Consider the following 144,179-nt stretch of genomic DNA (forward strand, 5'->3'; position numbering starts at 1 on the left):
GGTAACAACTTTTTAAGATTCTACTTGACCATTTGTGGCCAAGGAACAAAATGAGTTGACCCAGGTCCATTATGTATCATGGGAATCTGGTATACGGGAGTAACAGAATGTTGGGGGTTGTGCTGTCTGACATATTTTTGATACATGTGCAAACATTTCCCCATGTAGAGATACTCCCAGTCTGGATGTCCCTCACCATAAAGAAAGAAGTCCTCAGCATGTGTCATGCCAAGTGGATCAAAGCACTCTTCTTGTGACCATGGACTCATCTGGGGTGTTAAACCTTCAGTTCATCCTGCTAAATTTTCCACATAGTGAACAGCACTGTACCAACTTTTTTCCCCTTCGGCAACTATACCAACAGTTTTTTTCTTCAGCAACTATCTCATTAGGGGTGAAAGAGAATCAGAAAATTGCTTTATTCGATTTTAACATACAAATAACAATCATAAAAGCAGCATTTAAAAATAAGCAAATTCATATTTAATCACATTTTAAAAAGTTATTCCATATATTAATAATACTTTTCCCCTCAACAGTAACTAGCATGTTATAGCGTTCCATTTCCTCATAATGCACTTTAAAAATCCGATCATGATAGCAATACAATATTCATTATCCAATGTTTGCAAGAATAAAAAAAGCTGGGCATTTATGTTTGGAAATGTTACCAGACGATGAAAGGTCTCAAATCTCAACCTGGTTAAAACATATCTATCAAAGCCCTTTAAACAAAAAGCCAGATAGGGTTGGATGGTATAACACGTTAGGGTCTTTTGATGCTGAATCTCAGTTTTCTTATTGATTTCCCCAGATAATCTAAGCAGTTTAAAATGATTAATACATAATTTTTTCAATTCTTTTCTGGATAAAGAAGAAATCGTCTCTGGATTTTCATAAAATTCTGGTCTATTTAGGTTGTTTAACAATTTTTGTATATAATTTACCACGGAATGTTTCTAACATAATCCAGAAACATTATATCCTTGATAATTTCTCGGTTTAAGCCCAAAGTGGGCAAAGACCAGACACTGTGCCAGAGTAAGATTGGTTGCATTTTAATGAGGTCTGTAATATACTCAAGTCCCAGTTTGCTATGGCAGTTAAAAACTGAGGTACTCTGGCGACCGCTAAAATAAACCTTAAAAATGCGTTTTCAACAACTTGTAAAGGACCTATATTATAAAAACCTTGAATGCCTGCCCCATAGATTGCTATACTTCTACATTTTGCTATGTACATTTTTAGTAGAATTTCTGGAGGTCTTTTTCCGAGCTTTTGAGCAAAATTCATTAACGCAGCTGTCGAACATTTAAACTGGAGAGTTCTACTCTTGACCGCGGGGACCCACAATCCTGATTCCTCGATAAGTATTCCAAGATAAGAAAATGTATTATTGGATCCAATTCTGTCATCCCCTACTACGACATTTTTACATTTATTCCTGCCTTTTCCACACGTCATCACAACGGTTTTCCTAGATTCGAGCTTTAGGCCCCTACTAGCCATAAACACTATGTAGGTAGAAAGTGCTCTCTGTAGACCTATCTTGGTTCTGGCCATTAGCACTGCATCACCCGCGTAGAGAAGGGAGACAATATGCTTACTGTTGTATCTTGGTGAGTCTCTTACTTTGGCCCCCAGTTCCTCTTCCAGAGCATTGGTATATATGGAGAAGAGGAACGGGACCAAAACGCAGCCTTGCCGTACACCCTTCTCCAAGTGGAATGACTTGGTGCACTCTCCCTTAAGGCCATATCGTACCTTCGGGGTGGCTCCTATATATAATTGTTTTAAAAATTGCACAATTGCAGGTTCTACCCTTATCTCCTCCAGAGTTTTCCATAGCTTATTATGATCTAAGCAATCGAAGGCGGCCGTAAGGTCAACGAATACTGCGTACAAGCGCCCTGGTTTTGCTTGGGTATATTTTCCTTGTATTAAAATACAATTTTTAACTTGTTCTACAGTACCCATCCCTTCCCTGAAACCGTATTGGACAGGGCTCAAAATGTTATTGTCCTCTGCCTAAGTGTGGAGTTTGTTTAACACCACCCTTCCTGCAACTTTCATTAAGGAGTCCAAAAGCGATATCGGTCTATAACTAGAGGGGCTGTCCCGGTTGCCATTTTTAAAAATCAGTATAATAATTGATTCCGACCAGGTTTTTATAAACTCCATTGAAGAGCATGCCTCTAAAACACGAGTGAGGAGAGGGGCCCAAAGATCAATAGTCAATTAAAATAGATCAATGGGAATCCCATCCGGGCCCGGGGCTTTACTTCCTTTACTCAAATTATTAGCCATCAGCACTTCCTCATAGGAGATCTCGATGTCGATCGGGAATTGAGCTTGTTGGCCTCCCCGCTCCTCCACTGGGTCTGGATCGCTTATAGGATCATCCACCTCGATACTATAAACTTTAGAGAAGAAGTTGATCCATGTATTATCATCGATCACAACTTCTACCCTCGCCCTCTCCTTGTTGACAAAGACTGGGGCATTCACTGCCTGCCAGAAAGACTGTGAGTCTCTACGCTGAGCGGCCTCATAGAGATTATCCCATGCCTGCTCCTTTATTTCTTTTTTACGGTTTTTCCTGGCTAGGTTATAAACCTTCCTACAAACTTTAATTTCTACGTAATCCCTTGATGGCTTGCTGAGGGCAACCGTAAGGCGGGAATAGGTATTTGTGCATTGGCTGTCAAACCACCCATTGCTCCTATTCGGCGGCTTCTTATTTGGGATGGACAATATATTCTGTACCGTAATAGGGTCCGTCCAGCACTCTTGTACTTGACTTATTCTTACTTAAATCTCCTTCGTTGTTGTGCACTGTTACCTTTAGTGGTTTAGTCTACAACCACTTTTATCAATGTCTAGCAAAAAAGTGAGACACCGGGGGGTCCCGATGCCTATGGTAACATCTTGCACACTTTCACATGAACCACTGGGTTCTCCTCTGGTATATGTGTATGCCAAAAATAATGATAATTCAAACTGTTTTCATTTGTATCAATATTCTTTGTTTATTCTTTCTTTTTCATTCGCTTGAATCCTTATATTTTCAAACCAATCCTGTATCTCATCTCCCATTTACCCAATGCATTTCGGGTCTATGGTGACCCTTCTTCGGGGGTCTCTAATAAAGAAAATCAAGAAAAGGTCGCAATCAGCCCTTAAACTAAGATTACATTAATACATAGTACACTGCGTTTATACAATGTGAACAAACATCCATAGTTCATTGTTCATAAAACTCACCTTCCCAATTAAAATAACTATGTAGTAGAGCAAACTGTAGTAGTTCAAGCATTAGGGTTTTTTCTCCTCCACATATGCGCGCAGAGAGCTTTAAAAGGCGAGACTTAGAATGTTAGGTAACAGCGGATTCGCTGAGAACACGTAAGCGAGGGACGCTTTCCACTTTCCATTTCCCAGTAAGTACACACACGAGGAAGGCACAGAATGCGCGTTAAGATTGTTTATCTAAGTAAACTTTGATTTATTTTAGCGGAACAACGGAATGGTAGTTGGCATAATTTTCTAACATGGGGCTTTATTATTTTTGGTTATATTCGGCTTTTTTGGTATTTGAAATTTCCAGCGTTGGTACACACAAAGAAGTGTAATGTAAATAATGACCGTGATGATATAAACAGGTTATTTGGTGAACTATGGATGTTTGTTCACATTGTATAAACGCAGTGTACTATGTATTAATGTAATCTTAGTTTAAGGGCTGATTGCGACCTTTTCTTGATTTTCTTTATTAGAGACCCCCGAAGAAGGGTCACCATAGACCCGAAATGCATTGGGTAAATGGGAGATGAGATACAGGATTGGTTTGAAAATATAAGGATTCAAGCGAATGAAAAAGAAAGAATAAACAAAGAATATTGATACAAATGAAAACAGTTTGAATTATCATTATTTTTGGCATACACATATACCAGAGGAGAACCCAGTGGTTCATGTGAAAGTGTGCAAGATGTTACCATAGGCATCGGGACCCCCCGGTGTCTCACTTTTTTGCAATATATTCTGTACCTCATGTGTAATCTGTGTGAAAGCATTTAAAATGACATCATAGGGAGTATCTTCTTTTAGAGACGTTAACATGGGGGTTAGGGCCCTTCATATAATTTTGCTATTCAAAACTCTCGGATCTCTTTTTCCCCACCGCAAGGAATAGCCATTTTGGCAGGCCAACACAATATCTTGAGTCCACGCCTGACTCTCTATGGGGGTGGGAGCGTTTTTATCAAATACAGTTAAATTCATACTGAGTGGTAAATGGTCACTGAGGCAATTAGGAATCATAACCTTTGTCACCCTATCAGCGTATCGGGTAGGAATAATGATGAAATCAATCACTGATTTAAATCCTCTTCCTATTAATGTTGGATCAAAGTTCACCATTGGGGAACACAACAAATTTGCAAAACCCAAGTCATACATGTCCATGATATCATTAAACTTTTCCCCTCTGTCAGTATGAATAAAGTGCTTAGAGTGGCCGCTTTCTTCTCGTTCATTGTCCCCATAGCCACAATCATTATTGTTACAAACACTGGTGTTAAAATCCCTTCCCCATATCAAAATCACATCACTCCCTTTAGAAAAATTCTGACTGTTTAAATCCTCAATAAAACTGTTGAGGTTCTGCGATTTCAGATTTCGTCCCGTATCTAGCCGCCATTTTGTGTCCTGTCGCCATTTTGTGTTGCCCTCACTCAGGCGGCACGGCGAACGCGATGCTTTTGCTTTTCCAGCTGCTATGTGTCCTTTCAGTTAAAAAGTAACTCTATTGTCCTTGTTCATGAAACCCGATGTCAGGGTCTGGCCGAGTACGCTAATCTATGTCTGGTTCGATTGATCCCTGTTTCAGCCGACTATTTGCCCTCTCCTATTCTTCCCCTACACTATCTTATCCGACTGACCTTCACTATTCTCTCCTTGTATGCTCCTATGACACAACTATCCTTTGAGACACACCAGCATGTCCTGCCACCTGCGAGAGGGGATTGTGAACACCATCACTGATTAATTTGTTGGGGGGGTGACACACGGGGTCCGAGAAGGAGGCGGATACTGAGATATCTGATAGCTTGTTTTTCAACTTTTCTCATTGGTTCGTTTTGTATGTGTAGGGAGTGGGATATTGTAAATGTGTTTAGTATAAGAGATTGTACGCCACGGATTGAAGTGGCAGTCTCCTTAGAACTTACACCCTGTATGTACTTCTAGGACAACTGTGCTTAGCTGCAGCTATTAAACCTGGCTTCCACGCTCAACGGAGTGTCTCGTGTCTCTGTCAGTAACAAGGCAGGTGAATCCGGGGATTTAGGTGTGCCCTGCGCCACCCGGCCCATAAGGCCCGGTTCTCCAACTGGCGCCCAACGTGGGGCGGTTTCAGTGGTAGCGTTTCAGCCCGAGGGCCGTGAGAAGCCCCGCAAGAAAATACCGGAGGATTCGCGAGCCACACGAAGCGACCCCTGTACATCAAAGTAGACCGAAGGTCTTTTGCAGCGCTGCTACTCCTTTCCGACGGCTGCTGATGACTGCTGCCCTGACTACCGCCCTGCCTTGGACCCTCTGGTGATGATTGGTATCGCGAGACGTTAGATGGACCTCCGTTGGCGTGAGAAGACCATCTAGTTAAGTATTCATGGGTAGCGCCCACTTCTTTGTTTTGTTTTTGATTTTTGTTATTCGCCTGTTGCAATAGTCGAAGCCGAGGGATGAGTACCTTTGTATTGTGTTCTTTGCTTTTACTCCTCGAAGTTAGTGAACGGATCAGTGTGCTTAAAATGCCTGGTCCGAGCGGATTTAGGAAACTTTGTTGTTTTTGCTGTTCTAGGGATTCCCGGCTTGAGGAATCATGTCCGATTCCTCCGGTTGGAACTCCCACTTATGAGCTCTATTCCAAACATGGTGTTGGTCCCATTGCTTTTAACGATGCATGGATCCGATACACAAAGAAAGATGGTATCTTACGGTGGCCACAAAATGGTAGCTTTGAGCCTGACATACTAGATAATTTGGAGTCAATTATGTTTAAAAGAAAAGCCCGGCCGGCAATGTTTGACTCTTTCCGCCTTTGGCGTAAGGAAGCCAAACAGAGAGAAATTAAACAAGCAAAAAGAGATAGGAAAATGAAAGATATGACGGTTATACAGGCTGCCCAGCAATTTAAAGACGATGAGACTGATCGAGCGATTGAGGTCTCGGATAGACAGCATCGGATGGCAATAGATAGGTGATATCCTGTGTTACCCCCACAACATAAAGATCTTGAGGAAGATCCCTTAATGTCTCACTTGCTGAAATTGCCTCTGCCTTATGCGCCAGGCGCTAATGCACCTGTATTATTGCCACCTGCGCAGCAAACTGTTGTTCAGCCAGGAGCTCCGGCTCCTGCACCTTTGGCTCTTCCAGTAATACCACCAGCATCTCTTTTGCCACAAACTTCTGTACCTCAGTCTCCTTTGCCTTTTGTGTCTCTTGTAACAGGTAGTCCTTCCCTGCCTTTGCTTAATACTTCATCTGCAGTTTTACTCCCTACTTCTTCTCCGATTCGTAATCGGTTAATTGATACTGTTTCTGGTCTTTTCTCCCCCCTCTTTGGTTCGTTTAATAGGACTCCTGCTTTTTCTCGAAGGCAATCCCGTAGTCAGCTCCCAGATTCCGAGGAACGGGTTGTATTTAACTACCTTGCTCATAGGTGGATGATGAATGGTCCATTATATAGTCCTGATATATTGAGTACCTTTCTTCAATGGAATGCGCCTACACAAAGATACGTTTTTTATGTTATGTGTGACATACTCACTAAAGGGTGGGAGGATATGGGATTGGATCTAACTCCTCAGGGTTTATTGGAGATACAGGATAAGTTTGATAAGGGACTTATAGTAGGTCCTGATGTTCAGGATGCCATACAGACACTTGTCACTTTTAGGTCCTTATATTCTTCCCAAACTATTCCTCAACCTGATCCTGCAGTAAGACAGAAAACTGAGAATTATCCTATGAGAGAAGTTCCTCCAGTATGGAGGGAAGCAGTTCCGCAAGTAGGTGCTGCTCCACCTGTCCCTGCTCATTTTCAGCGTGTATGGGTACATGTTCCTTGGAAGAGAGCTGAAGTTTTGGCACTTAAGCAGTCTTTGCCGGACCGTCGTCAAAATCCTGCTGGTTAATATAAAGAGTTGTCCCAGACTGTTGATGCATGTCTTATGAATTTGGCCGATATTGATATGCTGATAGGGAATGTAGTTCCACAAGCATTGTGGGCTCAGATTCGTAGAGAGGACCACGACCAAGCTTTAGGTGGTACTTGGAATGATATAGTTGCTGCGGATACAGCACAAGTGGGCGGTGCTAAGCCAGATGATTTGATTACACAGTTGCCTGCTAGAATCATCGCTTTAATGAAGACGATGATGCCGGCCTTACGCGTTAACTGGGATAAGTTAGCTACGTGCACGCAGAAGAAAGATGAGAGTGTTTCCGATTTCTTTACTCGGTTTGAAGAGACATTTATTGACCAGAGTGGTCAGGACTTGAGTACTAAAGGGGGACAGCGATTATTTGTGGATAAATTTGTTTTCAATTTACTTCCTGAATTGTCTCATAAGTTGAAAGATTCAGAAAGTTCTTGGGCTGTTTCTTCATCTGCTCAAATATTGGCTACTGCTCAATATTATGAGAATAGGGACAAGGAGGATATAGGTAAGGCTGAGAAGAAGACTAAGGATTTAAAAACGAAAGTTCTTCTTCAGCAGGCTTATCCTCCTCGTTCCGGTCAGCGTCAGTTCCAGCAACCTATTCAGTCTCAAAGGTTGTTGCAGAAACCTGTGCCTTTTGTTCCGCGACCTTTCCTTGGTCCTAATCAGTGCACCTATTGTAAGGAGGAAGTCCATTTTAAGAATAGTTGCCCGATTTTATTGTAGCGTAATGGTGGATTTCAAGGACAGCAAGGCCGTGGTGGTTTCCAATTGGCACCTAGGGGTAGAGGGCGAGGTGCGTTGCCTCAAGGACAGCGTTCCTTTCCCCTTCAGAATTCTTTGAATTATTTTGATCAGCAGAATGTTCAGTCTGCGCAATATTACAATGATGATTATTGTGTTGAGGGTGAAGTTCAGGATTTTCACTCTAGTTAGGACAGCCATGGACAAAGAAAGGGAGTTGTATCAGTTCCAGTGGATCAGAATGGCCCTTATGTTGAGGTAGTTGCTTTGGGTGTTGCAGAGCCATTTCTTTTGGATATTGGTGCAATGAGAAGTTCTATGTTCCATTCAAAACTCCCTGGGGCACCTTTGTCTGGCTTAACGAACGTGTCTGTAGGATTTTCTGGCGCCCCAGGTGCTAACCCAGTTTCTTGTCCTTTGCCTCTTTCGATTGGTCCTTACGATCTGGAAGCTCCACTTATTTTAACGACTGGTTGCGGAGAGAATTTGTTGGGTCTGGATCTGTTGAAACATCTTCATGCAACGTTGTACTGTTCCTCCTCTGGTGTGCATCTTACTTTGGGTAAGAAATTGGTTTCTACCATATATCCATCGAAGGATAGTTTTCCACCCGAGTTGCAATCTCTTCCTGCTACTCTTTGGGCTACAGGTCCGAACGATGTTGGTTTGTCACAGATTCCTCCGTATGTGGTTACTATCAAGCCTAATGTTAAACTGCAACGTATTCCGCAATACAAGATCTCTAATGATGGTGAGCGAGCCTTGATGGCCTTTATCTATGATCTGGTTCAGAAGGGCGTGGTTGAGGAAACAAGAGGGAATGTATGTAACAGTCCTGTTCTCCCCGTTCTTAAACGTAGCGATCCTTCTCAACCACCTGTGTATCGTTTTGTGATTGATCTTCGGGAGGTCAACAAGATTGTTGTCCCCCAGTTTCCTGTTGTTCCAGATATCACTGCTTTGCTTAATATGATACCCGCCTCAGCGGCATGATTTTCTGTTATCGATCTAAAGAATGCTTTCTTTACTATTCCCATTGCTGAGGAGAACAGAGATATTTTTGGCTTCTCTCTTGGAGGCCAAAGTTTCCGGTTCAAGCGTGCTCCTCAAGGTTATTGTGAAAGTCCCTCCATTTACAGTCAGGCTTTGAAATCTCAGCTTGACGCGTTCACTTTGCCTCCAGGTGCTACTTTGATCCAATATGTTGACGATTTGATGATTGCTGCTGATTCGGAGGATGTTTGCAAAGATGTGACGGTCTCTTTGTTGCGTCATTTGTCTGACTTGCATCATAAAGTGTCCTCTTCTAAGTTGCAATATTGCCGCCAAGAGGTTACCTATTTAGGTCATTTCTTGTCGAAGGAGGGAAGACGATTGACCCCAGAACGAATTCAAGCGATTGCACAAATGTCTGCGCCAACCACACAGAGAGAGGTACGTGCCTTTCTGGGCATTACCTCATATTGTAGGCAATGGTTTCCTAATTTTTCTTTGTTAGCTAAGCCTTTGCTGGCGCTTACGTTGAAAGATACGCCACAACCTCTCCCTTGGACCGATGAATGCCAAAAGAGTTTGTCTGATTTACGTAATGCTTTGTGTTCTGCACCTGTGTTAGGTACTCCGGATTACAGTAAGCCTTTTACACTCTATGTACATGAAAGAGAAAGTTGTGCATTGTCAGTTTTAACACAACAATTTGGAGACAAACAACAGCCATGTGCCTATTTTTCGGCTATGTTGGATCCAGTAGCCAAGGCATTGCCTAGTTGTCTCAGAGCTACAGCAGCTGCAGCAATTTCTATTCGTCAGTCTGCTGGATTGGTATTGGACAACACCCTTGTTGTTATGGTACCACATACAGATACCCTTTTGAATAGAACTAAGACACAACACCTGACGAGTGCTCGCTTGTCTGGATATGAGCTAACGCTTTCGGCTAGTCATATACATATCAAACGGTGTATTACTCTGAACCCGGCGACATTGTTGCCCATACCAGATGAGAAAGGCATTCAGGAACAGCATGATTGCTTTCTCCGAACAGAGGAGGAAACGAAAGGCAGAATAGATCTAAAAGATACACCACTTGTGGATCCGGATGGGATCCTATGGGTGGATGGATGTTGTTTCAAGCTTCCAAATGGAGAGACAACTGCAGCCTACGCTGTTACTACTTTGTATACTGTAGTGGAGACAGCACGTATTGCACAGAATGCAGCCCAAGCAGCTGAGTTAATTGCTTTAACAAGAGCATGTGTTTTGGCGAAAGGAAGGAGAGTAAACATCTAATAGCCAATATGCTTTCGGTGTAGCTCATAGTTACGGTCGCTTGTGGAAGGAAAGAGGATTCTTTACTTCCCATGGGACTAAAATACAGCATGGTCAGTTGGTGACTGATCTTCTTGACTCACTTGCTTTGCCTACACAAATAGCAATAACCAAGTGTAGCACTCACAAAAAGATTACTGATGATATGAGCCGTGGGAATGCTTTTGCAGACGAGGTAGCAAAAGAGACAGCGAGAGATATTACGAGTCAAATGTATGTTGCGGGCCCTGCAAGATGGATCAGAGAAGGAGGAATGTGTGAGGACACAATAGAAAGTGTGAGAATTATTCAAGGAGAGGCTACTGAGAAAGAGTTGAGTAAGTGGAGAGAAAGCATGGGAATGTTGGACGCAACTGGGTGTTGGACGGAGTTATCAGAGCATCAACGATGGCTGTTACCAGATGCCTATGTACTACCTGTAGTTACTATGGCGCATGGTCCAGCCCACATTAGTGCAAAGGGCATTTGTAAAGTTTTGGCTCCAGTATGGCAGAATGAGGGAATTCCGAAATGTGCAGAAAACGTAGTGAAGCATTGCATTGTTTGGCTAATCCAGGAAAGGAAACCCCGACTCCAGAAGGTCATTTTGCTCCCCCTACGTATCCTTTTGAGGTATTGCAAATCGATTTCATTCATATGGATCGCTGCAATAACCTCAAGTATGTTCTGATGGTGGTTTGTGCCCTTTCCAGATGGATGGAGGCCTACCCCCTAAAGGACAATACTGCCTTATCTACTGCTAAAGTTCTTTTAAAGGGGTTTTTCCCGAGGTTTGGTTTGCCGCGCATTGTCTGGTCTGACAATGGAAGTGAATTCGTGGGTGAGATCATGCAGAAAGTATGTGCAGGTCTTGGTATCAAACAGAAATTCCATGCAGCAAATCACCCTCAGTCAGCGGGATTGGTAGAGTGTTATAATGGTACCCTTAAGCTCAAATTGGCAAAGATTCAGGCGAGCACAGGTCTCGCCTAGCCTGATGCCTTACCATTAGCACTTCTGTCTACAAGAACTACTGCTCATTCACGTTTAGGTCTAAGTCTGTATGAGGTCGTCTTTGGGCAACCAGCAATTGTCTGGGGAGTGCCTCGACCTAAAAAATATTCTGACATTCCGTACCCAATGCTGATTGATTACTTGCATGACCTCACCACTAAATTACGTGTTCTTCACCAACAGGTTCAAAACACTTTGCCAGAGGCCTCCGCAGACCCAGGTCATTCCATCCAACCTTGTGACTGGGTCTGCGTCAATAATTTTCAGCGGAAGCGGAATCTGGAACCTCGTTGGGGCCCACCACGTCAAGTGCTACTAACCACAAGGACGGCAGTGAAGGTTTCTGGGAAAAAGAACTGGGTCCACGGCGTGCACTGTAAAAAGATACCCCTGCCCTTGCCTTTTGACCAATGGGTTCGAGAGGGTATAGCAGACAACGAAAGTGAGACAGTGCCTAGATTTGTACCATTTAGTAGTGCACGCCTGGACCACACGAACTGTGAGAAAAAAGACGACAACGTGTTACAGGAGGCCGTCCCAACACATCTGCGTTTAACCACTGTGAATCCAGAAACCTTGGTTAAGGACCAGACGATCCCCAATAAGACTCGATATAACTTGCGACCAAGAAGGGTCGAGGATAATTGAATTTTTCTTTAACAAATTTTTCTGGTCATACCTTTTTGTTTTGAAAAGACATTTTGTTTATATATTTTCTTCCACTATCCATCAAGTTGCAGGGTCACGGTATGAGTCTTAAGCTGTGACCTGAGTTGTGACCTAGGTTCCACAGGACTTGCAGTGTCATAGGACGGCTAACAACCTCAGCTAAATGATCTAGGAAGATTATCATGAGCAACGCCTTTAGAGTAATGGATGCAAAAGTGGAAATTAATGATCAGACTGTAAATATGAAAGAGCGATTTAAGAAACTTATGGTTAGTCCATGTGGGATAACCTTATGTATTTTGATATGCTTATGTACTCTATTAGCATGTGGAAGCTGGATTGTTTATGTCCTACTGCCGTTACCTGTTCCTACTTCTGTCCCCGTATCTTTTTCTGCTACTGCATCCCCACACCGGTTCTATACACTCTCAGCGCGCGAACAGATTAGGAGGACCGAATATTTCAACAATTCGTTCATTCTGCTATTACACCAACACCAGTTAGTAATGAATACTACTGATTGTTGGGTTTGTGGGCTCATGCCTCATAATACAGAGAGAGGCATGCCATATTTGGTTTTTCCATTTTCCTATGAAGGTTTCGCCTGGGCTTATTTGGCTATGTTTTCTAATCTTTACCAAAATCAGTTGCGATATTGTCCTGGCATTCCATATGGTGGTGGAGCAGACTTTAGTCATAGTACTTTGATTAAGGGAATTGTGACTATGGCTAAGATTGCTCAGATTAGTAAGATTGCTGTAGATGAGAAGAGAGCATATGATGGATGGAACATAACACGATTTGTCAATAGCCTTACAGAAAAGGCTAAACTAAGGAGCTCTCCGCCAATCTGGACTGTACCTCATTGAGGTAATTTTGTTTACAAATTAATGGTCAGAATGTCAAGAATCAGCCAGAGAGGAGTATTTGTTCTTATACCCATGTCTATACACCTCAGATTCCCTCACCGCTAGTGCCATCACAAGGCACATATTTCATCTGTCATGATAGAGCCTATACATGGCTTCCTACAAACTTCTCGGGAACATGTTATGTGGCTTTTCTTCTCCCCCCAACGTATACCGCTCTTTCAAGTCATCACAAAAAGAGACATGGTAGGGGAGTCTTTGACCAGAAGGACACAGCAGGACAGGAGGCAGCTGACTTCATCAAAGGGTTGCTTCCTTTCTGGGGCCCAATGGCCAATAGCAGAGACATCAGACACCTAGCTTGTGTTGTTGAGGCTACCATAAACGAAACTTCCAGAGCCTTGAGTAATGTGACAGCCGAGCTTCAGGCGGATCGTCTTATGACTTTACAAAATCGGATAGTTTTAGATATTATCCTTGCAGATAGGGGTGGAGTCTGTAAATTGATCGGGTCTAGTTGCTGTGTTTACATTCCTGATAATGCCCCTACAGTATACCAAGCTATCTCTAAGTTACATACCATCTCCGAGTCTATACATCAGGACACAGGAGATTGGTCTGTGATGGGATGGTTTTGGGGACTACTGTCCACATGGGGATGGAAGATACTAACTTTCCTTGGAATGGTCTTAGCTATTATTTTCTCCTGTTGCCTTTGTGTGCAGTGTGGACCTGCAATATGTGGTCTTTGTGCCGCTATGTGTGTCCCGAAGCCTGCATCACGAAAAACAGAGAATATTAGGATGATGTTACAGCAACAGCTCGAGGACCTCATGGCAATTGATATCGATTCAGATTGACTTGAGTCCCTGATGTATTGCCTGAGTAATGGCAAAAGGAGGGTCTGAGGTTCTGCGATTTCAGATTTCGTCCCGTATCTAGCCGCCATTTTGTGTCCTGTCGCAATTTTGTGTTGCCCTCACTCAGGCGGCACGGCGAACGCGATGCTTTTGCTTTTCCAGCTGCTACGTGTCCTTTCAGTTAAAAAGTAACTCTATTGTCCTTGTTCATGAAACCCGATGTCAGGGTCTGGCTGAGTTCGCTAATCTATGTCTGGTTCGATTGATCCCTGTCTCAGCCGACTATTTGCCCTCTCCTATTCTTCCCCTACACTATCTTATCCGACTGACCTTCACTATTCTCTCCTTGTATGCTCCTATGACACAACTATCCTTTGAGACACACCAGCATGTCCTGCCACCTGCGAGAGGGGATTGTGAACACCATCACTGATTAATTTGTTGGGAGGGGTGACACGCGGGGTCCGAGAAAGAGGCGGATACTGAAATATCTGATAGCTTGTTTTTCAACTTTTCTCATTGGTTCGTTTTGTATGTGTCGGGAGTGGGATATTGTAAATGTGTTTAGTATAAGAGATTGTGCGCCACGGATTGAAATGGCAGTCTCCTTAGAACTTACACCCTGTATGTACTTCTAGGACAACTGTGCTTAGCTGCAGCTATTAAACCTGGCTTCCACGCTCAACGGAGTGTCTTGTGTCTCTGTCAGTAACAAGGCAGGTGAATCCGGGGATTTAGGCGTGCCCTGCGCCGCCCGGCCCATAAGGCCCGGTTATCCACTGTTCATAACATCCACAAAGTTAACTTTATCAATATTATTGTAAAGATTTACAACCAGCAGCTTTACCAATGAGGGCAAACAAATGGTAACTATTTGGTAATAGGCAGTACTTTTCAACATCTTAATATCCATTACCCTCAGCATATTAGATATTAATACACAAATTCCCGCCTTGTGTTTCCCATGTGCTGACCGCAATGCAGGGAGGTGGAATGTTTTATAACCCTCCAGGTGTGTCTTATTTATTAACCACGTCTCTTGAAGACAGAGTATGTCAAAGTTATGGATAAAATCGCCCCAGGTTTCATCTGTAACCTTCGAATCAAGGCCATAAATATTCCAGGAAGCAATTCTAACCACTCCGGCCACTAAAGCTGATTGACAGGCTGGCTCACACGCTCTGTCTAACAAGGCCATGGGTGCCATCGCCTGCGACGGAATTTCCACACGATCTTCAACTACAAATAATAGGTCAACAGATTCCCTTGTCCCGTTATTACTCAATTCATGCAGGGTAGTTACCAAAGTTGCTATAGGGGATGGGTCAGTCTCACTCTGGGTTTCTAGGTGACGATTTAATTTTTGCTGTTTAGGGGGTACTACACTTGGTGCTTTTCTACTAATCGGATCTCCAGGGTCTTGAGGAGTTACCTTAGTGAGAACCCCAATAAATGGACATCGGTCATTATTATACACCCTCTCCAGAATTCCCGTGTTCCATTCTGTCGCAGGTTTCCCCTTAATGTGACAAGGACCATGATGTCAATCCACATCCTCAAGGTATTGTAAAGGTTCAAACCTGTTTCTTACCCCTAGGGTATAACTCAGATTATTGGTGGGGCAAGTAATGCCATGGAATGAATATTGCTTTCCTGTCATACACGGGCGGTAAAAAAAAGCCCAGGGGGAGAACATTGATGCTATCCTTTCTCACCTCTTCAGCACTAGAGCGAAGTAAAATTTCGCGAACCAGAGCTGGGGAACTCAGAGTCAGAACCACGTAGTCCCCCCTGGGGTTTTCCCCAGGGGGGACTACGTGGTTCCAATCCATGAAACGCGTCTCACCATCTTAAATGTGTTGAACATCTCCTTTGTTAATCCTGCCTTAGTGCCCAGGTGGTGTATGGTCTTATTCCGTAATACAGCCCAAGTTTGTTTATCAAGCTCTTTTGTCGGAGGGACGTTTGCTAGAAAAATGATGTAAGGGGCCGTAGCAGGGGGAGGTTTAAAGTAATAAGTTCAAGGGGAGCCTCCTGATTGGAAGGTCCTATGGGCATCTGAGGTAAATGAACTTTTGCAATGGGTAACAACCCCCTATTGTCTTTATCACTGCAGCTTACTCCGCCTTTAGCATCTTTACTATTTAACCCCAAACCCCTCAGGGATATACCCTTTATACTGGTTGTATTTCCCTTCAAATTACTGAAGTTATTACTTTCTCCCTGATTAAGACTACGTGGTATTTGCCCACAGGTTTAATCTCCACCCTCATCCTAGACTAACAAGGGTACTCAACTTCATTTAATCCAACTATTATTGAAGCTTGACCTGCTTCTAATTGATTTAGTCTAATCTCTAGTGGTCCAATTAACGCTTTTATAGTAGAAGTTAATTCAATGAGGGAACTCTTAATTTCAGAGGATAGATTGTTATGTAGGCCTTTTGCATTGTTTACACTCTTTGTTTGATTCGCCCTTTTCTTAGCCTTGGTTAGCCCTGAGGATTCCTTGCTTTGATTTAATTTAGGTACAGGGACAGTACCTTTAAGAGATACAGCAGTTTTGTGGATCAAAGGTGGAAGACTAATAGGGGAAGCTTTCTTTTTCATAAAACAAGATCTCTTTGGTGGAGAAAATGTGGCCGTGTCCTGATCATCTGACAAAATCTCATCACCTCCTATAAGTATACAGCCATTTAATGGCTCAGTAGGCATGTTACAGGTATTATTTATCTCAGGGGACGTTACCAAAGGAGGGCTAAGACCCCTACTAGCCTCTGTTGATGTCAATGCCTCCTTATCCTTAGTCAGTGCATCTTCCACACTCAAAATTTGTTTTTCAATGGCCCCCAACCCCCTTTTCAGATAGTTCATTAACGACATAATATCTGGTTTTGGCTTATGAGTCATCTGTCCCGGGATTGCTTTATTTAGCTTCCTCTTTCCCATCTTCTGCAATGACGGCCCCTGTCAGTCAATACAATATAGAAATCTCTGATCGATTAAATCTGCCCGCCGAAGTTCGTACCTTCTAATTGATATTGCCCCAACATCTTCAGATCGGGAGACCAAGAGACCGGCCCAGCCCAGCCTCTTCCGGGCTGTGACGGAAGCTGATGGGCCCGCCCTTGGCCCGGGCTTCGCCAGCGCGCGTCCCGCGCTGCGGGAGCCGTGTCGGCCATAAATGTGCCTCTGGGCGCTTTATGGTAACGCTGGTGGCCGCGTGGCAGCTTGGGGCTTGTGGTCCTCCCTCGCCCCGGTCTGCTATCGCGCAAAACAAACAACCGGCAGAAAGTTCAATAACAGGCTCCCGCGCTGCGGGAGCCGCGTCAGCTTTAAATGCGCCTCTGGGCGCTGATGGTCACGCTGGTGGCCGCGTGGCAGCTTGGGGCTTGTGGTCTTCTCTCGTCCAGGTCCCCTATTGCGCAAAACAAACAACTGGCAGAAAGTTCAATAACAGGCTCCCGCGCTGCGGGAGCCGCGTCGGCCTTAAATGCACCTCCAGGCGCTGATGGTGACGCTGGTGGCCGCGTGGCAGCTTGGGGCTTGTAATCCTCTCTCGCCCCAGTCCGCATTCGCGCAAAACAAACAACGGCAGAAAGTTCAATAATGGGGTCCCGCGCTGCGGGAGCCGCGTCCGCCTTAAATGTGCCTCCGGGCACTGATGGTGACGCTGGTGGCCGCATGGAAGCTTGGGGCTTGTGGTCCTCTCTCGCCCCGGTCCGCTATTGCGCATAACAAACAACCGACAGAAAGTTCAATAACTGGCTCCCGCGCTTCAGGAGCAGCGTCGGCCTTAAATGCGCCTCCGGGCGCTGATGGTGACTCTGGTGGCAGCGTGGCAGCTTTGGGCTTGCGGTCCTGTCTCGCCCGGTCCGCTATTGCGCAAAACAAACAACCGGCAGAAAGTTCAATAGCGGGCTCCCATGCTGCCGGAGCCGCGCCCACCTTAAATGTGCCTCCGGGCGCTGATGGTGACGCTGGTGGCCGCGTGGCAGCTTGAGGTTTGTGGTCCTCTCTCGCCCCGGTCCGCTATTGCGCAAAACAAACAACCGGCAGAAAGTTCAATAACGGGCTCCCGATCTGTGGGAGCCGTGTCGGCCTTAAATGCGCCTCCGGGCGCTGATGGTGACGCTGGTGGCCGCGTGGCAGCTTTGGGCTTGTGGTCCTCTCTCTCCCCGGTCCGCTATTGCGCAAAACAAACAACCGGCAAAAAGTTCAATAATGGGGTCCCGCGCTGCGGGAGCCGCGTCCGCCTTAAATGTGCCTCCGGGCACTGATGGTGACGCTGGTGGCCGCATGGAAGCTTGGGGCTTGTGGTCCTCTCTCGCCCCGGTCCGCTATTGCGCATAACAAACAACCGACAGAAAGTTCAATAACTGGCTCCCGCGCTTCAGGAGCAGCGTCGGCCTTAAATGCGCCTCCGGGCGCTGATGGTGACTCTGGTGGCAGCGTGGCAGCTTTGGGCTTGCGGTCCTGTCTCGCCCGGTCCGCTATTGCGCAAAACAAACAACCGGCAGAAAGTTCAATAGCGGGCTCCCATGCTGCCGGAGCCGCGCCCACCTTAAATGTGCCTCCGGGCGCTGATGGTGACGCTGGTGGCCGCGTGGCAGCTTGAGGTTTGTGGTCCTCTCTCGCCCCGGTCCGCTATTGCGCAAAACAAACAACCGGCAGAAAGTTCAATAACGGGCTCCCGATCTGTGGGAGCCGTGTCGGCCTTAAATGCGCCTCCGGGCGCTGATGGTGACGCTGGTGGCCGCGTGGCAGCTTTGGGCTTGTGGTCCTCTCTCTCCCCGGTCCGCTATTGCGCAAAACAAACAACCGGCAAAAAGTTCAATAACGGGTTCCAGCGCTGCGGGAGCTGCGTCGGCCTTAAATGCGCCTCCGGAGCTGATGGTGATGCTGGTGGCCGAGTGGCAGCTTGGGGCTTGTGGTCCTCTCTCGCCCAGTTCCTCTATGGCGCAAAACAAACAACCGGCAGAAAGTTCAATAACGGGCTCCCGTGCTGCGGGAGCCACGTCGGCCTTAAATGCCCCTCCAGTCGCTGATGGTGACGCTGGTGGCAGCGTGGCAGCTTATGGCTTGTGGTCCTCTCTCGCCCCGATCCGCTATTGCGCAAAACAAACAACCGGCAGAAAGTTCAATAACGGGCTCCCGTGCTGCGGGAGCCACGTCCGCCTTAAATGTGCCTCCGGGCGCTGATGGTGACGCTGGTGGCCGCGTGGCAGCTTGGGGCTTGTGGTCCTCTCTCTTCCCGTTCCTCTATGGCGCAAAACAAACAACCGGCAGAAAGTTCAATAATGGGCTCCCGCGCTGCGGGAGCCGCGTCGGCCTTAAATGCGCCTCCGGGCGCTGATGGGGACGCTGGTGGCCGTGTGGCTGCTTGGGGCTTGTGGTCCTCTCTCGCCCCGGTCCACTATCGCGCGAAACAAACAACCAGCAGAAAGTTCAATAACGGGCTCATTAGGGGTGAAATCAGTGCTGTGTCGAGCTGATAGAACACTCATCTGCTGAGTTGGTCTATCATGACGTGTCAATCATCCTATAGCTTCACAAGTTCCCATCCTGGAATCTGGTTGGCCATGTGTTCACAGAAATCACAATCGCTCAAGCTCTGTTGCTCAATGTCTCCTAGGTTTAGAGACCATGTCCTGTTTTCCTTCTCTAAAGCTATAGAGATTAGGCAATCCCATCATTCTCTTCATATGGTCAAGGTCAATAAGGGACCTTTCTCGAGTACTAATGTCATAGGTAGGGTGCATAGCCTTTGGAGATCGAAGTATTTCACCCATGTTGTCTACGCACTTATGTATTGATTCTACTCTGCCATTCTCCCAAAACTTCCCTGAATCTGTCCTGATACATTTTCACAAACTTTGCCTCCCTCGCATCTCTTCTGTACTCACTTCGGGATAACCATTCCTGAACACTCTATGGTAAAACTATTCCGCTCTCCTTTTCCGTCTGCCAGGGTGGTAAACTATCTTCAGTCCTCATAAAATCTTCATCTGTTTCTTGCGATACTGGCCATTGCATCATACTGACGGTTCTGTCTACACAGACAATCCATCTAGCATCATCTGCATCTCTTCGTTGTTGGGTAGATATTTGCTCCTTAACTACTCTTCCTGTTATATCTCTCTTCTGTAACAGGTGTAATGTTGCTGATGAAACAAGCGACTGAGCATCACTGTCTCCTGGACCCTGATCTTCACCTCTACCCTACTGGGGAGAGGATGGATCTACATGCATGTGCTTCTAATTGTCCTGAAAACTGAGTGTCAACCACCCCTACTTGTTGTCTCTAAGTACTTGTGTGTCTCAGTTTTGACATCTGTAAGGCAACACTAGGAGATCCCTTCAGGAATTGTGAAGAGTTTTCAAATTCCTGCATATTTACTCTTAAGATTTGTATCAATGTGCTCTAATATTTTGTCATCAATGGTCAGGGGTACTCGTGTTTCTGAATGGCTTTAAACCATTCCCTACAATATTTTTGTAACTTATTCTGATCACCTGCAAATGTATTTCGCGTATGTTCTAAGAGAGTCTCCATAGTCCCCAATATTCCTAGCAATTTTATAATCTAATAGTTTATTTGTCTACTTAATATTTCTTCTTTTTTTTTCTTATACTAGTCCTCACAAATAAGAAATACGTCAATTTGTCTTTTCAGTCATATGTTTAAACATTATACAACACAACCACATTATACAATAACATTGCTCTTTGACAACATTTCTATTGACATGAATACACATGCACTCATCATCAACATATTTAAAAATATTGGGTCCATGACAGTTAATCAAGTGATCAGATCGTACTTGGAGGTAAGTTTAGCAGCATTGGCCTTTCAGCCATCCCTCTATGTCAAAATATTGGAACACATTTTGGACTCCCAACTTCACATCACCCACATTGACCACTTCCAACTTTATAGTGGGATAAACACTCCTGCTACACAGCGCCTTAACTTAATATTGTTCAACACTTGAAGACAATCTTGCATTCAATAACCTTATTTACATTACAATTACCTTTACCATTGCCAAGTCATACAATATATAACCCGTGAATAGGCAGAACTTTACGCAATGCGTTGTCTGCTTTCCTCATCAAAGATGCGCAATAATCTAAGCAACGAGGGTAGGTGGTATTCAAGTGGCAGCAGTCGGTTGCTGACAAATGGGACTCTTGGCTCTGGCTCGCCAACTGTTGCTGGGAAACTGTAGTTAAAAAGAAAAGACTCCTCCTGGCAAGGCAAAAGCAGATTTAAAGTCTCGGCAGGGAGAGTAGCTATCTCCATACAGGTAAACAAAGGGTCTCAAATGGCTGCTCGCAGGCTGCCACCAAAACATTTAAACTGACAAGGCGACCTCCTGAAACAAGCATTGGCATAGCCAATAGGTCTAGCTTTTGGGACCTTATAAGTATTTAGTTATGCAGCACAATATCCTTGGTGCAACAACATCAACCGTTGCATGGCTAAACACTTATAAGGTCCCCATGGCGAGACCTATTGGCTATGCCAATGCTTGTTATATAAAGGCAGGACTGACCGCATAAAACCATCCTCTGGTCTCCCGATGTCCATTTGCTGAGACAGTATCACATACCTGCCAACTTGAAGAACAATCTCACCGTGTGTCACACGGTGGCACCGTGTGATTTGGCAGGTGTGGTATCATAAGGGGCACCTGCAGCCATCCTGACTTTGAAGCCATTAGAACTTTGCATGACGGGACTTGTATTTCTGTGTTCTCTAGAAGAGGGATTCTACAAGTTCCAGCATGCAAATTGCATGAGGGAAATGTCAAATAATGTTATTATCCAGACAATGTCACATCATCAGATGACTAAGAAGTTCACTGAGGAGGGAAATGTCAAATAATGTCATTATCCAGACAATGTCACTATACTCGCCTCTTTGACGGTCAAAGATAAATAAGCATTTCTGAAGTTTTTTTATTTACACAAAAGTAGCTTATTTACTCCACTTTTTTGTTTCAATTATTGTCCCTATGTCACAGAATTTAAAACGGAATGAACAGAGCAAGAATCGAAATGCAAAGAATAAAATGGGCCAAATTAGCCACTTGCTCCTGGAAACAATTAGACATGACTTGAAAGTGGTCTTCAGTGCTGGGGGGCTCCCAAGTTTCTCAGATCCAGGTGTAAGTATCTCCTCCAGTACAGGTTTATAATTGTGTTTCTGTGAATGGTTGTGCTGACTTTTTAATGGGTTAAGCATGGTTACAGATCCCAGAATGCAAAGAAAACAAGCACTAGCAAAGTCAATAGGTTTGTCCTTGGACACTGTGCCATGGTTTTTATTTTATTTTCTTTTGCCAGCGTATGCAATACAAATCGAAAGCTTAAGTAAAAAAGCTTAAATGCTGCTGTCAAAAGGTGGCGGGCACATGTTTCAAAAGAAAAATATGTAAATGGGCACCGATGAACATGTGGTGAGACTAAATGCCATCACTTACTCTGTAAGGCCGCTAACGAGGTTTGGCTGACCCTTTACTCCATTCTGTATTCTGTGGTGGGTGGGCATGAATTGTGAATGGCCCTGAAATAGCCCAATGGGTGAAGAGGACTGTACAAAATCTGGTATATATGTAAGTATTTTTTATTATGGATCTTCTCGAAAACAACCAAAGGTATCTCTAGCCCGACTTAAAAGCAGGACCAGATGACATGAAACCTGAGACCTCTGCTTAGCCTTAATTGGATTTGATTATATCACTGCCCAATTAAGTGTGGTTGACTATGGAGAATAGGCTGAAAGGATTAAAAGGAGTTAATCTTGAAAAGGGGTGGAGCGTGAGACATTGTCGAGAGACCAAAACAATACAAACCAGGTTCTCATGACCTGAACAAACCAACCGAGTAAACACATAAGAAACATTTAGGTATAAGTCAATGGGGACGGAGTTTGCGGGGTGTGTAAATAATTTCCAGGAGGGAGAAATAAAGGACTTAAAAGCTGGTCAAGTTTACAAAAAACGAGAAAATGTACACTCAACTGCGTGGCCATTTAATGATGTAACATTCTAGAGAGTAATAAAGACATCACAACGTGGTCCTTTTTTGGAGTCAACCTACACCCCTAACCCCCTCCCACCTTCCCCATCCACTGACCCTGGTCACGTTACAATGTGTTTAGGCTGTTCCCCGCAATCTGCGTAATCACGGCAGGTACGTACAGAACTTACAATAAATGCACCTTTGCTTCTAAAGTACACAGTGTCACTTTTCTTTTAGGATAATTTAGTAGGAACAAGCTCCGAGTGTAACATAGAAGCACGAAGCCTCACTCCCATAGATGTCAGAATATTAGAAGTGTAGTTAATTAAGGTAGTTCGGCTAATTCCGCTTTTGCTACAGAGATCTTTTTGTTACTTCCATGCCACAAGTTCAACTCCTGATGGGTTTGTTTAGATTTAACACTATTTTCCCTGTTCATGTAATGCACGAGGAGCAATTAGACTGTGGTATACTTGAATTTTGCGGCAAATCAATTTACTCCAATATGGCCTGTGCAAAATGATTCTGTAATACACCCTGCCAGGAAATCCTATTAGGTCAGTGGACACAAGCAGTAACTATGCCGTGCCAGAATTTGATAATAGTAATTGACACGTTTTACAGGTGCAACTAATAGCCGTACAGACGACTTTACCCAATAACTCAGATCAGCTAGGCTTATGCCACACAGTTGTGGTTACTGTGGCAAAAAGTAAAAAAAGAGAAGAATCTATCTCACCCTAGAAGCCGGTGATTAAAAGTTTATCGGGAAGCAGCCAGCTACCCACTCAGTGAAAGTACCATATGCTCCAGTGACAGAAGCAAACATAACTGTCTTCCCCTGCGGGCATTCCTTTAAACACAGGGCTAGAGGCCTTTTACACACACATTCCTAAGTCTGGAAACCATTAGGGAGGGGTGAGACCTACCTCGAGAGCAGAGCAGGAGGAATACGGGGGACAGGCTAGCCAGCTCCGGCACCAGCAGCAGGCGACCCCTCTGTGGTGCATCTCTCCTCCTCCTGTCAGGGCATTCAGGGTCTCGGCAGATAATGGGGCTTTGGTGGCTGCCAGAGGGGCCGCAAGCAGCAGCACTCTGGTGGGTGCCAAGGATCCGACCCTTCAAGAAGTGGGAGCGGCTGCTAGGCTGCTCCCCTCCCTGCCAGTTTCTCTCTTCCGAACTCTACTTTGCGGCAGTGATTGACAGATGCCCCTTCTTTCTGTTGATTTCCTGTGCAAGGAGTTTTGCTGCAGCTGGGCGATGCCTCATCCTTGCCACAGAGCCCTGTGCCCGCAACCTACCTCAGCAACAGCTCGCGCTGCTGGAGAAAGTTTTGTAAAAACATTTGTTTGGAAGGGGCGGGGCTACTGTGGTGGCCGGACGCATACGCTGGGAATAGGCGGGAGGCACCGGCAGAGAGGGGAAGGGGTGAGTGTCGTACACCGCCTTCTACCTTCCATAGCCTGTTAAACTCTACATGCATAGTTTACTACATCGCGTAAAATGTACAATAAATAATAATAATGTATTGAATTCTGTGCCAACTCTTGCATGGGCCGACCAGAGTGAAAATATTCGAAGCAGTCTACTGGTACAACCACGATAAACATAAACAAATACAATAGTATTGCAAGTGCGGTGGCAGTAGTAAACTGCTGTTCACAATTGAACTGCGCCGGTGTAGTGTTACGTAATTTTGTTCTCGGCTGAAGCAGTGTTTGGAAAATGTTGGAACTTTCTTTCTCCACAGCTTAAGCTCGCGGCTAGAAGTAGATGTTTAGGAGGAAGGGGAGGGGGCAAGGGGGCTTCAATATGATGTGATGATAACAATGTGATGATAACAATGTGGTTTGGTGGCATTGCCTTTGGTGCTCGGAAATTTACGATAAATGGCTCCCTTTGAAGTTTGTTTAATATTTAATACGTTATGCAAAATATTATGGAATTTAAATCCAACTTTACAAAGGGGTTTGGAAAAAACTGAATAGAATCTAAGTTAGCTGGGTTTCAAAGGAGACAAGCATTGGCCGCGCGGCCGTGAAAGTGAAACTGATTGCGATCGCGCTAACTGGCTGAGAGGAGGCTGATAGGCAGTGAGTGGCCGGGAGGAGGGGCGGGTTGTGTGTGTGTGCGGGAGGGGGGCCGGGTTGTGTGTTTATGTTTTGGTCGTGAGGAAAGGCTAGGCAGGGAAGGGGTTGTTACAGAGGAGGAGGGCTGCGTGGGAGGGGGTAGTGAGAGCAGAGAGCAAGGGGGTGGAGGAGCATGCTGTGAGGCTTAATGAGCTATGAAAGAAAGGCAGATGGCGGCTGCGCGCGTGCACGCCCTTGTAACCGCAAGCTTGAGGCCAGCAAAAGCCTCTGGTAGCACTTTGAAAACCCACTAACTAAATGTCTCGCAGAGCAGCGCATGCACTGGCTCAGGCGAGACCTAAAAATATACTTTAAAGGTCAGGGAGAAAGGGGAAAAAAACAACCAAAAGTACAAGAACACACTCCATCATGAACTGTATTTCTTTGTTATTGGCTCTCATAAGCTTAAATACGGGGCATTAATGATATTCTTCTCCACACAAAATTAATGTGTTACTATTATTTCACATTTTATTTAGTTTTTTCTTTTTTTCCTCATATATCACACTTTACTCCCACCTCCTGCACAACCACCACCACCCCTGAACAAGCTCTACAAACACCTGCACAACCAACCCCTGTTCACGCATAAACACCAACTGTACATACACCATCTGCCCCTGCACATGACGTCACCCTGCACAGTCACATGCACAACACCCAAATGCACATGGGTGACAACCCAGACATGATCCCTCAGCGATCCTCACCTCCGAAATTGCGAAGTCGCAAGCACAATCCCCATTGAGAACATCCCAAAAACGAATTGACCACTGTGAATATGTGTAAATAAAGTCATCACAAGTCAAGACTCTGTTGCGTTTCATGTCCTATATGTATACCAATTTTGGTGGCCTAGAGATGTGAGGATGTATGTGTGTGTGTGTGTGACCCATGTACAGGTGTAACTCCATCCTTGCAACAAGCCATAATGTACAGAGCAGATGGCTCACAAAATACATGTCCATATGTTGCACAAGACATTCACAATGAAGTTAAACAAGTTAGAGAAAGTATGATCCAAAAATAGATTTTATGTAAATAAAAGTGTGGGATTTGAAAAACAACAACAGTCCGTTTGAAAGGTAGAAAGGAAGACAAATGATGTTCTTAATACAAAAGGAGAAGGGAACTTGGATTGGGGTGGGGCATCAAAAATATAACACATCAGGGAGCGTCAGTGGAACCAGTCTATTTACAAGGGGAAACGTAAATAATTGTCCACAAAGAAAATTATGTCCAACAGGACAAGTGTCTTTTTGGTCATCCTCTAGTACCACAATGTCCAGATTCTCTGAGTTGGATGCGGGCTTCTGGCTGGCTGTTACAAGAAGAGGCACCACACAGAGTCAGGACACACGAGGAGTACGGGGGAAACAGTGTGGCGCAACGGACAGGGGGAGACATTGACTGTGGTGTAGGAAGGAGATTGGGAAACAAAAGATGACATGGCTGCATCCAGGGAATTGACACTGGCAGTGAGTGTGGCCAGAGCTCTGGCAATTTCCTCTCGCATCATGCGCATCTCTAGGCACATCTACAACATGATGCAAGAGGACATGTCTGGCTGACCCTCACATGCCCACATCAAGTCCTCTGGGACAGCCACAAAAGGAACAATACAGGGAGGGGTTTGGGTTGAACATGAGAGGTGTGGTGCCTCAGGTTCGGAGTCAATGTTGGTGTTGACCTGGCAGCTACGATGAGGAGGTCAGGTTGCAGAGGATGCAGCTGGAGGCCCAGATGGAATGGTGGCCTCTAGAATTAGGGAGGGGGTGATGGCAGACCAGGTTGGGTAGTGGCCTGTACCAGGGACACCTCGACAAAACATACTGGTGAATGGTCCGGGGGAGAGTAGCTCTCTAACCTCCCCTGCCCAGAGGTGTCAAGTTCTCCCCCCCCCCCACTTCAAAGTCCACAGCCTCCACCCGGTCTGTAGCACCAGAGTTGTCTTCCTGGTCAGACCGGGTGGGTGCAATCCCACTGCCTCCTGATGTTGAGGGTCCCGCCTCATCCTCTTCTTCCTCACTCGTTGAAAGAGGTCATAGCTGCTGGCGCACCAAAGATGTCCTACTCCGAACAGTGTCCTGCTGTTGTTCCATTTGGCCAGCTGAGCCCACTGAAATGTAAGAGATATCATTATGTAGTGGTTGTACATGTCAGGACAAGACACATACCTAGATGAGCCAAGGTCAGACTTTGTTCTCCTCTGATCACATTATACAGTTGTCCGTGTTTATGAGCTTAAATTACGTGTATGTGCACTGTCATCTCCTGATTTGAGTCTGACATGGACATCTCATGAGATTTTTGGTGGCTTACACAACTGTATTGGCCACCCCTCAACTTTGGCATTCTTGTGATCGGTGTGTTCTGTCACTGCTACATGGGCAGGTTCTAAAACCAGTCTACAAAAGGAGATTAGAGAGAGTCCAGATGCTATTGAAAAGGGCCTGTGATATGAAGTCTCAGCACTTTTACGTCTGGACAAATGTTATCTACTGTGTAGCATTGTATGAGACAAGACAAATGCCATATAGGGTCTGGGCTATTCGGTTTGCTAAGTTGTGAGTCTAACCTTTTGATATTCCCTTACAAAAGTTCACAATCCAGAGCCACATATTGGCTTTGGAGACTGATATGGTAGTGCTGTGGATTGTTAAACAGTAGTGGCTCGTTGTTACAGCTACCTGTACATGAACAATGGCATACAAGCCACTGAGGGTAAGATGTGTGTCTGTGGACAGATTTGGCAAAATTGGAAACACTTAAGAGTGAGGCAAGGATCTTAAAGTCTGTCTTGACTCCAAGGCACATGATGATCTGTCTCAATAAGAACCCAAACTCAATGCATGCAATGCAAGTCACAGCATCCAATACCCATTGGCCTCTCATACACACACTGGACAGTGTCTGTACCATTCCTCATCCAATGCACACATCAGTTATGATTCCCTTGGTTCACTGTTAGTGGTGCTGGCAGTGCAAATTTCTGTACAAATGCATGTGTGTGGCTCAATTCCCCAGGTGTTATTAAGAAATTACAACTCCCAGAATGCACTCTGCCCTGTACAGTCAATGTGCTACAGTGAGCCTTTTGCTTCATGATGACTGCTGCATAGACACAGAATAGGTGAATGGAGGCATAGGACACACAATGGTACAGCTCTGTCTTCACTCACATCATACTCCCAGACACATATTGCATATAATGTACTTAGAAGGTCTCTGCTGCTCATGCTCCTCCAGCTGAGCTTGGAGGGTCGGAGGAGCGGCACAAAGGACCTTCCTATGCGGGGACGATGCACATGATGCTGGGAAGACTGGTGCAGTAGCTCCTCATGCCGGGCCCAGTGTTTTAGGTTCTCCCAGCGCTTGAGGCATGCCCTCACCTTCCTGGTGTGAACGCCCACTGCACTGCAGCACTCACCAATGTCGGCCCCGAGTCTGGCCCGCGCTGCATTGCTCATGGTTTTCTTACCACCCATATAGCTGAGGATATTTGGACTGCACCCCCTCAGTCAAAATGACTAATTACCTTTCAGTGAAAGGGGGTGCTTTCTCCTCATATCCCTCAGCCACTTTGGGGTTAATAAGGTTGAAAAGAGCAGCAGAATGGCAGAGGATCTGATCTGTGAGAGAGGATGACTCAGAATGAACACAAAATGGCTGTCAACAACTTTCTGTGATGTATTTCCTGTCTCCCACTTCCTGTATGAAATAATGGGCTCCGGTTGAATTTGGGAGATTACGGTTCCGGAGCATCGGGTCCACATGTGCGGCGCATGCTCCGGAATGGGAAATTACGTTTCCGGGCCGTGATCTCTGAAATTGAACCGGAGCCCATTCTTTCATACAGGAAATGATATACCAATACATCACAAGAAGTAGTTGACAGCCATTTTGTATTCATTCAGTTTTATCCACAGTCACACATCAAATCCACTACCATCATATTGTTCTGTAGTGGAGAAACCTTAAATGACAGTGCAAGAAAAAGTCATAGACATGTAACAAAAGGGAGAACAGACCAGTTAATGACATTTTGGCTCAGGCAAGGGGAGGGCTGACACAACATCAAACCCCAGTTTAGTTTTCTCCTCCTTTGCATTATGGTACATCCAGTCCATATTTAGTGCCCAACACAAGAGTTCTGTGTTGTATTATGGAAAATTGGGGGGAAACAGAGCTGTGTATCCCAGACACATAGTGCCAGATTCACCCATTACATCGTCAATCATGTTGTGGGCCCATCATTTGTGGGGGAGTCAAATCTGTTAAGGCCAAAAACTCTGAGAATGCAATAGTTAGGTCCTTTTGTGATTAATAAACCTATCTCATAAGGTCCATGAAGGTCTCTCGGAACATGTCATTTTTTTCCTCTGCGTCAATAGATTCCTTAGGGACATCCACTACACTGAACGCTGACATAGACACAAGACCTGAAGCACAGTCAATATTTTGACTACAGCTGTGTTATACATGCAGTTAGTGTGGCTTGCACAGTAGTCTCAGGATGGAATTTCTGGAAAGTCGTAATTATTCAACTTTCATCATTGACAACAGACTGCAAACCACATTTTGCCATGACACAACAGGTTGCTCATGTGAAAAACGTGGCATCCAGCTGATCATGCACTTGCATACCCTGACCTCGGTTATGTGCAATTGCCGGGTTACCCGGATTCAGAGCTAGCCGAGGTATAAGAGGTATGTGGAAGCCATGTGTTAAAGCTATGTTGTGCAAAACACAACAGGCTAATATGATCTTGCACAAGACTTCAGGGGAGCACAGCAGCACACCCCCTGTATGGTCAAGACATCTGAATCGCGACTTCAACAGACCAAAGTGCACTCTATGATGGCTCGAGTTCATATGTGTGCCTTATTGTATCTACGCTGGGGTACAGTGGTTGGAGAACTGTAAGGGGTGAGGAGTTGCGGGGAGAGTGCATACCCAGCGTCGCCTCAGGAGGAAAGAGAGGGCAATTGGTTAAATTGTCCTCTTTCATTTACACAGAACATGATCTATACTTTGGTACATGCAGTGTCTGTTGAGACCGTGTATGTTGCTTTATGATTCTGATTGTGCAATGGTTGTTAATGTAAGGTGGCATTCATACATTTCATTTACACATACCACTCATTTTTAGTGCTTGACACTTACCCAGTAGTCAAATGTTGCCAAATTCTCCCGCACCCATCCGTTGGGCAAGAGTTGAGATGCGGAATACAAAGCTGTCATGGGTACTGCCTGGAAACACTGCATGCACATCAATGAATCTCCCTCTGGCATCACAGACAGCTTGCACATTGATGTAATGTCATTGGTGTATGTTGCAGAAGATGTTTGCAATGCGGCGGGTGGCTGAAGGGCCAAATGGGTACAATTAATTGAACCCAGCACACGTGGGAAGCGAGCAAGGAGATAGAAATCTATAGCTGCCCTTTGTCTCATGGCCAGTGTATGGGGCATTCATATGGGGTGGTGGTCTCTTGCAGTGATGCAGCTAAGTACCTGATGCAAACACCGTGAATGGCTTGCCTGGGAAATGCCCACAAGGTCACTGGAGACCCTTTGGAACGACCCTGTGGCAAAGAATTGGAGAGCAAAAAGGATCTTGAGATAGGCTAGAATGGCATGGGAGCTGCAAGTCACAGAGTCAAGTTCCTGCTCCTACTCACATACCATCTCCAAGATGACTTCTGGAGGGAAACGGTATCTGGCCCTGACATCTTGGCTGCACATCCCAAATAGGTTGATCCTTTGAAGATCCTCTCTACTCTCCTCCTCCTCCTCCTCCTCCTCATCATCATCATCAAGTTGTCTTGCCGCATGGCAAGGGGCAGAGCAACAAACACATTCAGCAACATGTTGAAAGAGTTTGTGTGTGTCTGCTCTGCTTTCATACATACTGCAGGGCTGGGATTGGCTGTAGTGTGTCAGCTAATGCATGTTGGGAGATGGTAGTCACTTGGACAGGTGTTTAACCATGAGGAAAAATGATCAACGGCCAGAGTGCGGGCATTCCGTCCCAGAAGCAGATATTCTGGCCTGGGAGCGGAAATTCGGGCACAAGTGCGGAAATTCTGGCCCGATTGCGGACGTAAAGTTAGGAGTTGTAAGTGTATTCTGTGAATACCAAAAATCATAAGTGCCTTCTGTGAATACCAAAAGTAGTAAGTTTAAGGTTTTGGCTCAGATTAGTTCTGTGAATCGGCCCCGAGTTATTACTTATTGCATATTCATTTTAGAAAACAGAGACCTGTTTCATTTGTTCATAAACCGCAGAGAATCTAGAGCTCATTCGAGGGACTTGCGATGGATCTGATATTCTCAGTGCAACAATCATGTGTTAGCTTTCATCATGAAACAATGACAATTTAAAGCATTGAGCATCGAGCATCAAGGATGTTACAATCAAGGCTCTCTTTGTTGATAGATAAATGTCCTTACTACACGCCAGGCTGAGCTTTACACTCCTATCAGGTCTCAATGCTCCAGATTCTAAACTACTTAAAAGTTAATCCACAGTGACCTGAAGGAGGTCATCACAACATGCCAAACTTTGTGGAGAGCTGTCCAAGGAAAAAAAGTTAAGGAGTGGTGAAAAATGTTATCCTTCCCATTTTAGCTCCCACAGGAAATTTTTCAAAAAAAGAGAATAAAAACCACTGAAGGGATTTGCCCAAATGTTGGTATAAAGATAGAACTTAACTCAGAATTGTGCTTTTATTGATTTGGTGTACATCCATTCAGTAGTTTTTGAGATATAAGAATTTGAAAAAGGTGCTGCATGGGCTTGAAATGGTTAGCACGTTTGCATATCTTGTAAGTTGAAAAGCCATTAATTTGCTTATACCTTTGTCACCATGTGACAAATATGCCTGAAATGTGGCAGACATTTACTAGGCTCAGATTACAAATTATATTTTCGAATTTGAGCATATCCATTAAAGAAGAGGGCAATTAAAAGTGGAGAGGGAAAATGTTGACATTTGCTAATAGGTTTGGCACTAAATGATGAACCTGCACAAAATTTGGTTTGAGCTAGGAAATATTAATTTTCTATTGGTATCTCAAGTTTAGTGGCAATCTATACAGGGAAAGCATTGTTGGGGGACGCAATACATTTTTAATCTGCTTATAAATCAATCCGTGTCAAGCGTGGCAAGTAGTTTGCAAGTGATACCCAGTGCGCGTATACGAGATTTTACGAAGGTCAAATGGCAGGGAGGGGTTGTCAAAAATATTTTTTATTTACTAATAACTATGGCACTGTTTGATCTACTTGAAATTTGTAAAGGATTACATTTAACTTTCTTTTCGTGTTGGGGCATCTCTAGGCTAGTGTCTTCCTTCTGGGGTTCGGGCACCACTGTGCACTAAATCTGCAGAATATAGCCAGGGACTGCCGGAGGACTCCCTCCTGTTCCGTTAACAAACACTATTAAAAAGGACATGAAAGGGATTTATTTTCTTTGGAGGCAGGGGTTGTACAACCCCTGGCCGTATTTATTAAAACATAAAATTTAATCAAAGATTGAAATAAACAATTTTTTACACAATTACGCAGAAAACGTTACACAACATTTGATTACAATTGATATATACAGATATCAGATGGCTAACCTTAACATAATTCTAGTACAAGGTATTTTCTATCTGAATCTAACGTATCAATCATATTATACAATATTTCTTTTCTGCGTATCCTATTTGGGCCTACGGCAAGGTCACTAACTGGTGTCAGATCCTTATCACTTAAACCACGCCCTCCTGATGGAGTGCGCATGCGCAGAGGGTCTGTTTACCGTGAGGGTACTCCCCCCCCCCCGGTAACTCTTGTACGCCCTATTAACCATGCCCTTCCATCGAAGTGCGCATGCGCAGAGGGCCCGCTTACCGTGAGGGTACTTCCGCCCCCCGGTTACCTATTAACTCCATTAAAGGGGGCCCTTGCATCTCTGTGCCATTTACTGGTGTCATTGTGCATGTGCGGGGTGGCCAACCAGCCTAGAGAAAGCAGGACTCTCCCCTCCCCCGCACCCATGTAGCCATCCCTGTAACTGCCCCTGGAGTTCTAGGAGAGACCACTTGTCCCTCCCTTTGGGCGACCCCATTCAAGAATGGCGCCGCCCCCTAAGGACCGTAAATTAACTGCTCACCAATCATGACCTTACCGCCTGACCAAGGAATAGCAATAAATACGACGATTTATGACCTGTAAACGGGATAAAGTTCTAAGGAACAAAAACGTATTAGTCAGACACTCCTGTCATCTATAAACATTTGTAACAAACCTGTGAAAACCTTCATAACACACAATACCAAACATCTGCTTCAGGGGATGGTGGGTGGGGAAAAAGAATTACAGCCTCCTAGAGGCTGGAGGGGCAGGCCGTGGAGCGCGGAGTCAGAGAAGCAGATTCCCGCGCTCTCCGGCCTTTTAACCCCTCATCCGCCAGGCCGGATCTAACCGGCCTTGCCTTTGTTCCATAGGGTCACTAGGGGACCCGGGTCGAGTCCACGTTGATGCGCGCCTGCCGCGTCATGGTGACACGATGGGGGTGCGCCCTGACAGCTAGAGCGGGTAGCGGATGGGGGCTGGTGCGCCCCACCATACCTCCGGCGGGGCCGATGTCGGCCCCGCCTTTCTCTTCTCTAGAATTGCGAGCCTCGTGTTCCTCCTTTGGGACTGCGTCATTCTCAGTAAAAGGCTGCCTTCTAAATTTCCCCAACGACAAGGAATTAGCCCCTTCTCTGTATTTTTTTTAAAACATATTTTATTGATTTTGCATATCAAAGAGTGAACCAGAAGACATTAAGCCCCTTTTCTTTATTATAGTCTTTCTGTTTTGCCCCCTCGTAGTCTTTCCTTCCTGTGTACGTTTTCCCTGTCTACTCTTTCCTCATTTTCCTTAATATACTGACCATGTTGTATTTCTTTTCCACCGGGTTGCCGGTGCCCCACTTCGATGAATGAACCATCACAGCACATGATTCTCCCTTCACGTAAGTCAAGTTCATCCTCCTACAGTGTGCTGGTGCATTCCTTGTCACCCATTTTAGTGTGCTCCTTGTTGCCTGTGCCAGTGTTTTTCCTTTAACCAGTGCTAGTGTGCTTATTTCCTGTTGTCCATGCTGGTATTTTTTATTTCTGCCATTGTGGGTGTGTTCCAAGTTCCCAATGCATGAGTATTTCCTTGCTCTTCTTATCCATATATTTCCTCATTCATGTCAGGTGGCTGCCCTATAAATAAAACAACCAAAAATTACTGTGTGACGTCCGCTGTGCCCTTCAGGCCTGCAGGACATGTTTTAATTGCTAAATACGACAAAGAAACAGGCGCCAACATGATGTCATGATGAAGTACCGAAGCCACAAAACCCGAATCTAGTAAGACTTCTTGTTAGCAGCATTCCAAACATTCCCAATGGATTAAAACACTTCCTTCCCTACACATCAGAATGCAGAATAACGTACATTATTTGCATTGATTGTCTCGGTAATTTGTAACCTGAAATACGTTCTATATATAACGCTGTTTTCCATTTTAAATGGGTACTCTCCGTCCTTTTCTTCTGCTTCCAGTTCATGATGCAACTGTAAACATCCCCCTGATGAGGATTACAGGTACACACCAGCATAAGACTGACAAAACAGACCAAAATAACCAAGAGGCCATCTTGGCTAGATATCAAATATGCACAGCATTAAAAAAAACAGTGATCGCATTACTGGTTAGTCAAGGATAGAAAAGCATTCAACTACATTACTTCCTCCTGCTATTTGTGTACATGTGAACATGTCTAGACTTCATATTTTAAGCTGTGTTGACCAATCTTTGCACGTAGGACAACTTAGAAAATAAGGCAACAGTTGTACAGTTGCTACTATCAACTACCATCGATGGTTCTGAATGTGCATTGACACGGGCAGGGTTTCTATGTTGTAGGATTTAGTAAATACTCTGCAAAATAACTCTGTGTTATGGGTATTTTAAGGCGCAGGTGTGGCTAGAAAATACTTATTTGTGGGAGATGTAGAAAACACTCATGCTTAAGTGCTTACTTACGGTCATTTATAGTATTTAGCACATCCCAAAGCACACACTTATTCTACAGATGACATATAGCACATTTAGATTTATAAATCTGATTATTACTTTGGGGATTTGAATGGACCCCTTTTCCCTCCTCCCCACTGATTGATTAACCCCATATAGCACATTTAACCTACTGTAGTGTGTTCTACAGCTCATTTGTGCATGCACTTTCGACCCATGCATTACTCAGTTGCCGTAATTTAGATATCGTAGTGACGTTAGAGAAGGAGATATAGTTTAGATTAGAAGCGTCATTTCAGGAGGCCTTGTAAAAATGCCCAGCTCCCATACTAAACAACACTGTGATACTGTGCAAACCATTTGACATCTTTCTGCCTAGTAGTATCCCTTATCTACCAAAATATGAGCTCCTAGAGGCAACGGAATTTGTAGCATGTGCTACAAAAGAACATTCATTCATTTCTACAGTAACTGCAATCATGAATACATAAACTAGGAAGGTTTATTTGGTAAGAAGCGCGTAATATGGTGAAACTGGTCAGGGGCAACAAACACGTCTAGACAATAGACCTGGAGCCTTTAGGAAGGAACGAAGGGGTGCTTTCTTCAGTTCGCAGGAGCACTGACTGAAACAAATGATTTATTCCCAGTAACTTGCCTATTCGAAGGAGGCATTCGAGGAGGACCCGAGGTTTGTTCTTGTTCAAAGCTGTCAACAAATCAGTGGCGTAACAAAACTTAAGCCCGCCCCCCCCTGCAAAGCACAATGAGGTCCGCCCCCCCATGGGCCTGGCCCACCACCTACCACTTTGCCCCAACAACAAAAATAAGCAGTCACCCAAAGCCGTATTTTCAGCACTTATTCTGTGCATACTTCTAACAGCAAATATAAATAGAATGCACTTTAAATGTCTTCTGGGGCTGCCTGGATGAGGAGATCCATGACTGATAATTAAAGGTAACAAAGACAGAAAAGTCACATTACAAATGAATACATTATTTTTTATTTATCACCCTATTTAGTGCCAAGACAAGGTCTTTCCAGGCTCTTTAAACACATGGCTGTCATTTTTCTTTTGGCAACCCTACTTTATATCCCTTTTCATGAAATGCATTCTCATACTACAGCAGTAAATGTACAATTTATGAAGTAGGACTGTTATGAGGCAACTCACTCGTGCAACTAACGCCGGCGAGAGAAAGTAGTGCTGCCTGTGTGCGCTACAGCGCTGATGGGGCCCCTGGAGGCTGGAAAACAGGGGCTGCTGGGGGCAGAGCTGCCAAGGTTTCAGATTGCCATGTGTGACATTTTCATAATGTCAGTGTAATTATGAGTGACATTTCAATGACTATGAGTGACACTTTCTTGCTAGTAAAATTAAGCAATGAAGACGATCAACACATATAAATATAAGAAATAACACCACAAAGACCGTTCCGGTAGAAACACGTCAGTCTTTTGAATACACTTTTGAATAAACTACTACGGCAATTATATCTCAGAATGCAAGCTTTTCTCTGTGTGTGACCATGACGCAGGACTGTTTGCATTTTTATAGTGGGACATGCTCCCACTGCTGTGCACCATCCCGGACAGATGGATGCGATCGGAAGACTATAGTCCTTTTATATATACATATTTATAACCTTTCTTTCATGCATCCATCAATCATTATATCCATAGATCAATCTACACATTATTTAAACTATCCATACTTCACTCTTTGTGAGAAAGTGGCTCTATATATACTGGACAATAATATAGTACAGTGTGTATAGAGTCCACAAACCCCAAAGGTATAACAGAGGTTAAAGTCAGGACTGACCTTACTCTCGAAAGTGGTAGCTTGGTCGAGCAGTAAGGCAGTACCAGAGGGCAGTGCAAAGCATTTGCTGTACGCACTCAGTCAGCAAAGGATTTCACACACTCAAAGACTGAACTCCAGGCCAATGGTTGTTATATCCAAAGATGTAGTTGTTTTATTTTTAGAACCAACAGGCATAAAAATATACTTTGCTAGATATGAGAACTCTCATGTAATTACTTTGCAAGGAAGCAATGAAGTTGGTGAACACAATAGTCTAGACACACTTTAGCATTGAGCTCAATGAATTGTTACCATAAAAGTACAGTTGATTACAGTACAGATTACTTTAGTAGTTCCAGGACTAGATCCTAGATTCAGTCCTGGGGTCTAAGCTGAAACCAAGTTAGCAAAAACGTTTTAGTTACTGCGGTGAATTTTCATGAATATAAAGCTGTTTTAAAAGTTCACACTTAAAAACTTTTCAATGACAATCTGGCAATGTTATTCAATGGGAGAAAATTCAGGTTGCAGGTAAAGTATGATTGCGTTACTTTTGTAATCCAGTACTGGGCTTCTAGGGCCAGCACTGGGGTCTGAACTTATAACAGGTAGGTAAATGCGTTTCAGTATTTCATATGATTTTTAAAGAATATTTAAAGTTTTCAAAAGTAGGCACTTAGAAGAAATTTCATAGAAAAACAGACAATGGGTTCCTGTGGAGAAAATACAGATTACTAGTAAACCCGGTAAGGACTACTTTTGCGATACAGTACTGGGCTACAAGGTACAGTACTGGCTTCTCGCCTTCTTGCAGGTGAGTACTTCGGAATTCGGGCTTCGGCTGATTTTATATGAACATTTGCAGTTTTCAAAACTTCACACAAAATTTTCGAGTCAAAATGGGTCAATGTTATCCAATGGCAGGTAAGTGAGTTACCGGTTTCCAGGTGAGTACTTGGCTGGTGAAGTTAAGGTTCCGGGTGTAGACTCAGGGGTCCCCCAGGGTCAGCTAGGTATAGTCGGTTCCGCCCCAGCAGCGCAGGGCCGGACGGGAGCAGAGGTAGGTAGGCCCAATGATATCCAATGAGGGAAAGTTGGCCTTCGGTTAGTGGCTGCTGGCTAGCATGCCAGGCGGCTGTGGGAGCTGAGCTCCTGGTCACTTGCTCAGGGCAAGGGGGGAAGTAGGTTAGGACAAATGTGGCACAGCCAGCGGCACTCGGGCGGCTGGGTGCAGGGTGCTCTTGAGCCGTCGGGCGCTCAATATTATCCAACAGGAAAAGACAAACAGGAACAAAGGCTGCAGGCTCGTGGACGGAGGCTCTCCAGGGGCGACTAGCACTTCGAGAGGTAAATTGGGATCTTGGAGCACAGGTAGGTACCCCAAAGGGAGGCACAGGGGGCTGTAGGGCGCCGGGTGCAGGGGTGTCTTTGGGTGTCGGAAAAGCTTACCCTCGGCTGGTCTGGGTTGGGGTGGCCCCTGGTGCTGCGTCTGCAGGCGTCAGCTGGTTCGTCGAGGAGGGTCTTTGGGCACTGGACTTTGAGTCCCAGTCGCCGGGGGGACATCCTCGTGGTCTTGGTTCAGTTGGGCCCGGCCCGGGCTCGGCGGGTGCAGAGTGGGCTGGTCCGGAGCTTCCTGGTTGGCACCAGGTGGGTTGTTGCAGCAGAGCCTCTGCTGATGGGAGTCCCGGTCTTTAAGAGGGTCAAGGCAGGCAGGTCCTCCAGGTGTCCCAAAGTTGCTGTCTGGAGGAGTCACCGCGATTAGGCAGGAGCAGGTTCCAGGATCGACAGGCCGGTAGGGCTGGGGCCAAGTCAGTTGTTGTCGTCTTGTTGTTAGCAGCTGCACGGCGGGTCTTCTTCTTCTTGATCTTCTTTCTTCTTTTCGAATCAGGATGTGAGGAAGGAAGGTTCAGGGAGCCCCTAAATACTGAATTTAGGGCCATTACAGGTAGGGCAAGGACAGGGACCAATGGGTCCCTGTCCAGGGTGAGTATACCCCTTAGTCTGCTCCTCTCCTGTGGGAGGGGGGCAGGAGCCTAGCTGGGATTAGGCAGGGCTCCCCATCTACAAGATGGCCGGAGCCCGGGGTCGTGCTTCACCTCGTCTCCCCACCTGAGGGGTGGGATTGGCACAGGCTGGCACACCCCCCCTTCCTGATGTAGTTTTTCCCACCAGTCTTCCTGCCAGAGTGGGGGTTAGAACTGGTGGGGGCTAGTTGCTGGGTATAGCAAATGGTCTGGAGAAGCTCACAGAGGCGGCATGCCTTTGAAGCTTCCCCCTGCCCATCCTGGGGGAAGAGAACTAGCACCTCGTCCAGGATGTGCATTGTTGCAGGTCCAGGAGAGAGGGGGCTCTTCACCCAGGGGTCCAGCAACATGTCTGCTGTGTGGCAGCCTCTGCAGCCACTCAGCCCAGACGTGGATTGTAGGTTAGGATTTCAGAAGGCATCTCTAAGATGCCCTCTGGTGCATTTTACATTAAATCCCACACTGGCATCAGTGGGGGTTTAATGTGCTGAGAAGTTTGATACCAAACTTGTCAGTATTCTGTGTAGCCATTATGGTGCTGTGGAGTTCGTAATGACAACCTCCCAGCACCATATACTCTTAATGGCATCACTGCACTTACAGTCCCCAGGAATGGCTCTGGGTACTGTAGGGGCATAGGGCTCATGCACCTGTGCCCACACCTCTGGTATAAGGCACCCAGCTAGAGGGTTGACTGAAGTATGCTAGGACAGTGGGTTCTGTGGGTATGGCACACAGGGATGTGTGCCATGTCGACTCTTGGTTTAGTTCTGTACTTAGACACTCAGACCGCAAAGGCAGTGTGTGGGTGCCAGGGTACAGGGCCCCTGAGGGTGGCACAATAAGTGCTGCAGCCCTCAGGGGTCTTCTCTGGTCACCATGCCCTGGGTACCTAGGGTACAATTTACTAGGGGCTGACAGGTGGCCAGAGATGCCAATTGGGTTTTTAGTTTCAGCATAGTTTTAGGGAAGGAACACAGGCCCTGGGTACCTGGATGGCAGGAACCCAGGGCACACTCAGTCAAAGCACATCAGCAGTTCAGAAAAAAGTGGGGGCATACCAAGGCAAGAAAGATGGCACTTTCTCACTCAACCGCCCCCCCCCCCCCGCCCCCCAAATGTAAGGTGTTGAGACTAACCTTGCCCTAGGGAGTCTTCATTGTCTAAGTGGAAGAACCTGAAAAGTCCATCTGCATTAGCATGGGCAGTTCCTGGTCGGTGTTCCACGTCAAAGTCCATACCCTGTAGGGAGATGGACCATCTCAGTAGTTTTGGATTTTCCCCTTTCATCTGCCTTAGCCATCTGGGAGGCCTGTGGTCAATTTGAACCAGGAAGTGAGTTCCAAACAAGTAGGGCTTCAACTTCTTCAGGGACCAAACCACAGCAAAGGCCTCCTTCTCAATGGCACTCCAATGCTGCTCTCTGGGGAGTAGCCTCCTGCTTATAAAAGCAACAGGTTGGTCTTGGCCTTCCTCATTGATCTGGGAGAGGACCGCTCCTATCCCCAGCTCTGAGGCATCAGTCTGCACTATGGACTGCTTGGAGTAGTCTGGTGCTTTTAGAATGGGTGCTGAGCACATTGCTTCTTTCGGGGTGTCAAAGCCTTTTGGCAGCTAACAGTCCAGTTCACTTTCTTGGGCATGTTATTGGATGTGAATTCTGTGAGGGGAGTCACAATGGACCCATATCCCTTCACAAACTTTCTGTAGTACCCAGTCAAGCCAGCAAATGCCCTGACTTGGGTCTGGGTGGTTGGAGCCGCCCAGTCCAGGATGCTCTGGATCTTGGGCTGTAAAGGTTGGACCTGGCCTCCACCAACAAGGTGACCCAAGTACACCACAGTGCCCTGCCCTATCTGGCATTTGGATGCCTTGATAGACAGTCCTACAGATTGCAGGGCTTGTAGCACTTTCCCAAGGTGGATCAGGTGATCCTGCCAGGTGGAGCTAAAGACAGCAATATCATCAAGATAAGCTGCACTAAAGGACTAAAACCGAGTCAGGACTTTGATCACCAACCTCTGGAAGGTGGCAGGGGCATTCTTTAACCCAAAAAGCATTACAGTGAACTGATAGTGCCCATCAGGGGTGGAGAATGTTGTCTTTTCTTTGGCTCCTGGGGCCATGCCAATCTGCCACTACCCTGCAGTTAAGTCAAAGGTGCTGAGGAATTTGGCTGCCCCTAGCTTGTCTATCAACTCATCTGCTCTTGGAATGGGGTGAGCATCTGTCTTGGTGACAGAGTTGAGCCCTCTATAGTCCACACAGAACCTCATCTCTCTCTTTCCACGCTGTTGATGAGGTTTGGGGACCAGAACCACTGGGCTAGCCCAGGGGTTCTCAGAGGGTTCAATCACCCCTAGCTCTAGCATCTTGCTGACTTCAGCTTTGATGCTTTCCTTGACTTGGTCTGATTGTCAATAGATTTTGTTTTTGACAGGGTTACTTTCACCAGTGTCCACATCATGGGTGCACCAGCTGGTCAGACCAGGAGTCAAGGAAAAGATTCTAGCAAACTGTTGCAAGACTTGCTTGCAGTCAGTCTGCTGTTGGGTGAGAGAGGGTGTCTGAAAAGACTACTCCATCCACTGACCCATCCGTTGGGCTGGAAGAGAGGAGATCAGGGAGAGGTTCACTCTCTGCTTCCTGTTCCTCATCAGTCACCATCAGCATGGTGAGGTCAGCCCTGTCATTGTAGAGTTTCAGGCGGTTCACATGGATAACCCTTTTGGGTGTCCTGCTAGTGCACAGGTCCACTAAGTAAGTGACCTCACTCTTTTTCTCCAGGATAGGGTAAGGGCTACTCCATCAATCTTGGAGAGCCCTTGGTTCCACTGGCTCCAAAACCCACACCAGTTGTCCAGGTTGAAATTCAACCAAGGCAGCTTTTTGGGCATACCAGTGATTCAATTTAAAAAAAATCAATTGTGGAGGGAGAAGGAAGGCGTGATCTATTCAGCTTACTTAATGTTCAATATCTCAAAATCAGGTGGGGAAGGATCACTTGTCCTGCATAACCTGGGTATGCAGGTCGCGTACCGATTGGTCCCAAATTAAAAACCCTCATACACGTGTTTGATCTTACGTTAGAGCGGTATATCTTGATTCTCCGCTACTTAATCATGTGTTTGCATTATCACAGAGTTAGTAGTAATGCATTCTCCAGCCAGAGGTTTACCCCTGGTTAAAACAGTAGTGATCAGTGATGTGTGGGGTATGTCTTATTAAAAGTATTCGTACAGCCAGATAAATGTCTTTCATGGGTCTGGATTCGAGTTGATATTAAAAAGTTTGTTGGTGTGCTGGAGAGTGATTAGGGCTCTCACACACTATGATTAGTGATTAAAAAAGGTCAACATGTTTCAGCCCTTGGTTACCTGTTGGGGTCAAGTGGGCTTTCTTCAGGACCAAGTGAAGGGTGTAAAGAGACCGAGGGCGTCTCAGTAAGTGTAATATCCTATAAACAGTTTTGGCTGTTCATGTGGAAAAGTGGGAAGACGGATATACTAATCCCTCTCCTGATTAGGTCTCAAAGTACCTAAAAAACAAAGTGGCAGACATACAAAGGGAGGGGTAGTGGGGAATTATTTAGGACTTGTATACAGAAATTTCTGTTTGTGTTTTAAACTAATCTGTACAGCAACTGGAAAATGGCACTACTTCAATAGAACACACATCACCATGGTAAAGAATCACTTACTCATTCCATGATTCTATACTTAGATATTTAGAAATCAATCGTAAACTTATGGCAACATTTCTCTACTCATTCTGTTGGCAGTATGCGGGCATTCTTAATTTTCTATTTATATATCTCATTCAGGTCATTTATTGTGAAGCGCGGTATTGTGCGTCAGCTCGCAACCATTCCCCAAAAATGCTGAGTGGTCACATCCTCACATAAGATCATAATTTGGTCATGCGTGGTGCCTCTGTATCTCGATGTTTCATTGCAGGCAAACACAGGGTTAATGGTATCGATAAGCATAAGCACAATCTCACGGTGTTATGTTTCAACTCACAGCCATTCATCAAATGTGCCGAGTGATCACATACTCACACAAGGTCTTAATTCTGTAATGCGCGGTGCCCCCATCACCCAATGATTCACTGCGGGCTTTATTTAAGCGGGGTGACGAGTGTAGTTTCAGTGATCGCATTGTTTTTTAAAATAAATGTCCAAGCTGTCTATGCAAGAAATTGTGCACGTACCTTTGTGGATTTAAATGTGTTCCTCAACGGGTCCCTCAGTGAGTCGAGGAGGCCTGCTGGGATAATTATAGAGATTTAGAGAAGGGTACGGTAATACGTTACGGTTTTGCAGCGTTTTCTGGCTCATCCTCCTGCTACCTGCGGTCTTCCTCCATGCACGACTTGTGCTGACTCTACCATTCAGGGCCCGGGAGAAGCGAGAAACTTCAGGGTCCCATTAAATCATGCTGGTGAGGTTGTCGGAGTACGAAGAAAGACTTAGGTGCTCATTAGGATGGCGGACGGAAGTGCCTCCGCATGCCTATTCTGCATCCGCCCGTCGCGGACACTCCGTCCGCCAGATCAGGATAGGAAATATGGGCCAAAATCCGTCCGCGGCGGTAGATCACGCTCCGCCGCCCAACTACACCCAACCACGCGGCGGACGTAACCAAATCCAGAGACTCCGCCGTACGGACTGACGTCTAGGACCGTCCTCCAAATCAAGATGGCGGAAAATACACATAAAAGCGCTGCGGAAAAACAACCTGCCTGAAAACTGCGGATGCCCCACAGCGACCATACCCACCACGAGCCGCTCGCCGACCTGGACCCAGCACTACACGCTTACCCGATACTCTTCGCGATCCAACACGTCCTACTCTTGGCCCACCATCGAGGACGACGCAGGTAGGCTACAAACCATTCGCTGTCTGGAGAGGAGTACCTGCAAGGGCCGTGACGTTGGGAGGGGGGAGTGACATGTATCTGAAACCACTGATTCGTGTGGAGGGGAGCACCTGCAAGGGTCGTGACGTAGGGAGGGGGGAGTGACATGTATCTGAACCCACTGACTTGAAGTAAATACAAATACACACCAGCATCACACACGCAGGAATGACTCCGACAACCCACGACACATGATTGACAAGTTTATTTACACATAATCGGGGTAACATCACAGTGTAGGCTTGAGCATGGGCATAGTGGACACCAGAGCTGGTACATCAGAGGCAGTACATGAGAGGGCATACAGCAGTATCAGAACAGCAACAGGGCATTGTGGACACCAGAGCAGGTCCATCAGAGGCAGCACATGAGAGGGCAGACGTCAGTATCAGAACAGCAACAGGGCATTGTGGACACCAGAGCAGGCACATCAGAGGCAGTACATGAGATTGCATACAGCAGTATCAGAACAGCAACAGGGCATTGTGGACACCAGAGCAGGTACATCAGAGGCAGTACATGAGAGGGCATACAGCAGTATCAGAACAGCAACAGGGCATTGTAGACACCAGAGCAGGTCCATCAGAGGCAGCACATGAGAGGGCAGACAGCAGTATCAGAACAGCAACAGGGCATTGTGGACACCAGAGCAGGTACATCAGAGGCAGTACATGAGAGGGGCTAAGTGCACCAACAGTTCATGGCAAGGCACAGGTCCATCAGAGGCAGCACATGAGAGGGCATACAGCAGTATCAGAACAGCAACAGGGCATTGTGGACACCAGAGCAGGTACATCAGAGGCAGTACATGAGAGGGCATACAGCAGTATCAGAACAGCAACAGGGTATTGTGGACACCAGAGCAGGTCCATCAGAGGCAGCACATGAGAGGGCAGACGGCAGTATCAGAACAGCAACAGGGCATTGTGGACACCAGAGCAGGTACATCAGAGGCAGTACATGAGAGGGGCTAAGTGCACCAACAGTCCATGGCAAGGCACAGGTCCATCAGAGGCAGCACATGAGAGGGCATACAGCAGTATCAGAACAGCAACAGGGCATTGTAGACACCAGTGCAGGTACATCAGAGGCAGTACATGAGAGGGCATACAGTAGTATCAGAACAGCAACAGGGCATTGTGGACACCAGAGCAGGTACATCAGAGGCAGTACATGAGAGGGCATACAGCAGTATCAGAACAGCAACAGGGCATTGTGGACACCAGAGCAGGTACATCAGAGGCAGTACATGAGAGGGCATACAGCAGTATCAGAACAGCAACAGGGCATTTTGGACACCAGAGCAGGTACATCAGAGGCAGTACATGAGAGGGACTAAGTGCACCAACAGTCCATGGCAAGGCACAGGTCCATCAGAGGCAGCACATGAGAGGGCATACAGCAGTATCAGAACAGCAACAGGGCATTGTGGACACCAGAGCAGGTACATCAGAGGCAGTACATGAGAGGGCATACAGCAGTATCAGAACAGCAACAGGGCATTGTGGACACCAGAGCAGGTCCATCAGAGGCAGTACATGAGAGGGCATACAGCAGTATCAGAACAGCAACAGGGCATTGTGGACACCAGAGCAGGTACATCAGAGGCAGCACATGAGAGGGCACAATGCAGTATCTGAGGCACCACAAGTACGAATCACAATGAACCCGTCCCAAGGACCACAGCAGTGGAAGACTGTTTACAATGGACAATGTACACACCATGTCCAATGACATGTGAGTGAAGTCAACTGCACCTTACATCAAACTATCAGGTGGATTGCATGAAGTACCCACATCGGACAGACTGCCAGCACCAGAAACTGGAGTGTGAGACACAGCCACGGCTCGAGTGATTGACACACGCGCCACAGACCCAGACACACTGCCAGCACCAGAAACAGGAGTGTGACACACAGCCACAGATGTAGTGACTGACACGTGAGCCACAGACCCAGACACACTGCCAGCACCTGATACAGGAGTGTGAGACACAGCCACAGCCCGAGTGACTGACACATGGGCCACAGACCCAGATACACGGCCAGCACCACAAACAGGAGTGTGAGACACAGCCACAGCCCGAGTGACTGACACATGGGCCACAGACCCAGATACACTGCCAGCACCACAAACAGGAGTGTGAGACACAGCCACAGCCCGAGTGACTGACACATGGGCCACAGACCCAGATACACTGCCAGCACCACAAACAGGAGTGTGAGATACAGCCACAGCCCGAGAGACTGACACATGGGCCACATACCCAGACACACTGCCAGCACCAGTAACAGGAGAGGGCACAACTGATACAGTGCCACTACATGATGCATGACAGCAAACAACAGACACAGTGCCACTATCTGACACATGCGAGTCAACTGCAGCTGCGCCACTGGGACCACTGAAATGATGAGCCACAGGGCTGTATGGGCCAGGAGGCAGGGTGGCTCTGGGAGCGGGGAATAGTTGCAATTGACCGACATCGGGGTGGGCATGTGTCAATGCTGTGTGTCTACGTTTCTTGGGGACATGTGACTGCACCCTGGACAGGACAGGACTGGCAAGTGGGCCGGACTGAAAAGAAATATCACCCACCATGGGAGGTGCATCTGCTGGCGGGGGAATGCTCTCTGGGGACGTGCTGGAGCCTGCTTGTCGTTTGCTGTGTGGCTGCCTTCTGGCCTCTGCAACATGTGTCATGGGGGATGCTACTACAGGGTCCACCTGCATCCGCTCCTGACGGGCCCTGATGGGAGTGGAGGTAAGGGGTGACTCCACCGCGGAGACATCTGTATTCCGTACCCTCAACAACAGCAGCCTCAGTGCATCAAGGGGTGATGTATGCCTGTCCTTGACAGCGCCACTGTCCATGGGAGATGTCTTGTCCCTTGGATGTTCCATTTCCGTAGGAGGAATGTTGTCTGTGGACCTTCCCTGTTCCCTGGATGGTGCCCTGTTCCAGGCAGCAGACTTGTCGTCTGTGGTGTACCTATCCCCAGAACACACCTTCTCCCTGTGTGTGCCCCTGGGAGTGTCCATGCTCTTCTTAGGTGTGTTTGTCTTGTGACTGCCCTTGTCCCTGCCCTTGGTAGTGGCTCCTTCTTTCCTAGTCTCCGTACCCTTGGGAGTGGGTCCTTCCTTCCTAGTCTCCGTGCCCTTGGGAGTGGGTCCTTCCTTCCTAGTGTCCCTGCCCTTGGTAGTGGCTCCTTCCTTCCTAGTCTCCCTGCCCTTGGGAGTGCCTCCTTCCTTCCTAGTCTCCCTGCCCTTGGTGGTGGCTCCTTCCTTCCTAGTCTCCGTGCCCTTGGGAGTGGGTCCTTCCTTCCTAGTGTCCCTGCCCTTGGGAGTGGCACCTTCCTTTCTAGTCTCCCTGTCCTTGGGAGTGGCACCTTCCTTCCTAGTCTCCCTGTCCTTGGGAGTGGCTCCTTCCTTCCTAGTCTCCCTGCCCTTGGGAGTGCCTCCTTCCTTCCTAGTCTCCGTGCCCTTGGGAGTGGGTCCTTCCTTCCTAGTGTCCCTGCCCTTGGGAGTGGCACCTTCCTTCCTAGTCTCCCTGTCCTTGGGAGTGGCTCCTTCCTTCCTAGTGTCCCTGTCCCTGGGAGTGTCCCTGCTCTCATGAGGTGCCTTTGTCTTCTGACTGTCCTTGTCCAAGGTAGTGTCCATGGAACTGGGAGTGAGGCTTGCCTTGGGAGTACCTTTTGTGTGGGATGCCTGTGCAGCATGTGTAGCCATTACACCCAACCCCTCTTGTGGATCCCGTGTGTGTACTCCAGTGTATCTGACATTGTCTTTGTGAACAGATTTTGCTGACCTAGGGGATTGTGTCTGAGCCCTCCGTGCCTTGACGTGCTGGCTGACGCTGCTTCTAGTGCAATAACCTGTATTAGAGTCCTGGTCAGAATATTCACTCCCCCCTGAGACATCCAGTGTTGTAGATGGGGGAACAGAAGTAGCACCCAGTCCATGCGACTGTACAATGGCAGACGACACACTGGTAGCCAATGACTGCACTGTCCTGTGTAGACCAGCCAGATCGCCATGCATCCCTTCCATGAAAGCCACCACCTGCCCCAACTTCCTATTGTGGTCTTGGAAAGCATTTATCAAATTGGTCTGCCCCACACACAGCTGTCGCAGCAGATCAACTGCCTCTGCACAAAGAGCATTTTGGCTCACCGAGGCTGGGGCAGCGGTGCCGACACCGAACGCCACTCTGCTCCCCCTACTCCTGCGTGCACGAACAGTACATGGTGCAGTTGGCGCCAGGGTGGGCCCTGTGTGCTGTGTCCCGACCGAAGGTGTTGATTGTCCACTCCCAGTCTGTGACAACAGTGCTAACTCACCAACACTGTCGGAAGATGATGACGATGTTGTCTCCACATGCGAGTCCTCCGGGACGGTCCTGTCCCCCTCTCCGGCGCTGGCCTCTTCTGTGTCAGTCTGCGTGTGCGCGACGTCTGATCCGGATGCATTGCCTTCAATCATCTCCTCCATCTGTGGCTGAGTGCCCTCTGCCAATGCTGAAATGCACAGGAAATGGGTGTAAGTCATGGGCACACTCACGTACAGTACTGCTACGGAATCCCTAATGCCATTGATGACAATGTACATCGATCCCCCAACCTGCACACGGGCCACCCCTACCAGTCATCCTCACAGGAAATAAGTGGTGTTGGCCGTGCAACATGTACAGCATGCAGACAGGGCATGAGCACGTACATCTGCACACCAGTCTTGCCATGAGGTGACGGAGCACTACAGCATGTGCATCAACACTCAACTGCTTAGCGAGTGGCGTGTCAACATGCCGGACCTGTACGTGACATTTCACTGCGCCAATGCCACCAACATGCCATTGCAATGAGACACACGCTACACGGAAGTCACTAATGTGTCTGGGCAAAAATACATGCATTGCACTCACAAGCAACATACACTGACAGTATGCTTACCGCCACGTTGCTGTTCATCCACACGCAGCCGCTTGGACAGGTCAGGATGCGTCACAGCAATGATACGGTGCATGAGAGGGGTCATTGAGCGTCGGGCCAGACGTGGCGTTCTTGGAATCATCCCTAGTGTCACTTCCGCTACATTCTTGCTCAGCCTGGAAATGTCGTCCCAGCGTTTGTGGCAGTGTGTATGTCGTCTATTGGACACCGCCACTGCCCGTACATCACGTGCAATGCTCCTCCACACGTCCTTGCGAAGGTGCAGCTTGACCTACCATGATGGGAGACAAAAGGGTGCAAGTCAGTGGACAGTTGGCCAGTCACACAGATAGGGGCAACACGTATCTCTCAGCAGCCATGCACATTTCGACTAATGTGTTGGTCCCACATCACACCGCCAACATTTCAGAGCCCAGGTGTAATGGACCACCTCATGCACACCAACATGTCCCCCACCCTGTCTGGGTGCACCGTACAGGTGTCCGAAGTTGCGGAGCACACCGTCCACGAGGACATCCAGCTCCGCGGCGGTGAAGGGACGAGACCGGATCTCTTTGACTCTCGACATGGCAAGTTCACGGAGTATGGCACTAGAGCGGCAGTCGGTGGTCAGCTCCGCAGCAGCAGGTGGAGGTGATGGTCACAGGCAGCAGTCGGTGGTCAGCTCTGCAGCAGCAGGTGGAGGTGATGGTCACAGGCAGCAGTCGGTGGTCATCGTAGAATGTGTGCTTTTGCACATCACACATATATAGGGCCCTCAGGCCATGTCAGTGGCATACGGCGCCAGCCATTGGTCAGCCCTGGATGCGTGTTTGGAAATCGGCCAATGACTGGCCCTGGTGTTGCGGTGCACAGCATACGCCGCTACATTCGATTGGGCATACGCGGGCCTTGTTCACACTTCCCATTGGCTGCACGTGCACAGACCGTCACGGTCACACACCGGCACCCGCATGTGGAAGCTTCCGGGACGGATGCTTTATTTGCAACAATGTTCAATCACTGGCGCCAACATGGCGGGGCACGTATTCGGCGGGGGAGGTGCAGGCCAAGACATCCAGTAGCTGATGTCAATGGACATGGCAGGTCATGACCCCCCTTACAGTGACATTGCATCATCCACCCTACACCGGCTGGCCCAGCCCTGCCCAGGACCGCCGTGCCGGCCATGTCAACTACCGCCGTGCCAGGCCCCGTCCACCACCGCCGTGCCAGGCCCCGTCCACCACCGCCGTGCCGGCCATGTCAACTACCGCCGTGCCAGGCCCCGTCCACTACCGCCGTGCCGGCCATGTCAACTACCGCCATGTCAACTACCGCCGTGCAGGCCCCGTCCACTACCGCCCTGCCGGCCATGTCAACTACCGCCGTGCCAGGCCCCGTCCACTACTGCCGTGCCCTGGCACGGCGGTGGTGGACGGGGCCTGGCACGGCGGTAGTGGACGGGGCCTGGCACGGCAAGGTGGATGGGGCCTGGCATGGCGGTAGTTGACATGGCCGGCACGGCGGTAGTGGACGGGGCCTGGCACGGCGGTGGTGGACGGGGCCTGGCACGGCGGTTGTTGACATGGCCGGCACGGCGGTAGTGGACGGGGCCTGGCACGGCGGTGTCAGGATACCTATTGCAACTGTCTTTTGTACCCTGTTTTCTTGCCTGTACCGTACCACTGATCGTTCCACTGTATGTGTATTATAGAGTCGTAGTATTTATTCTGTGCTGTGCCAATTCTTTTGTGCTGTACCAATGCTCCTTTGAGCTGTGTCAATGCCTGTTTGATCTTTTCCTCTTGCCAATGCTTGTTGCAACTCGCTTGGTAGATCTTTGCGTGTTACCGCCTTACCAATGCTTGTTGGCCCCAGGGCTTCTGAAGGTCTTGTTCGAATTTGCTGCCGAGGTCTTTTTTCCCTCTGCAGCCCCTGTACCTTCAATCAGGACTATAAAAGGAGCCACGCCCAGGTCTCCGTGCGGATTATTCTTTGCCGGTTCCCGAGTTTGGAGGTCTCCCGTTTCCTGTCTTCATTCCTGCGCTGTGGACTTCTCCGCTGTTCCGGTTTCCAGATTCCTTGAATGGTAGTAATCTACCACGAATATCCGCTTGCTGAAAACGCAGGTAGGATTTATCCTTTTCTGTTCTTGGTACCAAGTCCTGAGTTGCCGGCTGGTGATTTCTTCGAGGGCGCTCTTCAGACATCGCGCGAAGGGCGTTTCCCTGGCAACTTTCTTTGCTTTGACTTATCGAACGATGTCATTTAACTCAAACTGCTGAATCCAGACTTTGCCTGATTGTTCTTTCACTTCCGTTTCATTTTTTGACGAGACAGTATTTCAAAGGTGTCGAGGAACTTGGTTCTCATTCAGTCTTCTTTGGGATTGTTTCAGTCAGTGCTGTGGAATTAACAGAGTGGCTACAATATTGTATAGAATCCTAAAAAAATGCTGAAGTCTAACTTTATATTTGTTATGCTGTGAGATTAACAGTGATTTGCCTTTCAAGAAACTTTATATTGGTTATGCTGTGAGATTAACAGAGATTTGCCTTTCAAGAAACTTTTCATGTGAGTTGGTTAATAATGTTCATTGCCAATTGAAACCTTGATCTCTCAGTGAGGTTAGAGCTGAAGCTCCTGTTATTGTTCTGTAACTGTGCCAACTTGCTTAATTGACTATAAAAACTTCTTATTTGAATGTCAGCCATTCTTTTGCTTCTTTAGTAAAATGATGATATTGGTTCCAGGTTATTTCTATTACTGAAACTCACCTTACCTGGTCAAGACTAACTTACTAAGTAGAGAATCAGAGGTGCTGGGAGGTGGGGTTTTGAGGACTGCTTCTGAGGAACTCAAGAGAGCCTAAACAACCAGGATCCTGACAGAATAATCCGCCCACGAATTTAGTTCCTCCCGAGCAGTATCCAAATGGAAGCCACCATGAATGACTTGTGTGCAATGATAGGGAACTTGCAGACGGAATTACAAGTTAGTAGAAATGAAACTGCAGCTTTAGCCAATAAGGTAACTCACTTACAGTCACGCTTAGACTCTGCACCGTCTTCAGGCCAACTCCAAGCAAATGTAGCTAGCTCATCACCCTCTGTGTCAGTAACTGTTCCTACTACTGTTCCGTTGGCCCAGCCTGAGAGGTTCGCTGGGGAACCTAACAAGTTTCAGACCTTTTTAACCCAGGTTCAGTTACATTTTATGGTTAAGCCCACCTCATTTCCAAATGCTCAATCACGAATTGCCTTTTTGATTTCTTTTCTGAGTGGTGACGCAGCTATGTGGGCTGTTCCTTTGGTACAAGCGGATGACCCTCTGTTATACAATTGGGTGCAGTTCAAACGTGAATTTGAAAGGATATTTGATAGACGTACTATAACTGGATCTGCTGATAGAGAACTGTTAGAATTAAGACAAGGAAATAAGGAACTAATACACTATCTTACTCAATTCAACCGCCTTATAGCAGAGGCTGATTGGCCGGAGGCAAAAAGGACGGCTCTTTATTATCAAGGGCTTAAAGATGAATTGAAAGACCTTATTGCACCAATTGATCCTCAGCCTCGAACTTGTGCAGACCTTATAGCTCTTAGTCTTCGGTTGGACCATCGAGTAGCTGATCGCAAAGGTGATAAAAGAAGAACAGACGTCCGAATCTTTTCTAGAGCTAAGGCAAGATCACACCCAAATAACCCAGAAGCCACTGAGCCCATGGAAATCGGAAGTCTGAGGAAACCCTTAACATCCGAAGAAAAAGAAACTCGGCGAAAAAATGGTCTGTGCCTCTATTGTGGAAAAAAGGGGCACTTCGTTAGAGAATGTTCGCTTAAACCTAAGAACTCTTGGTCTCGAGACAAGAAAGAAATTAAGTCGGAAAACTAGAGAACTCGAATTTGGATCAGGAGACTTTTTCGAGTTGGCTATCTCCTCCTGAACAGTCTATTGCAGACACCTTACAGTTAACTGTGCCTCATTTGACTTTGAATGTTTTCTTTAGCTTGCCCAATCTGAAACGAATGATGGTGGCAGTGATGATTGACTCAGGTGCCACCGGAAATTTTATTGATTCCAAGTTTATTGCAAAAACACACATACCTATAATTACGAAAGAAAAACCCGAAGTCGTCTATGCAGTTGACGGAACTCAGCTAACTTCAGGAATGATCACTCACTGCACCATTCCCATTACTATGGTTTGCAATGTAGGCTCCGGAAGACACCAAGAGACCATATCTTTCGATGTAATTGATGCACCCCAATTCGGAGTTATCTTGGGCATCCCCTGGTTGACTCTGCATAATCCAATTATCAACTGGGTAGATCGTTCTGTTGACTTCAATTCCTCTTGGTGTAAACAAGAATGTAATGACAGTCCTGAAAAGGATTCAAGGGGTTCTCCTAGTACCCTCCTGCATTCTGCCTCTGCCCTTTATGTCTCCACAGCTGCTGAACAAGACATAGACTTACCACCCATATATGAAGAGTACACAGGCCGAAACTCTACCACCACACAGAGACTATGATTGTGCCATTGACCTAGTACCAGGAGCCAAAATACCCTGTAGTAGAATGTATGCCTTGACTGAACTGGAGAACACTCATCTTCGTGAATACCTTGATAAATTTTTGAAAAATGGTTTCATTCGGCCCTCCAAGTCTCCGGCAGCCTCTCCCCTTTTCTTCGTACCTAAAAGCAATGGAGAATTGCGCACCTGTATAGACTATAGAGCTCTCAATAACATCACTATCAAGAACCGATACCCTTTACCTTTGATCCCGGTACTTCTTGATCAAGTGCGCTCAGCCACAATTTTTACGAAACTCGACTTGCGAGGTGCCTACCATTTGGTACGTATCAGACCAGGCAATGAGTGGAAAACAGCTTTCCGAACTCGCTTTGGCTTGTTTGAGTATTGTGTAATGCCTTTTGGCTTATGCAATGCTCCGGCTGCCTTTCAATTTTTCATCAATGATGTCCTACGAGACTTCTTAGATAGGTTCGTCATAGCTTACATTGACGACCTTCTAATTTTTTCAGCTTCAACAGAGGAACACATACGACACGTCAAGATTATATTGAACACCTTAAGAACCCATGGTTTGTTCTGTAAGTTGTCTAAATGTGAGTTCCATACTACCAAGGTTGAATTCCTTGTGTTTATTCTCTCTCCATCAGGGATCACTATGGCTCCAAGGAAAATCCAAGCAATCCTGGATTGGCCAATTCCAACTTCGGTGAAAGACATCCAGCGTTTTTTAGGCTTTGCTAACTTTTACCAACGTTTTATCAAGGATTTTTCAACCCTGGCCACACCTTTAACCCAGCTTCTAAGGAAGAATGTTAAATTCATTTGGACCTCTGACACAAACTCTTCTTTTCAAACTCTTAAGAGAACCTTTACTCAAGCTCCAGTTCTACGACATCCAGATGCAGACATGCCTTTTATCGTAGAAGCCGATGCTTCAGACTTCGCAATTGGGGCTATTTTATCTCAGAAAGATCAAAACACCAATGAACTACATCCTATAGCCTTCTTATCTAGAAAATTTTTGCCTGCAGAAACCAACTATACCATTGCAGAGAAAGAACTCCTGGCCATTCGTTATGCTTTTAAGGAATGGCGTCACTACCTGCTAGGGGCTAAATATACGGTAACTGTATACACGGACCATCGGAACCTCCAATTCCTGAGATGTGCCAAGGCCTTAACTCCCAGGCAACTTCGTTGGACATTATTCTTTGCAGAGTTTGACTTCATCATCACTTTCAGACCAGGCACAAAAAATAATAAAGTGGATTCCTTGTCGCGATACGATCACAAGCCTGATGATGTCCCTCAAGATCCCAAACCCACAAGCATGCTTTCAGAAAGTCAAGTAATAGGTGCCACAATGTCCGATGTTTTCTTCCAGCAAATAAGACAAGCTATGCCAATACCAAAACTGTTATCCTGGGTGCAAGAAGGGCCTAATAGAACTATTCATCAGAATCTACCCTTTTACTCCAATCTCTTAATCGTTCCAACTAAGAAGTTACAAACACAGGTATTACAGTGGTGTCACGAAAGTCAATTGGCAGGTCATCCTGGAATCACAAAAACCAAAGAACTTCTACAAAGAAACTTCTGGTGGCCAACTTGGAGTAAAGATGTTGTTTCTTTCATACAAGCCTGCGATGTTTGTGCTCAAGCAAAAGGGGAACATGGTCGAAAAAAAGGTCTTCTGCTTCCACTTCCCACCCCGACGCAGGTCTGGGAGGACATTGCGATGGATTTCATAACTGATTTACCAGAGGAGAAGGGTATGACTGCCATTCTCGTAGTAGTGGATCGTTTATCTAAGATGGCCCACTTTATTGCTTGCTCTAAACTACCAACCTCTTCTCAACTAGTCCAGTTATTGTTGGAACACGTGGTGCGTTTGCACGGTCTTCCCAGGTCCATAACTTCAGACCGTGGACCACAGTTCATTTCGCAGTTCTGGAAAGCCTGGTGTACTGCTCTCCACATTAAAACTAACACTTCCACTAGTTTCCATCCTGAATCAGATGGGCAGACAGAACGAGTTAATCAAGTCCTGAAACAATATTTGAGATGTTTTCTGTTCAAAAAGCAGGGTACCTGGTTAGCTCTGTTATGGGAAGCTGAGTTTGCGTACAATAATCTACAGAATGCCTCTACAGGTCTGTCACCATTTTTTGCTGTTTATGGCCGGCATCCTCATTTCTCGCCTTTACTCCTAGCTCATCCTAAAACCAATATACCATCCTTGGATTCACATTTCCGAGAAATGGAACGGGTTACTAAGGTCTTGCGGACTAATGTGTTGAAAGCTAAAGCCTCTTACAAAAGGTTTGCAGACAGAAAAAGGCAGAAGGGTCCAGATCTTCACATAGGAGACGTGGTTTGGCTTTCTACAAAGAACTTTGAGTTCAGAAGACGTTATAAATTCCATCCAAAATTCATTGGTCCATACAAGGTGATTCAGTGTGTAAACCCTGTGACTTACAAACTTCTCCTTCCAAAGGGCATGAGAATTTATCCAGTGTTTCACATTTCCCTGTTGAAAAAGGCAACTGCCAAGAGGAGGGCTCGTCCTCCGGTGTTATGTGTGAAAGGCCAGGATGAGTTTGAAGTACGTTGCATTAAGGATTGTAAACGTGTCAAAGGGAAACTATGGTATCTGCTTTCCTGGAAGGGCTACGGACCTGAAGAGGATTCTTGGGTGTCCGAGGTGAACGTTCATGCTCCTCGTTTAGTACGATTGTTTCATACCAAGCACCCGGTCTCCCAGTTCTGAGCCTCATGGGGGGTGTCTCCATTTTTGTTGGGGGGCACTGTCAGGATCCCTATTGCAACTGTCTTTTGTACCCTGTTTTCTTGCCTGTACCGTACCACTGATCGTTCCACTGTATGTGTATTATAGAGTCGTAGTATTTATTCTGTGCTGTGCCAATTCTTTTGTGCTGTACCAATGCTCCTTTGAGCTGTGTCAATGCCTGTTTGATCTTTTCCTCTTGCCAATGCTTGTTGCAACTCGCTTGGTAGATCTTTGCGTGTTACCGCCTTACCAATGCTTGTTGGCCCCAGGGCTTCTGAAGGTCTTGTTCGAATTTGCTGCCGAGGTCTTTTTTCCCTCTGCAGCCCCTGTACCTTCAACCAGGACTATAAAAGGAGCCACGCCCAGGTCTCCGTGCGGATTATTCTTTGCCGGTTCCCGAGTTTGGAGGTCTCCCGTTTCCTGTCTTCGTTCCTGCGCTGTGGACTTCTCCGCTGTTCCAGTTTCCAGATTCCTTGAATGGTAGTAATCTACCACGAATATCCGCTTGCTGAAAACGCAGGTAGGATTTATCCTTTTCTGTTCTTGGTACCAAGTCCTGAGTTGCCGGCTGGTGATTTCTTCGAGGGCGCTCTTCAGACATCGCGCGAAGGGCGTTTCCCTGGCAACTTTCTTTGCTTTGACTTATCGAACGATGTCATTTAACTCAAACTGCTGAATCCAGACTTTGCCTGATTGTTCTTTCACTTCCGTTTCATTTTTTGACGAGACAGTATTTCAAAGGTGTCGAGGAACTTGGTTCTTATTCAGTCTTCTTTGGGATTGTTTCAGTCAGTGCTGTGGAATTAACAGAGTGGCTACAATATTGTATAGAATCCTAAAAAAATGCTGAAGTCTAACTTTATATTTGTTATGCTGTGAGATTAACAGTGATTTGCCTTTCAAGAAACTTTATATTGGTTATGCTGTGAGATTAACAGAGATTTGCCTTTCAAGAAACTTTTCATGTGAGTTGGTTAATAATGTTCATTGCCAATTGAAACCTTGATCTCTCAGTGAGGTTAGAGCTGATATTGTTCTGTAACTGTGCCAACTTGCTTAATTGACTATAAAAACTTCTTATTTGAATGTCAGCCATTCTTTTGCTTCTTTAGTAAAATGATGATATTGGTTCCAGGTTATTTCTATTACTGAAACTCACCTTACCTGGTCAAGACTAACTTACTAAGTAGAGAATCAGAGGTGCTGGGAGGTGGGGTTTTGAGGACTGCTTCTGAGGAACTCAAGAGAGCCTAAACAACCAGGATCCTGACAGGCGGTAGTTGACATGGCCGGCACAGCGGTAGTGGACGGGGCCTGGCACGGCGGTAGTTGAAATGGCCGGCACGGCGGTGGTGGACGGGGCCTGGCACGGCAGTGGTGGACGGGGCCTGGCACGGCGGTGGTGGACGGGGCCTGGCACGGCGGTAGTTGACATGGCCGGCACGGCGGTCCTGGGCAGGGCTGGGCCGGCCGGTGTAGGGTGGATGATGCAATGTCACTGTAAGGGGGGTCATGACCTGCCATGTCCATTGACATCAGCTAATGGATGTGTTGGCCTGCACCTCCCCCGCCGAATACGTGCCCCGCCATGTTGGCGCCAGTGATTGAACATTGTTGCAAGTGAAGCATCCGTACCGGAGCCTAGCACATGCAGTTGCCGGTGTGTGACCGTGACGGACCGTGCACATGCAGCCAATGTGAAGGTGGAACGCGGGCCGCGTATGCCCAGTCGTAAACAGCGGAAGCAGTGCACCGCCATGGCGGGGCCAATGATTGTATCTTTTCTGACGATGCACCTTGTTCTATTGTCTGCACCTGCCTGATGACGGTTGTGTGTGTGATTGCGTGACTCCACATGTCATGCTCTATCCCATGTGTGTCCTTACCATGGCCATCGGTGTGCCACAAATGTGCATCACATGTGCATGTCGACATCGGGTCTTTCCCTACACAAGTTTGTAGTACCTCACATCTACACAGTAGATCCCGGATGTATCGGCACATTCTGATTCAGTTGTCAGTGAGTGGTATATGTGAGATTATGAGTATGTGGGGGTACACATGTGTTCAGTGCATGTGTGTTGCCTATTGTGTCACCATGCATGTGATGTACGTATTCCCACCATTATTGGTGTTGCCATTGGTGCATGATGAAATGGTGTGTGTGTGTATCTTTTCGTTTGTGTGCATGCACTTGCATGTGTGTATGTGATGTTGCGCCTACACATTTGGGTCATGTCACATGTCTTGTTGGCAGTAATGGTGACCTGAGACAAAGTAGCATTGCACATGTTGAGACACATCATGTTGCTAGTGGCTGCACATTGTTGCTACGTCAATCCATGTTGTAGTGACAATCAGAGATGTCACACACATGACAATTATACACTGCATTTTACGTGTTGGTAGAGTTCGTTGACATGTGAGTGAGTTGCACAGACATGCGTTGTATGTGAATTGACTTCCATTCCATCTACTCCCACACAGGAGGGCTCCAAATGTCCATCGCCCATACACTGTGCTGGAGGATATAGTTGACGAGGAGGTGATCAGGAAATTCCGGCTGGATCAACGTCGATTGATGGAGCTTGTGAACCAATTGACTCCTCACCTGCAGCCGCGTAGAACCTATCTAGGTTCCATTACACCCACGGTAAAGGTGATGGCGGCACTCCACTTTTTTGCTACAGGCACATTTCAGTACACAGTTGGACATGCCGGGGGGATGTCACAGTCCATGTTCAGCATGGTACTTCGGGATGTACTGAGAGCCATGATGCTGTACAAGCATGACTACATTCATTTCCCACAGGCGGCAGAGTTGGCAGCGGTCAAAGCAGACTTCTATGCACTGGGTCGGATACCACACGTTGTGGGTTCCATTGATGGCACGCATATCGCTATCATTCCACCACGGGCACGTGAGCAGGTGTTTAGGAATCGGAAGCACTTCCATTCCCTCAACGTGCAGGTGGTGTGCCAGGCCGACAACATAATATCACATGTCTGTGCAAGATTTCCAGGCTCTGCACATGACGCCCACGTCATGCGGAGCAGCATTGTCCCCCAACTGTTGGCAAATCTGCGTCCGGCACAAGCGTGGCTTGTTGGTGAGTATGCTGTGGTGACAGGAGTGATATCTGTGTGGCATGGTGTGGCCACCAATTCTGGTTGTGATGTTTCTGTCTCTCTCTCTCTTCCACCAACATAGGCGACTCGGCTTACCCAAACAGGCCTTGGCTGCTGAGTCCCATACGCAATCCAACTACAGCGGGAGAAATGCGATACAATGATGCCCATGGAAGGACACGTCGAGTGGTAGAACGTACATTTGGCCTGCTTAAGTCTAGGTTTCGGTGCCTGGATAAGACTGGAGGGGCCCTGCCTTACTCACCAGGCAAAGTATGCAGGATCGTGATTGCCTGCTGCATGCTCCACAACCTGGCTGTGCGCAATAACATTGAACTGCTCTTGGACCCTGATGAACAGCAAGTTCCTCGCCCTCCAGACCCACCCATGTCGACTGATGAGGATAGTGGCGAGGAGGAAGGTGTGGACCAGAGGCGCCAGCTCATTGATCGCTACTTCCCTTGAATGTGAGTGTGCTCCTCTTGTGCTGCTTGTGTATGCCCTGTGTATGTTTGCTGGTGTTGTGTCATTGTGGTGTGCATCATCTATGTGTTCTGCAATGTGATGTATGCATGTGTGTGTGTGTGTGTGTGTGTGTTTATTTATTTGGACATGCAAGTCTCCATGATGTGTGCACTCTCATCCAATCATGTTGTGATGAGTGTGGTTTGTGGAATGTTGCACTGCAGTGTGTTGTGATGAGTGTGAATCTGTTTCCTGACTTGTCTTTGCGGTTTCTATATTTCCCTAGGTCACTCCCGCTGCGGCATGATTCTGTACGACTTGGATCCCTGAACCTGGTAACGTCTGTTTCTGATGCAATCATGTGAATAAACATGGAGGCAACACATCATTGAGTGAGTAAGTGGTATTTATTTACAGATTGTGCATTGGTGTTGGTGCATATTTACAAATGAGTGAAGGGGTGGGGGAGTGTGAGTTAAAGGTAATGGCAGATGAAATGTCCGTGCTGACACCACATAGGGTGGTGTCTGCCTATTGCAGCAGGCCTGTGCCAATGATTGGCTAGGTGGGACCGGATAGTTGGCAGGGTGAATGGCTGGCTCAGGTAGTGTGACAGTCATTGTCGGCTCCTCTTGGAGCATGTGGAAGGGGCATCCACACTGCTCTCGCCCACTTTCAGCCTCAGACGGCCCCTCTGTCTTTGAGTTGGGACGGAGTCAGCTGGGGCGCAGGCTGATCTGGTACCACATCTGTCGCCAGGGGCGCAGGTGGCGGTGGCGGTGGCGGTGGTGTTGCTGCCCGTGGCGTTGTTTGAGGGGGTGTGGGGAGGGTGGTGTTGGCGGCTATCCATCCCATCCACATGGTATTGTTCTGGGACATGATGTCCACTAGTTGGCCAAGCCGCCTCTCAATGGCCCCCAACATTTCAGTTTTCTCAACAGAGTCCTAGTGGGCACGATCTGCCTGTGCCTGGCCACGTTCATAGGTTTCCTGGACCCTGGCTAGGGCTTCCAATGACTGTGCCACGGCATTGGGTGGGTGTCCTTCCTCAGAACGTCTTTGCGCTGTGCTCCTGCCTGCCGGATGTGGCCTTACCTCTCTGTTTTGCCGCACACTCTCCCTGCGTGGCTGGGATGGCGCAGGCCTGGTGTCGTGCGGTGGGTTGGCCAGGGTGGCAGGGGCAGGAGTGGTGGTACTGGTGGTGGTGGAGGTGGTGGTGGTGGTGGTGGTGCTGGTGGTGGCTGTGCAGGTCACAGTGGCCGGTGTGGTGGGAATAGCAGAGGCCGTAGTAGTCGGTGCTGGTATCACCTGGGAGCCAGATGGCCCTGGCTGCCTGCTTGTGCCCGCACCATCCTCCGCACCGGAGCTGGCTGGGCAATCGTCCCCAGAGAGTCCTGAGTGAGGCGAGTCTGGAGGCCGGGTGGTGGTTCCACCTGTCAGATTACGATCCCCTGCAAAACAAAATTGTGAAGATGAGTACAGTGGGCATTACGTGTTATTTTCATTTTGTTGACTATTCAGTCGCCACTCGCACTCACCCCACGCTACCACCACCGCCATCCCTATGGACATGGGGGCCTGTTGGGAGTTGGACTAGTGACCTCTCACACACCCCACCCACCACCACCGCCATCCCTATGGACATGGGGGCCTGGTGGGAGTTGGACTAGTGACCTGTCACACACCTCACCCACCCCCACCGCCATCCCTATGGACATGGGGGCCTGTATGGAATTGTAGTGCCGTCCTCTCACACACCCCACCCACCCCCACCGCCATCCCTATGGACATGGGGGCCTGGTGGGAGTTGGATTAGTGACCTCTCACACACCCCACCCACCCCCACCGCCATCCCTATGGACATGGGGGCCTGTTGGGAGTTGTAGTGCTGTCCTCTCACACACCCCACCCACCGCCATCCCTATGGACATGGGGGCCTGTTGGGAGTTGGACTAGTGACCTGTCACACACCCCACCCACCCCCACCGCCATCCCTATGGACATGGGGGCCTGTTGGGAGTTGTAGTGCCGTCTTCTCACACACCCCACCCACCCCCACCACCATCCCTATGGACCTGGGGGGCCTGTTGGGAGTTGGACTAGTGACCTGTCACACACCCCACCCACCCCCACCGCCATCCCTATGGACATGGGGGCCTGGTGGGAGTTGGACTAGTGACCTCTCACACACCCCACCCACCACCACCGCCATCCCTATGGACATGGGGGCCTGGTGGGAGTTGGACTAGTGACCTCTCACACACCCCACCCCCCACCACCGCCATCCCTATGGACATGGGGGCCTGTTGGGAGTTGTACTAGTGCCGTCCTCTCACACACCCCACCCACCACCACCGCCATCCCTATGGACATGGGGGCCTGGTGGGAGTTGGACTAGTGACCTCTCACACACCCCACCCACCACCACCGCCATCCCTATGGACATGGGGGCCTGTTGGGAGTTGTAGTGCCGTCCTCTCACACACCCCACCCACCCCCACCGCCATCCCTATGGACATGGGGGCCTGGTGGGAGTTGGACTAGTGACCTCTCACACACCCCACCCACCACCACCGCCATCCCTATGGGCATGGGGGCCTGTTGGGAGTTGTAGTGCCGTCCTCTCACACACCCCACCCATCCCCACCGCCATCCCTATGGACATGGGGGCCTGTTTGGAGTTGTAGTGCCGTCCTCTCACACACCCCACCCACCACCACCGCCATCCCTATGGACATGGGGGCCTGTTGGAGTGGTTTAGACGTTGGTGAGTATGTGGACAGCATGCATGGGTTGGGGTCTGGGAGATGTGTCTTCTGAGTTGTGTGAGGCACACCATGTTGTTGTGCTCGTGGTGCTTGGTTTGTACTTACCAGCCTCTTCTCCATCCTCAAGTCCATCAAGGGTCTCTGGGTGCAGGATGCTCAGCACCTTGTCCTCCCAGTCGGTGTAGGGTAAGGGCTCCGGGGGGGTTCCACCGCCTGTGTGATTTGCCCGGAGATAGTTTTTTGCACGGATGGATTTGACTCAGGTTTTGAGGTCGTGCCACCGCCTCTGAATCTCCTGCTTCGTCCTCGGGACGGTCCCAGACGCATTCACCCTGGTGACTATCCGGTCCCACATGCTGTTTTTCCTGGCTACGCTGGTCTGCTGCACTAGGGCCCCGAATAAGTGGGGTTCGACACGTATTATTTCATCTACCATAACCTTTAACTCGGTGTCTGTGAATTTGGGGTTCTTTTTTGGTGCCATGGTGTGTGGTGCTCGGGGTGTGGGTTTGAGTGACTTGGGAGGTGCAGGTGTGTGGTGTGTAGGAATGGTGTGGTGGCTCTTTGTGTAGTGGGTGTGTTTGGGTTTTGGTTATGTGTATGATATCGGTGTTTGCTGTATGTTCTGTGGTGTCTCTTGCTAGCAGCTATGCTGTGATGCAGAGGATTTCGGGAGTGGGTGGGAGTTATTTTATAGTCTGTGTCTTGGTCCTGTCTGAATGGTTATTGGCAGTCAGGGGCTAGGTGGGTGTGTTGCCAGGTGTGCATTATGTGGTACTTGGGGGTGGGTCATTGTGTCTTGTGATTGGTTTTGATGTTTCAGGTGGGTGGTCGTTCATTTTCCGGTGTTTGGTATTAACTTCTGTCGCACTGTATGGCATTGGTTTGACGGTAGGGATGTTGTTCGTGTTGGCCTTCCGCTGTGGAGCACGGTTTCTCGTTGCATTGGTACCGCAGCGGACGTGGATCGCGGTGGCTACCGGGGTACTTGCGGAGTTATCCTAATTGCGGACACGGACACTACGCAGGTATAGCGGGAGAAGTGGATGTTCTCGCGGTCATGTGCGTACGCGCCGGTCGGTGTTCTTTCAGTTCCGTTCGTTTGCGGCGGTCTCAGGTGTACTCCGACCGCCGCGGACGGGGTTTGGTGTGCTCCGTCCACCGCGATCGGTGTTTCATTCATATATTATCCTAATCGCTATTGCCGTTTATCCGCGGACCGGTCCGGAGTATCTTGCCACCTTCCTCGGCGGGCGGAACACGTTTACGTCCGCGATCCTAATCGACCCCTTAGAGTGTAAAGTCTGTTTTTTCTTCAAGTGCTCAATACTATATCTAATAAATCTGAAAATTGAAACTCCGATTACACTAATATTTTGCAGAGGTTTCAGTCAATTGTTGCAATATCATCTGCATTTTAGGCAAAGGAGACCCAAGTATTGTGGCATTGATCCCTCGTTATGGGCTTTTTGGACTGCTTGTCTTTTATTACAGAGTGGGAATTTTAACTTGTCAATTGTATTATTCCTGTAGATCTTATTGGTCACCGTGCAGCACTGGTAATTATATTTTTAGACGTAGTTTTGTTAGTAGAATTGAGATGCAGCACTGGAAAATATGTTTTTAGACGTAGTTCTGTTACTAGAATTGAGATGCTGATTGTGGCATGTGACGGCTTACACAAAAGGTTGCTTTTGTAATGTCTAATTGTTCAGGCTCAGCCATGGGATGTTGGCATTCAATCCCTCAGAATCCGTTTTAAGTCTGTGCACCCATCTTTGTTCTTTCTCGAAGAGGGCTTTTTCAGCATTATGATTTTTGTTGGTTAAGGCTTCAAGTTTAATCCACTTCAGATCTCCTATTGTGTGGCCTGCCTCAATGTAGTGAGTAGACATTTTTGTAGTGCCTTTTTTGCATTTCACATTGCTGCGATGTTCGCGAATGCGTTGTTTCACCTTTTTGCATGTCATGCCAATATAGCGCTTCTCGCAAGGACATGTGATCATATAAATGACATGACTGGTATTACAATTGGTATGGTTTCTTATTGTCCACTTGAAGTCTGTCACCTTGTGTGAGTATGTGATCACTCGGCACATTTGATGAATGGATGTGAGTTGAAACGTAACACCGCGAGATTGTGCTTATGCTTATCGATACCATTAACCCTGTGTAAACCTGCAAAGAAACATCGAGATACCGAGGCACCACGCATGACCTAATTATGATCATATGTGAGGATGTGACCACTCGGCATTTTTGGGGAATGTTTGTGAGCTGACCCGTAATATCGCGCTTCACAATAAATTACCTGAATGAGATATATAAATAGAAAATTAAGAATGCCTGCATACTGCAACAGAATGAGTAGAGAAATGTTGCCATAAGTTTATGATGAATTTCTAAATATCTAATTAAAGAATCATGGAATGAGTGAGTGATTCTTTACCATTGCCATTTTCCAGTTGCTGTACAGATTAGTTTAAAACACAAACAGAAATTTCTGTATACAAGTCCTAAATAATTCCCCACTACCCCTCCCTTTGTTTGTCTGCCACTTTATTTTTCAGGTACTTTGAGACCTAATCAGGAGAAGGATTAGTATATCCGTCTTCCCACTTTTCCACATGAAGAGCCAAAAGTGTTTATAGGATATTACACTCACTGAGACGCCCTCGGTCTCTTTACACCCTTCACTTGGCCCTGAAGAAAGCCCACTTGACCCCACCAGGGAACCAAGGGCTGAAACATGTCGACCTTTTTAAATCACTAATCATAGTGAGTGAGAGCCCTAATCACTCTCAAACACACACCAACAAACTTTTTCATATCAACTCAAATCCAGACCCATTAAAGACATTTATCTGGCTGTGGGAGTACTTTTAATAAGACATACCCCACACATCACTGATCACTACTGTTTTAACCAGGGGTAAACCTCCGGCTGGAGGATGCATAACTACTAACCCTGTGATTATGCAAACACGTGATTAAGTAGCGGAGAATCAAGATATACCGCTCAAACGTAAGATCAAACACATGTATGAGGGTTTTTAATTTGGAACAAATCGGTACGCGACCTGCATACCCAGGTTATGCAGGACAAGTGATCCTTCCCTACCTGATTTGGAGATATTGCATATTGAGGAAGCTGAATGGATCACGCCTTCCTTCTCCCTCCACAATTGATTTTTTGTATATAAGCAGCGCACAGATGTGGGAGCAAAACCGTCAAACAAGTCTACACTGAAAGTTAAGGGGGACTCAACATGGCAGAAAATCTTGGCTTAAGTTACTCAACTGAAGAAATAGATGCAATACTCGCTCGACCACCACTTCTACTGGACAAGGACCTCACACAAACCCTGGCAAATACTAATGACTGGGACGAATTAATGGAAATAAAGAGAGAACAAGTCAGAACAGCAGTTCATGGGATTATCATGACTGAATACTTAAGAGTCAATGCAGCACCAAAAGGACTTTGGGTAACCAATGCACCGCAGATTTTTCTAAAAGATCACGCCTTTAGGAAGGATTGGTTGGCCATTTCATGGAAATGCACAAGGGACTACCTAGTACTCATAATGATGACGTAAATAATTAATTTACTCTCTTAATTTCTATGCAATAATCAATAATAACTCAATCAGAAGGAAAGAAAACAGAGTCCGTGGTGTTAGAGTTTCTAAGGGTTTTATTCCTCATAAAGGAATCAGGATATCATGTTCTGACCACCACAGGGGTGTCAGAAGGGATAGATGAGCGCGCTCTCGTTTATTGACATTACATAGCTTATATACTTGATTTACATCATAAGTTTCAATGTGAGAGGCGTAACAGCTGAGAGAAGACAAGATAACAGTATACACGTGGTACCAATACATCATCAAGAGGCGTAAACTAGGCGTGAACTAGAGGTGTGTGCTGGAAACGTCACTGATAAGTGACGCAAGTGGGTGGCACCAAGGGGTGGTGCTAACAGAATGTTGCAATGTCAGCAGAAATCGGAAGCTTGGATGCGCGCACGGCTGCATGACGTGTGATTGACGGGGTGCAGGGGTCTTGACATTTACACTGACGGAAAGAGACAGAAGTCTGGCATGTCAGATCAACTTGTACTTCTATCATATCTGATATCTGATGTTTTAGGAACTATACTATCTGGGCGGAAAGGTCTCTAGGGTAGAGGCTATTCTATGCTAACTGTGGATGCGTGTATAAGCGCCTGAGTGTCTACATGTAGAGCGTGGGGGCACGGGGCCTTCCATGGAAGCATGGCAACGGAGGCTATGAATTACTTGCATTAAGACGGGTCGGCCCTTTGGCTCTGCAGCTGGAGAGGATGTTTACAGGATCTAGTAGGCAGGAATGTATTCTCGGGGGAGCGGAACAGATAACTCGAAGGTTATAGTCAGTCTTGGCAGAAAGCAGGCTTGAGCTGAGCGCGAGGGGCCGCGCTGAATGCAGGACAAAGTTCATGAGTACAGAGGTAGCCTGGGCAGAGTCAGGAGCCACAAAAGAGGTTCAGATGGCAGGAATTCAGGGCCTACTCTGACTAGAGCAGGAAAAAGTGAAAAGCGTACTACAAAAAGACGTTGGCATAGCATACTTAGGAACGGACTACATAATCCATTCAGAGTGCATCTGAAAGAGGACAAGTTAACGGTGGACGCAAATGTATTTGCGTCTTCATAGCTGGCACAGGAGGGAAGTTACATGCACTTTAAGCTGGTACATGGAATCGGTGGGGTACGCGCTAGGGAACACAACATGGCCAAAATTTAATTTTCCTCATTCCCTCCTTGTTCCCTACGGACCCTTCATGAAATATCGATCCTCATGAATCGATCAGTCTGTTCTTGTAACATCATTTGTTCTTCTTTCTTTCGGTTACGTTTTGAGTGAAAACTAGAATGCTCAATACAAGAAGTGGCACACAGTCCACAGATCGCTGGCCCACACTGTAGGCACAGGCAGCAACTGAATACTAGGACTAGGCCAATGCCTAGGAAGGATAGGATCTTCCATCCCCAAGCTGTTAACGTTGTCCAGAACCAACCGGACCAAGTCCAGGTGCCTGGAATCTGATGTATCTGATTTGCAATTATATGAAGACGGGTGATAGCTTGATATACAGAAGGTGCATTTTGTGGAATGAAAACACAGCAGCTCGACCCGATGACCTTACAGGCTCCACCTCTATCTGCCAAGATGACGTCAATTACAAGACGATTCTGAAGGACAACAACCCGCATAGCGGACTGCTCTTCTGTTAAGTTCCCTAAGGCTGAGGTAGTTTCATTTACTACGGCTTCAAGTGTTCTAGTTAATCTGCGTATTAATTTACTATTCTGGACAGGACCTAAAAAGAAAAAGAATCCTTTATTAAAATCAGTGTACTGTTCCCATGCCGTTTCTGTGTAGTCGACAAGGGGGGCATCTCTTCTGGGTCTATTCTTTACTAGATTGCTATTTCTATGGTAATCAGAGGGAGCTAGAAAAACAGGTGGCAGAAGGAATGCAATGTAACAGGTACCATCCCAATCTGGAGGTAGACGAATGTATGCGGTATGACCACACACAAAGTAAGAATGACTGATAGCTTTGAAAGATGATTTTCCACCATCACTGAATTCGACCACAGTAGTGCATTTACTATGACCTAAGTGTACTGAACCTTTCTTTTTGATACATAATTCACCAGTGACTGGTAGTACTGACATAATGGGTAGAACTGGTACGGCTTCGGATTTGACAGTAAGAATCATAAGGCTAATTGTGTAATTACCTAATCCATATACTTCATTTTCTAGATCAGTTCCTATTCTAATGGGGAGTCCCTTCTTATCCGGGTAACAGACGTCTAGTAGGACCAAGTTCAGGTTTCCCCAAACCCAACCCCCATCGAAAACAGCAATGTCGGGATCTAAAGAATTAATTATCTTAAACCATGCTCCGCAGGAGCCATTGTGAGTGAACGGATACGGAAAGAGAGGCAGCGCTCCCTTGTAATTCTGGTAGGGAGGGAGTCGGCCACATATCCAGCAATTTGTAGCATTGTTAGTTTGATGAGAATGATGTAACATACTAATGAATGTATTGTTGCGCAGCGCAAGTCTGTAGGAAAGCTCATGAGGAGGTAACTCACTAAAAGTGTGTTCAGCAGAGACATTGTAAGCAGATTGTTCACGCTTGAAGATAGGAAAGTATATGGGTAATAAGATGCTAGCAACAATTATTAATATACTTAGAATAAACATAATTATTAGTGTCACTATGCAGTGACTACGAAGTGATTTGCAATATGTTCTTTTCTTTTCCTCTCTCTCTCTAACTCGATCTAGGGGATACATGTCAGAAACTATTTAACCGATTCACCTAGGGGAGGACTTAAACAATTAAACTGTCTGACTTGCTAGATCGTAACTTCATACGGTATTGTTCTTGGGGAGTTTTGTCTCTTTTAACTTCGGAAAAGTCTTTGGGATCACAGTCTTTGGTGGGGGTGGGTGTGTCTTGTTCCGGCTTCAGTCCTGGGAATGTTTTGATATGGCTTAGGTGGACCCACCCCTTTCTTCCTTCCAACTTGACGGCGGTCCTTGTTGTTAGTAGAACGGTTTTCGGAGACTTCCAGCGGGGCTCCAACGGACTTTTCCTGTCGAAGTTGCGGACTAGAACAACGTCACCGGGGCGGACATCATGCTCCTTCACATCGGTGTTGTCAGGGAAAGCTGCGGCAACCTGTGAACGACATGATTGGAGTGCAGACATCAAGGAGGCAAGGTAATCTGTCAACATATTAGAATCAACATCGGTTATCTTTTTAGGAATGGGCGTCCCCCACATATTCGGTGGTCTGCCAAAAACCACTTCGTACGGAGATAGCCCTGATCTCGAATGGGCGACCATTCTCATATAGAATAGTGCCACTGGCAGGGCGACTATCCAGTCGACCCCTTTGTCCTGACATATTTTGGCAAGGCGAATCTTTAATGTCTGATTATGCCTTTCTACAAGGCCTGCTGCTTCTGGATGTCGGACACAATGGAACTTCCACTGGTATCCCAATAACAAGGAAACTTCTTTCATTAGGGCAGACGAGAATGGCTGACCGTTATCTGAGTATACAACACGAGGCAAGCCGTACCGTGGGAAAAATTCACGAACCAACTGTTTGGCAGTGGTCGGAGCAGTGTACTCTGGGACTGGGTATGCTTCGGTCCAGCGGGACAGAGCACAGACAACTACGAGAACATATTTGAATCCTCGACAACGGTCCATCTGGATATAATCCATCTGGAGGACTTCAAAAGGGTGATCGGGAGGATGAAATCCACCTTGCTCTACAGGGACGCTTTTACCTGGATTGAACTGACAACAGATCATGCAAGTACGCACTTTCTGTTTTGCGGCTGCTCGTAAGTGTTTATTGTACCAGAGATTTTGCAAACTTTCTAGCATGGCTTTCTCTCCCAGGTGGGCAGGACTATGTGCTGTATTTATCATGACTTGAACCATAGAGTCAGGGAGAAACCATGTAGATTTTCCCGTCATCCAACCTTGATCTGTCTGGATCCCTCCTAGTTCGGTCCATTTCTTGATTTCGTCTGTAGTAGCATGTGTCTGAATGTCAATAACATCTAGTGTGGGATCCCTGACTGTCATGCACTTTGTCGGATCTGTTGTCTTTATCGTGTCAGTTGTCTGAGTGTGAGTCAGTGCTGTATGTTTTGCTGTCTGATCTGCCAGGTCGTTACCCTGGGAAACAGAATCTGTGGCTTTAGTATGTGCTTTACACTTCATAACTGATATGGCTGAAGGCAGATGTATTGCTTCCAGCAGTGCTTGAATGAGAGGACCGTGCTGAATCTTGGTACCATGAGAGGTCAGGAAACCTCGTTCCTGCCAGAGCATGCCGAAGTCGTGTACGACTCCGAACGCATAACGGGAATCTGTATATATGTTAACATTTCTGTTCTTCGCTAGAATACAGGCTTGGGTCAGAGCGATGAGCTCTGCCGCTTGAGCAGACAGTGTATCAATACGATGTGTTTCTTTAACTTCGGTTTCAGTGGTCACGGCATATGCGGCCACTAATTCTCCTGTACTTGTTCTCATGCATGAACCATCCACATAAAGTGTCAGGTCTGGATTTGTCAATGGAACATCTGTTAAATCTCGTCTGGGCTTTGTTACTGCATTAATAATCTCTATACAATCATGTGGAACTGGATCTGTCATAACTGTAGGTAACAATGTTGCTGGATTCAAGATACTGCAGCGTCTGATTTCTATGTGTGGCTGGAATAATGTCAATTCGTAACCTGTCAGTCGTGCTATAGTTAAGTGTTGAGTCTGGGTTCTGTTTAACAGAACCTCTACAGAATGTGGAACTTGTACTGTTAACTGATGGCCTAAAACAATTGAATCGCTTTGTCTTATTGCTAACGCTGTTGCTGCTACTGACTTTAAGCATGCAGGGAGTGCCTGAGCTACTGAATCCAATGTGCTTGAAAAATAAGCGCAAGGCTTATGTGAACCTGCTTGATCTTGTGTGAGGACAGACAACGCTGTACCATCACGTTCTGTAACAAAAAGTGTAAACGGTTTGCTGTAACATGGTGTCGCTAAAACTGGTGCTTGGCATAAAGCTTTCTTTAATTCCTCAAAGGCTTGTGTGTGTTCCTGAGTCCAAGGGAGGACAGTCGAAGTTGCTGCCTCCTGTGTCGTTAACTGGATGAGTGGTTTAGCTAGAAATGCATATTGAGGGATCCATTGTCTGCAGTACGAGGTGAGGCCTATGAAGGCCCGCACTTCTTTTTGTGACTGGGGTCGTGACATGTTTACAATTAACTGAATGCGATCGGGAGTGAGCTGTCTCCCCACTTTGGACAGCAAGTGACCCAAGTACACAACTTGCTGAACACAGAATTGTAGCTTCGAAGGAGACACCTTGTGTCCCTTGTCGGCCAGAAAATGCAAAACTATCAGAGATGCTTGTTCACATTCGGGCTCACTTCGTGCGGTGATCAGTAGATCATCGACGTACTGTAGTAAAGCGGTATTAACTGGCATTTGAATACAATCTAGTTGTCTTTTCAGTGCTTGACTATAGATGCTGGGGCTTTCTGTAAATCCTTGAGGTGCGCGGGAAAATTTGAAACTTCGTCCATTTAAACTGAATCCGAAGAGATATTGGCTCTCCGGGTCAATGGGTACACTGAAGAAAGCGTTCTTGAGATCGATTACAGTAAAGAACGTTGCTTCTGAATCAATGGCAATCAACAGGGAAGAGATATCGGGGACCACAGGATACTGTGGTACAATGCATTTGTTCAGTTCTCGAAGATCAATCACCAGCCGATATACTGGCGGTGCATTGCGGTCTGTACGTTTAAGAATTGGAATGATAGGCGAATTACAGATATTGGAGTCGGTCTCTACGACCACTCCTTGGGCGATAAGCTCTTCAACGATTTTCAGTAAAGCCGCTACAGCATCGGGTGGTAACTTGTATTGTCTGATTCTGGGTAGAACAACTCCTGTCTTGAGTGTAACACGGTATGGAGTGATATGCATACAACCTACATCAGCTGGGCCTTTTGCCCATAAGTGGTCTGGTACATTTTTCAATCTGACATCAAAGTCACGTAGAACATAATGACCCTTGAAATCCCGTAGAAAGAGTCTGACTCCCTCCGGGGAACAGCAAATTATAGCTCCTAGAGCCTTCAGTGTTTTAATTCCTAACAGATTTTCGGGACATGATTTCGTAAGTAACAAATCTGTAACTCGAGATAATGGACCCACAGCTAGTGGTACTGGTTCTGATACTTCATTTACAATAGGCTGTCCTGAAAAACCAAGGGAAACATTCTGTAAGCCTGAGAGGGGTGCCCCTGGAACTTCATTATGACTTATAGTAGTGCGACTTGCCCCTGTGTCAATTAAAAACTTTCTGTCTTTTCCTAATACGTGACTATGTACATAAGGACCTTCTTGATCTACAGGAATTTCAATAAGAGGCAAATCACTTTCCCTCCCTAGGCTGTTTCATGTATATCGCTGATAATCTGGATATGCCGACTGGGCATACTGGTACATCTGTTGTGATACTTGTCTTGTTGCGGCAGCGGGCTGTGTCTGAGCATGCTGTGGCTGCGGTACTGCTACTGTCTGTACTGTATGGAACTGATCATGCATAGGCTGTGTATTCTGCATTGGCTGTTCGTTCTGTGAGGTCTGTTGTTGACCCTGTTCATGTCGAGGCAGACGTGGTCTTTCTTTAGTTTTACCTGTCTCAATGTTATGTTTCAGGACTGGACATTCATGTACGTAGTGACCTGGCTGCTTGCAATAATTACATGTCCCTTTAACGGGAGCAGCAGAATGATTTGTCTGAGCCCCACCTTTTCTATGACCCTCGGCTGGAATTGTCTGAGCCACTAACATTTTCATTTTCGTGTCTTTCATACGTTTCTGTTCCTGCTCTTGTTCTTCCCTAATTCTATTCTGGTGATATTGTAACATTTGTAACATCTGTGATGGCGTATTTGCCTGCCAAGTACTTTCAACCTTGTACACTCTATTTTTAACTAGTGGTAGGGCGTTCTCTACTAATTTTGTTACAAAAAGGTGTGGATATGACTCGCTACTAGTTTTTAGGCCACTATTGATAATGAAACATTTCTCGAATCTTGAATAAAAGTCACTAGTATCTTCATCTTGTTTCTGTTTGCAGGACGAGATTGCGTCCCAATCTTCCTTTCTAGTTGTCAATAATCTTGGCAGAACCTGTACTATTAAACCTGGTAATGCTTTAGTCAGATCCCCAAGGCCTAACCCTGGGACTCGTTTCTTTTCTTCGTCTTCTATCTCCGCCCATGCTATCTTTGACTCTCCCACTTCCCAATCCTTCTCCTTTAATTTCTCGTAAATGCCCGTGGGCAACAGTACTTTTAACATTTTCATAATATCATCATACGTATAATCTCCCATCAGTAACATGTCTTTAAGCTCTCTGTGAAAACCTGCAGGGTCTTTATCATGGCACGGAACTAATTTCTTCATTTCTAACAGTTCTAACTTAGTCAGTGGTGTGTGAACATACACACGTTTCAGACGTTGGTCCGCACCCATAACTGGATGTACTTCTCGTAAGGGATTCTGACTTTCAATGCCACTACCGCATTGCATGTGGTACATTTTTCTTTCTGGAGGCGGGACGGGAACATATTCAGAGCTCAGGAAGGTGTTATACTTACGTCGTTGTTCTAGAATTATTTGTATTAATTTGGTACTAAAACCTCTCCATCTATCCATGATTAGTGCTTCTAATGTTTCGTGTAAGGGACCTGGATCAGAATGATGGTTTCTGAACTTGATGAGGAGGTGCTGAATCATGTATACACCTGCTATTTTCTGCTCTTCCGGGGAAAGGTTCAAGAATGTCTGCACTAACGTGTCATCATTATATATGTCTGCGTTTTCAGCCCACAACACGGCGGACCGTGCTAGTTCCTGTTCATCCATAGAATTGAGTATATGGTACCCTACTCGATCTCGAAGCCTTTTATCAGTTTCCTGGAACTGATGTTCAGAAGAATTCGGATTTGTTAAAGCGGAGAAAAGAACTCTCTTGCTCTCCGGACGGACACCTTTCCTAAGGTAATTTCCCTTACCTACATATGCTATTATATCTGTAGACTTTTCTGATGTTTCATCTTCATCTTCCTCCTCGGAGGAAGTTTTATCTGTTTCTTCCTGATGTGCAGTTAATACTGCCTTTCTAATTTTCTGGGACATAGTGGCTATACATGATACCTTGTCATGTTTCGCGTCTGCTATATTTTGGCCCCACTTGTTTAATGCGTCTAACTCACTCTGATCTGTCCCGGGCCTGTCTCGTTCTCTTATCACACAATTTATGAAGAATCGTAAAATCTGTTTTTGAATGTCAACTTTCTGTTTATACATGGCAGCTTTAACACTGTCGGGGTCTTTCCCTGTCTGTATGAATTTGTACAGTCTGTCAAGAGCTTCCTGCATTCCTACACAGCATAGCAAGTTATCGGTGGCAGATCTTAAGCGCAGTGATGCTAATACCATTAAATCGTCTTTTCCGGGTACTGGATCATATCTGCAAAATGACATCCTATTTTTGAATGCCTCAAGCCGGGGTGAGTAGGGGGACTGGAAAGGATTCTGTGTATCCTTTAAAGGCAATCTGTGTGTCGGTGGAGGGGTCTGTAGACCCGCTGTCGCACCTCCTGAGGCGGATGCTTGGGCATTATCTCTTCGCGGAGTCTGTATCTGGACTTGAGTCTGTCTTTTAGTAAGATCGGGTAATACTGGTTTCGGTAGATCCGTCTTCAGTGGAGGAAGTGGCGGAGGTGGCGGAACATTATCTGGGGGCGCAGTGCCACCCCCATCCCTGTTAGTAGGCAGGGCACGGACAGGCAGATTGGTGTAAGCTGGTGCTACATCCTCTAGATACGAATTCAGGAATATATCTTTAGTAGTTTTGTGCATTACTTTAGTTGGAACTAATGGTGCCGGTAAGTTTTTCGGTATCTCTGATTCAGTTTCGGATGGGCCATCTGCTGCGAGGTACATACCGTTTACAAGATTATTTCGGGCACGGTCTATTTGTTCTGTTTTTACTCTGATCCCTTCAGTAACTAATTCGTTTTCTTGTTCTTTATCTGATTCTTTAAGTCTGTCTTCTCTACGGAGTGCTTTGTCAGCACGCTTACGTGATTCCTTACGCCAAAATTCTATGGCGTCCTTCTGAGATTGTCTAGCTTTCTTTTTCCATAATGCTTCTTCTACCCTCATGATGCACTCGGCATCCCATGTTCCGGTAACAGGCCATCTGTGTCTCTCGTCTAGGTGCTTGGTGTAATCGGCCCATAAATCTAGATATAATATGGCATCTATGCCGTGCTTCTGATACATAAAATTGCCTGGAGTGTCCCTAGGGGGGATGGGAATTTCTTCCTCTAGTAACCCTTTCCTAGTTCCTATCTGTTTTAACTTGCTGAGGAACGGCATCTTGTTTACTTATTACTTGAACGCTAGATCTTTATTCCTTGATACGAGTTGCTAGTTGATACGAGAAATACAATGATACACAATAAAACAGTCACATTCATACCACAACATTAATTACATAAAAACATTAAAGACATAGCTAACTACCCCCTACACTGAATGTACCGCTCAACGGTACGGATACACTGGTGTAACAGTGCAAAAATTCGGAATACTTTATATACTGCTAAACAGTACAGATACACTGCCTAAAAACAGTGCAGACCGGACTTGCGTACCCAAACCCGTCTAGATACGACCCAGCAATGGTACTCACCGGGAAGCACGGAAACAGAAGGCCTCGGAAAACTCGACTGGACTCGACTCGGAACTTCGGAAAACTTCGGAGAACTTTCGGAAAACTTCGGAAAACTTCGGAAAACTGGTGGGCCTCTCAACACCTCGGACCTTGCTTCTTTCGGCTGGGCTCTGGTCGGGATCCTCCGCACTCCTCACCGCCTCGTCTGGGCACTGATCGCAGTCTTCGTCACCTCCGTGGGTCAGAGGGGGATGCAGGAAATCCTGCCAGTACACGTGTAGTCCGTCTAACTGATGGCAGGGGACACGGATTGCAACGCACCTTCCGGCGCGTGAGGTGGGGGAGGTGTCCCTGTTCGGGCGCCAAAATGACGTAAATAATTAATTTACTCTCTTAATTTCTATGCAATAATCAATAATAACTCAATCAGAAGGAAAGAAAACAGAGTCCGTGGTGTTAGAGTTTCTAAGGGTTTTATTCCTCATAAAGGAATCAGGATATCATGTTCTGACCACCACAGGGGTGTCAGAAGGGATAGATGAGCGCGCTCTCGTTTATTGACATTACATAGCTTATATACTTGATTTACATCATAAGTTTCAATGTGAGAGGCGTAACAGCTGAGAGAAGACAAGATAACAGTATACACGTGGTACCAATACATCATCAAGAGGCGTAAACTAGGCGTGAACTAGAGGTGTGTGCTGGAAACGTCACTGATAAGTGACGCAAGTGGGTGGCACCAAGGGGTGGTGCTAACAGAATGTTGCAATGTCAGCAGAAATCGGAAGCTTGGATGCGCGCACGGCTGCATGACGTGTGATTGACGGGGTGCAGGGGTCTTGACATTTACACTGACGGAAAGAGACAGAAGTCTGGCATGTCAGATCAACTTGTACTTCTATCATATCTGATATCTGATGTTTTAGGAACTATACTATCTGGGCGGAAAGGTCTCTAGGGTAGAGGCTATTCTATGCTAACTGTGGATGCGTGTATAAGCGCCTGAGTGTCTACATGTAGAGCGTGGGGGCACGGGGCCTTCCATGGAAGCATGGCAACGGAGGCTATGAATTACTTGCATTAAGACGGGTCGGCCCTTTGGCTCTGCAGCTGGAGAGGATGTTTACAGGATCTAGTAGGCAGGAATGTATTCTCGGGGGAGCGGAACAGATAACTCGAAGGTTATAGTCAGTCTTGGCAGAAAGCAGGCTTGAGCTGAGCGCGAGGGGCCGCGCTGAATGCAGGACAAAGTTCATGAGTACAGAGGTAGCCTGGGCAGAGTCAGGAGCCACAAAAGAGGTTCAGATGGCAGGAATTCAGGGCCTACTCTGACTAGAGCAGGAAAAAGTGAAAAGCGTACTACAAAAAGACGTTGGCATAGCATACTTAGGAACGGACTACATAATCCATTCAGAGTGCATCTGAAAGAGGACAAGTTAACGGTGGACGCAAATGTATTTGCGTCTTCATAGCTGGCACAGGAGGGAAGTTACATGCACTTTAAGCTGGTACATGGAATCGGTGGGGTACGCGCTAGGGAACACAACATGGCCAAAATTTAATTTTCCTCAATGAGACCAGACTTACCGATGAATTAACAATAAAAATTCAAGTCATTGAAACTAAACTCAATAACATGGTTCACGTCACAGTGTACAAAAAAAGACTAGAAGAGATAAATGAAGAGATGAGTGAAACGCAAGAATACCTAACCCAATCCAAATTACAGAAACTGGGAAAGGAACTCAAGAAATTCTCTCTAGAACAGATACATCCATTTAGCCATAAAGACTACACCACAAATGATAATGGCTCCAATTACAGCTCCAACAGCGGGTCATCAACTGATAGATCTGATTGGAGTGGTGATGAATTCCCCACACAAGGAAGGGGTAGAAATCAGAACAGAAGAAACAATCGGAGAGGACGTAATATGTGGCACACCCCAAACTACCAAATGAACCCACAAGGGATGCCATTCCAACAATTTAATCCACATTTTCATGGTTGGGTTAATCCATATTTCCAAGGGCCACCACCTTTGAAGCCTCAAATGCAAAATCAAACAGGACCAAATTATCAACCAAGGCTCCCTTTTTTAGGGAGAGGCCAGGTGAACCAGAGATCGAGACGGAAAGGGGTGACCTGGTCAGACCTAGCACGCCAGGTCCACACCAGAAGCATGACAAGAGCAAAAAAAGAAACAAACACAATGCCCTCATAGTAAATCTCACAGACAAATTACTTACAGAAGATCAGGAAAAAATTCTTAATAAAGGTTTGGGAAATGTTCCTACACCAAATCTGGATATTTTTAAAATCAAATGTGAGATTGCAGAGTTCTGCCGAAAATTGAAATTGAAGGCTTTTTTCAACAATCAAGAAATCCCCACTCCGGATGGAGCTACAACACTACGGAGAAAGTCTAAATTCTGCCCTTTGAACTCTCAATTCCCAATAGAGATAATTACTTTCGAACAAGCAATCATGAAAGAAATTGATGAACTGAGAGACACAACAAAGAAACCCTTCCAGAATGTATCAAAAGCGGAGCAAAAAGCCCTTGATGATCTAAGAAATGATGGTGAGATCATAATAAAATAGGCGGATAAGGGTGGCGGCATATTCATCCTGAGCAAAGAGAGCTATAACCAACAATGTATGGACCTCCTCTCTGACCAAAAGTTCTATAAAATTATCACCATGGACCCCACACCAAGACTACAGAGGACTATCGCCCTGATGGTAGAAGAGGCAGAGACAAACAACTGGATTTCTAAGAAAGAAGCATAGTTTCTGGAGACAAAAACCACAGTAATACCATATTTTACTCGCTTCCAAAGACTCGGCCACGCAATCCACCACCCGGAAGACCCATAGTTTCGGGCATAGGTTCCATCCTTGAACCATTGTCCCAGCTTGCTGATCAATACCTCAAACCCATCACACAGAGAACATCCACGTACCTAAGAGACACAAGGGACCTCTTGAATCTCCTACGAGATATCAACTATTCAGAAGAGAGCATGATCCTGGTGGGGCTAGATGTAGAGAGCCTCTACACTAGCCTCCCCCAACAAAAGACCTTGGACACTCTTGAGACACTACTTTTCAACAATGAGTGGCATTACAAAACACCCATGCATTTCGTGCTGGAGTGCTGCTGGCTAGCCCTTACAGAGAACTATTTTCAATACAACAACACCTTATACCAGGGGTCTTCAAACTGTTGGGCCCGACCCCCAGGGGGGTCGTGGAGAGATAGAAAGTGGGTCCCACATTCCAGGTCACACTTCTGTCTATTATTATTATTTCCCAAAAGGTGTCCTGGGGCTAATAACCATCTGCCGGCTGAAATGGCAAATAAGAAACACACAGAAGGGGAAGGAGAAACAGCCAAATGGGGTAACCTACATGGTATAAGGGCCAGGTGTTTATAGCTTCCTAAAGGATAATAGGTGGAGCGAAGCAAAGGTGGGTGAAAGTTCCATAACTGTGCAGCCCGGCCAAAACAGTGAGGCCGACTATTCATGTTTTTTTTAATTAGGGAACAATAAGAAGATTGTCACAGGCCGAGAGGAGCCTACGGGTATGTGAGGAGAGATAAGAGGAGAGATGAGAGGGTGATAGTAGATGGGATGAGAGAGGACAGCATGGGAGTGAGAGAAATAGATTTAAGAGGTCAGGGATGAGGAGATATGTGAAGTGCTGAAGAAGTGCAGAAATGCAAGAGGAGAAGTGAGTGTGAGTGAAAGGTGAGGTCACAGAGGAGAGATACTGTTAAATGGTGAGAGAAGATAGCTGTGTGATGATCTGTGACATAAAAAGAGAATTTGGTACGACATGGGTGAGGGACAACAGGGTTGAGGGAAGAGAGGGAGTACTGAGGTGGGTGCTGAGGTAATAGGGGAGAGGGACGTTGGTTCAAGAAGGTGTGGAAGAACAAAGGGGAGATGTGAAAGATGAATGGTGGGCTGGAGAGGTGTAAGATACAAATAGACAGAAATTTGAAGGAAGAGACTTGAGGTGCTGAGGGGGGAGAGAGGTGATGTGTCTAGAGAGGCCGTGAGATAAATTCGAGAGAGGATGGCAGTGAACAGACAGAATGGCAAGAGGGGATTAAACATGAAGTGAAAGGTTGAATGGGGAGAGTTCAGAAGTTGTAAAAAGGGGTGATAGAAAATGGCTTGCAAAGTGAGAGAGGGATCCAGGGTTGGAAGAGGAGAGAGGGATGGAAGGGAGGGGGTGAGAGGAAAGTGGCATGGGTAAACTGCTTAACTCTGCATAAGGCTGCCAGGGTTTTAAGGGACCGTTGCTGCTCCCGGCCTGTGCCAGGTGAGCTTCTAATGTGGCAGCACTTATTCCTGTGGAGTGGAAGGCCCTTCACAAAGGTTGACTAGACATCTTTCTGTTGTTTATTGATGTATTGTCATTATAAACTGGTACTGATGAGATGAAATCTTTCTTCAGTGTTACTGTGTGTAAGAAATGTCAAAATAATGAAGCAATAGTGTCCCAAAAAATGCGACATCACATAGCATTATTTATTTTTTCTTACCATACAATTTAGTCGAGCCTGCCGCATAATTTGGTCCTCACCTGCCTCATAATTCCAGTAGCTCTGCCTATAGGTTTAGAATTGTTTGTCAGGAGGGGGTCCTTACGCCTGACATTTTTGACTGGGGGGGTTTTGGCATTCAAATGTTTGAAGAGCTATGCCTTATACCAACAGTGCCACGGCACCTCGTTGGGGAGCACATTCGCTCCAAGCGTAGCAGGGTTATACATCAGCAACTTTGAAGAACAACATGTCAAAAACCCCTACCAACAAAAGATTTTATTCTGGCGTGATGTATAGATGATATCGTCATCATCTGGCAAGGAGACATAGAAAGTTTTCAAGCCTTCTACGCATGGATCAACACAAGAGATGAATGGTTAAAATTCACGTACACAGCAGACAAACAAAAACTTGACTTTCTGGACATCACCATTTACACAGAAAATCACACCCTACAGACAAAAACATATTTTAAACCAACTACAAAAAATAGCCTTCTCTCATACCAGAGTTTCCATCCTCGTCCCCTTAGGGAAAATCTTCCCTACAGCCAATTCCTCAGACTACTTAGGAATTGCAGCAAGACCCAGGAATACAAAAAGCAAGCAGCTGAACTCGGTGAGAAATTAAAGGATCGTGACTACCCCCAAAGAGTGATCAACAAATGCAAGAAAAGAGCAAGAAACCAAAATAGGGACAGCCTGTTGGAATCAGCACAAAAACCCCCAAACCAGACCTAATAACATGTGTAACTACATACAGTACTGCTTCAAACAATATAAAGAAGATAATTAACAAAAATTGGTGAATCTTAACCTCTGTAAATATCAAATGGCCAAAACCGAGATTCGCGAACAAAAGAACTATTAATCTCAAAGACATACTGGTCCATACAAGACCACCACCTAGAAAACAGAGATCTGAAGTCCCCCGACTGTGGGATTACCAGCCAGTGACTGGGCATTTCCCCTGTGGATCTTGCTCAGTTTGTGCACTGACCAAACCAGTGAAAGAAATACAACTACTAACAGACTTCAAGAGGACAATAAGAAACCATACCAATTACAATACCAGTCACGTCATTTATATGATACATGTCCTTGCGAGAAGCGCTATATTGGCATGACATGCAGAAAGGTGAAACAACACATTTGCGAACATTGCAGCAATGTGAAATGGAAAAAAGGCACCACAAAAATGTCTACTCACTACATTGAGGAAGGCCACACAATAGGAGATCTGAATTGGATTATACTTGAAACCTTGACCAACAAAAATCATAATGTTGAAAAAACCCTCTTCAAGAAAGAACAAAGATGGGTGCACAGACTTAAAACGGATTCTGAGGGAGTGAATGACAACATCCCTTGGCTGAGCCTGAACAATTAGACATTACAAAAGCAGCCTGTTGTGTAAGCCGTCACATGCCACAATCAGCATCTCAATTCTAGTAACAGACCTACATCTAAAAACAAAATTTCCTGTGCTGCATCTCAATTCTAGTAACAAAACTATGTCTAAAAATATAATTACCAGTGCTGCACGGTGACCAATAAGATCTACAGGAATAATACAATTGACACGTTAAAATTCCCACTGTGGAATAAAAGACAAGCAGTCCAAAAAGCCCATAACGAGGGATCAATGCCACGATACTTTGGGTCTCCTTTGCCTAAAATGCAGATCATATTGCAACAATTGACTGAAACCTCTGCAAAATATTAGTGTAATCGGAGTTTCAATTTTCAGATTTAATTAGATATAGTATTGAGCACTTGAAGAAAAAAACAGACTTTACACTCTAAGTCTTTCTTCGTACTCCGACAACCTCACCAGCATGATTTAATGGGACCGGGAAGTAACTTCCTTCTCCCGAGCCCTGAATGGTAGAGTCAGCACAAGTCATGCATGGAGGAAGACCGCAGGTAGCAGAAGGACGAGCCAGGAAACGCTGCAAAACCGTAACGTATTACCGTACCCTTCTCTAAATCTCTATAATTATCCCAGTAGGCCTCCTCGACTCACTGAGGGACCCGTTAAGGCACAAATTTAAATCCACAAAGATACGTGCACAATATCGCCGCATAGACAGCTTGGGCATTTCTTTTCAAAAACAATGCGATCACTGAAACTACATTTGTCGCCCGCTTAAATAAAGCCCGCAGTGAATCCTTGGGTGATGGGGCACCACGCATTACTGAATTAGGACCTTGTGTGAGTATGTGATCACTCGGCACATTAGATGAATGGCTGTGAGTTGAAACGTAACACCGCGAGTTTGTGCTTATGCTTATTGATACCATTAACCCTGTGTAAGCCTGCAATGAAACATCGAGATACCGAGGCACCACGCACGACCTAATTATGATCTTATGTGAGGATGTGACCACTCGGCATTTTTGGGGAATGGTTGCGAGCTGACGCGTAATACCGCGCTTCACAATAAATTACCTGAATGATATATATAAAAATAGAAAATTAAGAATGCCCGCATACTGCCAACAGAATGAGTAGAGAAATTTTGTCATAAGTTTACGATTAATTTCTAAATATCTAAGTATAGAATCATGGAATGAGTGAGTGATTATTTACCATGGTGATGTGTGTTCTATTGAAATATTGCCATTTTCCAGTTGCTGTACAGATTAGTTTAAAACACAAACAGAAATTTCTGTATACAAGTCCTATATAATTCCCCACTACCCCTCCCTTTGTATGTCTGCCACTTTATTTTTCAGGTACTTTGAGACCTAATCAGGAGAAGGATTAGTATATCCGTCTTCCCACTTCTCCACATGAACAGCCAAAACTGTTTATAGGATATTACACTCACTGAGACACCCTCGGTCTTTTTACACCCTTCACTTGGTCCTGAAGAAAGCCCACTTGACCCCACCAGGCAACCAAGGGCTGAAACATGTCGACCTTTTTTAATCACTAATCATAGTGTGTGAGATGCCTAATCACTCTCCAGCACACCAACAAACTTTTTAATATCAACTCGAATCCAGACCCATTAAAGACATTTATCTGGATGTACGAGTACTTTTAATAAGACATACCCCAGACATCACTGATCACAACTGTTTTAACCAGGGGTAAACCTCCGACTGGAGGATGCATAACTACTAACCCTGTGATTATGCAAACACGTGATTAAGTAGCGGAGAATCAAGATATACCGCTCAAATGTAAGATCAAACACGTGTATGAGGGTTTTTAATTTGGGACATATCGGTATGCGACCTGCATACCCAGGTTATGCAGGACAAGTGATCCTTTCCCACCTGATTTTGACATACCAGTGCTTCTGCAGCTCCTGGCTGGCCTCAAGATTCTTGGATGCTTTGTCCATGTACTCAGCCATTCTGGGCCTTAGGCCAAGCACTTAGTCCACAATGTCTTGTTTGGGTTCTTGGAGAGGCCTCTTCCAACCCTCTTTCACCAGACAAAGTGGTCCCCTTACAGAATGACCAAACTGAAGTTCAAAGGGTGAAAACCCCACTCCCTTCTGTGGCACGTCCCTATAAGCGAAAAGCAGGCATGGCAACAGGACATCCCACCTCCTTTTGAGTTTTTCAGGGAGTCCCATGATCATACCTTTCAATGTCTTGTTGAACCTCTCCACAAGACCATTGGTTTGTGGGTGGTATGGGGTGGTGAACTTGTACTGCACCCACACTCCTTCCACATGTGTTTCAGGTAAGCAGACATGAAGTTGGTATCTCTGTCTGAAACCACCTCCTTAGGAAACCCTACCCTGGTGAAGACACCCAGGAGGGCCTTGGCTACTGCAGGAGCTGTAGTAACCCTAAGGGGAATTGCTTCAAGGTACCTAGTAGCATGATCTACTACTACCAGAATAAATCTGTTCACTGAGGCTGTGGGAGGCTCAAGTGGACCCAAATGTCCACACCTACCCTTTCAAAGGGTACCCCCACCAGTGTCAGTGGTATCAGGGGGCCTTTGTTTTGCCACCTGTCTTGCCACTGGCCTGACAGGTAACACAGGAGCTCACAAACTCCTTCACCATTTGGTTCATCTGAGACCAGTAGAAGTGGCTAACTAGCCTTTCCTAAGATTTGGTTTGCCCCAGGTGTCCAGCTAGGGCAGTGGTTCCCAAACTTTTTTGACCCGTGGCTCCCTTAACTTAATTGGCAGTTGGCCGTGGCTCCCCACCATTTTTTTACCGGCGCACCGGGGTGCCGCGGCGCACACTTTGGGCGCCACCGCAGTAGACCTTTGTACTCTCTACCATTCCTATGGGACTCTTAGAGCTTATCCATTTGTATCTCTTCCTTGAGTGACTTTACAACCTGTACATTTGCAATTTTTTATATTTGTCTCTTCCCTGTGTGACTTAACTACTTGTACATTTGCAATTTATTTCTGTTTATATCTCTTCCCTGTGTGACTTTATAACTTGTACATTTGCAATTTTTTTCTGCTTGTATCTTTTATGTAACGCATGTAATCCTAAGTCCTTATGTATCGCAACTGGTTCTTATGTAAAGCGCTATATAAAATTGCATTAAATAAAAATAAAACCAAAGGGTAAACGTTCTGATATGTATCTTAATATAGTGATTTTTCTGCTTGGTTTTAATTGCAATTACGTTTCACTGTCTCAAGAAGCACACTTAAACCCTAGGAACCATGTGATATATGCAAAGTGATACTCGTTTGAGTCTTGTCCCGTTTTGTAAAATTGCACACACAAAAACACAATGGTCATGTCTTACGAATTCATGTAACTTTTCATTTCAGAGACACACACGTGTGCCCAAGAAAAACCTATCTGTTTGCGCCTAGTCAGATGTGCAATCTGGGGAACGCACGGGTTCGATTAATCGTGCTTCGGAAGTCGAGGAGACAAAGTCTGCACATTTTATGGGATACAGCATTTTATCTATCTCTTCCTTTAGGCAGCTGCAGTTTTAGCCATTTCGCCCGCTGCTCCATTTTTAAAAATGTTTTTTATTTATTTGAAAAGTTTTATATAGCGCTGGCTAGACCCGGAGGTATCAGAGCGCTTTACATGAGGACGAACATTGTTTCAGAACATAGTTACAAGTTACATGAGTTACTGGAGGGAAGTTACATGTGTTAAATGTTATTCCTCCTCCAAATACCAACGAGGGGTGACAGGGACAATGGCTGATGCTTTCTCACATGCATTGGTTTTCATGTTAAGAATAAAATCGTTACTAGGCAGAAATAAGAAAGATATTAAATGACTCCTAATTCCTGCAAAACTACGATATTAACGCACACAGAGAAGTGTAGTGTTGCTGCCTCAGTGATCCAAGGCAATGCAATATCCAAAACCATTTTATAGGTAACTGGTACACAAGAAGTCTCATACATAGGTGACAGCATTTTGTGGTAAACATTGATTATTTTAATTGCGCATGCATGTTTAAGAGCACGAGCACAATGCGCCACAACTGTTTTTAATACAAACTGCTTTTAGACTGCATTCTGTCAAAAATTTTACATAATGTAGGCAAATTTGCATTATCATAACGCTAAATAAAAATGGCTTCTAAACCCTTCCATGTAAAGCTTGCTTTATTACTCGGGTGCACTGTCAAGATGTCCACAGCACTCTCCGTAACCTCACCGAGCTCTTATTGAGCCATTTAAATGCAAAGGTCGAGGGCTGGGATTACGTTCAGCACAAAGGAGCCACATCCTGGGCGGCGCCACGGCGCCCCTGGCTTCTCATCACAGCGCACCGGGGTGCCGCGGCGCACACTTTGGGAACCCCGGAGCTAGGGGGATGTCATGAGCTAAAGTTAGGAGGAACTCCCTGTACTTCTGAGGCACTACCACCCTCCTGGTAGCTCCAGGATTGGGTTTTCTTGCCTCAGCATATAGTAATCCCTCTTCCCAATAAGCTCTGTGAGTACCACTGACATTTCCCTTTGCTTCTGCAGCAGCTTGCTGCCTCAGGCTTTCAAGAGTGGGGCAGTCTCGCTGACCCTGGCACAGCTCTTCCCTAGTGGGTCCCCCTGGGCCCAGGAGTCCAGCCTGATAAGGTTCAAGCTCCATGGGCTCAGTTCCCTCTAGGGTTTCCAAGTCCTCTCCCTGAGGAGAGGAGTCCTGAGAGGCTGGCTGTCTAGAAGCTGGTTCTCCAGTCTCCTTGGTTTTTCTCTTGGTTGGTTGGGCCATACTTTCAGACTCCAAACCTACTTGTTCACCCTGATTTTTGCTCTGTGCTCTGTTTTGCACACACACCAGTCTAGGGATACCCAGCATGGCTGCATGGGTTACTTGCTCAACCTCAGCCCAGGCTGAGGTTTCCAGGTCATTTTCAAGCAGACAGTCAGCTGGCAATTGTGGACAGACCACTACCAGTTTCAGGCCAGTAACCTCCCCCATCCTAATGTCACCATAGCCAGAGGGGGTTGGGTGGTAATGCTGTCAGCATTGGTGACTGGGTAAGTTTTTCCAACCAGGTATTGCTCTGGGGAAACCAGCTTTTCCTTTACCATAGTGATGCTGGCACCTGTATCACTCAGGGCTCCTACTCTAGTTCCATTAATTGAGGATTATTGCAGATACTTTTTACAGTTGGGTGCCCAACCAGCTACATTGGCAACCTCCATTTCCCCCAAGGAGACTAGACTAGCTTGAGTGTATTCCCAGATTTGCTCTGGGCACTCTTCTGATCCCATCTGTAGATGTACTGTCCCTAGAGTAGCTGTATTGGGTGACTTAGGGGCTTTACTGTAGGGGCAGTTTCTGTCTACAGTTAAATGTCCCAACTTTTTACAGTTGTTACAATAGGCCTTGTTAGGATCAAAGTGTCTTCCCCTATAGGACTGAGGCACATAGGGAGTAGTTTAGGACACACCCACCTGTACAGGTTTTTGGGGCCCTTTGGAAGACTCAGACTTTTTATCTTGGGGACTCTCACCACCTTTCCCCTGGGGAGGTTTTGTGACCACCTTCTTTTTGTCCCCCACAGTCCTGTCCTTGTCACCCTAGTCTTGACCCAGTGGTCTGCCTTCTTTCCCAATTCTTGGGGAGAAATTAGACCTAGGTCTACCAAATGCTGATGCAACTTTTCATTTGTGCAATTACTCAAAATATGTTCATTCATAAACAAATTATAAAGTCCAGTAAAATCAAGCACATTGTGTACAGTTAACCAACCATCCAGTGTCTTTACTGAGTAGTCTACAAAATCTATCCAGGTTTGGGTCTGGGTTTTGTGAGCCCCCAAACCTAATTCTGTACTCCTCAGTAGTGAGTCCAAATCCCTCAATCGGAGTTTTCTTCATGAGGTCATAAGACCCTGCATCTGGCCCAGAGAGGGTCAGAAGCCTGTCTCTGCAGTTACCAGAGAACAGTTCCCACAGGAGTGCCCCCCAAGAGAGGTTTCTTTAATCTTCTGATGTCACAAGCCCTCTTAAAGGCTGTGAACAACTTGGTGATATCAGCACCTTCCTCAAATTTAGGGACAATCCCTTTGGGGATTTTAGGATCATGAGATTGCTCTTTATCCTTATTATTGGTATTGCTGCCACCAGAGATGGGGGCTAAGACCATCTCTTTCCTTCCTCAAAACTGGGGAACCGGGTTCGAGTCTCGGCAGGGATGCTCAACATCCTGATCTGGGTAAATCACTTAATTTCCCTGTGCCTAACAAAAAATGAATGTGTAGGCTGTGACGCAGTGATAACTTTGGGTCGAGTTTGCGCTATATAAAACAAAAAAGAAAGAAGCCTTTTAGTGCCTTTTTGGTTATTGCAGACGTGCTTCTCTATTGTGTATCTGTTTTGTTGGTGTTTACATTGCTCTTACTGCCAGTGTGTATACGTGTTATTTGAGAAGCACCTCTTGATAGTTTATATACAATGTTAGTTCATTTGAGTTGCACCAACAAAAAGACTTAAAAGATCGAAAGCTTCTTGTGCCTTAATGATTCTGTGACTAGTAGAAGAAATTAGTTTGAACAGCATCTTGTTCAAATCAAAAGGTTTGATTGTAAATAGTTTGAAAACGTCCTTGTGTGTTCATTTGAGCAGTAGTTTGAATCATTTGGTTCAGATTTTCTTTTTCTGCTTTTCCAACCCTGCCTGAACCTTGACCCTTATTCAATCTCTGATTCTGATATGTAAACTGACCCTGATCTTAATCGAACCCTCACCTTCACACTAACGTGTATTTGACTACAGACCCAATTCTCACCTTCATGCTAATCTGTAGCCCCAACCCTGAAGACCGTGGAGACGTCTGCGCGCCGCGCATCATTTAATTAATGAAGAGGACTGGCTCCGCTGAGTGAGGGGTACCTAGAGCGCACCCCCCTCCCCCACAACGCGGGGGCCTGTGTTATGCCCTGGGCCTATTTTATAATATTAGGTTCTAGTTTTATTCCCACTCACACTGCAAAGAACTTGAACTGTTAGTATGAAGCTGTCACAGGGCCTCTGATGACGTCGGTGGACGGGGCGAGGACTTTAACAGCTGTTCCTTTACGCCCCGTCCTCAGGACTCCTACGGCCCCTTTAACACGGGCTGGACTTCTCCAGTGGAGGCGGAGCCGACAGTCCTGATGTCGCACTCGTCTGGCCAACCAGAAATGGAGGAGGCGGATAAGGAAGCCCTACTAGAACCAGCAAGCGCGAAAGCCGGAGGAAGAACGCGAGAGGAGACGCCGGAGTCGAGCAATATTCGAGAGGAGAATCCAGGAGGAGAAGAAGACGGGCAGCCCAGCAGAACCAACACGCCAGGAGGCCACCGTTGCCACGAGCCGCCCCGCCTCATTTCTGGAGAAGTGTGGCTGGACAAGGTACGGGGCCGGTTAAGGGGACTGTTTTCCTCACAGGGTGGGATGGGGTAGGGGAGGCTTGAGGGAGGTCACAGGACCGAGTGTGTGTGTGTTGAATCCTCGTCCCCAAGCACGCTCCCAGCAATTATCTGACGCAGACTAATAACCTGGTGTAGGACCCTGGTGACTCCTTCACTCCCCGTCCCTCCCCTCTTCCATATTAGAACCCCAGAACCTAGCAGTAACCTCAGGGTTGTTTTTCTTTATTTCCGCATGTCCTTGCTGGAAGAATTCAAGCTGATTGACTGGGTGAAACACTGAAGGCAGGACATTGAAGCCAGGAAGGATCTCGACTCCAGCCCCTGAAACCCAGACGTTTTCCTTTTGTTTGTTTGCTTTCGCCCTCCCTAACCGGAAACTGTTTATTTGAGGGGTATTCTCCCTCCAGAGACAAGAACTGCTTAATTTTGACTGGTGTTACTATACTGGAAATAAAGTACACCTTCCTAATTTCTAAGAATGGTCCTACCTTTTGTCCGTCCTTAAATCCCCCCTCCTGCATCGTTGGTACCCGGAGAACTACACCTTGCTGAGTGCCCTTGATACTCCCATACCCGACTGATCAATCTCACAAGTGGCGAGCCAGATAGGAGTTCTTTTGGGTGAACCACCATCCGATAAAGGATGGAAAACCTGAGACAGCAAATGAAGGATGGGCAGGAAAAACTAGAGTAGGCGATTGAACAAACCTCCACCCAAGCGGAGGCGGATCGGACAGTTTTCATCCAGGCCATACAGAACCAATTCGATAGCCTGCTCAGATTGGCAGAGGGACATGCCCAACTTATGACTATCTTGAGACAAGGAAGGTTGACAGCCCCTCCCCATGGTACGGTGGCCCCTTACAAAAATACACCCCAGGGGATGAACACCTGGCTTTCTTTTTGAACTTCGAAAGGGCCGCCCAAGCAAGTTCATGGCCTGGGGATAGATGGCCGTTTTATCTCGCTCCCCTTTTGACAGGGGAGGCGCAAGCAGCCTATCAAATGGTGAACAAAGATGGGACTTGTGCATACGCTGTTGTAAAGCAATACATCTTGGATCGCTTAGGAGTGGATGAGGAAACCCATAGGTTGAGGTTCCGCCAGGAACGAGGGGCCCCGGGTTATCTCCCCAAAACTTTGTTTTACAAACTAAAGGAAGCGGCGGACCTCTGGCTTAAACCTCAGGAGGCAAGCATGGAAGATGTTATGAACAAAGTCTACCTGGAACAGTTCCTGGAGGCGCTACCATATGGCACAAAACGTTGGTTGAAGCAGCATGCAGGACTCACATTGGAACATGCCATAGAGATGGCCACGTGTTATGCCAGGGCCCAAGGGCAACCATATACTAGGAAACCAGAGAAACACACCAAAAACGTTCCCCCTGTAAAAACAGATAAGAAGCCACCAAGAGGGGTACCTGAGCCTATACGTCCCCGTTTCCCCAGACCAGACGTTTCTGTCACCTCAGGACCCCAATGTTACGATTGTGGGGAGTGGGGGCATATAGCCAGCTATTGCCCAAAGAAGAAAGAAAAAGAGGAAGAGCCAATGGATGTGAGCTATGCACCCCGCTCCATCCTTTTTGCTCAAGGAACCGGACAGTGTACTATGTAAGTGTGACCATCATTGGAAACCTATAAGAGCATTACTAGATTCAGGGTGCAAGCACTCAGTGGTGAAACAGGAATTAATAAATCCTTCCAATCTTATACCCGGGCGGACCGTCCGCATCCGGTGTGTTCACAGGGATATCAAGGAATATTCCCTAGCTAAGGTCACCCTCTATAGTGGGTCAGGGAAAGGAACTGAGGTACTGGTCGGGGTGTTGTTGAGTCTCTCAGAACCCGTCATTATAGGGACCGATAATCCGTCCTTCAACTCCCTTATGTTAGAAGCCCTCAAAAAACATTGGAAATACACATGATACCCTCCTTCTACCAGAGCCTTGGGCAAGGGACACTCACTTCTGAACCGCACAGTTGAACGACGCTACCCTCACAAATGCCCCACTACGCAAACACCACTGGCCGCCACCCGCCTCCCTCCCGCCCTCCCTAAATACTTTCAATGAAAAGAGTAAAATAATTACAACGCACTTACCTTGCCCGCCGCGTCCCCGGGGCTCGCTATCTGCAGTCTTCCGTCTTGTTTACTAATGCGCATGCGCGGGCGGCCGCGCATGCGCATTTCTCATGAGAAAATGCGCATGCGCTGCCGCCCGCGCATGCGCATTAGTAAACAGGACGGAAGAATGCAGATAGCGAGCCCCGGGGACGCCGCGGGCAGCGGCGGGCAAGGTAAGTGCGTTTTAATTATTTTACTCGTTTCATTGAAAGTATTTAGGGAGGGCGGGAGGGAGGCGGGTGGCGGCCAGCTACGCTCCGTCTGCGGAGCGTGCGTAGTGCCGCCTGGCTCCGCCCGCTCCGCAAAATGCGGAGTAGGCGGCACTACGCACACTCCGTGCACGGAGCGTAGCTGGCCGCCCACCCCTAATCAGGACCCCCTCTACGGGTATACCCCACTTTCATCGAAAAAAACGGTCTGCTACACAGAATGGCAAAACCAGATGGGGTTCCTCAGTTGTTAGTACCCACAAGTTTCAGAGAGCAAATTCTTTTTTTTGCGCATGTCCATCTTTTGGCCGGTCATTCCGGGGCTGAAAAGACTGGACAAGCCATACTCCAGCCCTTCTTCTGGCCAGGGGTATATGCCCAGGTTCACAAATACTGCCAAGAATGCAGGATATGTCAAAGACGGAATCCATACGTTCCTCCCCCTATACCGTTGAATCCTTGCCCATAATCGATGCTCCATTTGACCGACTAGGTATGGACGTCATTGGGCCTTTGCCCAAGTCGGGAAGGGGACACCAATACGCACTGGTGTTGGTGGATTACACCACCCGCTACCCGGAGGCCTTCCCCCTTCGGGTAGCCACCTCCTCTGCCATAGCACCGAGACTGGTGGAGGTGTTTTCGCGGATGGGATTCCCCAGGGAGATCGTTACCGATCGGGGTACCCCTTTCGTGTTTCGCCTCATGAAACAAGTGTGCGAGCAATTGGGAATAAAACATATAAAGACTTCTGTCTACCATCCCCAGACAGATTGATTGGTTGAGCGTTACAACGGCTCCCGAAGCTCACACTGAAGAAACTACTGTCTGGGGATGGGAAAAACTGGGACCAATTGCTGCCTCTAGCCCTCTTTGTCCTACGTAGCCAGACACAAGCCAGTTTGGGTACCTCCCCGTTCGAGCTGCTGTTCGGACGTAAACCAAGGACCCTGCTGGAGACCACTAAAGTAAGCTGGGAAAAGGAGGGGGCACAAGAAGCGGAGGCGCTTTTGGATTATACCCGCCAATTACAAACCCGCCTCCACAAGTTGAGAACCCATGCTCATGACCATCTTGCCATTGCTCAAGCCAAACAGAAGACCTTTTTTGACCGAGGAAAAAAATGGAGGGAACTAAGCGTGGGGGACTGGGCTTTGATTCTGCTACCCACTTCCACCCACAAACTAAAATAAGAATGGCAGGGACCCTTCAAAATCATCAGAAAGATAGGGTGTACCACCTACCTCTTACAACTGGCTGGAAATAAAACACAAATGTACCACATAAATATCTTAAAGAAATGGATAGGCAAACCGCCTCAAATCGCCCCCACGGTCGCTATTGCCTCTCCCTCTCCTCATACTGTACATGACACCTCTATCAATCCGGACCTTTCCCTGACAGAGAAAGAAGAGGTTCTCTCCCTCCTCCTCCGCCACACTGGAGTGTTCTCGGACCAGCCGGGTAGAACCCACTTAGCAGAACACACCATTCCTACCCTCCCCCTGGTGTTGTGGTGAAGCAAAAGCCCAATCGCATCCCCGAGTCTCGGCGTCTCGCCTTTAACAACGAAGTGAACAACATGCTACGATCCATTGTGATCGTTCCCTCACATAGCAATTGGTGTTCACCAGTGGTCCTTGTGCCAAAACCGGATGGCAGCATCCGGTTTTGCATCGACTTCCGAGCCGTTAACAGGGTTTCTAAGCAAGATGCGTATCCCCTCCCTAGGGTGGACGAACTGCTAGAACGCCTTGGTGAGGCCAGAAACATTACCACCATCGACCTCACCAAGGGATACTGGCAGATCCCCCCGCAGATAGGGAGAAGACCGCCTTTTCCACCCCCATTACCATTTTACCGTCCTCCCTTTTGGGTTGCACGAAGCCCCAGCTACTTTTCAAAGGGCCATGGACACCTTGTTAACGCCCCATCTTGATTACGCCTCAGCCTACCTCGACGACATTGTTGTCTTTAGTAAAACCTGGGAGGACCGGTATGCACCTGTTACAACGCATTTTTTACTCCGCACTACCACTACAACGCAGGCATTACAACGCATACCATTACAACGCATTGCACTGGGGTGCGCTCTAGGATAAGAGGTAAGTTTAATTTACTATCCAACACCTTCCCTAGGGTCCACGGGGACTGGAGTTAGAATAGTAAATTATACTTACCACTATCCAGCACCCCAAAGCGCTATGCGTTGTAACGGTATGCGTTGTAAATACCGCGTTGTAATGGTATGCGGAGTAAAAGTATGCGTTGTAACATCATATATCCGGGAGGACCACCTCACAGACTTAGACAACATTCTCTCCAGTGTCCATAAAGCAGACCTACATATCAACACAAAAAAATCAAGGGTCGCCTTTAGGAAAGTTAAATACCTTGGTTATGTCCTGGGGAATGGCCAGATCCAACCACAATCAGAGAAAGTTGAGGCCATACAAGCCGTTCCCTACCCCGCCACGAAATGGGATCTGAGGGCCTTTTTGGGTTTGGTAGGGTATTACCGTATGTTTATAGCACAGTTTGCTGACTTGGCAGGACCCCTCACTGACCTCCTACGTAAATCTCACTCCTCTTCTAAGTTGCCTGTCCCCTCCACAACTGAAATCACAGCCTTCGAGGCCTTGAAAGCCGCTCTCACATCCTCCCCTGTACTGATCCCACCGGACTTCAGAAAACCGTTTCTCCTACAGAACGATGCCTCTGGGGTGGGAATCGGAGCCATTCTCTCTCAACAGGACGAGGAAGGTCACAAGAGGCCGGTCTTGTTCATCAGCAGGAAACTGTTTCCCCGTGAACAGGCCTATTCTTCCATCGAAGAGGAGTGCCTTGCGGTTCGATGGGGGGGTAGATAAGCTCTGTTACTATCTTGAGGGGAGACCCTTCATTTTATTTACGGATCACGCTCCCTTCACTTGGCTACAACGTAACCGGGGACACAATGAACGCATTTTGAGATGGTACTTGGCCCTGAAGCCCTATCAGATTGAAGTTCGCCACCGAAAGGGAGATGATCAGGGGAATGTGGACTTTCTGTCTCGCTTTCCGGTTTCCCCCGATCGTGGAAATCCCGGGGGCGGGATGTGTCACAGGGCCTCTGATGACATCGGTGGATGAGGCGAGGACTTTAACAGCTGTTCCTTTCCGCCCCGTCCTCAGGACTCCTACGGCCCCTTTAACACGACCTGGACTTCTCCAGTGGAGGCGGAGCCGACAGTCCTGACGTCGCACTCGTCTGGCCAACCAGAAACGGAGGAGGCGGATAAGGAAGCTCAACTGGAACCAGCAAGCGCGAAAGCCGGAGGAAGAACGCGAGAGGAGACGCCGGAGTCGAGCAGCATTCGAGAGGAGAATCCAGGAGGAGAAGAAGACGGGCAGCCCAGCAGAACCAACACGCCAGGAGGCCACCGTTACCACGAGCCGCCCCGCCGCACTTCTGGAGAAGTGTGGCTGGACAAGGTACGGGCCGGTTAAGGGGACTGTTTTCCTCACAGGATGGGATGGGGTAGGGGAGGCTTGAGGGAGGTCACAGGACCGAGTGTGTGTGTTGAATCCTCGTCCCCGAGCACGCTCCCAGCAATTATCTGTTGTGTCGGACGCAGACTAATAACCTGGTGTAGGACCCTGGTGACTCCTTCACTCCCCGTCCCTCCCCTCTTCCATATTAGAACCCCAGAACCTAGCAGTAACCTCTGGGTTGTTTTTCTTTATTTCCGCATGGCCTTGCTGGAAGAATTCAAGCTGATTGACTGGGTGAAACACTGAAGGCAGGACATTGAAGCCAGGAAGGATTTCGACTCTAGCCCCTGAAACCCAGACGTTTTCCTTTTGTTTGTTTTCTTTCGGGGTATTTTCCCTCCAGAGACAAGAACTGCTTAATTTTGACTGGTGTTACTATACTGGAAATAAAGTACACCTTCCTAATTTCTAAGAATGGTCCTACCTTTTGTCCGTCCTTAAATCCCCCCTCCTGCATCGTTGGTACCCGGAGAACTACGCCCTGTTGAGTGCCCTTGATACTCCCATACCCAACTGTTCCCTCTCACAAAAGTGTAGGACACAGTCTGCGCAGCCGCCCCCCCCACTTAGATTCCGGAGAGTTTCTGTTCCCCAGGAAAGTACAATAAAGGATTCGATACCTGGGCGGGCTGGGTGGGCTACCTTACAGTTTGGCATGAAGACTTTGCTTTGCATGTCCAACGGGGGTGACAGTCGAGATCTAGGGCAGGTTTGAAACAAATGGCTTGTTTTGTAAGAGTCGATGACTTCACACCAATTTCATTTTCAAGGGCGAGTGATTTTGCCACAGGGGACTGCATGCAAGCGCCTAGAAGTCACAAATCTCATTGAACTACCAGAGCAGGCTTCAACGCGCTTGCAAGGTAGGACAGGGCAGGGCGATGCACGACCCTGCACAAGTACAGAGGATCACTGGTGCAGCATCTTTGCACTCATCACCACTGGGTCAGCTGCTGTGACCCGGCGGGGGTATCAGCACAGTGCCAGGCCTGGGAGTTCCCATCACTGCTGCATAGCTGCCAAGGTTTCAGATTGCTATGTGTGACCTTTTCATAATTTCAGTGTAATTATAAGTGACATTTCAACAACTATGAGTGACGCTTTCTGCCAAGCAAAATCAAACAATGCAAACAAGGGAAACATATAAATATCAGAAATTGCACCCATTTGAGCAAAAAAAAGCTGTAAGAAGATCTTAAAACATCTACAAAGCATCAGAAATGAAAGGGCACTACCCTAGTGCCTTGAAATGGGTTGGGGGGGGGGGGCGGGTTAAAGTGTTTTCTACTTATTCACTGTGTCTCGCCTTGGTCTGGTTTTTTTCTCCTTTTTTGCATTTTGGTACGAATAATGACAAACATCACAATGCCAAGAAAATTCAAAGCCAGCATGAAACACTCATACCCGACAATGAATATATAGCGGTCTCTTGTGCACTGTTTCTCCCACAACAGACATTCGATGAAGTAAGTATATTTTATTGGAGAGCTACACATAATTTCTGGGTACCACTGTTAGCTTTATAAACTGATGTTTGAATTAAAACAGGCATGTCAAACGTTCATTGCAAACTAAAAAGACCCCCGGGCCTGAAAATGTGCACGTATCCCTACATATGTAGCACAAACAGACCCTCATTCGTCTCTAGCCAAACTACCCTACCTCATATAGCTTTTTGCGAGTTTCATACCTTACAAAATTCCGTTTTTCTTTACCCATCACTTTTCACATTTGTACATTTCAAAACTCACTGCCAGCAGCATTTAGTGTGCCATCACTATGCACTAACCCTGCCTGCTCTCATACCTGCATGGATTGCCATCCTACATGCATGCATGGCCTAGACCTTGCATGTCACACTTCCAAATCCCGGATTGGATCTCCGTCCTCATGTACTATCCCAGTCTGGACGACCTTCATGTGCCCTCCCTGGTATGGGGAGACCTCCTCCTCCTGGGCAATGCTCAGACTGCCTCTCCTCTGCTGCCACCCTCCTTCCAGTCTGTGTAGGTGCCACCAAGGGTGGGAAGCCCCACTGCTGATCGACTAATTGTAGCTGCCATCACTTTGTTGTGTTCACCTCCTCTCACTCTCTATTCACCACTCCCTGGCACCTTACAAAATTCCGTTTTTCTATACCCATCACTTTTTACATTTGTACATTTCGAAACTCACTGCCGGCAGCGTCAAGTGTGCCATCACTAGGCACTAACCTTGCCTGCACTCATACCAGAATGGATTGCCATCCTACATGCATGCATGGCCTAGACCTCGCATGTCACACTTCCAAATGCCGGACTGGATCTCCGTCCTCCTGTACTATCCCAGTCCGGATGACCTTCATGTGCCCTCCCTGGTATGGGGATACCTCCTCCTCTTGGGCAATGCTCAGTCTGCCTCTCTTCTGCTGCCACCCTCCTTTCAGTCTGTGTAGGTGCCACCAAGGGTGGGAAGCCTCACTGCTGATCGACTAATTGTAGCTGCCATCACTTAGTTGTGTTTACCCCCTCTCACTCTCTATTCACCCCTCCCTGGCACCCGAGAGCCCATCCTTCATATTTGGCCCTCCTTTACCTTGGAAAGGTTTTCCGAGTCAGTGAAGAACTGTGTACAGTGCTCTATCTTTCTAAAGCCCTCTCGATGCAGGTTCTGTTCTGTGGGGAGTTGCGGAGTACATAGGATGCACCTTCTGTAGTAGAGGTGCCCTGGCTGTAGAGAGGCGCTGTGAACAGATGGTGGGACACCTGTGAATAAGTGCTGTGTACGCAGCATGCTTATATGCAGATGACTGCAATGTCGAAGGTTCCCATCTGGAAATACGATTTGTACAATGTGTGTCCACCAATGAATAACAAAAGGTCTCCAGGAGCTCATTAGCAAGAGGATGCACCCCACTTTCCATTTACAGAGGTTGCTGCGGACACACAGTGTCCATAAACAGAGGAGCAGTCTCTATACACAAGGTGTCAATCTGAAAAAGACATGTATACAGAGGCGATGTGTGCAGAGCTTAGCTGCTCACCTCCAAAGGAGAATGTGTGCACACGTGCCACCTATGGATACATAATGCCCACCTTCAAATAAGTGCATGTTCACAAGATGCGTACAGCTCACCATACACAGCCCTCACTACTGGTGAAGATAACAATTCTGCAACTGTTGCTACAAATACAGCAAGAGCATTTCACTGTGTGTGGCACTGATGTGCCCTTACTGGAAAATGCACCACTTTCCTGTTACCTGATCACTTACATATCGTCTCTCCGCCCAGAATCCCTTGAATCACAGTTCCTGGAAGCCAAAACCACAATCCTCTCGGGTTGTGCTGTTCTTCTTCTGCCCCAGGCTTACTGAGCCGGCGTGACTCTTCACCGGTGAGGACCGGCCCTCTCACCGGACCTCCGTCTCCTGACTGCATGATGCAGCAGGGTCCTCTCCCTCACCCAGTGCCCTTGAGTCAGCCGGCCCGACTGCTCCAAAATAAAATACATAGCTGCCAAGGTTTCAGATTGCCTATGTGTGACATTTTCATAATTTCAGTGTAATTATGAGTGACATTCAACGACTTTAAGTGGCCACTTTCATTGAAGACGAGGGAAACATATAAATAGCAGAAATTACACTAATTTGTGCAGCAAGAAACTCTAAACAAACCTTCAAACTGCGGCAAAGCACCAGAAATTTAAGGGCACTTAACTAGAGTCCTTATTTGAGGGGCTGCCTGGAGGTTGTGTGTTGCTGTAGCCAGGCCCCAGGTTCAGGGGTTGTGAGGGAAGTAGGAGATGTGAGAAGGCTACATTCATGGGTGTGCTGCTTGGAGGCGTGTGTCGCTGAAGTCAGGCCCCAGATTCTGGTGTTTTGAGTGAAGCAGAGGGGTCTGAGAAAGCTTTATTGCTGCCACTGGTTTTGTGCCACTGAATACACGCCCCATGAGACCCCTGAAAGGTCTGAAGGATCCAATGGAATGCAATCATAGGAGAACAAACAGCTTCCAAAAAGTATTAACAATTGAGCATCTCAAAATATCTGGGAATATGCAGTTGTACAGTGCAGCTATATGAATGGGCAAGCAAAGTTCTGGCAATGAAAAGTTTAACATGACTAACATTGTAATTACCAGCAATATGGTATTAATAGAGGTGCGTGTGTTTTTCAATTAATGCAGGATAGAAAAATTAAACAATTCACAACATAGCAGGGGATTCAGAACTGTAATATGGTGGTGCCATGTAAACATCCCCAAAAAGTACACCACAGCACCACTTGCTGCCTCGGCAAAACAACTGCCATTACATCAACTTTTCACAAAACTAGCAATAAAGCCTAAACCAAGCACTGAATAAATAAAAGACACACTCTGTCCACAACAAAAATGCAGCTCCCCTCCCTGCTCTATGCCGCGGGCAACACAGCGGAGTCTGAACCCATGCCCCCTCACCTCTCTGCTCACATCGGCCACACCTGTATGGAGTCCCCAACAAAAGGCAACCAGCAGGGCCTCCAGATATAAAGAGAGGGAAAAGGTTTCCACAACATTTTCAGCTGCCACAGCGCACCACTACCAGGTTGATAAGGGAGATTCAACAGGGAGCGAGGCCGAACCAGGCAGATAACCGGCGGGACAAGCATGCGAACAAGTTAGCAGCAGAGGCCTGGCTGTGTCCTGTAATGGGATACCACAAGTCACGCACGGTCACAGGTCACCAGTCCCATCCTATGCCTCACCCTGAAGACAGCGCAAACGCGTCCGGAAACAACTGTGCGCTCGCTGCCGTACACCATTTAATTATGAACAGCCTCAGAGGCCCGGCCGGGACCGGGCGTGCGCGCCAACTATATAATTAATTAAGAGGCCGGCTGGTGTGCACACAGCGTCATTTAATTAATGAAGAGGCTGCGTGGCGTGCGCGGCTGCGTGCACCTTTTAATTTATGGGGAGGGCGGCCGGGTGTTCATAAAGTCTCCACTGAGTGAGGGGGCCCCTGGAGCGTGTGGAATCCAGGGGTCTGTGTTACGCCCCTGCAACAAATCTAATAACATCAAGCACAGGGACTTTCTAAAACATGGTAAAGTTAGCCAATTGAAGAGGACCTCACTCTTTCAGGGGCTCCCCTGATTGGGTCGTCCTCAGGTGGGTGCCTGAGGCTGTCATTGCCTGCTGCTAGACCTACGAGAAAACTCAAATGTCGTGTAAACATAGTTGTTTAGCTTCAGTTTCCCTGGTTTTAAGTAGTGTTGGAAGTTGTAATGTGTGAGACCATTTCTGAATCTTTGCAGAGAAGATTGTTCTTATGATTGCTGACCCAGTGTAAGAGTCACACATTATGTCCAATAATAGGAAATGAAAAACAATATATACTCTCACTGAGTACCATACAATAAGACAATAGTAATAGCTGTTATTTCCATTTACATAAAATGATGGATGGGAGTCTACTGGAAAGGGCCCCAATAGTAGAGTCGCTCACAGAGCCTTTTCAATGCCGGAGGTCATACAAAACGAAATGACCTGCGCATAATCTAGATCGCGTTGCACACCTGGAAAATGTGTCTGGCTAGATTGAGTAGAGGGCTTCCCTAATCCCAAAATATACCCTTGTGGGACATATTGGTGTTCTGATATAGGGTTGAAAGTCTGGACAGGGCCAGGTGGAAGACTGGAGGATGTTTGGTAAAAGGGGATCTTTAGGCAGATGGTCCTCTGGCCTCCTGATCTCAAGAAGTTCCACTTGGGAAATGGACAATTCTTGCACTACTATGCCATATGCAATACAGCCTTGAAAGTGTGGGAGAAAATCATTGAAACCCACGTACATCCCATACACTGGAGTTGTAACTCCAAACAGGTTGTGACAGAGGAGTCATAATGAGAGTATATTGGGCCTTGGGGGCAGACGCTCAGAAATTCCTGCTAAAGCCTAGAACAAAATGGGACACAAACTGTGGTCAAGTATTCACTGAGAACCAATGGTTCCAAAACCTAGCATTGACCCTTACAATCTCTAGTAATGGCACAATACGATTAATGCAGTTACATTTTATTCACCGGGCATGCGTTAGTCTTGCAATGCTCCATAAGATAGACCCCACAAAGTCTAAAAACTGCCCCAAGTGCCACCAGAAGTATGTTACATATTTCTATTTGACTTGGGACTGTCCTTTGGTCCGTATGTACTGGATGCACATAGTTGACTGCTACCGTGCAGGGTTTCAATTTGAACTATAAAACAGAACACAGCTTTGCCTTCTGGCGATGGACGCCGGCAAATCTAGAGATAAAATCAAGCAGAAATTCATACCTTTTTTGCTCTTGTTAGTGAGGAAAGCAAAAGGAATAAAAGATGGATTGAAGTCTGAACAATTCAAACATTCACCCCAGTCACAAAGATATGGGTTTAATTCATCGTTCTGTTGCTCCCTAGGCCACCCCAGTTTGGACCCAGCCATATGCTAATCAGTCTTGAACCTGTTCCTCATGGGAACAGTCCAGCCCAAGCTGCCAAGCCAGGCCTTCCCTGGACTGAAAGAAGCCTCCTCTGGACCGGTTTTGAGGTATCACCCCTCATCAGCCAAGCTAGCTTAAATCCAGTGGTGCAGTGAGCACGCGACCCATGTCTGGGCATATCCTTCCCACTTAGTGTGACAAATGCAAAAGGAACAAATGATGGGCGGAATGCTGAACAATTCAAATACTCACCCCCAGTCAAAAGATCTGGGATTAATCCATGGTTCTTTTGCTCACCACGCCACCCCAGTTTGGACCCAGCCATATGCAAATCAGTCTTGACCCTGTTCTTCATGGGAACAGTCTAGCTCGAACTGCCAAGCCAGGTCCACCCTGAATCGGAAACAAGCATCCAGGGACCGGTTTCGGGGCAGCACCCCTCGTCAGCCATGCTAGCTTGAATCCAGTGGTGCAGTGAGCATGGGACCCACATCTGGGCATACCCTTCCCACTTAGGGTGACAAATGCAAAAGGAACAAATGATGGATGGAATACTGAACAATTCAAACACTCACCCCCTGTCACAAAGATCGGGTGTAATAGACCGTTCTTTTGCTCACCATGCCAGCCCAGTTTGGACCTAGCCATATGCAAATCAGTCCTGACTCTGTTCCTCATGGAAACAGTCCAGTCCGAAATGCCAAGCCAGGTCCTCCCTGGACCGGAAACAAGCATCCTGGAACCTGTTTTGGGACATCACCCCTCATCAGCCAGGCTAGCTTGAATCCAGTGGCGCAGTGCGCACGGGACCAACGTCTGGGCATACCCTTTCCACTTAGGGCAACAAATGCAAAAGGAACAAATGATGGACGGAATGCTAAACAATGCAAACATTCACCCCCAGTCACAAAGATGTGGGTTTAATCCATTGTTGTATTTGCTCACCACGCCACCCCAGTTTGGACCCAGCCATATGCAAATCAGTCATGACCCTGTTCCTCATGGGAACAGTCCAGCCCAGACTGCCAAACCAGGTCCTTCCTGGACCCGAAACTAGCATCCTGGGACCAGTTTCCAGGCATCCCCCCCTTATCAGCCAGGATAGCTTGAATCCAGTGGCGCAGTGTGCAAGGGACCCAAGTCTGGGCATACCCTTCCCACTTAGGGTGACAAAGGCAAAAGGAACAAATGATGGACGGAATGCTGAACAATGCTAATGTTCACCCCCAGTCACAAAGATCTGGCTTTAATCCATCATTGTTTTTGCTCACCACGCCACCCCAGTTTGGACCCAGCCATATGCAAGTCAGTCTTAACCCTGTCCCTCATGGAAACAGTCCATCCCGAACTACCAAGCTGGGTCCTCTCTGGACCGGAAACATGCATCCTGGTAATTTGCGTAACTCAAACGGATGCCTTTTTGAGAAAGGCAGCTCTAAGTATCCAAACTTTTGCATGGAGGGAATGGCTGAAAAGACCTCCTGAATGGCAAATGAAGCAAGGAATACCTGTACGTGGAAATCAGATACTAATACCCAATAAGATTTTAAGACAAAAAGTGTTCCAATGATGTCACAATATACCCAGTGTAGGACACAATGGAATAGAAAAGACAAGTGACAGAGTAACAAGTCAGTTTTGGTGGCCTTCTCTATGAAAGGACATCATTACATGGATAAAGAAATATGACATCTGTACCTAAATGAAAGCAGACAAGACGAGACAACAAGGGCTGCTTCAACCTCTTTCCACTTCCGAAAAGCCTTGGGAGAATAGCTCTTTGGATGTTATTGTGGATTTACCTCAAGATCAGGGATGCACTACCATATTGGTAGTAGTTGACCACTTAACGAAGATGGGTAATTTCATTGCCTGTAAGCAACTTCCTACAGCAGGTCAGCTGGCCCTGTTGCTGCTAATCAACATAGTCAGGTTACATGGCCTTCCCCGCATGATAATCTCTGATCACGGGACTCAATGCACAGCACGAATCTGGAAGGTGTGGGGTTCAGCTTTACAGATGTCTACAGCTCTGTCCACCAGTTTTCAACCACAAACTGATGGACGGATGGAACGCCTCAATCAGATGTTAAAACAGTATATAAGGTGCTATGTTGATTAAAACACAGAGGCATGGGTGGAGTGCTTGTGGTTAGCAGAAAACGCATATAACAGCCCTACACATAGTTCCACACACCATTCACCATATTACAGTACTTACGGGTTTCCTCCCCATTTTAATCCCTTTGTACATCCGAAGATTACCCACAAACTTCCTAAAGTGCAGGACAGAATAGCCCACATTCAGAGAACTTTGAAAAAACACTCAAGCACAACTCAAAAAAGTGAAGACTGTGTATAATAAACAAGTAGATAAATGTAGATTGTCTGGTCCTGTTTACAACAGAGGAGACAATATGTGGCTATCCACAAAAAACATACATTTCAAAAGACACAGTGTATTCAATCCCAAGTTTATTGGTCCTTACAGAGTCATAAAACATATAAATCCTGTTGCAGTGAAGCTATCCTTACCTTCCAATCTACGTATACATCCTGTTTTGCATGTGTCCCTGATTAAACCTTCACACATTCCTGTCAAGAAGAAACCCGTTCCGATATGGGTAAACAACGATTTAGAATACAAAGTAAAGGCTATTCTGGATTCTAAACTGCAGAGAAGATGTGGTATCTAGTGGCATGCAAGGGGTGGGGAACAGTAGAGAAATCGTGGGAACCAGCCACGGAAGTACATGATTCCAGACTGGTGTCCTCCTTTCATAATCAATATCCCTTTAAACATTGTCCCAGTCAGTGTTCTCTGAGGAAGGGATGTGCCGTCAAAGCACATTGGTCAAATACAAAGAGTACGACTTGAACACTCTAAGGGACCACATATCCAGGCATGACTCACAGTTGGACGTAATGCACGAGTGTCAGGGTAGTGGATAAAAGCATTTCCGCATTCCAAGACGCGGACGATTATTTTGTGTCCCTGCATTTGGATCCTGCTGGTAAGGGTGATAGTAGCACCAACTTTTTTTGCTTGGTTTTCCGCTTATTTCCCTAGAAACAGAGAGACCTCTTCATCTCTCTAGTTTTACAAAATCTAAAGATGAAAGATGCCCTTGTTCCCGTCTTCTTGTTTCCATTCTCCTCCGTTGTGGGGCTCTCTCTCCTAAGAGGCTCACGCGGCATGGGAAGCGTGTAACGTGGAATTGCTTTATTCTCCCCATTGGCAAGTTCTCTCGTTAGAGACACATGCTGAGGGGTAGTGAGGGATTGTGAGTTTAACGCTCTCCTCTTTCTGGTAAGCCTGGAGTTAAGGCTTATGTGGAGGAGGCTAACTCATAAATTCACATGGACTAAATAAACATATGTTATGACATGAGCAGAGAGCGAAATCTTGGCATCAAGAAGTGCAGATGTTCCGATTCCCAATTTGGTTTCCATTCTTGAAGTTTGGGTTCCTCCTGCCTCTAAACGAGATTCACAGTGGGCACCCCTCAGTGACGACTACTATCATTTTGCTTTGGATTGTCGTATCAAACACTCTATGCGTTATGACTATATTAATGCACATTATTACTGGGGTATACCACTGGTTGGTGCTTTTGTTTTGGCATTTAACAAGGGTCAGTGTAGAGTTTCAGGATCCATGTTTATTCTGTCCCCTGTGAATAAACTTTAACTATATATTGGTAGGCAGTGTAGCATATTCATTTAGATTCTGTTGATACGGGAGAGCGAAAGGGGTATAATTATCTGTTATATTTTATTTCTCTCACACTTAGTTTATTTGCTGAATGCCTTCAGCAATTCCTTACATTTTAAGGTCGATTATTTTCCTTTACAGGTTCCTTGAGATAGGCACATCTGTTCCATATATATAATACAAACTGCCACATTGTAATAGAAGGTAGTTAGGTAGTTATCTATTCTGTTTATTCTGTTTTAGGTCTCCTTCCCTGCAGTCCCCTACCTTTCCTTCCCCCGCTTGACCACTTCAACAGACTGTGCTAACACAGCAGGTCAGACTTGAAGCTGTCGAGAGGTGAACCCTTCTGAGCATCGCCCCGATTCTGAGGATACAAGGACAACTTTACAAGAATATAGCAGACCTGACTACTAAATAAAAAACAATCAGAATGTGAGGAGGGGGTAGAGCCTAGGGCCAAGAAGTACCTAAGGCTATTTGCCACCTCCACAACAAATTCGCAACTCCAAAAAAAAAATCTTGCTGGGGCTGTAGACATCCTGAGGTGTTCTCATGTGCCTTAATGGACATCGTCTGTTCAAAGCCTCGAAAGACGAGCTGAAAATCCACTCACTGCAGTGGTTTTCAGATTATTTTCCATGCAACTGTGTGATATCAGCTTCTCACTAGGTGACCGTATGAAGCAAAGCCGATATTGGGTGACACACAGTAGCCCCTTGTGAGTTTGGAGGTCTGTATAGGGCCAGTGGCGTAACGAACCTCGAGGGGGCCCCCATGCAGGGTAAGTGAAGGGGGCCCCTCCGGACTCAATCTAGAGCTCCCCAGCAGAAGTGCGGTGCTGACGGGGCCCTCTGGAGGGTGAACCTCCCCCTCCCCCCCACCCCCCTCGTCACGCCCCTGTTAAGGACTCCTGGAACTCTGAGGTGATGTCTCGCCTCCCACTCTTCACCTCCAGGCCTCCTTGTGCTAGTGCTAGGCTTCTTAGTGCCTGTCTGCTAAACCCCTTCTTTCATCACTCTTCTGACATGTGAGTGCACCACTCTTGCATTGTGCTAAACAAATGAACAGATTTGCACTGGCAAGGTTCCCCTGTGTTGCTTGCTTTTGCTGCAGAGGCACCCTGTCATCCCAAGGTGTAGGTCTCAGCGCCAAAGCACAAGCCGAGCCATCAAACCATGTAAATCGGGCAACAAATGTCATTTAAAAAATGTGATAAAGACTTTCAAATGAAAACAATGTCGTTTCCAGCATGTCTTAGTTTTTCAATTAAATATAATATAAAATTGAGTAAATCAATTTTTAAGCCATGTTTAAAAATAAATGTGGAGGATGGCGCAGAGCTCGAGGCAAAAATCGTTTCATTTGTATCGTTCAAGTAACAAAATGAGTACAGAATCAGTCAGCGCTATTTCAGTCAAAAATGTTATTTATGAACAATGAGTTCTTTGTTAAAGTCTCCATCAAACCCAACAAATGACGTATAAGCAAACACCTGTACTGTACATGTTTTTTCGAATCTTTTAAATGGTTTACCTGCAGCATAAATCTGACTGCAATATGGATTGCGATAACATTAGTTTCCCCCCATTCCGTATTACACAAATAGCCTGGGGTCGCTCCACTCCGAAGAAAGAAAGACTAACAGGATCAATCGACTGCATTTCCCAATTTGTGGACAAATTTCACGCAGATCTACAGAAATTTAATTTGTGTTAAGAAAAGTCCTCGATTCCGAGTTTTAAGTTCGAGAAGAAGTAAAGCAAGCATTTCATCATGCAGTAAAAGCGAAATCATGTTATCTTTCATTCCGACCTGTGGAGACACAATCTCATGGTGCAGAATACAATTTAATATTCCCCAGACCTCAGTCTGGTCTTCCTTGATGCAAACTGTAACTTACAGTTCACAGACTGTCCTCGGCAGACGGTGCATGAACGCGCTTGGTTAACTAAATGCTTTATAAACGGTGTGCTCTACAGAACCAAGGCAGGGGCTCCCAATCAATTTCATAGACCCATTCATCTTGCCTGGCTTCCACTTTTACAACAGTATTCTCTGCTATCCACTCTCAGGCCCAGCCCGCTATTCCTGCCCGTAAAATCACAGGAGTAAAGGAAGCAACATCACACACGCTATGACCTTAATGACACCACAGGAAGTGACAGCCTATGACCCATTACCCGGAATAAATCAGGGAGTGTTTTCAAATGACGTTACTCCACCATCCTCACCACATCACAATAGTTAACGAATGTCCGTTCTAGATATCACATATATTAGGGTGCTGACATTATCTCTGAAAGTGGAGGGGGCGTGATACTTGCCCTGAATTGTAGCAAGCAAGTGACCCTGACCTTTTCCAGGTGGGTTCAGAGGGTTTTTCCCTGAGGAAAGTATAAACAAGCAGGTCTCGCTTTTGGGACCTTATGTGTTTATTTTGAAGTGTTGGCTATGTTGTAGACTATTGTGGCTGATGTGTTTTATGTAGAAAAGTTGTAATACAAAGTGTTATATGTGGTACTTAGTGGTATTATGTGTAGTGTATTGATGTTGCATTGAGTATAGTGTAATTATGTAGTACTGAGTGTTGTTATGTGTAGTGTATGTATATAGTATTGAGTGTAGTTTTAAATTTGTGGCGTGTTATTATGTGGCGAAAAGTGAGACACTGGAAAATCCCAATGTCTAAATGGTAACGTTCTGCACACTTTCACATGAACCACTTGGTTCTCCTCAGGTATACTTGTGAACCAAAATAATAATGATCCATACAGTTTTCCTTGTTTCAAAGATCTCTGTTTATTACTTCTTTATCATTCATCTGAATTCTTTCGTTTCCAGGACAGTTTTAATTATCATCTCCCATTTACCCAATGCATTTCGGGTCTAAGGTGACCCTTCTTCGGGGGTCTCTATTAAAAAAATCAAGAAAAAGTTGCAATCAGCCCTTGAACCTAGGTACATGTATACATTAACATTTATGTATAATTTAACCCACTGCGTTCTCAAGTGCAAACAAACATCTGTAATTCACGGTATGTTCTTTTATAACGATCGTTATCACTATTTACACCAAAAAATCTGTGTTTGTATTAGCGCTAAAAAATATGCCAAACACCAAAACCATGTTGAACGTTCATAATAAAACACCCTGAAAGAAAAGCGTAATATCCATGGTTTAACTACAAACTAATTCTAAACAAAACAGAGTTTACCCTAACAAACATTTTGCTCCTCTCTCGCGCTGTACTTACTGAGAAATGAAAACGTCCCTCGTTTGCGTACTGTCGGCCAATCCGCTACTTCCTAACAATCTGTGTACCGCTATTTAAAGCTCCATGTTCTTTGATTGGCTCAACTAGCGATCACTTGATCGCAACATCGGACTGTGTTTACAGTCCTTATTTTATACCTAAACATATGCTAAAAATGCAAAACTATAAGAATTATAAGAATTATCTCTTTAGGAGGAATCTATGCTGACAAACAAAAGTTAAACCATAGTCGGAACTGATTCCGAGACATGTTCACTCGATATTTTTAACAGTTTGGTATCATTCAACATTTTGATATTCGTTACTTAGCAAGGCTATCTCATGTAAAATAAGAGTCTGATAACATATACTAATGAAAATAATAAGTCCAAAAATGGAGTACACATATAAAGGACACCACTGCATTTTTGAACATGCTATCTACAATAAATATCCCAAATGATGAAGAGATATGGTTATGTTCTATAGATGTGACAGCTCTGTACACTTCAATCCCACACAGGGAGGGAATTGAAGCCATGGAATGGTGTTTACTCAACAATGAAGTGCGTGGAGGAGAAAAAACTCTAATGCTTGAACTATTACAGTTTGCTCTACTACACAGTTACTTTAATTGGGAAGGCGACTTCTATGAACAATGCAGTGGAACCTCTATGGGTTTTGCGGGGGCACCGTCCTACGCAAACACCTTTATGGCTAAATTTGAGCATGACCATATAATTCAAGACACAAACTGGACAACTGGTCTTATGGTATTTAAAAGATACATCGACGACATCTTTCTTATATGGAAGGGTGAAAAAGAAATACTAATCAACAACATCCAGAGATTGAACTGTGTTCACGACCGGATCAAATTCACTCATCAAATGGACCAGAAAGAATTGGCTTTCCTAGATGTAAAAATTCATCTTGAACAGAATAAACTGAGAACCAGTGTGCACACAAAAGAAACGGATAGAAACAGTGGCTTACACTATGAAAGCTTCCATCATTTTTCCTTAAAGAAACATCTTCCAATATCTCAATTTATTCGCCAAAAAAGGATCACATCTGATCCACAAGATTTGCTCTCCACCATCGACAAACAGATCCAAAAATACAAACTAAGAGGCTATCCTACACCCTTATTGGAAGAATCTAAAATCAAAGTCTTGAATATGCAGAGAGAGTCTCTATTAGTCACGAAAGAAAGAGGAGAAACAAAGAAAACAGTATGTGTCCTAAAACATTCTTTACAATCAGCAAAAATAGTCAATATCATGAAAAAACATTGGGTACTTATAGCAAGAGAACCGGATCTAGAACCACTTTTTGCCGATAGGATAACGTTTGCCTATAATAGATCCAAAAATTTGAAAGAACTGCTAAAAAAGAAGAACAAACCAAGAGAAATTAACCACAAAGGCATGCAGAGATGCGAAAATTGCATTCATTGTAACAACGTAATGACAGGACAAATGTTTACACACCCAATGACAGGCAAGGAGGTGACCTTGTTACACTCAGGAACCTGTGATACGAAGAATGTTATCTATGGAATCAAGTGTCCATGTGGAAAATTGTATATAGGCCAGACTGAGAGAAAAATAAAAGTAAGAATAACTGAGCACAAAAGTAATATCCGCCTGAAAAATTTGAAATCCACATTGGCAACACATTGGTTAGAAGCAGGACATAATGTAGCACAACTACGTTTTACAATACTGGAAGTCATCGAACATCACCCTGAGAAAGACTCACACAAATCAAGACTAAGATCAGAATACTTCTGGATAAAGAAAATGGGCAGCTTACAACCAAATGGACTGAATGACAGGATAGAATTATCCTGCTTTTTGTAAATAGACTGTGGAAAGCCAACTTTATTTTCCTGCATGACACTCACAGCGAGAACTCCCCTACCTAAAATGGCCGACACCAAGTTGTTGATTAGTATTTCTTTTTCACCCTTCCATATAAGAAAGATGTCGTCGATGTATCTTTTAAATACCATAAGACCAGTTGTCCAGTTTGTGTCTTGAATTATATGGTCATGCTCAAATTTAGCCATAAAGGTGTTTGCGTAGGACGGTGCCCCCGCAAAACCCATAGAGGTTCCACTGCATTGTTCATAGAAGTCGCCTTCCCAATTAAAGTAACTGTGTAGTAGAGCAAACTGTAATAGTTCAAGCATTAGAGTTTTTTCTCCTCCACGCACTTCATTGTCGAGTAAACACCATTCCATGGCTTCAATTCCCTCCCTGTGTGGGATTGAAGTGTACAGAGCTGTCACATCTATAGAACATAACCATATCTCTTCATCATTTGGGATATTTATTGTAGATAGCATGTTCAAAAATGCAGTGGTGTCCTTTATATGTGTACTCCATTTTTGGACTTATTATTTTCATTAGTATATGTTATCAGACTCTTATTTTACATGAGATAGCCTTGCTAAGTAACGAATATCAAAATGTTGAATGATACCAAACTGTTAAAAATATCGAGTGAACATGTCTCGGAATCAGTTCCGACTATGGTTTAACTTTTGTTTGTCAGCATAGATTCCTCCTAAAGAGATAATTCTTATAATTCTTATAGTTTTGCATTTTTAGCATATGTTTAGGTATAAAATACGGACTGTAAACACAGTCCGATGTTGCGATCACGTGATCGCTAGTTGAGCCAATCAAAGAACATGGAGCTTTAAATAGCGGTACACAGATTGTTAGGAAGTAGCGGATTGGCCGACAGTACGCAAACGAGGGACGTTTTCATTTCTCAGTAAGTACAGCGCGAGAGAGGAGCAAAATGTTTGTTAGGGTAAACTCTGTTTTGTTTAGAATTAGTTTGTAGTTAAACCATGGATATTACGCTTTTCTTTCAGGGTGTTTTATTATGAACGTTCAACATGGTTTTGGTGTTTGGCATATTTTTTAGCGCTAATACAAACACGGATTTTTTGGTGTAAATAGTGATAACGATCGTTATAAAAGAACATACCGTGAATTACAGATGTTTGTTTGCACTTGAGAACGCAGTGGGTTAAATTATACATAAATGTTAATGTATACATGTACCTAGGTTCAAGGGCTGATTGCAACTTTTTCTTGATTTTTTTAATAGAGACCCCCGAAGAAGGGTCACCTTAGACCCGAAATGCATTGGGTAAATGGGAGATGATAATTAAAACTGTCCTGGAAACGAAAGAATTCAGATGAATGATAAAGAAGTAATAAACAGAGATCTTTGAAACAAGGAAAACTGTATAGATCATTATTATTTTGGTTCACAAGTATAGCTGAGGAGAACCAAGTGGTTCATGTGAAAGTGTGCAGAACGTTACCATTTAGACATTGGGATTTCCCAGTTTCTCACTTTTCGCAACATATTCAAGAAGTGTTTCTAGACTAAAACACTAGGTAATGGTGCACAACAACGAAAAAGATTAAACTACAAAGAAGACAAACGAAAAACAAGAGTGCTGGACGGACCCTATCACGTGTTATTATGTGGCACTGAGTGATATTATGTGGATTGTATGAATGTTGTGTTGAGTTGAGTGTAATAATGTGGTATGTGATTGTGTTATTGAGTGGTATTATGTGGGGTGTGATTCAGCACTGGCTTTGGTGGACTACTGACTAACTGGCTACGGGCAGAACTGGAGTCAGCTGACGCATTCCATCTAATGTGTGCTGCTGTTGGAAGTTAGAGTGCCATGAATGAGTCATGCCGGCAGTACAAGATATTATGTTGTTAAGATGAAACGTTGTCCCACTGTGGTGTCTGCTAGCTTTAACACTAACAGTCTCCCACTTGCTTTAGACTTGGGCGTTATAATAGCTCAATTTTCCAACCTCTTTCTTACTTTTCGATTGAGAACCAAAATAGCTAATCACACTGCTGCGCCCGAACATCTGTGGGTTTTGTTTATGTATGCAAATCACATGCCTTGCATTTTAGCTGCAGATGCCCCATGCTAGCTCCCCACACGCAGGGGACCTGAGGTGGAATCATTTCCAGTGCTGCCGCAAGCCAATTAGGGCTCATGCCTGGTGGGCGCCGGCTCCATAGAAGGCCGCTGGGATGGCGAAGCCGGCTGTTGGCAGTGGCTTGCTTCAGTCGCCCATGTTTAGTATGTCTTTGCCACTTTTTAATCAGCAGTTAGACTCTTTGTTCTACGTTTCCTTGCGATAAGCAAGCTGGCCTTGATGTCTGCTTGTGCCTGCTTGTGCGTTCTTTAGCTCCACTGGCCCTGAAAGCAACAATTACTAAATGCAAATCTCCCCACACGAGGCATTCTTCTGGCTCAAAGCGGTCTGTAATTCCATTGTTGCCCAATTTGGGGACAGCGTTCCTTCTCTTAATATTATTAGAAATCGTACTAAAAATGGCTAATGTTCTTAAGTCGTAGGCATGCGTTCAAAAAAGTCCCGGGTCATATTGTTAAAACGGATGAGGACCCCAGGATAGCAGAAAAACAAAAGGAAGCGAACAGGAGTGCGATAGCTTTTGAGCGAGCAGGAAGGGTGGTGGCAAAATGTTTGATTCAGCAGAAAAACTGAAGAAATTTAATAAAGTCGTCTGTATCCCCACCCCTCCCCAGGAGCATTTTACCACTTCTTGTGGAGCTCTGATGGAGAGATGTGAAACCCGCGGGTTAACAAGTGGGAGGGGTGGGGGGAGTGCGGCCAAGAGCACACACAACGTTTCCCTTGCGGGAGCGGGCAGGGGCACCATCTGTTTGAACGGTAATTACAAACAGATGTCGCCAAAGCTCGCTCCCGCAAGGGAATCGCTAAACGTGCACGCATTGCCATTGAAAGCAATGCAAAACGTGCAGGCTTTTGGCAGAAAAAGTGAATCGATTCCTAAAGGTCTCCTCCTATGCAGCACATGCGCGCTTCGTAGGCGAGACCTAAAAAATTGAGTAAAATCGTGTATTTTAAAGCACAATTTTCACATAAATTTTCACAAAAGCCATAGGATCTAAAAGAGCACCCGCTAACTATTCAAGTCATTTCATGGTGTGTCAAGCCAATGAAACGTGACCCTCTGCAGAAGTTGACCACATTTCTTTCAAAACATGCTAAGGGTGCCTCCACATGTCAAAAATTACCTCCATAGTGCAAGGTCCTGCATTTTGTCATTAGTGACCCCGTATGCCATTGGTGCCACTTTTAAGCACTGGTACCCACTTTGGCCAAAAATATATATACAATATGCCAGAATTTTTCAATTTAATCTGTCTATTTATCATGAATGATCCTTATGTGAAATATTACCTCTAATATAGCAGGGCCACCATTTTGTCATGGTTTCCCCCTCCCATATGCCTTGGCTGTCTTCCCTTATGACAAGAATTACCTCCAATGTGTTACCAACGTTTAGCCACAGGTGCCCCTGCCAAAAATTTTACTCAAGTGTGCAATTACTACAATTTTTCCACGGGTGCTCCATATGCAAAAAAGTACCTTTAGTATGCCAATACTTGTATTTTACCACAGATGTTCAACATGCCCAAAACTATCTCCAGTTTGCCAATACCAGTATTTTTATCAGACCTGTTTCTCACACTAGGCATTGCCTTCAGTATGCCAGTGAAAGTATTTTTGCCATGGGTGCCTATAAAAGCCAAGAATCCCTTCAGTATGCCAGGGCCAACAGCAGACTCATAAGCACAACACCACATTATTATGCGCACTCAATTACATTCACACATTCACACTCATTCTCATTCACTTGCACTTCTTCATTTCTCACTCACTGTCTTGCACTCTCTCACTCTGACTCACCTATTCCCACTCACTTATTCTTACTGTGACTCAATCATACTTAATCACACTTGCACTCACTCTTACTTTCACTTCCTCATTTGCACACACATACTTATTTTCCCTCTGACACACTCATTCTCATTCATTCGCACTTTCACTCATACTTTCTCACTCACACTCCCTTGCACTCACTTTTACTCCCTCGTTATATTCTCAATCTGTTACTCTCACTACCACCTACTCACTCATTCTCACTCCTACTCTCTTACACTCTCATACACGTTCTTAATCACTCTTTCTCACCCACCCAGTCTCCCTCACATGCAGTCACTCTTACTCTACTTTCATTCACACTCACTCTGATGCACTCATACTCACTTATTGATACCCAAACCCACTCATTTACCTGTCACTCTGATTCAGTTTTACTCACACATACACATGCCCACACAGACACACAAGTTCACACGTATGCACTCTGTCACTCTCACACAAATCCATACTCACCGCAAGCATGCACACAACATGCATTTAAAAGCTGACAGCGAAGGTCTCCATTTCTTATTTCAGATAGTGAATAATAGATTATTATTTATTATTAGTATAATAAAAAAAATAGGCAGAAAAAGGGAGAGTGGAGCCCCGATGCCCACAAAGGTGGGCTACCCATGTGTTCTTGTAACTGATTTTGCACTTCTGGGGCCAGAGGTTGCAAGGGCAGTGCCAGTGGTTTCAGCTGAAACCTCTGGCGATCCTTAAACGATGTCCATGCTTGTTGAGGATCATCTCTCTGGAGATGGGCACATTTTATGTTTATTCCAAATAAGCCTTGAAGACCAGTAAACAAGCATTTTGTTTAGGCTCAGGAATATTAATCGTGTTCACAACAGAACAAGCTGTGCAGTACACAACTTGGAGGGCTGATGCTGGTGCACTAAACCCGTTTCCGGGCTTTGTGCCATTCTAATGAAGCAGGACAACAGTACCACCTTTCAGTTATGAAACCATGAACTAATAAAACCTGTGGCAGTGAAACAAGACTGCAGGAAGAACACAGAATAGGAGCAAATGGGAGGTGCACCAGTAGGATACGCAGGTGGTGAAGGCAAAGATGAGGCAGGTGAAAAGCAGTGTCATGGTTTGCGTGAAAAGCCACCAGGGAGCAGATATGTAACATTAAGTTTTGCGGAGGATGAACTGAGATGGTGTATGGAGGAAGTCCACCATGCTTAACTTTCACCATGCTCTGCCCCATGAAAGCATGTATGATACTGCATATTAGGATTCATAATTGATGACTGTTAGAGCACATTTTTGGTAATGAAAATCAGGCAATCCCACTTCATCTGCCTAAAAGCATGGCTGAGCAAGGGGTTTGTGGTGGGGATACAAAATCATAGTATTATACTGCTGGCTGGATTGTACAGACTTATGTGTGATGGAGAAGTGTGGCTCAATGGTTAGAGCGGCAGACCCTGATGCAGAGGTCTAGCCCGGGACCAGGGTTCAATTCCCCGCCTCGGTGGGTCTTGGGCTCAAAAATTCCACAGACCTGATAATTCTCGCCTCGGTGCCTATTCCAATCATCGAGTCCCACCCTGCAACTCTGGGCAATAGCTTGCTTAATCTCCACAACGGCCCCCACAATGCTAAGGACGCCTGGCCGCCACCTTGGGGGTGCCCAGGAGTGGACGCCTCACAGGGAAAGCCAGGATGGGTTCCACAGCGGTATTCGTACAAGCGCCTTGAGACCCTTGCGGGTGAGTAGTGCGCTATACAAGTATCAATTTACATTTTACTATCAAAATGTTGTCCTTGAGTGTTGCATGCTGACTCAAAGACTTGCATCACCGCAGTCTTGTTAATCAAGAATTCTATATGTAATTTTGGTGTTGGTCTGGAAAGGACGCACATTGTCATATATGAGCTTCTCTAGTTATTTAATATGTATTTATGGTGGAGTTTTGTAAAATACTTCTTGTGGCATTTTGGCTTCATTAAAGCACATGAAATTAAATGCAGGGGAAACGGCTGCATTGTGGTCAGAAAGTAAATTTTGAGTCTAGCAGTGCAGAGTGATTAGTCATGTTTAGTATAGACCCCTGTTCATTATTGGGTTCAAGTAAAGGGAAATTTAAATAGGTATTTATTCAAATATTACCGAACTGCTTGTAGTTGGGTTCAGGCCTTAGGTTTTGGGGGATATGTGTTCCAGAGTCTCGGCCCTTATGTACTCAATAATCTGCATTGGTGTTTAATTTTCTTGAAGGGCCCGTGGTTAATGAGTTGGGTGGGCATTAAGGGGTCGATTAGGATGCCGTAGGAAAGAGCTCCGACCCTCGTTCAGAGCCCTTCCCACGACATCGTAATCAGCAATTTAGTTTAATTGACAACCGACCCATTTAGATGGAGTCGGTCGAACATTAATCCAAACTGCATTTCTGAATGGCTGCCGATAGGCTCAGAGAGCCTGTCTGCTATTCGGAAAGCCTCCTATAATCCCAAGGGCGGCTCTTTCCGCCCGAGGGATAACATTGTCGGATTCCGACAGCCTTTATTTGCTGACCTTTCTGACACAGAAAGGCTGTTGGAAGTCAACTTTAGGGTCCCCCAGCAGGGCCACCAGGGATGCAAGGCCTCTGGAGGTCGGCCATGGAGGTACCTATGGTGCCCCCTGTTGATTAGTGCACCCCATGGCAGGCACCTCAAGGTGCCTGCCACGGGTTGCAGGGATGAACTGCACCTCTTTTCTATACAATGAGAGCATGCATTCCAGTCGGAATGCATGCTTCCATTGTAAAGAATAAGACTGAGACCGAACCTAATTGCTGAGTTGGGACCACTGACTGGAGGTCAGTCGATCCCAGTACCCAATCGATGTCGGACGGACTCAGGTCCGTCTGACATCGTAATTGGGCCCTAAGTGAAGATCTCTCGTTTATTGCACAGCTTCCAAGAGCACAGATATGGAAAAGGGCAGTAACGTATACACTCACCCCAGCCACTTCTAAAACATATTGTTTCTGTGAGCCATGATGCAGAATGTTCACACCTAGAGAAATATAGTGTTGCCATAAGTCTGAAAACTTTATATGATAAATGTGATCAGTACCAAATTGTCAACATATAGGCAATCTCGTTAGATTAGATCATTTGTAAAGTTACATTTCAGTTACCATTCCTAAACTTGGCCACACTAGACCCACATCTTTTGGATACCCGTCCTAGGACGCATTTACTTCGGAACCCAATCCCTTTGTGTGCCCATCCTTCCCTGTTACCTTTGAACAGTGGATCATTGATGTTCCGTCTTTTTGTAGCTGATGCTGGCCTAGATCTTATATTTAAAACACCAGTCTTGGCATTTAAATTTCACTGACCCACGGTGGTCGACAGCGGCCTCGCGTCTCTCCAGCTGACACACCAGGCCGCTCCTCTTTGTAAAAGAATGTACACACAACAGGAGTAAACCTGTTAACCCAGTTGAGACCGGGTAATAGTTGTATTAATAATACAGTGTCTCAACTGGAATATCACGTAAAAAGACAGTTAAAGGCGTGGGTAAATCACATAGCACAGGAAAAAGAGAACAAGGGAGACCAAAGGATAATTCAAGGTTGTTATTCACATATAGAAGCACATAGGCACAATTAAATTGCAGTAACCATAACAACCAAATGTGTACTAGCAAAGTGTAAGTGAGTAAATGGCGCAGTGACACAAGTGATTATAAAACAACGTGAGGCCGCGCAAGGTGAAGAATAATCTGTGAAGTTCAAAATACGTTATTTACAATTATATACAAAATGTCATTGTTTGCAAATTGACCAATTGAATGCCGCAAATGGCGTTGCAGGGTCGATGGCGTTTCAACCTCTATGACTTGAGGTCATCAACAGGACGATGGTTACTCAAATGTGATCAGTGCTCTGTCAAGTAGATAGGCAGATTCGGCATCTGGAATCCTATGGACACGTCTTGCGGGGTAATCAAAATCCAGGGGTTAATCGGTGGGAAAGTACAACATCTAAAGTATGCGATGAGAAATGCAGAGATTGTAGCTTGAGTAGTAGCCACAACGGTCCGTACCCGGGGTTCAATGATTCAGCTGGGCTGGGAGCACCGGGCTAAGTCAAGCGGTAGCTCAGGGGGAGGACAATGAGTTGTTGTATAAATCCAAATGTGCCTCCGGGGAAAAGGAAAACCGGTGTGAAACGAGTAGCAGATCCAACGATTGAAGCGTCTTCCCAAGACGCTTCAATTGGCGGATCTGCTACTCGTTCCACACCGCTTTTCTTGTTCCCCGTAGGTTCATTTGGATTTATACACTACTAAGTTATTCAAACTGGAGAAAATTGCCATTGCCATCCCTCTAAATGCACATTTCCATCTGCTGCCATACTTTTGTGGACTTTTACATGTTTTCACTTCTTTACATTATTATACATGGGCGATACACCACAAGCACTACTCTGTTTTCCCTTATTTTCACATTTCTGGAGCATTTTGTCTAAAGATTCTGATGTATGTGTAGCATTCATATTTGCTTATGTGCTATTTGATTTGAATACAGATTTACACCTTTTTAGGCATGATTCTACAGTTTTTGTAATATTTCTGACATGTTTTGCATGATATTATTGGGTACATGGAGAATTAGATCACCTGTTCTCTCACATCATTAGTCCCCTAGGCAACCACATGCTCCTCTTTAAAACACTGCCCTGGCTTTTATGGATGTTGGGCTCGTCCCTTATCTTTCATATGTAAATTAGGTCAAAGCACATTCAAATGATATCTCCAGCACTTTACAGACGCAAATCACTCTGGTATGCTCGGAAGCTCAGAGAACAATGGGCTCATTTCCAAAGGGCAGGATAAAACAGGGCTATAGTCTGATTTTTCAGGAGGATATCTGTTTCTGAATGTTTCTCTGAACAGTGTACTTTCTTCAGAGATCAGGCCAGTGTAAACATTTGGTGCCCCTGCCTTGTGGTAAGCCCTGCCCAGATGCTAACTGGGGGTCTGGGCTTCCTCTGTAGTTCAGTAACAATAGTTGGATCTGGGAGGCAGACATACACTTTAAATAGCTGGAGCAAACCCCTCCATCGTAGCATTTTATTGCAGTAGATGGGAAATATTCTGTCACAGAGCACCTTACTAGAACTGGAAGCATACCACATTGACATGAACATAGGAGTGGAAAGCCTTAGAAATGTATCAGAGTTTGGTGTAGTGATTACCTCCCAGAGTGAGCTAGAATTACCATTTTCATTTCCATGCATGAAAGAAGGAACCTTCTTGGAAGTGGATAGGAAACCAGCATACTATCCTTTCCTGGAGATGGAGAAACATTCCTGTCGGCCATCTAGAGGAAAATTGGATAGAGTCGTCTCATACTCTGTCCGGCAGTTGCCTTCAAAACTATGAGTGCCTGTTTCATAGCTTTGTGTCCACCTACACATTTGGACCTCTCTCCTGTCGAATAACCTGTCTACTGGAAGAGCTTATTTAAAGAAGTCAACAAGCTTCAGAACTGAGGACTTGCTATCTCCCGGAGGAATATACCCAGAGGAGCCTGAGTGCTGCAGGAGAGCTTGAGGACAGAACGAGACTCTGTCTAGAGAGACTAAAAAGTGAGGTGCCTCTAAACTGCACAGGGTTTTGTAAATTATATCGGTAATTTGAATATTTGAAATGCTAAGACTCTCCACATCAATTTGGTGTTCAAGTCAAGCCATGCCCACCGAACCACCATCCACCCTCTGTCTCAATGAAGTGCCTGAAATCATTTGGAGATCATCACAGACCATTATGTGGAAGTCCCTCATATAAATGAATTGACCATACATTCATATTCTCATACTATGGGAGTGATTCGGTATTTTCCTGTATTTGATAAGGTATATTTTTGTGAATGAGTCATATATTGTGATCATTGACTAGCTTCCTCTTTCATTGTCCTTATACAATTGCTTTATTGCTGTAATGGGCCAGTTCTTCGGAAACCTGTAAACCCCTAGCTGTTTTTCTTCCAAATGGAAGTTAAAACAAAACCTTACATGAAATTCATGATTAATACATAGCTTTTCTATTGCTTGCATTATTTGAATTTTGTTCAGAATATATATATATATATTTTAAAAGCAATACAATTGTAGTCAAATACTGACTTGTGTAAACGTTTTGTTGGGATGTATGTGAAATGAATACAATCACCAGCTTCCCACTGCACTGGAACTTGCACTCTGTTATATCTAAGGCTTGCAGATTTCCATTTTAACAGATTGTTACACCTATATACAGACTTAACACAATAGGTTCCTTGCCTGTGTTTCTTTTTCAAAGTGGAATAAAACGCAATGGTGATATGCCTCTGAATGGCATTCCATGCTTCCAGTCGTGACTATCAACCCATACATGAGTGTAGGGCCTGACCCTCTCTGCAGGGTCAACCCCAACCCTTTTGCCTTCACCCCTCCATTTTCTGAACTCGTTTTTGTTGGCTTTTAGTACTCTGCACTCAATAATATTGCTAACGAGTGCAAAAGTGCTCGTGCTTTTTTCTTCAAACATGGTGAAATTGGATTACACCCAATTGGTACATTTCATTTACTTACGAGTTGCTAGTATAGTGGTACTGCAGGTATCAAGGGCTGATAAATCCTACTAGTGGGCCAGCACCACTAATTGTACCACCCACTTCAGAAGCCATTTAAAAAATGCACACAGGTGCAGCCTGTGTGCACAGTTTTAAACTCCCATTTCGACCTTGCAAAATCAACCTTTTGCCAGGCATGAACCTTACTTTTGAATACACAGAGGTCACCTCTACGATAGGCCATGAACACAGGGCAGGGCGCGTTGTATTAAAGAGTTGGACATATACTTTCACGTTTTGCAAATTCATTGGATAACATTGGGTTACCTTATTACTTTTGTTAAGAGGTACCTTTAGATAGGGAGCAGGTAGGAGAGTCACATTTTATGTTTGAGGAATCGTAATCTAAAACCCTCTTGAATGGTAAAGTCAGATCTTAAGTCATAATTCTGAAAATGCCACTTTTAAAAACATTTTAAAGGTAAAGGTTCCAACAAGGGATTTTATTTTAACAAGTAAAATTGTTGTATCTAAACGTCATTTGTGAGTGCCTAGATAATGGCCTCAAAAACATGAATTATAAACATAAATTTGAATAATCAAAACAAGAACGGGGGTATTCTTTTTGTTTTAATTTATGTTCACAAAAACAAAATTAAAGGTACACAAATCTCTCATATACGGGGGTGACAGAAGTTAACAATCACATGGAACAATCTGCTCTTGTTGCCTGTGTACAAAGTCAAATGTCTATTTACAGAGAAAACCTGCCTAAAAACTGAGGCATAGATTTCATATACTTAATACATGTTTCCGAAATGTGTGCCTAAAAAATATTTACAGGGCGGAAAGGGAGGCTACTCACTCGGCTGTCCCCAATGTTTACGAGTCAGAGAAAGAGGTATCCTAGATAGGCCCAGATGGCCTCACTCCCAACCCGGTTATCAAAGCTCCCCTTGCTGGCCTCTCTAACAGCACAGCTGTCTTAGCCTCACCCGCAAGCACAGACTTGATGTTCCATCCCTAAACGAAAGCGTAAGGCCGAAAAGTTTGATGATCCGCAAGAGACTCGGAAGGGGCCCAGGGGTGAACTGCAAGAAACACTCTTGAAGACATTTGGGCTCTCTTAATGCAAAACATTACAGACACACTCAGTGGTTTAATGGCCCCACTCTGGGACAAAATTGCAAAACTGGTGGCAGATTCAAGAGGAATGCTTGATAGATTTGAGAGAATTCTGTCCTCCATTAATACAGTTTTCCCATTCCTAGCCACGCAGATTCAAACATGATTACTGACTTGCCCCTTACTGATCACTTGAGCTGTGGACAGCCTTGCATTTGTAATCCCACGCTACCGGCAGCCATGAGTTAGAATGCCCGTACTCTGCCCATTGATTCTCACTCTTGTGGCGAGGATTTAGACTTTGCTAGCCAGCATCTTCTGACATGCACCCCCATAGTAGCTACGCAAATTCCTAGCCCTGTCACTAATGGTCCTCTCTTACCAGTAATTAACCTCCCCGCAGCTTGTTGGTCTTATAGTTTAGTCTTGACAGGGGTTCCAGTGCTTGCCACTCCCAACCAGCAAACCATGGGCCAATTGATCAATAAGTTCTCACATTGGTTAGGCAAACACACTAGATATAATGCTGAAGACCACAGGAACCTCTTGATGGCCCAAAGAGTTTCTTGGACAGGGCCATCCTGGAAATCTTTTGAGGGAGACTGCATGATTGCCACCATCAAACACCCAGAAATGGAACGAAACAGCTTGAGGTGCTTTTCCCAGACTAATTTTCCCAAATCTGGTATCAAATCATTACTGCTGGGTTTCTATTATCGACCCACTCAGAGCATTCTAAATAGGGCTAAGCCTTTAGTCTGTGATGGGGTAGAACGCTTCCTGGGTGGGCTTCAGTCACCTTCAAACCGTTATGGCCTTCTGGCGGATCTTAATGATCTGGATTGACTCCCAGAGAGTGACAACAGAAGCACACCTCAGGGCCTCGTTCTAGGCCCGTCCTTACGGGATGCTGGCAGACATTGAGGACTCCCCCTTTTAAATTTAGTGCACCGCCTCAGCAGCTCACCTTCCCATGGGGCCACAGACCCTACCGTAGGCCCTATAACCCCCTTCTTAAGCCACAACCAGGGTACAGGGAAAGATTTAATCCTCGTCTCATGGAACGTGGCAGGCCTTTCTGTAATGTTTTTAGATGAAAAGGTGGATTTTGTTTATTAAGTCCCTCAATACCATTTGTCTTCAGTAGACATGGGAAGACAAGAAACATTTTTTTCTCAAGGAGTTTAAATCTTTTTTCTGCCCAGGCCTTGAACTCTAGAGCTGGAAGAGTGAGCAGGAGAGCGCATAATTATTTTGTAGCCCTCGAGCATTGTGGGTACACAAAGACAATAAAGTGCGACTCCAAAGTGTTTCAGGGCTTTAAATTGGTAGTTGGGAGATCTCCTTGCTTGGTATTAATCAATTTTTACATTGCAAAAAGGGGGAAACGAGGGCCCTCAAACCTTTTAGTTTTAAGTTGATTAATTAAGGGGAGAGGGCCTTACCCAAGAGACTCTTATCTTGGCAGGGGACTTTAATTACCACCTGTGCCCAAACTCATTGCATTCTTTGCCTAGCAGCCAAACCTGTATGATCAACAAGGGCACGCATATAGAGCACACCCTAGAAGGTGCTGAACTGAACAGTTTTTTGCACAATCATAATTCAGCATTCACCCTAAATAAGATGACTAACCCTTTCAAGCTTCAAATTCCCCCAACCTATAAAAGAAGGGGAACTGCAATGATTATTGATTTTATTTTTGTTTCGGCTACTTTGGGATGGCCTTCATTTTCTTTTAATATTCTACATAGCCCATTTAGTGATCATAACCCCTTGGCCCTAGAGCTTGAAGGGGTGGAGTACCAGTTGGAGCATCCTTGCATGCCTCCGGGAACATTATTTTTAATCGACCAGGGGAGGCAACTACGCTGGATGCAGATAGAGGGCAAGGCTTTTAATTACACCCTATTTAAAACTAGCAGCTGGAGATACTAACCTGCTTAGATCCCTTAGCCTCTAGTGAAGAGATTCTACGTCCATTTATTTCCATTGCCCAGTCGGTCGCTGGTTTGTTAATGGTGCGCGTGTCCGGCCAGCCCCTGAACACCTGAAAAGGTTTGACGAAGAGTGCTGTTGGGCCCTTCGCCTCCTGAAGAAAGCCTTGAAGCAGTCACCTCGAGATAGAGCATGGGTGGCAAACTGTCATAATAATTACAAGGGGGCACTGAAATAATAGAGGCATTTGCTACAGTGACAGGCATGGGACGAGCTAGCCCAAGCGAGTGAGCATTAGGATAGTACACTTTTCTGGTATGTCATAAACAGACCTTGTTTTTCAGAGCCATCATGACTTGCTTTATGCCATCATATTACCGGGGTTGACCACTTTCAAGGCGTGTACAACTTTGAACATAGCGATGTGCCCCCACAATGAGCTAGAACCCTGCCTGGGTGATACACCAGTTACTTTCTTCTTGGAGGAAGAATGACTGGGCATTGAGGGACTGTCCCGGAATAAGGCATCAGGACCCAATGGGATCCCTCTGGATCTTTTCCGGGACAACATAGATATGTAGGCCCAGTTCAGACCCAGGTTTTAAACGCAGCAGTAAGGAAAGGGATGCCTCCTTCCTGGTCAACTGCCATCATTATTCAAATTTTCAAGAAGGAGGATAAGACAACCCCTATTGTTACCACCCCGTATCCCTCATTGACTCCACAGTTAAGGTTTTGGGTCGAGTTTTTTGACTAGGCTTTCTGCCTGGGCTGACACAAATCAAAGTATCTCTGAGGTGCAGTTTGGTTTCCATTCGGAGAAATCAACCACTGAGCAAAGTCTAACCTCTATTTATTAGTGTCCAAATACAAGGTAGCTCAACCTGGAGCCCTATTTTTAGGTTTTATGGATCTTACGTCTGCCTTTGACCGGGTGAACCACAAGAAACTGTGGGACCTACTTAGTTCCCTGGTAGTCGAGCCTGCTATTGTAACTTTACTAATGAACCTTCATGCCCTCACCACAGCAGGAGCTAGATACGGACAGGGGGCGGGCCTTACAGATAATTTTACCTGCACAGGGGAGGTCCGCCAAGGTTGCAATATGGCCCCTTATTTATTTACCATCTATATTATTGGCTTAGGAGTTGCCCTGTCCTCATTACAGTCTGATGTCCCCTGAGTAGGCAGGAAATCATTGCCAGTTCTATTACACGCCACAATGCAGTGCTGATAGCACGAACATCTTTGGGCCTCCAAGTTTTGATCAATTGTTTTTATTTTTTTATGGATGGGTTAGACCTGATGGCCAACCTCACAAAATTGTATGTTTTGGTAGTTGGTCCTTGGGAGACTCTGCCTAAAACTTTTAAGGCAGGAGTCCACACCTTAGCAAAGGTCCCAGCTTTTCCCTACCTCGGAATCTTATTTGATACAAAACATAACTGGTAACAACAAGTGATGGAGGGAAAGCTGTGCAACATGAATTAATCTATGCGAGCTATTGACAACTATGTCCACAGATTGGGTTCTTGGTCTCCAGGCGTGATTTTAAAGGTATACCAGTCTATATGCAACTTCAAAGTCACGGTTTGGGTGTATACAGCAGCTAATAAGGTACATCTCGCTCAAAACAAGTTTCTGAGATGAATTCTGAAGGTCCCACAGGACACCCCCTCATTCACCGTACATGAAGAATTTGGAGTAAATTCCATAGTTGATCTGGTAACAGTTAAGTTCTTGTTGGGTGAAGATATTGTCTAGGGAAGATGCCAAGTTTAACTCTTGATTATTTTAGACTGTTTGTCACTTAATCAAGTCCTCAAAATCCCCTGGTTACGGCATGTAAAGGAGTCCTTTATGGCTTTAGGCAAGGCATATATTTTTCTTAAACATGATACAGTGAGGCCGCAGGACCTGATTATAGTAAAGGAGCAGTTTGTTAAACATGCCACTGCTCACCGCGAAAATATTGCACTTATGAAACCAGCTGTGAAAGGCATGCCTTGCTAAGATCAGGGCAAGGGGAAATACCTATCTAACCTTACAAGCACTTCCGATAGATTTCTAGTAATCCGTTTTAGATTCAATCAGCTCCATCATCTCCTGGCATCCTCATCTGGTTTCTTCCCTGCAAACCCGAGAGGGCCCTGTGGCCACAACGCTTGGTTACCAGCTTCCCACTGCACTGGAACTTGCACTCTGTTATATCTAAGGCTTGCAGATTTCCATTTTAACAGATTGTTACAGGCGTAGGCGTAGCACTATCTTGGTTGGAGAGCTACCTTTCCGGGAGGTCACAATCTATCAGCCTGGGCCCCTTCAGTTCCATCTCAAGGGGGCTCACTAAGGGGGTGCCACAGGGCTCATGCCTCAGCCCTACATTGTTTAATGTCTATGTGGCCCCCTTGCTGAGATTGTGCGGAAATATGGGTTCATACCAGTTTCCTACGCCGACGACACCCAGCTCCTCTACCCTTTCAGCTCCCTTGGCCTCAAAACCAAGGAGAATTTTGCTGAGGGCATGAGAGCGGTGTCACACTGGATGGCGAGGAATGGCCTCCAGTGTAATGTTACAAAAACAGAGGTCTTGCTCTTGGTAAAGCAAGTATCCTTTGGTCCCCCGACTGGTGGCCACTTGATCTTGGCCCAGTACCTGCACCCAAACCCCACGTTAAAAATCTTGGAGTGAAGCTGGATCAAAAACTGACCCTAAAAGATCATACAAACTATATTGCGGGTCTGTGTTTCCACACCATTGGTCTGCTCAGGCGTGTCTTTCCTTTTCTCCCGCCCACATGTAGAAAGACTCTTGTACAGGCCTTGGTAACTAGTCGTCTGGACTACTGTAACGGCCTGCTTACATTAGCTAATGCAGATGCTGTAGGCCGCTTGCAGGTAGTCCAGAACACGGCTGCAAGACTGGTCATGGGTGTTCCCGCTAGGACTCCTTCTAAGCCCCTGCTGAAAGAACTGCATTGGCTCCCCATACGACAGCGCATCAATTTTAAGATCTGCTGCACGGTGCATAAATGCCTGTATGGAGAAAGTCCTAAATACCTATCCCAGTCTCTGGAATTGTACCAGCCCAGCAGATCCCTCCGCTCATGCAATCAAGCCCTTTTAAAACCTCCCACCACTAAGAAAATTAGACAAGGAGACCGTGCTTTCTCCTCTGTTGGTCCCGCTCTCTGGAACAGTCTTCCCACTGACCTAAGAACTACCATAAATCATCTGTCTTTTAGAAAAGCATTAAAAACCCTTCTCTACCATGAGGCATTTCATTCCACATAACTTCCCAGGTTGCTCTATCAGAATTTTCCTCAGCTAGCAAAGCGCGGAGATACACTCACGGGATTGATTCCTGCGCTATAAAAGAAATTAAAATAAAATAAATAAATATACAGACTTAACACAATAGGTTCCTTGCCTGTGTTTCTTTTTCAAAATGGAATAAAACGCAATGGTGATATGCCTCTGAATGGCATTCCATGCTTCCAGTCGTGACTATCAACCCATACATGAGTGTAGGGCCTGACCCTCTCTGCAGGGTCAACCCCAACCCTTTTGCCTTCACCCCTCCATTTTCTGAACTCGTTTTTGTTGGCTTTTAGTACTCTGCACTCAATAATATTGCTAACGAGTGCAAAAGTGCTCGTGCTTTTTTCTTCAAACATGGTGAAATTGGATTACACCCAATTGGTACATTTCATTTACTTACGAGTTGCTAGTATAGTGGTACTGCAGGTATCAAGGGCTGATAAATCCTACTAGTGGGCCAGCACCACTAATTGTACCACCCACTTAAGAAGCCATTTAAAAAATGCACACAGGTGCAGCCTGTGTGCACAGTTTTAAACTCCCATTTCGACCTTGCAAAATCAACCTTTTGCCAGGCATGAACCTTACTTTTGAATACACAGAGGTCACCTCTAGGATAGGCCATGAACAGCCCACAGGGCAGGGCGCGTTGTATTAAAGAGTTGGACATATACTTTCACGTTTTGCAAATTCATTGGATAACATTGGGTTACCTTATTACTTTTGTTAAGAGGTACCTTTAGATAGGGAGCAGGTAGGAGAGTCACATTTTATGTTTGAGGAATCGTAATCTAAAACCCTCTTGAATGGTAAAGTCAGATCTTAAGTCATATTTCTGAAAATGCCACTTTTAAAAACATTTTAAAGGTAAAGGTTCCAACACGGGATTTTATTTTAACAAGTAAAATTGTTGTATCTAAACGTCATTTGTGAGTGCCTAGATAATGGCCTCAAAAACATGAATTATAAACATAAATTTGAATAATCAAAACAAGAACGGGGGTATTCTTTTTGTTTTAATTTATGTTCACAAAAACAAAATTAAAGGTACACAAATCTCTCATATACGGGGGTGACAGAAGTTAACAATCACATGGAACAATCTGCTCTTGTTGCCTGTGTACAAAGTCAAATGTCTATTTACAGAGAAAACCTGCCTAAAAACTGAGGTATAGATTTCATATACTTAATACATGTTTCCGAAATGTGTGACTAAAAAATATTTACAGGGCGGAAAGGGAGGCTACTCACTCGGCTGTCCCCAATGTTTACGAGTCAGAGAAAGAGGTATCCTAGATAGGCCCAGATGGCCTCACTCCCAACCCGGTTATCAAAGCTCCCCTTGCTGGCCTCTCTAACAGCACAGCTGTCTTAGCCTCACCCGCAAGCACAGACTTGATGTTCCATCCCTAAACGAAAGCGTAAGGTCGAAAAGTTTGATGATCCGCAAGAGACTCTGAAGGGGCCCAGGGGTGAACTGCAAGAAACACTCTTGAAGACATTTGGGCTCTCTTAATGCAAAACATTACAGACACACTCAGTGGTTTAATGGCCCCACTCTGGGACAAAATTGCAAAACTGGTGGCAGATTCAAGAGGAATGCTTGATAGATTTGAGAGAATTCTGTCCTCCATTAATAAAGTTTCCCCATTCCTAGCCACGCAGATTCAAACATGATTACTGACTTGCCCCTTACTGATCACTTGAGCTGTGGACAGCCTTGCATTTGTAATCCCACGCTACCGGCAGCCATGAGTTAGAATGCCCGTACTCTGCCCATTGATTCTCACTCTTGTGGCGAGGATTTAGACTTTGCTAGCCAGCATCTTCTGACATGCACCCCCATAGAAGCTACGCAAATTCCTAGCCCTGTCACTAATGGTCCTCTCTTACCAGTAATTAACCTCCCCGCAGCTTGTTGGTCTTATAGTTTAGTCTTGACAGGGGTTCCAGTGCTTGCCACTCCCAACCAGCAAACCATGGGCCAATTGATCAATAAGTTCTCACATTGGTTAGGCAAACACACTAGATATAATGCTGAAGACCACAGGAACCTCTTGATGGCCCAAAGAGTTTCTTGGACAGGGCCATCCTGGAAATCTTTTGAGGGAGACTGCATGATTGCCACCATCAAACACCCAGAAATGGAACGAAACAGCTTGAGGTGCTTTTCTCAGACTAATTTTCCCAAATCTGGTATCAAATCATTACTGCTGGGTTTCTATTATAGACCCACTCAGAGCATTCTAAATAGGGCTAAGCCTTTAGTCTGTGATGGGGTAGAACGCTTCCTGGGTGGGCTTCAGTCACCTTCAAACCGTTATGGCCTTCTGGCGGATCTTAATGATCTGGATTGACTCCCAGAGAGTGACAACAGAAGCACACCTCAGGGCCTCGTTCTAGGCCCGTCCTTACGGGATGCTGGCAGACATTGAGGACTCCCCCTTTTAAATTTAGTGCACCGCCTCAGCAGCTCACCTTCCCATGGGGCCACAGACCCTACCGTAGGCCCTATTACCCCCTTCTTAAGCCACAACCAGGGTACAGGGAAAGATTTAATCCTCGTCTCATGGAACGTGGGTGGCCTTTCTGTAATGTTTTTAGATGAAAAGGTGGATTTTGTTTATTAAGTCCCTCAATACCATTTGTCTTCAGTAGACATGGGAAGTCAAGAAAAAAATTTTCTCAAGGAGTTTAAATCTTTTTTCTGCCCAGGCCTTGAACTCTAGAGCTGGAAGAGCGAGCAGGAGAGCGCCTAATTATTTTGTAGCCCTCGAGCATTGTGGGTACACGAAGACAATAAAGTGCGACTCCAAAGTGTTTCAGGGCTTTAAATTGGTAGTTGGGAGATCTCCTTGCTTGGTATTAATCAATTTTTATATTGCAAAAAGGGGGAAACGAGGGCCCTCAAACCTTTTAGTTTTAAGTTGATTAATTAAGGGGAGAGGGCCTTACCCAAGAGACTCTTATCTTGGCAGGGGACTTTAATTACCACCTGTGCCCAAACTCATTGCATTCTTTGCCTAGCAGCCAAACCTGTATGATCAACAAGGGCACGCATATAGAGCACACCCTAGAAGGTGCTGAACTGAACAGTTTTTTGCACAATCATAATTCAGCATTCACCCTAAATAAGATGACTAACCCTTTCAAGCTTCAAATTCCCCCAACCTATAAAGGAAGGGGAACTGCAATGATTATTGATTTTATTTTTGTTTCGGCTACTTTGGGATGGCCTTCATTTTCTTTTAATATTCTACATAGCCCATTTAGTGATCATAACCCCTTGGCCCTAGAGCTTGAAGGGGTGGAGTACCAGTTGGAGCATCCTTGTATGCCTCCGGGAACATTATTTTTAATCGACCAGGGGAGGCGACTACGCTGGATGCAGATAGAGGGCAAGGCTTTTAATCACACCCTATTTAAAACTAGCAGCTGGAGATACTAACCTGCTTAGATCCCTTAGCCTCTAGTGAAGAGATTCTACGTCCATTTATTTCCATTGCCCAGTCGGTCGCTGGTTTGTTAATGGTGCGCGTGTCCGGCCAGCCCCTGAACACCTAAAAAGGTTTGACGAAGAGTGCTGTTGGGCCCTTCGCCTCCTGAAGAAAGCCTTGAAGCAGTCACCTCGAGATAGAGCATGGGTGGCAAACTGTCATAATAATTACAAGGGGGCACTGAAATAATAGAGGCATTTGCTACAGTGACAGGCATGGGACGAGCTAGCCCAAGCGAGTGAGCATTAGGATAGTACACTTTTCTGGTATGTCATAAACAGACCTTGTTTTTCAGAGCCATCATGACTTGCTTCATGCCATCATATTACCGGGGTTGACCACTTTCAAGGCGTGTACAACTTTGAACATAGCGATGTACCCCCACAATGAGCTAGAACCCTGCCTGGGTGATACACCAGTTACTTTCTTCTTGGAGGAAGAATGACTGGGCATTGAGGGACTGTCCCGGAATAAGGCATCAGGACCCAATGGGATCCCTCTGGATCCTTTCCGGGACAACATAGATATGTAGGCCCAGTTCAGACCCAGGTTTTAAACGCAGCAGTAAGGAAAGGGATGCCTCCTTCCTGGTCAACTGCCATCATTATTCCAATTTTCAAGAAGGAGGATAAGGCAACCCCTATTGTTACCACCCCGTATCCCTCATTGACTCCACAGTTAAGGTTTTGGGTCGAGTTTTTTGACTAGGCTTTCTGCCTGGGCTGACACAAATCAAAGTATCTCTGAGGTGCAGTTTGGTTTCCATTCGGAGAAATCAACCACTGAGCAAAGTCTAACCTCTATTTATTAGTGTCCAAATACAAGGTAGCTCAACCTGGAGCCCTATTTTTAGGTTTTATGGATCTTACGTCTGCCTTTGACCGGGTGAACCACAAGAAACTGTGGGACCTACTTAGTTCCCTGGTAGTCAAGCCTGCTATTGTAACTTTACTAATGAACCTTCATGCCCTCACCACAGCAGGAGCTAGATACGGACAGGGGGCGAGCCTTACAGATAATTTTACCTGCACAGGGGGGGTCCGCCAAGGTTGCAATATGGCTCCTTATTTATTTACCATCTATATTGTTGGCTTAGGAGTTGCCCTGTCCTCATTACAGTCTGATGTCCCCTGAGTAGGCAGGAAATCATTGCCAGTTCTATTACACGCCCACAATGCAGTGCTGATAGCACGAACATCTTTGGGCCTCCAAGTTTTGATCAATTGTTTTTATTTTTTTATGGATGGGTTAGACCTGATGGCCAACCTCACAAAATTGTATGTTTTGGTAGTTGGTCCTTGGGAGACTCTGCCTAAAACTTTTAAGGCAGGAGTCCACACCTTAGCAAAGGTCCCAGCTTTTCCCTACCTCGGATTCTTATTTGATACAAAACATAACTGGTAACAACAAGCGATGGAGGGAAAGCTGTGCAACATGAATTAATCTATGCGAGCTATTGACAACTATGTCCACAGATTGGGTTCTTGGTCTCCAGGCGTGATTTTAAAGGTATACCAGTCTATATGCAACTTCAAAGTCACGGTTTGGGTGTATACAGCAGCTAATAAGGTACATCTCGCTCAAAACAAGTTTCTGAGATGAATTCTGAAGGTCCCACAGGACACCCCCTCATTCACCGTACATGAAGAATTTGGAGTAAATTCCATAGTTGATCTGGTAACAGTTAAGTTCTTGTTGGGTGAAGATATTGTCTAGGGAAGATGCCAAGTTTAACTCTTGATTATTTTAGACTGTTTGTCACTTAATCAAGTCCTCAAAATCCCCTGGTTACGGCATGTAAAGGAGTCCTTTATGGCTTTAGGCAAGGCATATATTTTTCTTAAACATGATACAGTGAGGCCGCAGGACCTGATTATAGTAAAGGAGCAGTTTGTTAAACATGCCACTGCTCACCGCGAAAATATTGCACTTATGAAACCAGCTGTGAAAGGCATGCCTTGCTAAGATCAGGGCAAGGGGAAATACCTATCTAACCTTACAAGCACTTCCGATAGATTTTTAGTAATCCGTTTTAGATTCAATCAGCTCCATCATCTCCTGGCATCCTCATCTGGTTTCTTCCCTGCAAACCCGAGAGGGCCCTGTGGCCACAACGCTTGGTTTCCACAGGACACCTTACACTTTGTCCTCTTATGTAAATATTTTCGCTACCCCAGGGGACTGTTCATCAGGCCCCTTTTAAAAACTATGAAATTTAGACAAGCCTGTGGTGCAGCTTTTGCCCAATGACCATACTCTTTTTGTAGTCACGAATTTCCTGTGGGCTGCTTTTAGATCAAGAAGCTCAAGCGGCTGACTGCTGCTTGGACCTTGCGACTTTGCACAATATTTATAATGAATTATAACTGTAATGATGTTCTATTTATAGTATGTTTTTATCTTTTATGGTTGTGACTTCTTCCGAAGAAAGATTTATTTATTTATTTAAATGTTTTCGAAATGTGCAACTAAAATACTTTTTTGGAGCACATGAATCTACACCAAAATCTGACATCACTGGTTTACACAATACCCCCTGTTTTTGTCCCACTAATCTAAAGATTTCAAAAGAACGTCTCACTTTTGAGAACGCTATTTTAACTGAAGTTGAGAATCTATTTAAAGATCCACAGCATGTGGAACACAATCTTTCCAAAGCAGAACATCAAGCTCTTCAGAAGCTCCAAAGACTACCTGACACAATCATAAAACCAGCAGATAAGGGCAGGGGGGTTGTTCTTTGGAATAAAACATCCTACAGAGAAGAGCTCCTTAAACATTTATCAGTCTATGAACATTATAGAAAACTATCCTAAAAAAAGCACGATGTGTCATAGACTTATTGAAACATTCATACAATCAAGGGGGGCTTGGGTTCCAAGACTGTAAAATGTACTTTTGGGACGCATTTGCGAGCAGTTTTTGCAGCCTATTGGATTCTGATAATCAAGATTTTTTTCATAAATTTGTTTTAGGCTCGGTATCTCGAACGTTCTTATATAAAACTAATAATCCCAATTATTTTAAAAGGGTCAAGTTCAAGTCCATTAGAGATAGTGTAAATATATGGCAAGCTATGTCTTTTAAGTTTAATCTGCCTTTTTTCCATAAAAAACTCCCACTATGGGGCAATCCTTTGTGACCGGAGGTGTTTCATGACACAGCCAGTAGGTGATGGGCAAACTATGAGATCCAACACTTGGGTTAACTGTACGACTGTAACGGATTTAGGGCATTCGAGAATTTACAAGTGCATTACAATCTTTCTGATCAGATGTACTTTAAGTATTTTCAAATTAGAGATTATCTTGTGAAACATTCAGCTTTAATGACAGTATCTAAATCTGATGAATGGATTGTCTGTATGAGGAAAAAGCAAAACGGAAAATAAGTAGGATGTATCAATGTTTTAGTAAATACAGACAAAATGGATGCTTTAAACTGGCAGCAAGATGGTCTAAGACTCTGGGGACAAAGATCACTCCACATTAGCATTAGAAGCTATAGAGGAATCAGTACATTCTGTCAATTTAAGATGACAGCAATTCCGTACAGTTTGCATGCTTTATTTTGCCCCTGAGATGATTGCTAGCTGGGCCCTGATGGTGCAAGGAGGGGATAGGAAAAATTGTCCCAAATGTGGGATGCATGCTGCGGGTATAGTACATATGTTTGTCTAGTGTCCAGATTTTGAAGAGTTTTGGCAGAAGATATCTCGGTGATAAGTCAACGTATAGGGGTATATCTTACTCCTACAGTTATGGAAATCATACTGGGCTATAAAGAAGAGAGTCAGGGTATGCAGCAGCTTATTACAATCTTATTAGTTGCCGCCCGACTTACTAAAAGCTAGATCCTGGATATCTCCAACACCCCCCACCATAGTCCCCACCATAGTGGAATGGTGGCTAAAGTAAGGGACACTTACGAGATGGAGAAAGCTCGAGCAAGAGGAACTCACTCTTTAATAAAGTTGGATACTATATGGGGGCCCTTGGCATTAGCTTTATAAAGTTAATAGATCTGATTGTACGAACTCTTACTATATAATTTGGAGGGAAGGTTTTGTGAATAAGTAATGGGGATTGAGCAGCAAAAATAAGATTGGTATGGTATATTACTGCTTTCTTTTAGAAATGTTTAAAGTTAACATGTTTCGATGCACTATTCATTAAGGATTTTCTTTTCTTTTGTTCTGTAATGATGTTTAACTGGCTGACATTAAAAAATTATTACAGGCGAATTAAGTGAATTGATTTCACAACTCAGTAAGAATGGTTTTTGAAAGTGGCTCGCTAAGCGACAGGAAGATTGCTTTTTGATCAATACAGATTCAACAGTTCCAGAGATATACATTTTACCTAAAGTACACAAGAGCTCTGTTAACCCACCTGGAAGACCTATTGTCTCTGGCTGTAACTCCATTCCCAAGCAACTGGCACAATACGTAGATTTCTTTATAAGACCATTCGACATTGAGAATCCAACATATCAAAGACACGACTGCTGTGATCAATACCATAGAAAATCATTTGTTTAATCCTAAATAAGAATTATTGGTTAGTATGGACATAGTAAGCCTATACACCAATATACCTCATCAAGATGCTCTGAGATTATTAACTGAGCTTTTGGACTCAAACCACGCCCTCATAGTGTGCCCACAGCGTCCATTCTAGAATGCATTGAAATATCAATATGCAAAAATAAATTCCTCTTTGAAAATCAATTCTACCAACAAATGAAAGGTATAGCAAAAGGAGCAGTTTTTGCTCCAGAAATTGCAAATATCTACATATCATGTCTTGAAGCAGAACTCATTGAATGTGCCACCAACCCACATAGAGATAAGATCATCAAATGGATAAGATACATTGATGATATCCTAATGATATGAAGAGACAATCTTGAAAGTTTGTTCGCCTTTCACACATGGATTAACTCCTAACTTGAAATGCAAAATTGTGCATGATCAATACCAAATGAATTTCTTGGATATTACAGTGAAAGCGGAGAATAACAAACTCTATACAACATTATTTACCAAACCTACAGCTAGAAACACACTCTTGAAAGAGCCACCATGCACAGGCACTTAAGGATGGACTCCCTTTTTGGCAGCTTCTGCGCTTGCGCAGAAATTGTTACAAGAGGGAAGATTACTTTCTGGAAGGACACAAATTGAAAGAAAAACTGGAAGCTTGTGGCTATCTTTCAAAACTTATAAAGAAATCACTGAAATGAGCATGGTACAATGACAGAGAAACTTTCCTGGAAGTGAGAAAACTAACCACAGAATCGTGGCTGGTTTGTGTACCTAGGTTCGGTACAGAGATTACAGATTGATGACTTAACTTTTATAAATATCACTGTTTCCAAATATGTGTTCATGTATCAATGTCTTAATCATGTATGTAAACACAACTTTCAGCTTTACAAACTAACATGCATGATTGGCACTATATTCTATCCCCCTTTCCTTTTCAGATGATAAGTAGCACAACATAACATTTTTTGATTTTTCCCATCTATAACTGATCCTGACCTCGAATATTATTTTTCTAGTCATCTTAATACTTGTGGCAATACTGACCACACTTCCTCTATGACTCTTTCAGTAGGATTTATTCCAATTTCAACCTTCAATTTTCCAGTATTCTTAAATACGAACCAGACAGTTAACTACATCCAATACAGTTTATTCACTACAAGACGGCCAACATTTTTACTTGATATCTATAACTGATCCTGACCTCGAATATTATTTTCTAGTCGTCTTAATACTTGTGGCAATACTGACCACACTTCCTCTATGAATCTTTCAGTAGGATTTATTCCAATTTCAACCTTTGATTTTCCAGTATTCTTAAATACGGACCAGACAGTTAACTACATCCAATACAGTTTATTAACTGCAAGACGGCCAACATTTTTACTTGATATCAACACCCAGACTACTACTTGCTGGTTTATCTAGAAGCTTTGCATGGACTAACTGCCATGTACGGACGCTAATATCCGACGGTGGTACATTGAAATATTAAGTAAGGTTTGATGGAAGCAGAAGGACTACTAGCAAAAGCATGGGGAGACAGTACAAACAAACCTTATCATTCGACCTGGTCCAGATGGGTTAGTTGGTGTGTATGAAACAATCACGATCCCATGGGATGCGGGTTGTCCCCATCATGAACTTTTGGGAATCTTTAGCGTCTCAAGGATTGGTTTATAGGACTGATCAACTCCTATAGATTGGTGATTTTGGCAGGACATACCCCGGTTCAAGGGGCTCCGGTAGGCAAACATCAGCTGATTTGCAAATTAATGAGGGGTCCTTCGCTTAGTATGCTCTTGGCTCTCCAACAAATACTTGCCCCGAAAGCAGTTATCAGAAAAGTTAGCCATGGTACTGTGCCTACTGTCATTTTGGAGGCTTTGGATTTCTCGGGATGGGTATTTAGCCCGCAAGGGATAACCTTCCATATTGTTTGCAGGACCAAGTCCGTTTCCAAGGTGGTGTCGTATCCGGCCTTTGACAAGTCTCCAAAATTATCGATGGTCCGTTGTCTTAACCCCTTCAGTGCTGATGACAAAGCCAGCTCGTCATGGGTGTTACCTGCCCTGTGCTTATGACGAGCTGGCTTTGTCATGTAAAGTGCGATTCATAGTATGTCAGCACCCAGCGGGAAAACCCCTAGCAGCCAAGGTGTTAAAGAATATGAAGCTGTAATGGAGGAGATGCACACTCTGGAGGAACGCCAGTTATTGATCTCTCCCAGGAGGCCTTTCAAAGCGATCACCCTTCCCACCATAGTCCAATGGATTAGATGGGTCGCAATTTGGCGCCCACTCTGTTAGAGGTGCAATGGCCTCTAAAGCTTTCGCTCTTGGCGCTCGTCTGTAAGACGTAAATGCAGCAGGCTGGTCTTCAGATTCTATGTTCAAAAGATTCTATTTTAAACCAGTTGCTGACATGGCATCATTAGTGGTGGACAAGCTTTGAACAAGCATAATCCTCGCCTTCAGTCCTGACATAGAATGAAATATTTCCTAGTAATCATGAAGGAAATTTTCAATTCGATTTAGGACATGAGTCACGGATATTCCCGCCCCAAGACTCCGGAGATCCTTGTCCTATCCTGGGAAAAATGCTTATTAAGGACTGTCTCTACTACATTCAGTAGTATGGGAAAAGGATATCTTCTGTCCTCTTTAATAACATGGTCATAATTGTGTTATATATCCTAAGTCAACAGAGAAAGACCAGCTCTCACGGGGGGGGGGTTAAATCCTCATTTAGATTTATTCGTACTCTCTACAACAAAAGAGTTTCAGCAGTTCGCCTTCTTCTATATATATATAACTATATGTGTGAGGGTGTATAACCTACTGGCGGTCGCCAGTAAGTAGTTATAGTTGGGACCTAGTTACCATAGGAAAATCGCAACATTCTATTCCCAATAACTTTGGCGCCGATTGAGGAATCTTCGCGAAATATTCAAAACGTATGGCCCGCTTCGTTCCGCTCCTATCTTGAAAGTTTCAGGGTGATTCGGCAAGCGGGGCAGAGAAAAAAGGGGGGTCCCAAAACGTGTTTTCTCCATGCAATTTTCCATAGGAAACTTTAGACATGGCTACAGCCCGAACTACTGAACGGAATAACACCAAATTTGGCAAAAAGGTAGCCCTTGGTTCAGAAAGAGCCCTTTTTTGTTAAATGGTGTAAATCCATTCAGTAGTTTTTTACATAGTAATGGAAAAATAAATATATATCTGGGTGGAGCCTAACCACACATCTCATTGTGAGATCTAATTGGCTGTCAGCACTTCATCCAAGAAGTGTTGGCAGCCATTTTGGGACCAATATACATGATAACACCTCATTAAAAAGCATTTTAATTAATAGAAGGTTTTAAGACTTTATTTACATTATAAATCATTTGTTGATGGTACCATACTCATTTTAGGAATTGTGATGTGTTCTTAGATGATTTTACCAATTGAAAAAGCCTTCTGCTGGGATATCATGAATCATGCTCAAGGGGAAACTATTTTCTCATGCTTTTCCCACAGTATTTGGAAGGGGATCTATAAGCTTAATAATATTTTCTGTAAATTCACATTATCTTTCTCAGTCATGTGAGAATGAAGTCTGACATTCTCAGTAAAACATGTACATCCAACAAGGGCAGAGACTGTAAGTTGGTTCCTTTGTGTTCTACTGCAGCTTCCTAGAGCGCTAACAGTCCTACTTATGACAAACGTATTGCACACCTGAAGCCATCTTGATTGGGATAAACTGGTAACACTTAAAACATTTAATTGAAAAAGGAAGACAATGAGGGGGTTCATTTTGCCATAGAAATTATGATTAGTGCTGAAGAAAGAAAAGTTAGGGCACATTTTGAGTGACTTCTCAAATCCTCTTCTATTTCATTAAAACATTATGACATGCAGACTGAAACATGCATTTTTAATACCAGCAACAAAATTCTGTGGTGGGCAGTAGCTTTAATACAGTGATCTAATGAGCAAATAGAGTGCTAACATTCAGAATGTATGGTAAATGTGTGACATATCTGAATACCTTCTTGATGGAATCAAAGTAAAAAAAAATGAAAGCATTTCCTACTGAGGAGACTGCAGTAAATGAGGACAATAGGAAACTTCATAACAAATCAATCTCCCAAAATGGCCACCAGAGACAAAAGAGCCCAAATGTAGCACAAATATCACCAAGATGTAGCCCAATGACAGAAGTGTGGAAAACATTTTATTTTTTGTGTTTTTGCATTTTTATATAGTGCAGACTTGTCAGGTAGTGGAGTGCTTTACATGAGCATTGGTTACATCACACAAGAACAAATTCCTTTTGGTTTTAGACATGGGGAGATTAAGTGATTTGGCCAGAATCACAGAATGTCGAGCTGAAGCAGAAACTCCAACCTGGTTCCCCAGTTGCAAAGTTAGCAGCTCTGGAAGTAACACCACATCCTCTCCCCTAAGTGCAATATTTAACCAAGTGGTCAACTGGATAAAAAAACATAAAGATAACAAATAATTTAAAAGTGTTTTGTCACTATTTGAAAACTCAGAAAATATGTCCTCATTTTAGTTTTTTAGAGCACTAACCATAATTTTGATGCAAATAAGACCCTCTCATATATGTAATTTCTAAAGGAAATGCTCTAGGTATTACAGATGACGTCAGGCATTCCACACTTTTGTAATAAATATAGAATGTTAGCAATCTAGTTGTTCATTAGGATACTGTTGGGAGGCAGAAGCCAGGGGCACGGACTCTGAAAATTGCAGGCAGGTAGGAGGGTGCCGAGGCAACAATTTGACCACACAGGGCAGGCAGGAAAGGCAGTGGCAGCACAACAGACTATGGAGGGCAGTGGAAAGGGGGGCAGGGGCAACAAACCAACAATACAGGACTGGCAAGAGAGGCTGTGGCAATATATTTGACCCTTGTGGGCAGAATAAAGAGGCAGTGGTAGTACAACCATACATGCCAACAGATCCGATTCAGCCAGGAAACGTCCAATGTTTGTTAGTCCAAATGGGCTTTATTTGATCTGTCTCCTCTCTACAATCTCCTCTTTTCCCATGTAAGTCAAAGGGGAAAATCAATACCCCAGTCTTTTTAGGTCTCGCCTGTCGATGCGCATGCGCATCGAGCAAGGCGAGAGTATTGGGACTTATCCGCTCTTTATCCACACTGCAAGGAATCGTGGCGATTCCTTGCAGTGCCCGTGACTTTTAAGCTCAATGCGCATGCGCATTGAGCTTAAAAGCGCGTGCACGTCCGTCTTTGTTTACCCGCTCCGCCCCCTCCCCTTCCCGCTGTGTCGCATTTCTCCTCCCCCCTCCCCTCTCTTCCCTCCGGCTTGTTTCTTTATTTGACCCGCTCCGCCCCCTCCCCTTCCCGCCGTGTCGCATTTCTCCTCCCCCCTCCCCTCTCTTCCCTCCGGCTTCTTTTTTGTTTATTTTACCCGCCGTGTCTCCGATCCTTTCGCTTGTTGTCCCATTGCGGTTCAGCACATGCTACACGGAGAAAACATACACACCACACACATTCCTCGCTAAAATGTGTGCACTTACCTACACAAGGTTACTATCAGACAACCTCGTCATGCACACACAGTCCACTAATGTATATGTACACACACACGTTTGCAGGGGTTCCTCCTCCTTCATTGCTTCTCTCCCGTTATCTTCTACCCCTCCATCTCTGCTGCTTGCCCCTGTCCTGTCTCTCCTCCTCTCCCTCTCTATACCCTCCCCCTCCCCCCCACCACTCCCATCAAGTCCCTCTGGCCCTTCCCTCCTCCCCGGACCCCTCCTCCCCTGCCCCCTCCACCCTTTCTTGGTGCTCTGCAGCCCGCGGGGCCGACAGAGGTACCTCTTCTTTCGGTTTCCGCTCAACAACAAGGACCCGTTCCCTTCAGTCCCGGGCGCCGCTGCGTCTCTCCGTGTGATCTTGCTCCCGTGCCCCTTGCAGCTGGCAGTGCCAGGGTTTCTCCGTGCCTCTCTCGCGCCTGCTCTGCTCGCACCACAACAAAGGAGGCAGAGTTGTATGGATGTCTGGAGCGGCGGGCAGGGCAGGATGTGACCTCAGCTGCAGGCAGAGAGGAGACCCCCGTGCAGGGAAGCAGGAATCCTACACACGCTGGAGCCCAGCCAAGCCCCTCCCGCCTCACGCCCCCAGGCCGGGGGGCTCAATGTGCATTCCATCATAACACTCTATTTAAGAGTAACAGCATAACTCTTTGCCTGATGTCTGTTTTGCAAAGGGGCTCTACCGTCAGGTAGCACCGTTTACAGGTTTTATCTTTCTTGATGTGGGTGGGGAAGGCTCTCTCCTAAGTTGTTACAGCTAAATGTGGAACGAGCTATTTAAATAAAATCTTCCCAGACAATGAAGCAGGGTTTTCCGCCAAGGCTATTCAACTAACCCTTGTATGGTCCTGACTACACTTATAGAAACATATACATTGGTCTGGCCCAGTCCTACCAAACTGTGACTTTGGACATATATTAGGGTGTTATCAGGGTCAATAGTACTTACTATCGACAGTGGTTGTAATTTAAACAGTCTATAAGCAGTCCTCTGAAGTCATTAGATGTAGCTCACCCACACTCACCCTCACTCACCCTCACTCACCCTCAACCCCTCACCCTCACTCACCCTCACCCTCACTCACCCTCACTCACCCTCACCCTCACTCACCCTCAACCCCTCACTCACCCTCACCCACACTCACCCTCACCCTCACTCACCCTCAACCCCTCACCCTCACTCACCCTCACTCACCCTCACCCCCTCACCTACCCTCACCCTCACTCACCCTCAACCCCTCACCCTCACCCTCACTCACCCTCAACACCTCACCCTCACTCACCCTCAACACCTCACCCTCACTCACCCTCAACCCCTCACCCTCACCCCCTCACCCTCAACCCCTCACTCACCCTCACTCTCACTCATCCTCACTCACCCTCAACCCCTCACCCTCACTCACCCTCAACCCCTCACCCTCACTCACCCTCACCCTCACCTTCACTCACCCTCAACCCCTCACCCTCACTCACCCTCAACCCCTCACCCTCACCCACCTTCACTCACCCTCACCCTCACTCACCCTCACCCTCACCCTCACTCACCCTCACTCACACTCACCCTCACTCACCCTCACCCACCCTCAACCCCTCATCCTCACTCACCCTCAACCCCTCACCCTCACTCACCCTCAACCCCTCACCCTCACTCACCCCCACTCACCCTCAACCCCTCACCCTCAACCCCTCACCCTCACTCACCCTCACCCTCACTCACCCTCAACCCCTCACCCACCCTCAACCCCTCACCCTCAATCCCTCACCCTCACTCACCCACACTCACCCACACTCACCCTCACTCACCCTCACTCACACTCACACTCACCCACCCTCACTCACCCTCACCCTCACTCACCTTCACCCTCACTCACCCTCAACCCCTCACCCTCACTCACCCCCCTCACCCTCAACCCCTCACCCTCCCTCACCCTCAACCCCTCACCCTCACTCACCCTCAACCCCTCACCCTCACTCACCCTCAACCCCTCACCCTCAATCCCTCACCCTCACCCACACTCACCCACACTCACCCACACTCACCCCCACTCACCCTCACTCACACTCACACTCACCCACCCTCACTCACACTCACCCTCACTCACCCTCACTCACCCTCACCCTCACTCACCCTCACTCACCCTCACCCTCACTCACCCTCAACCCCTCACCCTCACTCACCCTCAACCCCTCACCCACCCTCAACCCCTCACCCTCACTCACCCTCAACCCCTCACCCTCAACCCCTCACTCACCCTCACTCACCCTCACCCTCAACCCCTCAGCCTCACCCTCACTCACCCTCAACCCCTCACCCTCACTCACCCTCACTCACCCTCAACCTCATGCTAAAGATTTACAAAAAAAACCATAAACAATTCTAAAAGCACTAACTCTAATGCTGCGAGACCTATTGCATTTCTAATGCTTGTTTTCAAGATCTCCCTCTTACTAAGTTCAAAATGTTAGCAAGTATGGTACATTGGATCATGGAAGGCAGGAGGAATTGGGGTAGGGACATGGACTCGGATAACAGAGGACAGGAGAGACATGGAGAGGTGCACCAAACTGACCCTACAGGGCAAGCATCAGGGTTTGCAGCAGCACAATACACCACACAGGGCATGCGGACGGGAGTGCAGCACACCAATCCATAGAAAGCAATAGGGAGGGGACAGGACCATGCATATGGACAACAGCGAACAGAGGGGAAAGGATATATGACGTTACCACGCGTACTTTTAGCACGCATACCATTACCACGGATTTTTTACAACGCAGGTCATGTTACAACGGATACCCTTACAACGCAATACACTACAATGCACATACTATTACAACGCATACCATTACAACGTAAGTATAGGTAAGTATATATATATTTTTTAAAAATATTTTGGTAATATTTAATTTAATTATTCATTATTATATTTTAAATAATTATTTTTAACATATTTAATTTAATTATTCATTATTTAATCATTAAATAATTATATGAATGAAATTATTTTTAATTGTAATTTTTTTAAATATATATTAAAAATACCCCTGTACCCCAAAACCCAAACCCAGCCCTAAAACCTAAAAATACCCCTGTACCCCAAAACCCAAACCCAGCCCTAAAAACTAAAAATACCACTGTACCCCAAAACCCAAACCCAGCCCTAAAACCTAAAAATACCTCTGTACCCCAAAACCCAAACCCAGCCCTAAAACCTAAAAATACCCCTTGTACCCCAAAACCCAAACCCAGCCCTAAAACCTAAAAATACCCCTGTACCCCAAAACCCAAACCCAGCCCTAAAACCTAAAAATACCCCTGTACCCCAAAACCCAAACCCAGCCCTAAAACCTAAAAATACCCCTGTACCCCAAAACCCAAACCCAGCCCTAAAAACTAAAAATACCCCTGTACCCCAAAACCCAAACCCAGCCCTAAAACCTAAAAATACCCCTG

This window comes from Lissotriton vulgaris, chromosome 3_1, assembly GCF_964263255.1.
Source record: "Lissotriton vulgaris chromosome 3_1, aLisVul1.2, whole genome shotgun sequence".
Lineage (NCBI taxonomy): Eukaryota > Metazoa > Chordata > Amphibia > Caudata > Salamandridae > Lissotriton > Lissotriton vulgaris.